Source organism: Zerene cesonia, chromosome Z, assembly GCF_012273895.1.
Source record: "Zerene cesonia ecotype Mississippi chromosome Z, Zerene_cesonia_1.1, whole genome shotgun sequence".
Classification (NCBI taxonomy): Eukaryota; Metazoa; Arthropoda; class Insecta; order Lepidoptera; family Pieridae; genus Zerene; species Zerene cesonia.
The window spans coordinates 10,516,814-10,642,408 of NC_052122.1; the positions used below are offsets into that span (position 1 = coordinate 10,516,814).

Below are 125,595 nucleotides of genomic sequence, written 5' to 3' on the forward strand. Positions count from 1 at the left end.
AGAAAGAGAGACAGAGAGAGGAGAGGGCGAGAAAAATAAAGAAAGAAAGAAATGAAAAATCATCATCAACTAACAAAAAGATACTTGTAGTTTTCTGAACGAAGATGGAAGCTGAGAAACTGAACAGAAGGCAACATTATATTGCATAAATAAAACGCAAATAGGCATGTACATTCTCCTCTGATAGAAAAAAGACTTTAAAAGAAACTAGCTGCTCGCCCCGGCTCCACCCAGATATAACTTTTTGTAGTGAGATTCGAATTTTTAAAGTTGTGTTATTGAAACGGAGGAAAAATCAAGAAACCAAAAACCAATAAAACCTTGCCGTTCTTGAGTTTTAAGTGGTGTAACTAACATGACTTTCTTTTTTATAGACGATAGATACTTATATAATAATATACTATGGGATAATATTCTGTGAGTAGATTAGACACCAGCAGCATGCAATACGTTCATATAAAAAAACATAATCAAGATGATGTATGAAATCCGGTCGTAACTTAGTTTAATTAATGTATTGCTTCAATAACATATAAAAATAAGTGTAATAAGTTAAATAAAGTATTCTATTCAAAAAAAAAAAATATATAATTTCATTATTTCTTTAGTATAAAAATAAATGGTGACTTTTTAAATGCTTTTGAAATTGGATACTATAAATATTTATCTTCTAACTAATAAATTTATAGTAAATATATAATAAAATATAATAATATCTTTCATTATAATATTCATCTATCTATACCTTTTCTACCAAAAATACCGCCGGAGCGTTATATTTTTATTACCCTTTCATTTCTTACATGAAAATTGCTTATTTTTTTTTTATAAATTTATATGTTCATTTATTTACAATCACATCTACGATTCCCTCAAGATTTTTGATTTAAATGATATAAATTTATAGAAAATTTATAAAGAAAAATGAAACTTAGTCTAAAATGATGAAATAGGAATTAACTGAAAAGAATTATATAATGATACAATATATCAAAAAGTAATATAAAATATCATGCACGCAATATAACATTGTTAGTATATAAAATGCATCTATGTTTTGTAATAATTTATATAACAATAAATAATTAAACAGATGGGTTATACAGAGAAACGTAAGTCGAAAATGCGGTGCGTAGTTGTCGCGCTCCTATGTTCTCCTATTTTTACTCAAAATTACTCTTTATGATCGTCCGGTAAAGAGCTGGTGCTGGAATTAACCACAAAATTTTGATTAAAAACTGCTCACGGTCAAGGAAACAATGGTTTAGATTTGTATTCTGTGTTTAGAGGTATTTTTAGTGGACTCTTAATTATGCTAAATTTTAGGATGGATACAATTCAATTTAGATTTTCGAAGTTTCTGATTTTGCAAGGGACATTATTAAAAAAATACATTTCAAAACGTCTATACACATGTTATAGACAAAGTGTTTATAATAACATAAGCAGGGCGCACGTCACGCTTCTAACATCTAACTACTGCTACTGTTTTATCTAAATATTCCCGACTACTACACACGTACTTACTTGAAAGCTGAAAAAGCGAAATAAATAATAAAATTGATAGAATAAATAATTATATAATGTTAGTATTAAATAACTCTTGCCAAAAACAAAGTAAATGCTGCAAACGATTATAATAACTTACCTATTAAATAGTAATAGAAAAGTGAAGCAACGTTTAAATCTTGAAGGATCGTTAACAACTGCGATAATTAGTTAAGTCCTTTTAATGTTTTTGACAATACTTTATAATATATAAAGAATATGACCTATCATTCAAAGAGATAAAATAATTATGTTAACGATATTAATAACTTTCAGAAAGTTATAACAACGTGTATTGTTTTACGTTCAGGGCGAGGTGAAGGAGCTAGGCCAGTATATTATTTAGTTTTGTCTACAATCAGGGTGAAATCTTGAATCTATTAAAATTCATTTCCAAATGAAAATAACATGAAAATTTAAGTTATTTAATACAAGTATATATTTAAAAGATATCTGGATATTACATACCTTTATAATTTAAAGAATTTAAAAGTGAATGAAAGACATATATCAATCTTAATAACATATTAAAGAATATTAGATAATTAATGTATAAAACCCAATGCTTATTACATTTTGAGTTTAAATATATTCTTAATATCTTTTATATTTCAATTATTGTTGCCGTGTGTTTTGGATTATGTTCTGCTTCTGAACCTTCTATTAATAAATAAATCAAATAACAAATATTTGTTCGTAATACAGGTTCAACCTATTCCCGACAATAGAGTTTGGATCACGGTGGATTTGAAAGATAAGAATAAGCAGCGACAAGGTATGAAATACGCCCTAAATTTATAAAAATAATAACATGCTTTATTTGGAATTACATTTGAAACCACGCTGTTATTGCCAATTAGAAAACAAAACTATTAGACATAAAAATATTCATATAAATAATTTATTAGGTTCATATGGAAATGAAACAAAAAAAATTTGTTTATGACTTTTTACGTGTCTGACAAGTGAAATAACTATTGAACTGTATTTACGAGAAAACATAATATGACAAAAAATGTTTCGTGGTTTATCTTCTAAATTAACAATCTTACGCAACCTTCAACCGTACTTTTCAATATAATTACCGTTAAAATATGAAAAAGAACCGAAAATAAGTGAAATTTTGTTGACAAATTTTCTTTTATAAAATTAAACTCTTCAATCTACTGAATGCAGATTTTCAAAGAAATGTAAATTATGTTATATTATAATTAAAGAGTGTCTGACAGGGGCTTGCAAGCTGCAACCATACTATATGACTATGGACTATGTGGTTTCTCCGAAATAAAATATGTAAGTAAGCGCATTAACGAATTTAAGGTGTATGTACAAATACCACCGTGATCTAACTTAGCCGGGAAACGGGTTTCCCTGTACAAGGAACATACATAGTACTAGAAAGAAAGTGGCGCATATAAATGGATTTCATAATTTACATTCCAACCCATACTTGTCTTTTGAACGTTTATCACGCGTGTAACTTCCAAATAAACAGGCCCATTCACCCCGCCCTTACAAACCAGACTTAATTGGTTCTGGTGTGCTTTAAGCTTTCTATAAAAATCCCTTTCGTAATTCTAATTTCCACTTTCTTTGACTTATTGGGAACAAAACAAACTTAAAAGCGATCATCATAAACGTTAACAATCACTGTTACAGCATTACAAATCTAGTAATGCTATTATTTTCCTGTCATAATATTCTATTTAGATTGATTTTACTTTACAAATAAAATCAATCCAATTCCTTTCCTAGTCAAATCCCTCCAATATAGATAATTTTAAATAAAGTTTTTCGCAAATTATTTTAAACTAAAATAAGGAAATCTATTAAACGTTTTAAAAACGGAAACGATAAAATAATTTCGCATAGAAGAGAGAATCTATGAAACGCAAAAAAACTAACACCTTAATACAACATAGAAACTGAAAATTGAAACTAACATCAACAAATTAGGATAAAGGTCGCCAGGACGGCGTGATATTCACAAAAAGACATTTGATCTATAAATTCAAAATGCACAGGAATATTTCAATGAAAAATAATTACTCTTATGCATTTTAAACTGTACAAGCCTTTGCATTCAGTCTACTTTTCGCAACGTACAGCGCCTGACCTTTCGATGGGTTGCAATTTTGAGGCATTTATTTATGTTAAAATACAGCGCAGGCTATTAAAAACATTAACAGGTAAACTGTGTGATAAAAGGTTTAATGGATATTGAAAATGGCAGAAATATTTTAAAAATTGAAAAGATAATCATGTTCGTAACAAAAGTGCACTTTGTAAAATTAGAAACGGCCTACTTGAAAGTTGCAAGAAGTAGACTCGACGCGGGTAATTGTGATTTACGAATAGTAACGTAAGAAGTACATGTTGAGAGACGGACACTTCCTGACAATTAGCTCGGTCGTGTCGCGGACTACTCTGGTGGTGCTCCTAGAGGTGTTTTGGTACCAACGGCTGCGGGTGCGCCGGGGGCTACTAGCAGTGGAGCCCTGGGGAAAGTATCTTACCACGTGGGAGAGGAGGCCGGAGCCTTGGGAGCCTCCCTGCGCTGACGTTCGGCGCGAGCCAATCGTCGCCGCCAGAAATGGGACACTTGACGACGTATTCGGCATCGATCCACCCTGATCATACAATTTATATCACATTAGTACGTTGTTGTATATTTCTCTTAGCTCTACACCTCTAGTGACAGTTTAAGTTCGATATCCTTTAAGAGCTGAACATGTTTATAATATGACGTTAACAAAATTAAAAAATATTTTTTATTTCTTTAATTGTAGCGATGCCACGCTGTAGGTATATTTATAATGGTTGTTTAGTTTATTTAACAAGATATAACAGCAAAGCGGAAAAAATTGAGTTAAATATTTGGAAGAATAACTACAGCGTGACCATTCGCTATTAACGATACATTAATCATACGTGGAGAAAACCTCGTAGTGCTCATTAAAAATTAAACTCATGTTATATATTGAATCATAATTTGAATTAATAATCAATAAAATTTAAATAATAATAAATATTTTTTCATAAATCAAATAAAAAATTGGGGATTTTCGTCATTCTACTTTATTGTAAAGTCATTGAATAAAGTATCTGGTTAATTCCTGAGCACATGGGTACCAAGAGAGATTTTTGTGTCGAATGGACTAATCGGTACTTTATTAAATAACAACAGTAATATAACATAATATTGAATACACGGCAAAAGCTTTACGATAAATATGTAAATAATATTTGAAATTTATACTCATTTAATATTGGTCTAGGTTTAGGTTTAGGAAAAGGAATATGCAATTCATGCTTTCATTGTGTATGCATTTCAATATGAAATAAGGTTTAGCATAAAAAGCATAATAATATCATTGATATATATACGTAGAATTTAAATTAAACTACACTACGTTACAAGTACTACTCACGGAAATGTTACCATGATTCATTGTGATCTGAGAAAATAAACTTATTTTTTGTTTAATCTAAAGGAACAATAACATCAAAGTGTGTCGTGAATTGCTGAAAATGTGAGGAAATGTAATTTTGCCAATAAATAATCCAAAATAGGAATGATACTCACGATCATGCTCCGTGCAAGCTGCGCGGAAGAACAGATAGCAACAGTAAATGAGTCAGCGATAAATATTTTGTTTGCCAATTCGTTCTGCTTTGAATTTCACCTGATCATCATTATAAAAGGTAGATTTCGCAGGAGACCAATTACGCTTATTCAATTATAGTTTTATACCCACCACCCATGAAATCATTACATAATTATGTAGTTCAAATCAAGAGAAAATGTTTGATTACACTGAGTTTGTTGAATGGTTTTAAGTAGTATGTTCTGTGAAAGTTTTGAACCGTGCTCTGTACCAATGACATACAAGGGCATAAACGATCGTGTCTTTTACGAAGGCCATAAAACGTATTCTGCGAAGTCTACCTTGGCGCAAGGTTTCACTTCATTCCTCCTCGTTGACGAGCTTCGAGCAGATTTGGAAGAGATTTTTTTAAGTAGATGGCGCCAGAATTTTCAATTTTGAATTTGGAATGCATATTTTTTTTTAAGTTTTGAATTGCCAATTGTATAGCCAATTTGAATGTTGATCACCAATAATTTTTACGCTGGTAGAGGTTAGCGTGTGACGGAGTGACTACACTCCAGGTAACATAGATGAGCAACGCGGTGCGGCAACATGCATCACGATCCAGTCATAAGTTTAGCATGCATCACATCTTTTGTGAGTTATATATATATGTCGATCTTCACGTAGGATTAGAAGAGATAGCATGTTTCAATGGAAGTGAGTGGGACAGATACACGTGATGACGTCAACGAGGAACGTGCAGTGACATTTGATGGTGATGAGAGTATGATAGGACCCAGTCCATGTGGGAATCAGAACCGCAGAAGGACAGACCACATCAATGTTAAGCCGTTCGACACTCAAAATTCAGGGCCACATAGGTATGTTCGGAAAAGTACAACTTACGCCAACTCTTGAAGTCGAAGGTACAGACAGGCTTGAACCTGAACCTCGCCCTCTTGACTGGCGGGTATGCTAAAATATGAGAAGAATATTATATGAACCTCCTGAAGTGCTACGTTATACCGATCTGAGTGTTATTAGATTTTTCTAATAACAATTTGTAAGATGTGTGTGTGCTGTAAAGCTGTTTTGTATGAAATATTAAAATGATTTGTATCGTCATGTTCTGGAGGTGTACTTAACAATATATCGCTGTGTTAACATTTAGCACTTACGGTTGGCGGCGAAAGATTTGCTGTGGATAACCGACGTTCTTGGGGTCCTATACTGGAATGTCGGCGGCTCGGCAGGCCGGCTGTTCCTCCAGGGGTTCCACCAGGGGAGGAAGCGCAAGATGGTGCAATACGTATCTTTGGTGTCATTAAAGTATTATCAGATAAACGTCGGTTTGGTAAAATACTCGCTACGCGCAAGAAGTTACCGTCGTTGCTAGTGGAATTATTTGATCCGAATATCCATTGCCCGAGTCCTAGATAAAATAATTATTTGCATTAAATCACCATGTAGTAAATGAACACTGGTTTATAATTATGTGTGCTATATAACATATCACAAAGTTTTTGTAGTTAAAGCTGAGGTGAGTAACGAAAAAGTTTATTTTTTTCTTTAACCACTTACGGCTCCTTATCGCGCTCACGCTGCCTGAAGCGCTAGGCGGCTGAGAGGCTGTAGCAGCCGAGTGCCTTCGTGCCATATCCTCTGCGCTCGAAGTCTTTCGTTGTTCTACGCGCAAGTTGGGGATGTTGAAAGGTGGCGCGGGCACATTTTCAGTACTCCTCTGTTGACGGATCATGCGGCGGTTGCTACCCGGAGCTGACGCACCTTCCGCCTTGAGTCTTTGTCGCTGGTATATCTCAATATTTTCCAGCATATCATATAGAATCTGTGTTGAATATATTTTATGTAATTATCCGTTCCATTCATAGTACAAACCATACAAAATGACTTATAGTTGTAGAACAAGAGGACTAAACATTTGTATTTACCTCAATGAGGTTATTGAATTGGTCAACATTCAAATTTGTGTTGACAGTTTGCGGCACCAATGATGGTATCAACTCGCTGGCCATAACGTTGCATGAGAGACCAAATTGCTCTTCGGTGAGAATTTCCCTATAGAGCCCTGGAAGATGGTCATGATGTAAAATATTGCGATGTTAAAGTTCGCAATATGTGTCAATACAATCGCTGAGCGTGTAAGCAGTGAAGTAAAGTATATTGAAATTCGCAGCGCGCTAAATTTAACAATATATAAGAAGGAGGACAGATCAATAAAATAAAAAAGAGCTTCATAGCAGCTGTATGAAAATACTTACTGACTACACGGTTGATCACGTCTGGGTTAGTGAGCCTCATCGTTAGCATCGTGGGCAGAACGAAGTTAACAATACTCGGATTGTTCATTCGGGGAAGTATTTTTTCAAAGACTCCGAGTACGAGATTGATTATCTTGATATCATTCACATTTTTCTCGAGTAGATTTTTCACCTTTGCAAGTACAGATTCGTGCAGAATATTGTCAGGGATGATGTCTGACACGTTTTGTAATGCAATCAATGCAGCTATCTACAAATTGAATTTATTTTTTATTCAAGTTCTACTCATATGGAGTAATATATAAGAAAACCATTTCATACAATTTCCATTTGGGCTGTCAACCCACTTTCTTGATCCTTTAACTAGAACTCATAGATGCGCTTCACAAATCAGGGCTTACATTTTTCTTCTATATATTTTCATGCTCGATTAATCTTATGATAATATCGGTATATTTAAAAACGTAATCCTTATTTTTTCTCTAAATTATACTTTATCCTGAACGATAGGATTAAATGTTTTTAAAATATAATAATTCTTTTATAAAAAGTCGCCGATGTCCCTGGGGGGAGGTACCATTCCAAATTCTAAAATGTGACCAATTCAATGCAATCCCTATCAAACACAAAAAAGATCTCGATCGGTTGAAAACCACCGAGTTATCGAGTAACAAAGTCAAAAAAAGAAAATAGAATCGAATTAAGAGCTTCATTCCATTTTGGAATATCCTCTGAAAAATAGATTTCTCTTTATAATAACACAAGACTGCAGTGTGAATTTTGAATTTATAGGGCATGAATCGATCAAGCTTGAATATAGAAACAATTTGTGGTACCAAAATGGCTGCAACCGTAATTAATCAATGTTATGGTGCATCTAAGTTTCGTGTGCATAACGAAATATGAGTGCACGAAGCACTCGAACAATTACTCAACTGTTAGTATTTCACAGAATATACAATGCTCTGTGAAATGATGAAAGGATTCGTCGAAAACGTTGTAATAAATTGTAGGCAAGATACTGTGACGCTAAGTGGTTCATCTGGCCTTTTTATCTAAACTATTAAGATATTAATACACAATTTAAATATAACAGGTATGTGTTAATTACAATTTATTAAATAAATTTTTATTTAATAGCATATTTCTAGTATATTTCAAAATAAAATAAAGTTACTAAATTATGTCAAAATTGTTTAAAGTGAAGATAGCGTTGAAAATTGTAAAAAAAAAAACAAAAAAATTATGGCATAATTAAACCAACTGGAAAAGGAAGAGAATATAACAAAAATGAGAGGATGTATAAGTAACGGTCGATCTGAGGTCGGGATGTGGGAGGAAGCAATTAAAAGGAACGAAACCTTTTTCCACAGGATAGTCTTATTCCGCATGGTAAGCGATCAACACATCCGCAGAGAAAGTGCCTTTGTGAATGCGCTTTCGGAGTACGGGATAAGGAAAGGATTGACAATTGGAAAGAAGAAATGGATTGGGAATGATGAGAAAATGGAAACGGGTCCTTTTGACGGAGATCGACAAAATCCGTTTTGACATTAAAGCCTACCTCAGACCCTACATTCAGACCACTCCAACCGTAATTTATTTTCACACTCATTTCTTTAGATTATCCTTTGCAGTTGGATTCTTTCTCCTATTAATTTTTTGTTTCAAAATCTATCTGCACTGTTCTATAGACATCTTGTGAGTGAATCCATCTGAATATGAAATACAAACCTGCGTCTGATAGAGGTTGCAGTCCAACGAGTACAAGAGCATTGGTAGTAAATCACCCAGAGCTACTTCACTGCTACATTTCTTTGTCATTATGTGGAGATTTTCCAATAGAACTACTGTGATCGGAACTCCCCTAGCTGAGTATATCACTTTCCTAAAAAATTTTCTCGTGTTAGTTTAACGAAGCCTGTTCTTAAAGTACAAATTGTCTATCATGAAATCTGTCTGAATATAACCTTAAACTATTCTTAACATTAAGTATAAAAAGCGGTTTGCATAGACCTTGAAATTATCTTTTGCAAAATCTAAACAATTGCGTCACAATTATATGAAGCAATAATGTATTTATAATGTATGATAAGAATCTCTGGAACCGAATTTAATATTTGAACTTCAATTATTAATTGCAGCAGAGGACATTATTTAAGTATTCCAGAAACTTTCAGGGTTATTACTCAACAGGTGTTCCTCACATGTCGAAACGTTGTTTTTTTGCTTATCAATATTTCCCACGGACAAAGTCTAGATAGTAGCAATAATACCTCAGTGTTGGATAAATCGTCGTAGCGAATTCCTCAGGTGTTGATTCGTTTATGAGCCAAAACACGGGTCGCAATACAGATGGGATCATTTCCGACATTTTAAACTCAGACTGTAGTACAGGCCATACATTTTGCCATCGAAGTTTCTGAAAGACGAATCTTATTCCGTACTTGGTTTTGAAAAGAATGCATTTCGCAATTATTATATAATATACGCACTTCATAAATGCTGGCAGAGCAAATTAAGAACAAATAATCATTGAATTGTACATAATAATACAATTCGTAGATGAGAATTTACTCAAGGCTCTGATATTTAATACTTATAATTTCAAACAAAAGGTATCGCAAAGCACAACCAGATCAACATTATAAATTTTTTGAAATACCTATATATAAAAAACAATGCTTGAAATTGTAGCAGTAATGTCTTTAAGAAGTTTATTAAGCCAAATAAACCTCAATAGCCTCCATATGGTTATCCTAAACTATTTTAATCAGTGAAACACAGATTCAATAACAGTGAAACACCATTGAGATGTCCCTTTTAAATAGTTCTCAAAACTAACGTATACATTTCTGGGAATAGGAGTAACTTCATAGAAAGTTTGTAAATAAGTTTGAGAGCTTCTAGAAGTTACGGAAAATATGTTTTTTCGAAATCTTCTAAGGACAACGTAATTAAAAAGTTGTACGAAGCATTGTTGTATTTATAAAATTTGAATGAATAAAGAATTCTGTATACAACATTGAGAATTAAACAGAAATGTTAAGCGATAAGGTTTACACCTTTCAACATTCAAACAAATAAAAATGTCCGACATCTGAACTAGCCATCATATTAGTCATATGATTATTTTTGTTTGTATTCTTATTGATACTATATACAATGGCTTATTTGTTTTGATATGCACAAAAAGATAACGCAAAAGTTTTGTAGTGACCAATTCCGAAAAAAAAAATCGAATTAATTGAAAACTATGCCTAAGATAATGTTACTTAGCGTACAATGTGATCAAAATATATTTATATTAAAAATAAAATAGTTTATGCAATATTAATTCGCATACAATTCGCAATGCTTCAAAGATTCTTAATATATACTGTGGCATAGAAGATTATATTACAATATTCAACGCATTGTTTCGTTATAAAAAGGGAGGCAAAAATGATATGATGATGATGGAGTTAATGAATTATTAAAATAATTTTATTTCGTTTGAGAAAGTTGTCGAAAGTCTGTCATATCTTATAATATTTCCAAACATTGACAAAATAAAAAAAAGTCGATTTAGTCTGATGTTATGCATAATAATATATATACATGTATAAGAGACTAATGGAAATCCAATTGTGATTCTTATCACAATATTTAAAATTACCTTTCTATTCTTTAATCATAACAGTCCTAAGAAGTAATATAAACGATATCATTATATGTGTGAAATTTAAAAAGAAAGCACTGTCTTCTGATAAACTTCTAGCTAGTTCAGAAGGCAGAGCATTGTTGTGAACTTAATACTTGCTAATAAATTTTATTTCATTTTTAACTTTCACTTAATATATTAAGACAATGGTAATTATAGTTCACATGTAATAAATTAAAGTTAACAGCAAAGGCATTGACTTCAGAGTTAGCTATCATTCACCAAGGGACAAATTCGTTTATTTCAAAACATTTCGGTAAGGACGTTTTAAATAAACAGAATATTCATATTCGCTATAATATAAATAACGCTATAATAAACATTCCGCTTTTCACGTTTATATCTTATTGGAAAGCGAAACGCACTATTTAACAAACGAACTGTGATAAAACGTATGAAAGATTCTAGAGTCAAATAGTGAAACTAGAAACTCAATATAAATTGCAGGAAATTCGCGTTAGTCGTGCTTTTTACAACAAACATCGGGGTCCGGGCTGTTATTTAACCCGACACTTGTACAAACTAAACTTCAATGTTCAATTTGCTATCAAAAGTGTAAAAAATCTTACCTTTGGTATGAATGGTAGTGAAGTTATTAGCTGGTCCATGTAGTATTCGCACCTGGACTTTGGATCCTTATACAGCGCTGCATCGAGTGCTTCCAACGCTTGTATCGGGGGCTCATTGGCACATCTACACAATCTCTTACTCTCATTATAAATGAACTTGAAATAAAACATTTAAAAGTGGCAAAATTGCATTGGAATGCGTTACATACATTTTTGGGTATGCGTACAGTACAAAGAACAATCATTCAAGTTTTAGCTCCTAAATTCATTATTGGATTTCAGTGTTCTAAGCATGGGTCGGAGTGGTGTTCCAATGACCAGTAGCGCTAAGGACGGTTGAGCCACAACGAGATGAAACGAAGACAAATAGCACATCCATTTGAAGCGTTTACAAATTGACTACCTCGAGTTGTACGAACGAAAACTAGGCGGACTTTTCTAATCTAAAAATCACAGAGGCGGCACGTGTTTGTACACGTCTAGATGTGTTTACGTACAAGACCTCAGAGAGCACGAGACCGTTCTTATCGGGTCTTATCAGATCTTCTGTCCCATGGGACTCTAATGTAAAGGAATGAAGAGTATTTTTTTTTTATTTATTTTATTCAAGAACATCGAATGTAGTTAGAACATCTTTAAGATTGCACATAACGGTTCAAATGTGTATAAATTGATCTTATTCGATCTTAGTGAAATTTTACAGATGAAGACATTATCCCAAATACTGCGAGCGATGCGAGCATCTGCTTTATTGAAACATAGAAAAGATTTAATGATGCATTACTGTCACAACATTATTAAATTTAACAGTTAGGTGACACATTATTAAGCAGCGTTATTTCTTAGAGCGTTGTATATTATGAAAAATGAAGACCAAAATGTTTCTCAAATTTTATGTGTCTTGCATGTTATGGCTCAACCAGTGCACTGAAATTCATAAGGCATGCTAATGAGGCAGCCTTAGCTAAGCACTATTACCGCTTTGCGTGCTTCGTCCTACAATTGCGTGTGTGGTAAAACAAATACATTATATTCTCATGCTTGCATAAATTAATTGTCCTGTGAATAATATCCTTATTTTCAAATCTACCTATTTTTCCTATTCCTTTCGATCCAAACCTAAAAGGTAAATTTATATTTTACTAGCGATCCGACCCGGCTTCGCCCGTGGTACATATTATACAGCCTATAGCCTTCCTCAATAAATGGGCTATCTAACCGTGAAAGAATTTTTCAAATCAGACCAGTAGTTCCTGAGATTAGTGCGTTCAAACAAACAAACAAACTATTCTTATTTACTCCATTTTTACACTGCTACTACTACCCAAGGCTTATCAACTATATTAATATTTTTTTAACTGCATAATTATATGAATAACTCTTTTAACTTTATGTAATAATAATAATATACGACTAGCATATAATAATATTTGCCTACATTAAATCCTTTCGAAATTGGACAAAAAAGATGCTAAGCCCCAAAATCCATCAAGTGTATTAAGTAAGAAATATCTGATACCCATAGAAAGATTAGTTTATAGTCAAAGGGTGACTTGAGGCAGATATTCCAGTTTGAAAAGCCTTTGTAACTAATAGGGGTTTTCTCGATTAAACCAATTTTTCCAGGTATATTACGGATATAATGTTTTGCTTATTTTAAGCATTATTTAATTTTTGTGAACATGTAACTCACTGCATGAAATAAAAAAATTGTTGCCTTCAGTACTCATGTATTTCAAATAAATGAATTATCTGAGTATATAGTACAGTATATAGTCCCAATCAGATGGTGAATTTAAGGTCCAATCTTGTACTATGCTAGTACGTTCGCAAAGTGAGTTTAATTAGACGTTGTGTTGAAAACATCCCAAGAGATTATTGAACGCAGTGGATGGACGGATGGACCACAATGGGTGAGTGCTCACGTAGAACTATCTAGAAGTGGAATATTGGCTCTGGACCACGTGTTATTAGTTCTGAGCCAGAAAATGCTTCTTTGGGTAAATAGAATTGATATCTGGAATCATTTGCGCGACTTGAACAGCTACTTTAGTAACAAACTTGTAAGAGGATGTAGTTCAAAACGAGACAACTCAATTATTTACTATTTAATTACAAATTAATTAAAATCACTTCGAAAGTAAAATTGCGTAGTTATTCAGATTCAACGAATTCCATTTAGGGACTTAAATTATACGACGATAATTTAAAATTAAATAATCTACGAAATTATGGATTAATCAGCGGAGCACGCAGAGCATCGGTGATATAAATTATTTGCCATTAGTTTAAGCAATAATCAGATTTGTAAAATATAACCGCCTGGCTATAAACGGCTAATCCCTTATTTGTGAAATTCGACATTGAAAAGCATTTTGCATGTGTGGGATGGATGGGGACTTTTTACGTTTTAATTTTAAAAGTGATAATTCGTAACAGTTTTCAACTTTGTGTATTTTTGTTTCATCTTTCTGTTATTTCGCAAATTTGAGCAGACTATAAATTAGTGACAACACGCCCGCTCTCAAATACACACACATAATATTCGCAATGAATTACGAAATAATCTGCTTCATCACGTAAGCTTATTTCCTTTACAATATTCAATTAAAATTCAATTTGCCATTTGCGCAGCTCGTTTCCATGAGCTGTGAATGTATAATATCAAATCTCACGCTGTAATTTTGTAATTGTATGTTATTTAAGTGCTAAATCAGCGAGTTTATGTGGAACTACTAACGAGCGGACGTGCTACCCGATGACTTTTAACAAGCAATAAGCGAGAATGAGTTCATGTTTTTCTACTTCGATGCAACGGATAGGGAATACCAATGAATAAATTGATGTGACTTACCTTTCAATAACGATGTGTACTATTTATCTATGAATTGAGATTAAATACGAAATTTTAACTGCAATTAATTGAATATTATTGTTCGTACCTTACGTAAATATAGCTCATAATTGGAGCAAATTGAATCGGCATGAAATATATAACAACTATTTATTATTTCATAACACTTTAGAATAAGCCGGCAGAGGTGCAGCGGCTTGCAGTTTAAGGCACCTGCGGCTAATAATATATAATCTGAGCACTTAGCTGACGGTCAAGGTTATACAGTTTTCTTTACTCGTATGTGCCATAGCTGTATATTTCTCGCTCTCTGGTGTGATCTGATGAAAGATACTTCTTCCTTCCCACCATCAAAGAGTAAGGTAATATAGTAGATTCATTCTTGCATTTGGGTCTTTCAGAGTACATACGTATATGTTTGTAAGACATCACTCTTGTTTATTTTCATTTGATACCCTGCCTTTTTGATGGTTAATTTAGGTGTTCACTTATATCCCACCAGGGAGAATGCCTTGGTACTTTATTTGCTCATCAATTGTCCATTTAGTCTTTGATAATAATTCATTTCTATTTAACCTAGATAATAAGGAACAGTGCACATAATAATTTGTTTAAAAATTTTATAGCACTCGAAATTATTAAAATCTTATCATTTACAAAAAAGCGGATTAGTGTTTTGGTTTTATAGTGTCATGTGAAATGTGTACCTAGTGAATAGAAGTGGCGTGTGGTGGATAGTGATTTATTCGAATTGAGATATTATATTCTAATACTTAAAATGAAGCATTATGGAACATATGTCATTGCATTATTTTTAAGTCTATTTTCTAAATATATTTTTATCATAACTGAAAAAATAATAGAATATCTTTTTTGATTACACAAACACTTATACTATGATCTCGGTTTGTGAGATTATAAACGACAGGATTTTCATAATGCTTCACATATGGAAATTATTTACAGGGATTCTATTAACTCTTTACATCAAATTAATATAGTGGCTTGTAAAAGAATCAAAATTATAAAAAATGACTTCAAAACATATTTATTCTTGATTTACGAGTGTAGACTCGTAAATAGGTGTGTGACAATATTTATTACTGTTTAAAGATAAATCACGTTTAAAATACGTTATGAAGTCATAAAAGGAATTATACTTTTAAAATATAAAAAAACTCTGTTACTTTTTCAAATATCCATTTTGTTGATTTATATTTGGATATAAGAAACAATTGATCATGAAATTTCTAAAATTTCCGTTTCTTTATGTCGAATGTATTTATTTGAATGAAATGATTTCAACAGTATTAAATCAACAAACTGTATACAACGAGCGACAATGTTTATAAATGTACATACCGAAAGTAGGTGATCAGAGGCATCAGCTGTGTGGTGGGGCGGTTCTGGGGATCGCGGTCCAGAAGACGTGGAAGCGCCTCATGCAGGCAGTCCGGAGCACGGCTGACCAGCGCCGCCACGTTGCGGTCCAGCTAGATATTTAATAAAAACTATGTACTCTCTGATATGACAGACATTGTGCTTTATTTGCGCGAGCTGTCGGACGCTTAGATTTGTTTTAGTCATGTTGACGGCACGCTGACCGTCGGCAGCCGAAACGTATGTAAACTTTTACATGTGTGTTTTTTAAACTACCACCGCTTTGGAAGGTCCCTTCGACCGAGAAGAATCGGCTAGAAACTAGGTTACTCTTATAAAGAATCTTTATCCTCATAGTAAAATGTTCCAATTGACCTAATACCTGTTCTGTTATTTATTTGTAACCTATACATTCCATGCACTTTTATCATCATAGATTTTAGTTTGTTCATAAGGCATACAGCATATAACCAACATAATATACAAATAAACCGCTATTTTATATATCATTATCTAAAGCAGGTTACTAAGGCGACGATCGTCTAAATATTTCCATTTGATTTCACTAATAAGATTGCGTAGACGGTAAAGGTGATTCCAATTATATTGGTGCCCTTAATTAAGATCGCTTAGCGGTAAGACTGGTCTATCTTATCGAGGTAATTAACTCCAGATGTGATTTATTTTTGCCGAGGTCCTTTTTACGAATTTATATGGAGTATAATTTTTCCGTGATTGAATTTCGCAATTCATCACATAATTGTAAAGAAATAGCGGGCGGGGTAAGCGAATCGCATTTTGTGGGATTCTCGGAGTGCATTTAGATCTTTTATACAAAGTTTCATAAATATGTATGTGAAAAAAATAGATATTTTGTGAATTTTCGAAGAAGAAGATGAGGGCTCTACAAAAATTCCATGTTTCATAGCAATTAGGGAATTTTTATTTATTTATTCTACAGAATTTTTCTGGTTACCGTTTTATTATATGAAAATGTACATCTTATGGATACCGATTGGGGGTATAAATATCAGCGACGCCGCGAATTGTTACCTTATACCTTTTAATATACTTGATACAGCAAATAAACATATCTTCCTGTCATCAGTGAACCTTTTTAAAGTAAACTGTTTCTTTGGGTTTTATATATTTAACTATATAATATATTATATATAATGAGAAAGTTTTGTGTGTACCACATCCACAGAGAATTGGCGGTAAATAGTAGCATTGTACTGTTTTTCATTAAGTGGCTTTTCCTTCCCAGTCTATTTCTTTACCTCCTTCGTAAATCCTTTCCTTATACATAAAAATAAATAAATAGTAAAATACAACTATGGCTCATTTCAAAGCTGTAGTTATACAGAAATATACTCTGAGCTAGCGAAGCGAACCTAAGCGAAGCGAAGCGTGTCATATATGAAGTGTTCGGTTCGCTTCAATTTTTTTAGCCCAAGAGTTAAAAATATCTTAGACACCTAACCAACTGTTTAAATACATCAATTATGAACAGAAGTCTCAATTGAAAATTTAAATATATGCGAATGCTTAAATTGAGTAGGCTTACATTTCTCTCCTATATGGTAATGAGTATTAAATATTCCACTTTGCGCTTTCATTATTCATCGTTTCTTCAAAGGTTTTAAGAGTTTAATAAAAGAACTCTTCTTAGTGTTTTCAGGCCCTTTTGTAGATATAACACATATCTATTGACTTTTGCCTAACTAATTGTTTTTAAACGAAATAGATTTTTTTCAATCGATTGAAAAAAGGACTATCAATTCCATTTTTTTTTTTTTAAAAAGAAGAAAAACTTCCGACTTGGTGAACCGGTATTGATGATTTTTTTATTTGAAATCTGTTGCCCATCGTGTGGTCCCAATTATGGAAAAATTCATCGTTTATTAGTAGTACGATAAATAATTACGTAACTATAATTATTTATATTTACATTGCATGTGTTAACTGCAATTTAAAACTATTTACAATTTTTCAAACTATTTACTGCAATTTCTATTCAATTTCCAATGGCCTATTACGGAACGTTATCTAGAAATGCGATATAGCTTAGGGAAAACGGAAATTTTAGTTTACAAATTTAAGTGAGCTTTACGAAATTTCTGGTAAAGGAAATGGTGAAACGGCTACCTTGTTATTAACTCTAAATATAACGAAAAAATTCTGGGAAAGCAGTATTTATAGAGGTAGAATTAATGGAACGATTTATTTTATTAAACGTAAGCGATTACTGCGCAGGCAAAAGTGTAATTTGAGCTGAAATATTCACCTAAAACCTTGATTTAAAGAATATTGACACTTATCACTTGTATGTGACCTCTTCCAGGCAACCTACGGAGAATAAAGAAGGGAGGTAAAGTGCAAAGAGGAGTGATAATAACTATAATTAACTAGCTGCAACAGTAAGTACTTCTATAGCTTATATGTTGTTCCGGTACATAAGCTTCATCGTTGCAAAGTATCATCAAAATACGTTCAGTGGGTTAAGCTTTCCTCAATAAATGGGCAATCTAAAACTGAAAGAATTTTTCAAAACGGACCGGTAGTTCCTGAGATTGGTGCGTTCAAACAAACAAGCTTTATAATATTATGATAGATTTAACTTAGGTGAAACGAATAGTAATAAATGCATAACAATGCTCAAGTGCATAAACACAAAGGTAAAATATAAATCTTCCACAATCTAAGTTAAATTGACCACTCAAGAACCGTTGACCATAAATAAGTCTTTGCAAATAAATGTCTTAAGTGCACTTAGTCTTCTGTAATCTCAATGAATATAAAAATGTTTCACACCGCGTTCAGAGCGCTTAGGGTCAGCGACGAGATAATTTATAACGAACTAGCTGATATTACAATAATGATGTTATATTAGTTTTAAAATTGAATGGCGCAATAACAGCGTAGTCGTTCTGGTGTAACCTTCAATCATAAATAACACCTAGATGTAGATACTTGATGTGATTGTTTAGAATCCTATCTACTCGCAAAATTAACCTTATTATCAGTGCTTAAAGGTGAATTCGCATAAATACAAAGCAAAAGCATTTTTTTTTAAATAAATTTAGGTAACTTTATTCGGGTTAATTAAAATCGGAATGACATAATTGTGTATCTAGTTGTTATAATTGTTCGTAGCCGGTAACCCATAAAAATACATTCTAATTGAGAGTCTTCTTTAATCCGGACAAAACGTGCCGCAGAGTCCTAAATGAGTCAAATTTTAGTGTCTGTTATTTAATAAAGCAAAACCTGCTTCATCAACTGTTTGGGAATTTGGAAACTCCGCGGGATTTGGCAAGCAATTAGTAATTTCGCTACAGTTTGTTGTAATTGCTATGATATTTCCCAGAAGTATTTCTTTCTCCTTGTTATACATATTTCAGATAACTATTCCGTTTGTAAAGTCAACTTCTTGCTCCAGGCTTCGTACGATTATTTAAATTATTTAAAATCTATTATAGATGTAGCAAGGTTTTTCTAATGACTCTGATAATTTATTTATAATGCTGTATCGCCGCCTGTGTATTAATATGTTATAACAAAGCTCTCATTTTTATTAATAATTTTGTAAGGCATAAGCAGTATTACATCATAATCTTTTAATAAAATACCGACTATTTATACGCGACTTCGCAGAAATATCTGGATTATACACCAGACAAGAGGTTATGTGTTTAGATTTATTTTTAGTTTATCAATAAAAGCTTCGGGTGTTGTAGATAGTTGAGAAAATAATATTTATTATCCTCGTTCAATACCGGGAAAAGACACTAAATTAAAACAGATACATTTTCAACGTGGGAGTTGAGGATGCTTCGGTATGAATTGGGCCAGCTCGCACCGTGTTAGCTACGACACTCCCACGAAAAAATTGGCGCGAAATAGTAGCGAATGCTATTGTTTAAACTGTAATGTTTTATCCGGTGTGTGGTGGAGCCGTAGTCCTGACCTTTTCCATTCCATTTTTTTACTGATACTTTACTTCATAATCTGATTGTAATCAGGTGAAACACCAGCTCGGTTGTCCGAAAAAAATACATAAAAATAAAAAGTTAAATATACTATAAATTTGATCAGCAGTAGCGAACATGCATCACTTGTTACATTGGGAAGAAAAATAACATTCATTATAGGACTGACCTGTTCCATCTGCTTCACGTACAGCATCGGGTTGAAGTTAGTGTTGATCAAGGGTCGTCCCTGATTAAAGATGGCAGCGAGGATCATCCCCAACGCATACATGTCCGCAAGTGTGCTTGCGTGGCCTCTCATTTGGGTTTCGGGGGCTGTTCACGTATAACGTAGATTTTTAGATTATAGAACCATAAGTTTATTTTATATTTGTATGTTGTTACGTTGACTTTATCTATTTTATTTCAAATGTAGGGAAGAAATTATTCATCGCTTATTTTAGCAATTGTGTAAGTATCAATATTATATATTTGCAATAATGTTCGCAGGAGCCAATGCCAATTGCTTATTAGGCGTGTAATTCTACTAGCTTACGCCCTTCGCTTCGCCTACGTAGCCAAAAGAATTTCCATCGAAACGAGCGGTTTTACCATGGTCAAAATTATTCTATGTCTTTTCCCAAATATGACACTACTGACACAAAAATCGCTTCATAAAATTGCTTCACTGCGACGTAAAGGACAAAAAAAAGAGATTTTTTGATAAACTCTCTATCATATAAAACGTATTTACTATTCGGATTTTAAAAATATAATTTCTTATTATTGGACCAAGATGACACTTCCAAGTGGAAAAAGGACTATCTCCTTACCCATATAGTCGAGATGCGGCTGGCAGATCCTAGCCACCTTGCAGGACCACTGTGGGACGCTCAAGAAGTCCAGGGGATCATCGCTGGGGATCGGCTCTGTGATACAAATTAAATAATACCATTATATTAGTACTTCAAAAAGAAGTATTGATATGAAAAGATTAATTAACGATAAGAATAAGTAGTAATTACACTTCGCTGTACGCCTCTACACTAATAGTGAGTGGAGACTAACTACTAACAATTTATAATAGTTTTATTTAACGAGTGTAGTCTGATTGTTAAATATATTTTTTACTAGCTGCAACCCACAGCGCGTCATACGCGTCGTATCCGGGTAAAAAATCCAAACCATAATGTGTCTCTGTACCAAATATCTCACAGATGCGATAATCTGTTTTCGCGTATTCATATATCATCATAATAATAGTAGGATTATCAAAATGTACAATATATTATTAGGTTTATATTTTAATATAATCGATTTTGTGATTCTCGATTAAATAACCAAATAAATAGATAATTATTTCTTAAATAACTTTTAGAAAACACCTGTGTCAGAAGGGAGGACCCCTTCCCTCTCTTCCGTAAGAAGGTTATATACAGAAACATTTTAATTAAACTGAAGAGTCCAAGTGACTGTTGTTAGAATGGCTGCATTAACCTTTACGAGCTCATATGTATTTAATTGCGATATGTAATAGAACATAGTTGAGAAACGTTTAACTGAGAAGTTTCATTTTCGATCTCCGTTCTGGTTGTAATTATTTCAATACCTAGATTGGGCAGCTTTCAACTAAGTCCGGGAGGTTCAAGGAATTTCCTTAGTGCGGTTAGACTGCAAGACGGCTCTGTTACATCAAATTGCTTAATAATACCTATCCTGTATCCTATTAAATTGAGAAGTATTAATTTGTGTAATAACTCAAGAAATCTATACAATAACTAGCTGACCAGGCAAACGCTGTTCTGTCTTTATCATTAAGGAATATGTTAAAAGATGTTGGCCTATTCACAGACCTGCCTGATATGCTCACAACATTTCTTGAGAATCGGTCCAGCCGTTTCGTAGGAGTATGGTAATTAACACTGTGAAATGAGAATTTTATATATATCCAGATTTATTTCTTTGTATCGATGAACATAAAGTTCTTATTTATTAGTTCTAGTTCAAGGAAAATTATTTTTTACAAAAACAAAAGGCAAATAATCTTATTTTCTAAATCTCGCAGATATAAATAAAAAAGTTACTCTGCCTAAAATATAACTACAGCATTTCGATTTTCGATATAAAAAGCTCCATTTAAAATGTTTATTTATTTTAACATGCCCACTCTCGCAGACCCCAGTACGATCTAAATTGAGGAGGTAAATTTGACGAAAATTAATTAACCAACCAATAATTAAGAAGGCCTTTGATCGTGTTCCGAGTTTGTATTTCCGAACGTATTTATTGACAGACTGATTTTTAACGATTTTAGAATATCACTACGGGGAATAGAATCTAAAGACACAACTTCAATTTATTGTTTTTTATACGAACATTGATCAACTTATTTAACAATCAAGATTCGTATTTTCTTATAATCGATTATATTAAATAGTTTATTATTATTATTTTAATAGTCTATTAGCATTTGTCCGCGGCCTCGGACGCGTTAATTCGGAGGAGTTTAATTGATATTATTATACATATAAACCTTCCTCTTAAATCACCCAATATCACATAAATTAAAAAAAATCCCATCAAAATCCGTTGCGTAGTTTTAAAATTGTAAGCATACATAGGGACATAAGGACAGAGAAAGTGATTTTGTTTTATACTATGTAGTGATTTGCATGTAATCTGTTTCAGGTTATAATTAAATAGTACCTACAGGTAAGCAGCTTATAACGCGGCGTTATCTTAGACGTCGTAGTGATTTTATTTTTATTAGAGTCGATAAAATTGATTATTAAATATCTTAACGGTTTGTTTGCTTGAGTGCGCTAATCACAGGAAGCAGATGCCGACTTGCATGAAATGTGGACAACCCGAAAACTCTACAGCAATAGGAAATTTTAGAGATAAATTTTTCGCAATTGTCTATCTTTTTCTGTGACTACGTGGGCTAACTCTCTTAATTATTTATATTTGTTTTTTACTATTCTTCTCAATCATAATGATCACCTTACACAATTTTAACATGGACCCTAAACTTTAACGAACTGTAGTTTTATAGTGAGGATATAATAATACTATAGATATTTTGGTTAATTTACTCCTACTGCTTTATTAAATATTTCGATTTTTTAACAATTAAAAACTTGAGAAATTTCTTCTATTCTTTCAAAATTTCTCATTTATAAAGCATTTCAATGCTATAAAACTAAAAATTAAATGAAAAACTTGTCACTACCACAGTGGGTTTTTACAGCGAGACTAACCTATATACTTTTATACGTTAAATTTATTTAACTAAAACACATTACGAGTTTAATACAAAACAAAGTAAACATTGTGTTCCAAGGTATATCCTTATATGCTAACTCATAACACAGCTTCACCGAGGCTTTACCAACACAGTAACAGTAATCTACAATTGTCTTCGAACTGGACGGAGCGCTCCACAATGGTCCTTTGAGCTGGCAATTACGTCATTACAGGATATTGGCTCTATTGATTGGTTATACGGTTCCTGAACTTAAGAGATTATCCATGAAGAGAATTCCCTTTCCGTCTTTCTACATTTCTAGGCGCTTTGATTTACAGCATGCGTACTTTATAGCGATTGGGAAATAGTCCGCTTTAGAAAAAAATTGAACATTTGATCATTTAATGGAATTCCCTCCATTAAGCGCGCTGCGATATTCAGTATTCAGTACAGAATTAAGAATAAATGAAATTCGCCTCTCTGGTTCTTAAACTTTATTGAAGGGAGTTTGAAATCAATCGCTTTATTAAAACGCTTCTACTTTTATTTGATATGAATAATTGAAGTAGTTAAAAAGTACAAGAAAAATAGCTACCTACGGTCCATAGTGGCCTTGAATCGCACTTCTGTATGTTTTATGATCCGACATGTGAATTTATGCATTAAGGTTATGAAATTGTTATTTACATCGGTCCAATAGTTCCTGGGATTTGCGCGTTCAAAGAAATTAAAAAATAACTATTCCGCTTTATATTTTTTCCATTGATTATGCTCCAATTATAATCCAATAAATCGATCAGTTTTTGATAAATAGTAACTCCGTGTTGCCTGAAAGGAATCGCTTATAATCGGATTTCAAATAATGATGTATTTTATGATTAGTTTCCTAAGTTAGCTTTAGTTGCAATAAAGTTGCTTTGCTGATTAATTCAAAGGTAAATAATTGCATTAATTTTGTAGGTATTCACCATACATTCAATTAAAATAATTAAAACTTAATTTAAGTAGATTCAAGTGCTTCATTCTTTATAAATCTTTTTCATTAAATGTCATCCTTATAACACATCACGATACTTAATTATGATTGTTTCTACAACACGCGGCAGTCCAATCTTACACTAAGTACTTTAAATTATGACTTAGCTTACACTTCAAATAAATTTTTCCGTTATTTATCCATCATTATTACTAATTGCAGCGCGATTTGTTATTAACGGACTATCCAACAAAATGCTATCTAATAATTGTTTAAGAATTAAATTCTTCAGCGTTATAATACGAGTGTAGGTAATCATTACTGTTGCTTATATTCACAGTAACATTGCTGACAAACAAATTAAATATAAATCGAATCCGACAGCGCCATAATTTTTATTAATAAAGTTCAAATAACTTACAACTCCCGGATTCACGAGAATTGCAAAGGAAAATTTGAATTTGTGACTTGTAAAACAATATTTATTATTGAATTCGACCAAATGTTGCAATCATACTGATTCACATGATAGTAGAATTTATCGCAATATAATTAAAATGAAACTGTACATCTCTCTGTATAGAAAGTAAACACGCATATAACAGAGCAAGAGCTATTACAACTGATATCTATATAGTGGCCGGAGAGGTTTTTTTTGCAATATGAGAACATAAAACGTATGATTCACTTTTCAAAACTAACCCATAAAACTATTTAGAAGTATACATTGAATATCATATTTGTTTTAGAATTAACAAAAGAAACTCTAGAAATGTGAAAGCAATTTTTATGTTTTCGGTGTTTCATTCATTTGTCATCGGGATCCATGAATGCTCTCCATGCTGGGTTTCATATGCTTTAATTATTCAGCATTTACAGGCTTAGTTGCATAATAACTAAACTCTACCTAATGTTTTATTTTTGTACAAATATTAATGCCTAGTCGATACAATAAAAATGTGTGGCTTGCCATTAAAATAAATCTCGTTTCTTTCAAATTTATGTCTTTTGGTTCGGGACCCTAAAGTATTAAATTAAACAAATTGTGAAAGAAATATTTAAGAGTATGACGGATGCTTATTTATGAAATCAAAGAAACGAGAGGTCAGTCTGGATAACATTTTTTTTTATCAAACACTACAGAGACGATACAAAAGAAATGCGTCAAAAAGGTTGTACTATTCAAAGAAAAAACACAATATTACAGGCATGGAATTATCGCATGCATGCATGCATCATATGCAAAATTATCCCATGTGAACTGTGACTGAACTTTTATAATTATTTTTACTAACTTGCCACCATGGTCAAAGGAAAAGAAAGACAGTCACTGGAGGGATTTAACAGAATAGTCCAAAAACAGTCCTATATTTCCCAAGTCTCAAACTATTTGTACTGAATTTCCATCCAAAACGGTTCAGTAATTAAGTAGGTATTAATCCATAGCGTAATTTTCGCGGCAACGCTACACTCCGTAACTTCGAAAACACTCACAATCTCAAATCACATTACACCACAAAAACATGTTAACACTTACGTACGTGTTAACATCATTAGTCGGGTTATGGGGTGTGACAGGTTTAAACAGTATTTACCAGCGAACTCGAGGCCGAAAAGTTTCCACACGCCACGCTTAGTTATCAGCACGTTGTTGGGACATACGTTGCGATGCATCATCTTCAATGTCAAGTGCATGTACTGAAGTGCTTCAGAAATCTGCGAACAACGCAAATCCATTAGTATTTATACAGGATCCGGTTACTAATGAACGCCTGTCAGGAATATGTAGAGCTTTTATAATAGATAATTGAAAACCCACTATCTCTGAGCCTGAAAATGCATTGTTACACGATGAGTGATTATTATTGGGATGTGTTGTTTACTAATGGGTTTTAATGTTGATGGATGTTGCACAAAATTAATCATTATGAAAGAATGTCTTCAATTTAACATATATGCAATGTATTTTGTTATACGAATCGTCCCAATATGCATATAATATTTTAATAATACGTCCGAAATAAGTATTTAATGCCCGTGCAATGGTTAACATTTACACACTCATTGAAAAAGTCCAGATGCGATTGAGGATACCAAAAACTTGATTTGAAAGTACGAATTTTAAATTAGTTCCCGAATGTTCGAGAGTCAAATTATTGGAACCGAATATCGAACAAAATAAACAGATTTATCATGCAAACTTTTTAAATTAAACAAATAAACATATTGTTAAATAAAAGTCCAAATGTGAGCGATGTATTTTGGGAAACTATTTACATAAAAACACAAACTACAGCCGAGAAGGCTTCAAAGTCCTGATGACAAACAAAACAACAAGCGTAAAATAAACACTTTTACACGAAGTCGGTAATTCATGAGTTTGTTCAATGTTAAATGCATGGCTGAACTTTATTTATGAGGTATGCGTTATTTAAAAGTATTTTGATAATTGTGTTTTATTTTTATAAGAGTCATGTATTTTTTTGGTTGTCTTTATTTATTATAATTATTCCCAAAAAACGTCTCATTATAATTCTTCTTTGCAACAATGTATGGACGAGCGTGAGCACCGATAGGTTGTGGCTTTGATCGTTTGTGACTAACAACAACAGTATCGGTGTGTCCAACATACATGTCCATAAAGATATCCAATTAGTGAAAGAAATGTAAAATGCAACTTTAATTAATTTGGTTAACTAAAGCATGAAATAAATATGCTCCGTGGGCCCTTATACTTCAAAGTAAGTATCTCTACGCACCGCACACGCTGACGGTATTTTAAAATAGCTATTCAGTATCGCTTCACAGAGGTTCATAGGTTTCGGTTGTCACCACCGACTGTCAGCGTCAGCGTGACTCTAAAACCAATCCTGAACTGAAGGAAATAAGTAATATGAATATTTTCAAAACATAAATATGACATCACTGATGCAATTCCCTACGAATAAATGCTATGTGATGGCATTCGATATAAAATCACGACTTTATAAACCACTTTCCTTCAAGCGGTAGGAAATTGAAAACATTTAGTTTTATTTACATTTGATAACAACATGTTACTGACGTTGCCATGTTGGCTAGTACCTACATCTCAAGGGCACCTACGCAAGAGAGACATTATTTTGCCGATTTCAAAATATGTGTCTTGGTTTCTTGGTCGAAACATTTCTCTCTGTAGGCGTATTTCTCTTCGATGAGACAAAGCCTTTTTTTAATTATAATTATATTTATGTCGTTAAATAGAGACATTCAAAATAAAAATGTTAAACATTTAGATCAACAAACAATCTTTAAATAAACAACCATTAGTTGACTAATTTGATACTTCCTACACATATATTTATAGAATGATTTAATTAGAACCAAATTATTTTACGCTTCTGTAAATGTTGATGGGCGGTTGTAGCAATAACCATTAGTCGACCCACCAGCTCCTTTGCCGACTACGACGTAAAAAGCAGTATACCCGTTTTTCTTCATATGTATATAGACGTAAATGTAGTAGGTACACCTACAACTATAATTCAAGAACGACTCCATGGATTTTAATGATTAGCTAAAAAATTTAATAACTTGTAAGAAAATTGTACTCGGGTGGAGCCGGGGCGAATAGCATGCACGTATGCATATATTATAAACATAAAACAAAATCATATCACTTTCAATTTTAAATGACAGGAATGTTGGTAATATTTTTTGTACAAAAAGTTTGGAAGAACTCCGATAACAAATAGTCTTTCGACTGTTTGGTATTTTAATTACTATACAATATACTAATAATCAAATTCCCTTCATAAAAAAACCAAATTCTTATAAATCAATTGGCTAAAGCATGTCTAAACAAACATTAAAACTTGAGATTTCAATACAACGTCGGTAAGTCTCAACGAATACTTTGATGTTATTGCTATTGTGAGAAAGTTAAATAACTTCTCCTCCGTTTTGCTTTATGTCAATGCAGGATTACGGTTCCGAGAACTATTCCAGGTTTAAGTAGCAACTCGACATTGAACTTGAGAAAAATACGCTGGAATATTTCATTTCATTGTGTAAGTAAACGAGTATTGAAATATTTATGCAGTTTGAAAGCTTTGAAATGAATGATAAAAGGAGGATATTAAACAGAAACCGTCCTAGTAGAAACTTTACCCACGGCTTAGAGAGCACGTGCCATTGCGAGCATCGCGTCGTAAATATTGTTGAGTCCTTAATTTACCTTGCAGAAGTGCCAGTGGCGGATTTCTAAATACACTATCTAGTTTACAGCCTGGGGCAGAAGATTTTCTTTTACAATTTATTCGCAGGAATTTATCAAGGTTAACTCTTTTACATTTTTGCACGAACACGCGCTTCTTTGCTTCTACCAAACGCAACGTTGTAAAAAATTCATAGCTTATAATGGATAATGATTTAAATTGATCTTTGAATAGCATTATCCATATTAATTCAATATAAACGTCAAGGGGGAGATAATGAATAAATTTGCAGGAAATGCAATTAAAGGGATTACGTGTGATTTTGTATGCAATATATAGCAAAGGTTATATCTCCAGTTAAACAGAATTTGACATAGTATTTTCTTGTGTTTGATTTTACGGGAGTATTATTTAGAAATTAAAATACATTTTGTTCAACTACCTATCTCCGATAGCAAATAAATAAATGGCATTTAATTTAAATCACTCCATTGAGATCTTGCAACGTTAGACGGGGTACATTACAATATTACGGACAATTTCACGTTATGCGCTCCATCTTAGCAGTTCATTTTATAATGTGATGTAGGAAACGGCTTACCTAATGGATTGGTTTGAAATATTTCGATAATAGACAGACTGCTCTTTTGAAATGGATCTTCAGAGTACCTATTTATTTATATTTTAATACATTATAGACAGACTATTATATTTCATATTATAATATTACGTCGTAGAGATCGACCTCAAACGGAACATATTTTTATTAAAATGAGATTTCATTTTAATAAAAATATGTTCTGTTATTAGTTCCTTTATTGTAAATCTACAATAAAGTTTAAAATATAGTTTTATAGAAAACTTGATTGGACCTTGAATTTGAATAAATATAATTAGCAATTATAAAAACATAAGTACTCAAAGTCCCTTATTTCAATTCATTCACGGCCGTAGAGAGGAGCTTAGTCCTTTACAAAAGTAATATCGATCCTTTCAAATGTGTGAATATTATATTATACACATTTTAATAGGCCAATGTTGTACATAAATTATTAGAGCTATATGCTGCTTTGATGATAATTAAACAGGAAGCCATGAGTCTAAGTAATCGATGTATTGTGCATATTGTGGAAACTAACCTCAAATCATTGGTCTTGACCTTACCTTAATGATTTTGGCTTCAATAATTGTATATCTATAGTATGTTTAAGTGCTAGTAACCAATTTAGAGCGAAACATGAATCTACATCAAATGTATGTTTACACTCTATGTATAATACCAGATGCCTATAATATCATCCGGGCTGAAAAGTATTAAATATAACGGGTAATTATCCGAATAAAATACAAAACATATATAACCTCTTTCCTAGTTTTTGGGATGGATCACCTATCTCACTTATCGGTTCTGTCTGATTGGCAGTAGGTCTCATGCTATTTATCAATTTTCGTATTAGCCTCCCTGGAGAACATACCGTCTCGAAAATAACACTGACGCATCAATCACTTCACTAAGGAGTCGGTCTATTTAGAAAAGGACTATTTTACTTAACAAAATACTACATTTAAAAATAAAATCTGAAATGATTTTTCACATCATGTAGTCAACGTAATAGTTTTATAAATGCCTGTGATAAGATTATTTAACTAAACACTAACCTGATGGAATCCATGGCGAATCTCCAAGTCCAGGAAGTGGTATTCCCTCGCAAATGGCGGGCGCGTGGTGCTGCTGGTGGGCATCGGCTGCACCGTGGGTGGCCCCAGGTTGTGTGGGTTGGGGATCACCGGGAAAGGACCCTCTGGTGGGATTGGTTCGGACTCCTGTAACAATCGAGTCCATTAATCTTTGTCTCTAGAACATGTTCCACCACAGTACAGCGATTGAATTTAGTTTGAGTCTAAATAAAACCTATTCATATAAAATATAATAGTTAAAAAAAACTATAAAACACGCTTTAACAAAAATCATATTTTGCAAATTGAAAACTGGAATAATTTTATCAAATTAGTGTATTGTCATCGGTCCTCAATAAATCTACAAAGTTTGAACGAAATCTGGCCGTTTAAAGTGGGTCAAAATCGCGCCCAAAGAAGTCAGTTACAAACAAACAAACAAACATACAAACAAACAAACAAACAAACATACAGGTGAAGTTAATAAAAGCGTGTTAAAAAGAAAACCGTAGCCGTAATTGTTTTCCGAAAAATTTCAGCGGAAAGTGTTCCGCTTAAATATTCTGCGCTATGATACTGCTACTATGATACTGCGCTATCGGTGAATAGCACAGTATCAATTACCAGGAAAATATGATACTATACTGGTTGTAACAGTAGCGCTACAAAATTCTTGCGCTATAAAGATAACTTTTGGTGTTGATAGAAACATATTGAAACAAATCTCATTGAAAATAACTGGACCATGTATCAACTTCAATACGAAGTCGTGAAGTCCATTTCTACTTTCATAACTGGACCAGATGTGTTTCCAAATATATTCTTGGAACATATTACGGGCTAGTATTCTTGAAAATACTTTGGAAGGGTTTTGAGGTGTGTGGAGGTCTGCTTGCATGTTGGGGCTTCAAGTTTCACATTTGCTCTGTGCTTACGAAGTATTCCCAATTGCCAAGACGAAGTAGAAGTTATAGTATCCTTTTTGATCAATTAATTTAAATTTTTTATAAAAATATTATAGCTATTAAGCCGGCAAGGTGAAATTCAAAGAAGAAAAAAAGCATAGAAATTTGCTCTAACACTCGTAAAAATAGCTGTGTCAAGAGAGAGCTATATGTCATCGTGATTTCCTCAGGAATATTCTCAGATTACCATCTCATGTCTGAAAAGCGTGCTTTCACGATCCTTTTTACACATCTACTCCATTCTCTAATGTCTCTCGAGGGAAATGCAACTCGCGTGATTGATTGTGGCAAGTAAAAGTCCTGTGTGTGAGTGTATTGGTGCTTAGTCAGAATACTTTACGAGATTGCACTTCTTCTTGAATTATTTAGGAATAAATAAATCAGCACTACAGTCTGATATAATGCCACAGTTTATTGAATGAACAAGATGACGCAAAACTGTGTGTGCTAATTTTGTATTTAAATTGGGTGCAAACGCCACATAATTCAAGTTTCGTCGGAGCAAGTCAGAACACCGCTTAATACAGACCGCTTCATAGTGAATTATAAAAATCTGCTCGCTCCATGATTGCCCTCGTAACGTCGCAGAAATTTTGCAAGCTTGATTTTCATACAAATTGACACACTCATTCTAGTTTAATTATAATAAGATTTCAAGGTTGTTGCAAAGGCAGGGTTTAAATGCGAGATGATATGGGAGGCGTCATGTGTACCGTTTACAAAATTATAGTGGATAATTGACTGGAAGGGATCAAAGGTTAATAAGCGAGTGAAATGCGATAACATACTGCTGATACGCAGTCACTTAATGCCTGTGAGATTGTGGTAACTGATCAATTAGCACTGAATGAAAGCGCGATCACCATAGCTTAATGGTTTTGTTAATTCAACTCCATAGTCCGTATAGTTACAGTGTTGCCAAATTTATTCTTTCTGCTGGATTGTAACAAATCTTGGCATCTTTTCGATACTTAAAGTGTTACATTTTTAGAGAAAGAGATATTAATCGACAATATAAAAAGTACAGTAAACTCATGAAGCCGTTAAATAAATTAATACCTACACAACGGAATTAGTGTCGCTCCGAACGCAATTCAAATACGAATGAACGTGTTCATAAAATAATAATAGTTAAAAAAAAAACTAAAAAACACGCTTTTATAGAAAACCGAACTAAAAAATAGAAAACATATTTTGCAAATTGAAAAATGGAATAATTTTATCAAATTAGTGTATTGTCATCGGTCCTCAATAAATCTACAAAGTTTGAACGAAATCTGGCCGTATAAAGTGGGTCAAAATCGCGCCCAAAGAAGTCGGTTACAAACAAACATACAAACATCCTGTATGTCCTGCCTGTTGAAGCTAATAAAAAGCGTGTAATTAAAGCGACATGTTCCAAACTTCTGTGCCTGTACCTCAGAACACGTAACGACAGGAGGTGTCGAGCCACAGACGACTTCGGCAGAATATTGTATGTAAAAGATACCATCAGATAATAAACTTATAATAATCGCTCTATATCGCAGTGTTCCTACTATTTGCAGCGGTCAGAGTGTTTAACTTTAAAGCGACTTCAAAAAACTCTAGTCTGTCTCTAGACTGTATTTTTTGTTGTGTTTGTTATCTCATAACTTTTTACGGGGAGGATCGATTTTAATGATTCTTTTTGTATTTGAAATGATGCCACCTCCCTTTAGGTCCATTTAAATGTGGTTTAGTTCTGGCGATATGGATTGCAATATGGTTCTAGTATTTGGTTTATAGTGCTGTATAGATTTTCGTAATCTGTACGCATAGACGTGCGGTTTATTTGTCCATTTCTGTACGTGAAATCCAACTACTATACTGTAATTATACTCCCCTCTAATTACTAGATATTATCATTTTATGTTGTTTTTAGTAATTTATAGATAGATTCCCTATTGTAGAGTAGATTCGTAACAAAATTAATATATTACAAATCAAGCATCGGTCATACAATAATCTCATAAGCTTCTTCTATTATTCTTATTAAGATCGGCAGAATTAAATAATTTGCTTACGTATACTCTGTGCAATGTAAGCATATTCTATAATTAAAACGTGTTTTTAGCTTGCTAAAACTAGATATTGTAACATTTAATATAAATGTTCTCAAAACATTTTTCATCATGTTAATTATAAAGTCGCGTTTGACTCAGGTGCGACACGTGTAAAAGCAAATTGGAGTAAAGTTAGAAGGAAAAGAAAGGATCGTGGAGAATGGTATTCCATATTATATTTAAGCCACATTGTGGCTCGATGCCTTCTATTAAAATTAATACACGCCTCCGTTTTTATGACAATACATACATCCCACATGGCCCTCATTATGAGATAGTTAAATATCTATTTTTATATAAATACCCATTTTTATTAGGACATAAAATATATATTCTCTATTTTAAAAGATGTTTTTCGTTCGTCTTTTGTTGACTTTGAATGTTATTTTATAAACATAATTTACCATTAAAATACGTAGTAATTCACCTTTCAACTTTAGGTAAATCACTTATAAGAGACAGAATCTACCAACATGCATATTAATAGTATCTGGCTCATTCGCTAAATAACGAACGAACACAGTGGATTTCTGTCGGTCGGAATCCGACATAACCCACAGCCCCTTTCCCCGGGTGTCTATGCAAGACTTTCCGAGTCGTAGGTGTCTATGTAAGATTTTCTCACTGTATAAAAGTGGTCGAAATTAATCTAAAATAAAAAAGGAGTATATACGTGAGATTGAGCGCAATGCATTTTAGTGTGTGTTTTATTGCTTGAATATATAAAAGGCCTGCAAAGTTTTTAACTGTTATGTCGCGTACAAAAGTTATACTCCAATATAATTGCGAAGGCAGAGGTGTAAGATAGTATTTCATGTCTGGATCCTGAGGGAAGAAGACAAAGTTTTGATATTTGGTAAAATAGACACAAATTTAACGCCAAACTCGCAAATGAAGCGTAGCTGAAACAGCGGCTATTAATAGGATGTTCGCGCGTCTCGGAAACACGGGACTTGGTAAATATTCGTATTCGGTTTGTGCAATCATCTGGGGCTGGGTAACTGTCCATTGCCTTGAGACAATCTCAGAGTAAGAACATTATCTGCAGTGTATATTTTAGCGTTTAGATAGTAACTTCTTTACATAATAGGCCAGTATCCTTTTTTCACCCATTCCAGTCAATATCTTTATTACCGTCGGCAATCCTCACCTTATCTCTTCAAAAACGACTAATTCTGCAAACGTTAATAGCGGTGGTGATCACTTACAATTTGGTGAAGTAAAAAAACACACACACACACACACACACACACTATTGGTAACGGCTTTTATTGTAATCCACTTAGTTCGCGACGGGATTGCGTAGTAATTAATAAATAGCAATGAAAAATCTTTGTATTGTCCCTAATAAGATCCGAAACACATGCAAAAATTTGCAAAATTCTCACGACTAGTAGATAAGGAGAATATTACATGCTTTTCGCGTTTATTCTGCTTGCATCTGGATGGATTCGTTTTCTTACAGAAGGACTGGACTGTTTTTAAAAATATATTTAATTACTGTTCCATTTTGGTAAATAAGTATCAAGTGATAACGAGAGGTCTTAATTATATCTATGCAAAACATTATTCGCTTACATTAAAACTTTGAAATCATGGGAAGCCTTTCAAAAAATATCTATTCATATTTTCTGTGCCTTTGTAGGTTTAGTATTCGGGATAAATTGAAATGTATTTTGAACCCTTTAGGTACGTTTACGTTGATTGTTTTGTAGAATTGACTTTTTTGGGCGGACCCAACGTGTTTCATTAATTTTGCTTCAATTTATATCTCTCTGTTTTGGAGGCTTGTAATTATAGTATTCTTTGAAAAGTTGATTTTATCAGTTTGTAATAATTTATGATCCCAATTGCTCATTTTGTTTTAAATTGATCCTTATTTATTATTTCTTTATTAATAAAAATAATGTTTTAAAATACATCTTAGGTACGTTCTTTACAACTACATATTGATCTCTACCAGTTACAATACAAATATTAGGTCTTACATTTTTAGTAGTTTAAATCACACAAGACACCTCACCGTTACTTATTAAAGTCCATTAATTATTTGTCTTATCAATTACTAGCAAAATGTAGCCTATTTTATCCCAAAAACTTCCAAAAAAGAACAAAGTATGAGGTATTTAAAAGCTAATTACCTCAGATCTCTATATACTATAATTCGAATAAACGATAAGCCTCGCCGACATGTAATCCCGTCTCAGATAAAGGAATAAAGTAATTGATCTTTTCCCCGGGCGATGGAGGATACTAAATAGTTGTAATTGTTACATTACTGGCTTTGTCCTCCCCGGTATAAATACGGAAAGAAATCCTACAAAGGAAAAAGAATCGGACAAAAAGGCTTTCAGTAAACAGGTATTTATACAATTTAGTTGGCTGTTCCAGGTTTTCTAGTCCTTGCTTCTTAAAACTATACTTTAGAGGTATCGATTCTTTAGACTTCTAGAAAATGTGGACATTTGTTTATTTGCTCATCTTTTTCTCTACTTCAGAGCTGAGATATATTATGAAATGATTTATTTTTGGAGATTGTTACAGAGGTGGATAGTTACTTAAACTAGTCTTTACCGCGGTAGACCATCATTCTCATGTCAATATCCTTTGACAGCGTAGACTAGTTTTTCTAAATATGGGTGAAAATTTTCACTTTAATATATCTTAAACAGGCATAGAAATAATTTTTAATATCCGCACACCTTATCTATTCAAACACCCACCAATCTTTGAGTTATATCATAAACTTGAGGAACATTACGGATCCTATACAACATTGAAATTTTATGAAGCATAAATAAAAAACGTAATTTAAAAATGTTTGAACCACGACGCGAGCACGATTCCTGCAGCAGCAAGTACAGATATGACACATAAAATGGGTGAATTATGATCACGTGCAGCTAATTCAATTCTTACTCCATCTTACTCGTAAGTTTCTCATCTTATATGCAATTTTAAGCGGTATTCCTTGAAAGTTTAACCTAGTCTCAGTAATTGGGATAATTTCATAAACTAATATTATGGGTACGCTGTTCTGAATTTATGACATAGGTAAACTGTAGCAGTATTTAACCAAAGTTCCGCCTGCTCGTTTGCTTTCTCATGTTGGCAGAAGTCATAGGTCGTTGCACCTTTGTTTTTTTTTGCCATGCCGGAAAAATGCTGGTATCTTCACGATATTGTACCTTTTCGATACGATATTCCTTTACCGTTTGGAGTAGTTGTGATGTGTATAATGTACAGATATTTAGAATTTATTTCGTGTATCATCTGGTTTCGAACCTCTTACTTTTCGATTGAAGTCCTATGTTCTCATCGACTCACCACCCGTTTATTTACATAATAAGAAACAAAACAGAATGAGCATTAAACGTACACAATAAGTATCAAAATCACTTACATGCCAAGCCAGGATGTTGTGAAGGCTGGCGTAGATCCTCTCGCAAGCGAACGCGATCGTGTTGGGGCTTTCCTCTAATGGGTGCAGGATCTGCAGCATTCGCGGGTGGCGCATCTTGTCCAGTTCCATGACGCAGGCCTTGAGTCGGTCCAGCATCAACTCTTTGCGCTTGGGTCTGTACAGCTTGTCGACTACGCGCTTGTCAAACATGAAGACGGAACATTCCTGGAACAATATTATATGTTAAGGAATCTGTAGTGGACCAGAGGTGTGTCATTGTCAGAGGTTTAGTTTCATATCATAAAAACAACGCAAGGTACAATGTATGTACGACGTTGCGTCGAGCTTACAAAAGCAGTTATGTCGATATAATTCAGCGTGTTATAGATAAAGTTGAAAGTATTTGCTCGATTTTTTTTGTACTTTTGCTCCAAAATAAAACAGTACAAAGAATATAGTAATAAAAACTGTGACGCGAATAGTTCTAATGATGTAATATTGAATTTTGTCATGTTGCACCACTTAGTAAGTGATTCCTGCTCTTTTATTTCTAACTAAGAAAGGTCGCTTTTACCTTTTCTTGCTCGAACATGAAAGTAATATATGCTACCAATGGAGTTGAGATTCAGCCTTTCATTCAAACTCAATGGAGCGCACGTCGCAAAAACCGCTCCCGAAGTGTATACGGTATGCGTCCAAGTTTCAACAACCCTGACATTGACGGTTTTACGTATAACATTGTAATTTTCTTCGTGTGCCAATTCGCAGCTTTTGACTTGCTAACGCTGCTTTGAATAATCAAACTTACATGAAATATTGTATGTTACGTACAAAATGTATTCAATGTATTCATGAAGTGTTGAGGAAGCATAAACGTGGCGTGCCCTGACCCCCTGTGGAGAGGCGAGATTTGTTTGTTATGAACATGATGTTTACTATAAGTAATATATAGAACTGGCTGCTTATATCGACATCGCTAGAGTTAATTTTTCCCGTTAGTTTCCTAATTTCAAATAATAAATATCCCGCAAGCTCGGATATATCAAACAAACCAAAAATCTTTCGAATCCGTTCAACCGCTTTAGAGTTACAAGTTGTTACTAACACGCAATTATTTTATATAATATACATAATATAATGTAGTTGTGTGTCGCGTTGCATGCGTATCTACTAAACTACAATTTTTGACTACCGGTCCGCCCCGTCTTCGCTCGTGGTACATAATACGGTGCCTATAGCACTCAGGGCATTACCAAAGGTGAAAGAGTTTTTGAAACCAGTTAGTATTTCTTGAGATAAGTCCGATGGAAATTGAAAACGAAACGTTCAAACGAAGAAACAAATTAATTTGTCAATTTTAGGGCGAATAAATATATATACAACGCAAAAATACAAGTTTGGGATATGTGTCATGGGTCTCTGATGACAGACACTTAATGAATTTGTTCTGAATCTTTACTAGCAACAATCTACATATACTGAGAACACATTTAAGTCATTCTAAATTCCACTGAAAAGAAATATTGAAACGGTAAAAGAAGTGCGAAGGAGTCGCTTTTTCAAGAACACTCCATACTGGCTGAAATTTAAAAAGGGTTGATCGTAACATGTCGCCGGAGCATTTGTAAAAAGTCCCTTATGTTACCATATAAAAGAACGTTTGCACCCCTAAAAGATTTCCTTTTATGTTCGCGGTAAACATAAAACTTCATTCGCCCTAAAATTCGAAACGGTACGATAAATGTCCTCTTAAATTTTATTAAGTGGTTGCTTTATAACGCCCATCTTAAAGTCCATTCTCGGCCTTTAATTTAATAGATTTAATGGTTATGTTAAGTCGGAGGTATTTATTTGTCAGCTTTTTATGACAGGAACAAAATCGTTTAGCTGTTGATGTTTTTTATCTTTTAAAAAGGCATTAGTGAAAGCGCAGTGATTTTAAAGGTCATACAATATGTTAGTTTAATTATTATTTAAATTTTGTTACTATAAAGTGTTGTACTATAAGTAGTATAATGTTTATGCTATTACAATATTTTGCTCTCGAAATCTCTGCTATAATATGATGAATAGTCTACGGACAAGGTCAGGGTGAGCAGCTATATACGATGCTTGATATAAATTATACAAGCCCTGGTGATGGTGTGAAAATAAAGAAGAAAGTACAAATAAAATGTGTCAATCGGTTCCTAGGATATCATGCTGTCAATTAAATAGACATTAAGTGCTTGAGTGCGGTTTTCCAACTCAATGATTTATACACCATACGTCCATTACTTAAAAATCTTTTATATCTATCCCTTTCTTGTATTTCATTGGGTTATTTTAAAACCAATTTAACGATAATGTAAGCTGATAAAGCTGAGTCCCATTGTTTCAGGCACGGATAAATAACGGTAATAATTTGTTCTAATCAGTAAACAGTAAATACTATTTTAAAACTTTACAATTTAAACGTTTATTTATATTCTTATTAATTTATCCAATATTTTGCATACCTGTTTAAACCAAATCGGTACTGTGGTTTACTGTGGTAGCCGTGAATGTGAGAGACAGACACATTATCATATTCTTAATATTATTGTGTGGATTTCATATACAATTTGATGATAAAGAAAACGGAGAAAGTCTTGTGATATTAGTGTAACCCTGAAACAAAACCAGCGGTAATTGATCCTTAATAATATAAATACATGTTGAGAAAAGGCCGTTTTATCGAAAGGTTAGTTATACGAACCATTTTTTGGATATGATATTCCTATTTTATTGAATAGAACCTTTTTATCTTATCTATTTTCTTACTTAGTATTTTAAATGCGAAAGTAACTCTGCCTGTGTGTTTCTTCTTCGAGTATAAACCTACGAACTATGGATTAAATTTCGCACATAGAGAGTTTGAGATACGCGAACGTACATGCGATAGTTACTATCCTGGAAATGTCACGGGAATGGAACACTTTGCAAAATCTCACGCTATATTCTTGACTAATCGGTGGAGCTGGGGGCGAAATGCTTAGGAACATATATCTTAGTCGACATATGTTCGGATTTAAATGATTCCTTGTTTATAGCTGTGTTTGTGTTAATTCGTTTACACCCAAAGTAAATCCCGCAAATTCCTAAACAATTCAAACTACCTAAATATTCTTCGCTGTCTCTGTCATAATACTGGCGACAAACAAATCAATTTGTTTTTTGCCATCCGTACGCAACGTAGTTTCCACGCGAAACGTTCATGGCATACCGCAAACTACTAATTTATATTTCAATAACAAACGATTAAATCCCATTGCCACGTGTATCAATCCGGTCATCTGAATGACATATCATTAAAATGTTCCATTATATCATATTGTAATTTTGTAAAGCTGCAAATATATGATATTGTCCACGTGTATGGTACTCTCGCATCTCATTTGCTTTAAATTTCAAATATCATTTGTGTTCGTATTACGATATTTGCTTTACCAAATGTAAGCAATAACCATTGACGCTTTTATATAACCGTACGGTTTGAAATCCTATTGTGAAACATTATGAAACTAGCGAACAATCAATGTATCACAAAAAGACAAATAAATACCACTAAAACTGTTAAGATTGTTGTTATATACCGAATAAATCATTTATATCAACACAATAGAATAGAAAAATCAACAAACAATAAACAATAGAAAAATTCCAGTTACACTATTGAACTGCAAGTAAGTGCTTAATACCTAACCAGAGTGAGACATTTTCTAAATATTTTCACAATCAATTGAATAGAGACGCTCTAGTTGTAGCAATGGCGTCAAACACTGTAAGAATGGAACAGTTATGAAGACTTAATTGCATTTAATTGGGGCACTATTTCATAAAGATCTGAGAATACATTTTGCTCATCTCATTGAAAACATTCACGTCTACTCGTAGAATTCCGGATGACATTTAATTCCTAAAATAAGTTAGCTTTTAAGTACGTCAGGTGTATTAGAATGTAAATGATCAAGTCAAAATAGTCCTAAGCAAATGTTGACACATGTCTTTAATAAGTAAGCGGAAAGTTGTATAAACAGTATTCTTGGAATTCATCAAATGAGTTTACTAATGCATCCCCAATATTTTACTGGAAGATAAGGTTATATGCCGTTTGGTAGATGTGTCATATTTTCGAACTTTTTGGTTCTACACTTGACGAGGAGAGAAATTGTGAAAATAATAAAAATAATATGAGAATAATCTCATTATTTATTGTACTATTGTCTTCAGCCTCACGAAGTTTTGGATGAATTTAGACACCTTAATTATTGAACCCACAGCCAAATGCTTAAGTTTAAATATGATTTGTAATATCTATCTACGAAGAGAAACCATATAACAATATTTTGTTCAAATATAATTCACATTCTATCGAATACATACAAACACGCTGCACAAGATCCTTTAACATCAGACTCCAATTACATCGCAGAACATAATTTGGTACAGAGCAATGAAGATAATCTCATTCTGTTTAAATAGGTACTCTCTTTGAATCCGCGCGTGACTGTCAAAATTCAAACCTACAATTAATTATTACAATTTCACTATTTGTTGTTTGCTTGATTGATTTTTACATTAAGAAAATTTACTTTTTATATCTAATCTCTAAATAACCATCTCATATCCATGTCCTAAAGGCTCCCCTGACGGTCATATATTAGTATAAAATTCCGACGTCACTGAATCATACACGTGTTCAGTTCATTTCTTGAAGTAGCCACTTAAAATAGATGAACATCCTACAGTCTATATATTATCGCCTTGCGTCTTGGTAGCTTATCATACATTCGTAGAAACAACTCCAATCGTACGCAACTCGAGATATGGATTATATCACGTTTCTATAAAACACTAACATCTGCATACTCAAGGTATTAATAAAATACACGTGGATGAAAGAATGTTATAGAAAAATACAACTTCATTTTACCCCTTTTTTGCGACGAATGTATCGAATAAATAATATGTAACTTTTGTAGAACATGTATATATAACTTAGTTAGAATTATAGTGATACCAGATATTTTTGCATATTACGAGAGATTAGAGAGTTTTAGGCGTGTTATGTAGAATAGTTTAGGTGGTTATTTTTAAGATTATTCTCGAACCTAAAAAAGGACAAAATTTGCTGGTAACTGGCAAGAATGAACAAGAGATATTGGTAATAAATCTAACAGTACGATCATGCTTTTAAATTTAGTAAATTTCAAGGAGAATGTAAATTTATCCTACGATATTGATTTTGTCCTCTAGCAGTCCTCTGCGGTCTACCGACCAATCAGATAACGGCGGTAATTGTTAGATACTAAAGCTTATTGGTCATGAAATTGTAAATGACATTTTAATGATTCAGATATTAACCTAGAATTATTGATTACGCGATGGACGTGTTTATTTGTATCTTATCTAGGACTGTATTAACAATTAATAAATAAATCGAAATTTTCGTTGGTGCTCACTGTTGTTACTTTCGTTTTCCACATGATTTAATCTTGTTCTCCAAGTACCCAGTAACACCAAATGTTATGGCAATTGAGTAAGTGCTAAAGCTATTACAACTCAAGTATTGATATCGTCGGAATAGAATATGTGTTGCTTGTATCTAGGGCAACTATTACCGTCATCATATACGAATGTCATGAACCAGGCAAAAAGTAATAGAAGCAAATATCTGGGCAATAATTGTGATCCCTAAGCGAAAAATGCCAAGAAATATAAAAACAACTGAAGCGATTTTGTTAAAATTTGATATTTGGTTGATGTTTGAGACCCGAGAAAGGACAAAAGAAGCTTTATCACGGAAATCGAAGGGGGACAGGAACTTACGGTTCCGGGAATCAGTAACATACCGGGTATGTCTAGTTTTCCTACGGGTGAAGCCGTGGGTGGAAAGATAGTTAAATATGTTATTGCGAGATGGAAAAAAGGGTGGTTGAGGTTCGGACAACAAACACAATAAAATTGAGTGTAATCAAAAGGAACAACATTTTGAAATATACATGCCCGAAATACGTTAATAAATAAGGAAAGTTATTCTCGCTTATTATTTCTATTTAGTTCATACTTTTTTGTAGTGATAAAAGCTATATAATAGATAATATGTATTCTATTATCCTAACTTCTGTATTCTTATGCATTTTCATCTGGGAATTAATGCTTGTTGCGCTTTTAAAAGGTCTTTTATTTCTTTATTTCTATAAACCTCAATCACCCATTTTCAGAACTCCCTTAAAAGTTTCCAGGTAATTTCATTTTTAATTCACATGACCGGACTATAAGGACTTATATTAAGAATAAATCGAAAGATTCTTAACTTTGTTTTGTTTCATCGTATCTAGGGGTATTTCAATTCAATCAACAGGTATGCAGGTTTTAGGTAGTTTTGTAAGATTTCCTTCTATTTATTTTTTAAAGTAAAAATAAATTTATTGCATGTTTAAGGGTTTAATTTCAATTTGAACTTAAAAATGGCTTATTTTCCATTTTTTGAGTAAAAATTAAAAAGATGACGATGAATTCGAAATCTTCTCTTATCGGAAATCGGTTATTTGAAATTAATAAGTATTCTTTGTGAGGTGTTAAAAGAAAAATTCATAATATTTATTTCGTACGTTCTGAAGAGATCTTGATATTTCTCACACAAAAAATAAAATGGACTTATGATGAAGAGTTTACGTGGTATCCAATTAGTTTGAAACACACATTTTCAAAGTACAGACGCAAATATGCCATCCTCCTACTGCTGTTTCTTATATGCATATTTAACAATGTACTAAAGTTGGCAAAACATTTTATACTTCATAAAATAGCTTAATAGAGAGATATCGTGGGAGTCGACCATGCTGTGATATGAATTAGGTCACACCTATTCTGGAGAGCTTATGCTTTCGAGGTTGGGTGTTTATTCGCAGCATGCATTTCCTTCTGTTACGTTTTGTATAATTATTGAGTCCGGGGTCATAAAGATTTAGCAGAATTCCTTTTCTCATTACAATATTATTATCAGTCGCCCGTAGGAGCACATATTTGTTCCCACAATAGGGATATATTATTATTATATATTATATTATTGCTTTTAGTCTGTGCCTATTTCTACACAATGTTTTCTTCCGTATCTTATGCAATAATCCTTATTGTGAGGCGACAACCTGTAGAGACATTCGAAGAGACATAGAAGTCTATTCATAAGCCAAACGAACTATTGAACCAAGATTTGCTAATAGTATTAACCTGAACGTACCAATAGTTGGCATAAGCTTTTAGGTTATTACATATCCCGACCGCTACCGACGTACTCTAAATTAATCCCCTTAAAATTTCACCGAATCGCCTGTACATTTCTGGAAATTCAATATATTACTATACGTATACGAAGGTCAATGTTTCGGCGAAATAATTCTGCAACAATTTCTGACCGAATGGTCACCTCCCATCTAGTTCGACGTATAATATTTCGGTGAAATATTTCCAGCAATTATTTGTAAATTTGATGTCGGTAAAATTGCAACTATTTGGATAGAATTTCATGATTAGCTATTTCGCATTGGATAAAAAGTTTGTTCTTGTTAATGCTATATGTGAATTTATGGAATATTATTATATTATTTATATTTCCCCCCTTAATTTGTAGCTTTAGAACTGCTCTTTGATCAGAGTTTCATACCATAAATTTCCAAGGAATTTGTAACTAGTGATAATAAAACAGAATGTTTCCGTTGAATATAATACGCACTAATATTTGCTGTAATGAATACATTTTTAATCTTTTATTCTACCAGTGCTGTATCGTTGTTATTTTGTTCTTCTGTTCAGCCCAGAATCTGATTATGGCGATGATATTATGATGAAGGTTCTGTTCAAGGTTTGTTTGAGTAAGATACAATTGAAAAATATTTTATTTTTTTTTCTTCAGCGACATAGATCATATTTAATTGCATAAGCATTGCCTATGTTTTATTAACCAGAAAAATCCAAGGCAAAACATCTGGAAACATTTATAGATAGTCAAATAATTAACCCCTTTTCTAGCAGATAGGAGGGAATTCATTGTATAGGAAATATACAATGGAATAATATCTGTTAGTATTTTTCCTCAATCGAAAATTTTGGTAATTAATTATATTTCTAATTAAGAACAAAGAAGATATTATATAGCTGAATGAATTTGTGTTTGACAATTCATGTCTTTTCTGTGAAATTTAATTAATTCTTGATTGCTCCCTGTAAATGATAGCTCTGATATTTTGATAGGTGAAGCCAAAATGGTATATACGAAGAAATTATTTATGCCTACATTAGTGTGGCTTTATTCATACAATAATTACTTAATTAGCTTTGTTTGTCTGACTAAATGTAGTTACTTTTCAATTTTTCATTAATGTGTGAAGTTCCTTTTTGAGAATTTATTAAAAGATTAAGTGAGAGTTAAGTTTTACATATATACAGAAATAACTACCATAACATAATTAAAAGGAAATGTATCTATTTTGCCGAATTATTGACTTAAATATTATAGTTATTTAAGAGACACTGTAATTATAACAAACTATTTGTGAACATATTTTTTTACCATTTTAAAGATACTTCTCTCAACCTAACGTTTAAAATGATGGCTGAAATAAGAGTGAGCGTTGTTCGCGATAAAATTAAAATTCAATATTTTACGTTCTGCACCCATCGGAAATTACTAACCGATATAATAAAACTATTCTCTCACCTACCCTCCGCTTTAATAAATACCCGTGTCGTCTAAATGGATATTGCCATCGGTGTTCACTATCATTAAAAATGTTTTAACACGCACTATTAAAATTAATTAAAACATCGACCTTAATAACGGTATCTCAATCTTCGGAAAACTATTTTTTTGTTGAGGTGGGTAACCCGAGCTGGTGTTTCGCCTGATTACGATCGTCCATAAATATTGAGACAGGTAAGGCCTCAGTTAATGGGATGCCCGGTGGTAAATGTTATGACGATTCATAAGTGCTTCTATAAGAAGTCTTATTGAAAGGATAAATGTTTGAGTTTGAGTTTATATACACGATGATGTAGATTAATAAGTTGGCTTTCGTAGAGAAAATTTTACTTAAAATGTATAGAACTGCATAAATATTTAATTTAAACCTATGACACAATATTAAACGTTTAGTAGGACACCGTGCTATTCATATTTTTGCGTATACAATGAAACTAATAATTAACCTATTAAAACATACAAAAAGTAAAAGGCCGGTCAAATGCGAGTTAAACTCTAGAAGTATATGAATAATAATGTAGGTGCAGAGATATATCTCTCAGTGACATTAGACAGCCTAGTGACATATAGACAGACAGAAATATAAATCCCTTATAAAGTATGATGGGGAAAGCCTGTATATATTGATACGATTGCAGTTTATAATAAATTGTTCCTCGTCATCGGAACGTTTTGAGTGTTTGAACCATAAATTTCAACATAATTAAAATGAACACTGCCGCGCCCGAAGTTGCAGTAACTTTGTAGTCGATTAAAGCCATGCTGGTTCTCAGTTCTCTCTAATATGATATTTACTAGGTACACATAGTATATATACCAGAATAATTTAAACAATTTACTTTCAATACAGCCTGTGTGTGTACATATACTTGTAACTCCCCTGATAATATAAAAGAACCTGTAGTAGGAGAGATCCCCTTTCCTCATTTGTAAGTTACATATGCTGTTTATAAGTTTATTTTCCTAAGATTAAATGCTTAACTAGAACATATTGCAAGAATACAAGTATGAGTAAATAAAAAATACAGTATAATACAGTATATGAGGATGGCGATAATGATAAGAATTGTGTTTTTGTAAATAAAAATTCATCTACCATTTGAAAGCTGAGTGAACATAACAGTTTTCAAATGGTTAGGCTATGTATACCAGAATGGACCGTTAGTATCATATGATATACTAATATTCATTCTTATTATTCTATAATATCTATACAACCAGAAGTGATTTATCATCGCACCTCCACATAGAATCCTTGCAACAAATCATTTCCATATAACATGCCTTTTAATAATATATATCTCCATTGTTTGACCACAAATGACAGTAATATGTTGTCATTATTTCAGCTCCGTTTATTTTCTTTACAGTCAAAACCACAACTGGGCTTCCACAAGGATATTCGCTGTTTACATTATTAACTCCGTCAAACGGCGTTTGTATATCCGAGTTAAAAGTTATCTGCGAAATGTTTGACGCAACTGTTTTACTGAATCTGTTTTTATAATGTCAGAATGTCATATCTGAGTTTATCAAGGCTCTGTACCAACAAAATTAGCTACAGCTATTTTTACCTGGTTTGTGGATTGGAAAATAAAGTATGCGTGCACACTGTTACAGAGAAAATGAATTAATGAAATATATTTCTACATATCTTTTATATTATTTATAGTTTGCGTTCCTGTTCTTTCATATTTGACTATTGCCTGACGACGACTTAAGTATGGAGTATATAATTCTCTTTCATCAAATGTACCGACGGTGCCAATAATGATTTATAACATTTAAGATCCACATTCGCTACAATAGAGTCGAAATGCGTTGTCAGAAAGATGCCCGTTTCTTTGCCCTCACCCTTCCAAGTCCAATCCTTCTTTCCAGTCGTCGCCCTTTCAACTAAAACGGGCAGCGGATTCGCACTGCCTCTGAGAGTTCATGGGCGTTGGTAATTGCTGTGGTGGCGGCTTACCATCAGGCCAAACAGCTCAGCTTATAGCACAAAAAACGAATTCATTAGTCAACAGTCGCGGCCTTTATAACCATACATCCATTGAAAAACCATATTTCGTCAAACTATATAATCCTGTTTTCAATCCATCGGGCTGACAGATTCTGTGTCTGAAAGCGTATCGCATCCATTGTTTGATACTCTCCATCTAGATTGGATGAAAATTAAAAAAGCTTAACGTTGCGTATATTGTTCACGTGTTAGGTAAAATGTAAATTCTAGATTTTAGTTCCATTTAAATATCTAGCTATATCGTGCTCGTAAAAGAAGGTACTTTTCTGCTATTTTAGCTACAAATTAATTATTAAAACGCATAGTGAACTCGGTCTGAAAAATGTTGGTGTAAATGTTTGTGATTGCTTTCACTTACTCTGTCAACATTTATGTATGCTAAAGACGAATTAAATACACAAAAGTTCTAATAAAATTTTTGCCTTCATTCTGTTTAAAAACTATATGTAATAACGACGCCTTTGAGTGCGTTAGATATGACTTTCGAGTAGGGTCGTCATATATTCAGGAAATGAGTTAAATCCACGAATAAAATCTTCGAAAATCGTTTGACATTATGAAATTTCTTCTTACTGGATCGTATATTATTTGAACACATAGCATTCGATTTCACAGCTCCTGTGATATATAAAATTTAGAACCATTTAAAACGTACGTACCTTACATCTTGCTTGTAATATAATACGAACGAACGTATTAAATTTTTCTCGCCAAATATATTCTTGAATTTAGTATACTATAATAAAATATAAAGGTGTTAAGGGCGCTATATCAATCTACCTACATTTTATATTCAGGTACTTTTTATTAAATTGACAAAGCAATATTATAGAATAGTACTATTTTGCATTATTCGAAGAAGTAGTAGCCCAGTCGTTGAATTTAATGTATAGTCTATTATAGTTGCGACAAGGTGTCTTTTAGCACAATGGTATGGTTAATTAAAAGATTATAAGATTACACGATCATAAAAGATAATAATTCTAGATACTGGATAGATACCCATTCCGATATTACAGAAGTTTCAAAGCAGAATTGTTAAAATCAAATCACGTGAATCCAAAAACGATGCAATCATGATGTAATTATCGATTTATATATTTTTTGTTTTACTCAGTCCCATCGATAAAAAATTCTGGTCCCAGAGTACCGTAGTAGTGTAGATAAAAAAAGATATCTAACTGCTAATGTATATGCTATATGTCATGTAATAATAAGCTGGATATGGAACCGAGTTGTAGAAACAATATTAATTACGATTGATTAGTGGCAATTTAATCGATTCTTCGGAGATGTGAGATTTCTAAACGATTAAATATTCTATGATAGGAAACTTTGTTATATGTGAGGGAAAGTTGTTAGCTTTTATTTTATACAAGTTTGAAGAAAATGTAATTTTGCTTTCTTTTCTTTTTAAGGAAAGAATTTAGGAATTATGAGTAGAGATGCATCACCATTTCGCACATGTCAATGAAATCATTAAATAAAAAAATAATTTTCAAATTACCCTTTTGTTTGCTCTTTACCTGAACTTTCGACTGGGTGAACCGATTTTGATGTTTCTTTTGTTTGCCTTTTGTGTTGTCTCTATTAAACTTGTCTATTTCCGACAATTTACAGGGTTAGATTTTTGATATAAATTACACTTGGTGAATAATTAACTCTCATAGGACATATATGGGCTGATGACGTTGATACAGCAGGACTATTTTGGAAAACCTATGCATGTATGTCCACTCGTCTTTGAAATTATTATATATATTTATAGCTTGAATATATTATGTATTATTATATTACGTATTATGTATTTCATTGAATTATGTATATTTATAGTGTACATACTCATAGTGTACATGATATTTTATGTATGTGTTTATAATGACAATTACTAGTGCCTAGCGCGACTGAATGAAGAACACCTAATGAATTTAACAATAATTATACAAAATGTGTTTTCTGACCTAATAAAAAGATTACGGATAAAATGTAAGCCCAGGAGCCATTGGCGTCTTCTCATTGTATTCATAACGTTGTCTTTTTCCTACATTATGTGCAAACAATAATTATATAAGCTAATTACTACACAAACGCAATTATGTATCACGTGAGTGTGCGTGTGTATGTGTTAAGATGTGTGTTTAATATACATAATATATGCGCGTGTTATCTATTTAAATTTATAGATCCCTTAATGCGGTTTCAGTAGCGCGTAGTCACACCTCAAGCCACGTGAGTATTAAAGGGTTTTCGGTAATTTTTTCATTCAGTATGTATTTAAAATGTTGTATAGTTGTGGTGCAGTTAAATTGTGCGAATTTTTAATTGGTTTGACTTTAAATCATTACAAAAGATTAAACTATTGTACAAGATACTACAACTTAGTACGTTGTACTGTATGACCGATTACTAATAAAGCAAACATTCGTTATTCCATACTGGAAGGTAAAATATTTAGCCCTTATATATTCTTACTAAATACCTTGATAAATAAAGTGATGTCCCGTGTCCCCTAGTGGGGTATGGGGCAGATGATATACATCTGTTTCACTGATCGATTTTCTTTATGGACAAGCAGGTCATCCGCCTTTTATGTCCTGCCAGACCGCGATATTTTTTGTGCGTGAACCCGGGAACTGAACCCAGGACCTTTTGGTTCTACGCTCACGCGTTAACCACTGAACCAGGGAGGCGCCAAAGAGGTCAACTTGATAAATCAAAGTACTTTAAAAACTTTCTACGTCAAATAATTTGTATGGTAAATTGATTACTGTGAGCACACAAAGCTCTCAGTTAATTTACATGTTTCGAGGGTACATGTAAGATTGAGGTTCGGGGATATTATAACCCAATTACAATATTAAATGTATCAATTTTGTCATCCATTTTTCATCGGCGTAAACCTAATAGAATGTCGTACTTTATTTATCGGCTCGAGGTATTTTTACAAGAATTCTGTTCCAATAATAATTGCAAAAGTTTGCTCTAACAATATGGACTCTGGATATTTCTCAATCACAAAGTAATGATCATATTATGAATACGGATTAATAGATTTTTAGGCTGTGTTAATACATACTTGGCATTCCCGCATATTCAAGTTACATCAAAATCGATTATTGATTTAGACTTTTTTTTTTTCATTTTAGGTCATCATTATTATTAGCCTCATATGAGGGGACAGACTATAAATCCACAACATAGGACAAGTGCGGATGGGTATATGTCAAATGTCGAACAATTAATTAGTTAATTTATAAGGAATAACAAATTTAAAAGGAATTCAGCGAACAAAGCAAAACTGAAAACGATATTGCAAATCAGGGAACACAATGTTTTAACAAAAGGCACATAGCATTATGCTTTTATGGTTACCTGTTAATATGTCAGTCTCAAGTAAGACTGTAACGGGATTCTATTAATTAAAGCATCTCGAATATTAACTCAATACATGAATGCTGACAATATGAATACGACGTTGTGACAGCCCTGTAAAGGGGAGTCTAAGCCGATTGTACAGTATGTAATTTCTAGGCGACTTATGTGCAAGTTCTGAAGACGTTTCACTGACGTTTGCAATTTTAACGACATTTTACGAGTTTTGAGTACCGCCAACCAGCGGAATAGACAGAATAATTGATTAGTAATGTTTTATTCAATCATTGTTCATATTCTTCTAATATATAATATTACCTAAGGTTACCTAGTAGCTATTTATTGTGCACCAAACATTGAAAATTATCTACAAATACCATGAAATGTTTGCGAAAAGGCTTTTAATGTACTGCTAATCTATGAACAGCTTTAATATATCTGTATCTAGGCTTTCATAGGTTTATAGTAGTAAATCGAGGATGTGTTTAGTCATATATTTTTTTAAGTCCAATCAGTTTTACTATGAATGAACGGTACACTTACGTTTAATGATTTACATACAAATTGTGTCTCTTTATCACACAGTTGATATCTTATTTACAATATTTGTTCGCACTTATTATACGTAATTATAATCTAATAAGATTGTTTGGAAGGATATGTATTTTTCTTGTATTTTCATTTTTACTATTTCTTACTGCTATCTTTTCTGTATCGTACCAATTTCGTTTTAATTCCGACGGTTAGTAATTTAAATGTAGAACATGGATTTATATAATAAAATAATCGATCTCGAATCATCTTAACATGCGCATAAAACACACTATTGCTATAGAAGCTTCGAGAAGACATTGTATAAGAAAGTCTTCTAAGACTATATGTGAATGACAACCTAAACTCGAGGTAATTACGTATCCAAATAATGAAGTGAGTCTTCATACATGAAGTGAAATGCATGACGTTTGACTTTATATAAGATTAGAATTATTAAATAGGTGGAGGTTGTGACGTTGTAAGGGCTAACCTCTTGATCTTCTGAACCGATTTCTACAATTCTTTCATCGTTGGATTTGTATCCTTGAGTGCTATGAGTTATACATGCAACTAATAGTCCTATAAAAATACCAGCGAAGTGCAAGTCGGACTCGGGCACGAAGGGTTCCATACTATATCATTTCATTATGGAAGCCGCTCTTAAATATTGGTTTTATATTAATTAAATTTATAACGTGAATGAACATTTTAATCCGAGAATATTTTAAGCGTCCACGTGTTGCCGATATCGGCATCGAGCGATACGAGGAAAAAATTACGTATGTTGTGTGGGAGCCCCCTAAATATTAATTTCTTTCATTTTCAACCGACTTCAAAAGAAGCATAGCTTATTCATTGGACTATATTTTTTATTTTTTGTGACTGTTACTTCTTAACTTTTTACTGGATCGATTTTTATGATTATTTTTTATTTGAAAGCCTCCCATGTGGTCTCCTATAAATTTGTTTTAGTTCTGGCAGATTTAAGGCGGTTTCCTTTTTTGCAGAAAATAATTATTTTATTATGTAGTAGTTACAGAGGCAATAAAAATTAAAAATCAAAATTTTTTTGAGTATGATAGTTCATCACACACAGCCTAGTGACAGATAGACAGACAAACAGGCAGATGGACAGCGGAGTCCTAGTAATAGAGTTCCGTTATAGGCTTAAGTTAAAAAGAGATTTAGATCCCTTGTCGTCATAGGATCTGGAAAATTAACTGTACAGGAAAAACTTTATATATATGAAACATAGCAAAACACAGACTGAGAACATCTCCAGTAATCCTACTTAAAAAAATATATGACACCTGTATAGAACCCAGAACAAAATGATGAATCTCTGAAATCTGTGTATAACGAGCCTTATATCAAGTGTCACGGTAGGTGTAACGCACTTCCATGTGGCGTATGAATTAATTGAACGGAATATATATGACGTAATTATTACTAGAACCACAATATTAATATAATCGGCAAATGTTATTTTAGCCTATAACTAAGAGGGCTTTGCCGTAATCGCCTTAACAGACTAATATTATGCATTGCGGAGTTACAATGTAGGTACAGACACGATTTCGCCACTAGTGATGACCTTTATCCATAAAATAAACACTGTATGCCGAGAAAATCCATTGATTCCAAAAACTCTCAAACCTTTGAATGTATTTTTGATACGAAAATCACGTTAGCTAGAAATAAAAACGTGTGGGCTTTTAACACATAGTATGTTTGACTTCACGCCGCACGTATTTTACTGATTCATTTTTGACACGTTTCAGATCGCTATCTATATTTAGTTATTATAGGTGACAAACGATTCACTTGGAAACAAATACAATAATGACCTTACAGAGTATCGTAATACAGTTTTCAATTGGTGAAAGTGTCCTTAAAATTGTTTCAGTGACCATTGAGATACCATCACGGAAATTTAGCATTCTTCATAATATGAGCAAAGGTTTTTCTCGCGTTCGGCTGCGGATCGTGAGACATGGGTTAGTAAAAGTTATTATTATCAAAAACAAGTCAGAGAGGTGGCGGTGCGCGTGACGTGACGTGACGTGTGGTTCACCGTCCCATAGCATCGCATACATGTATGACCTAATATTTATTATAAACCACACAAATTCCATATCTGAAAATATATACTTTATCATTATAACCATATTTGTAGGTTAAAACTACGCTCGTTGCTAAGAAAAACGCCAAAGTTAGGGGCTTTTGGTGAAACAACTGTGGGGATTACCTGATCATTATTCTATTAACAAGGATTTCCTGATAATGCTGTTGGTGTTTAATATCTCCGCTTTCCGGAATAGGATAAATGAGCTAGTAAGTTAAGGATTTTAGGGCTTGTATGGAGTATTTTCGGTATGATGCTTGTGCTCGAGAATTTAATTGGAAAATTATCTTGCACGCAGTTCGTATCAATGGAGATTTGACGGTGGCCGCGATTCAAGGGAACTATAGATTTATCTCGCAAGCCTTTCTATTAATCGGTAACCATTTAACAGCTGATTTTGTTTACTTTGTTTAATGAAATGCTCGATTTCACTTTTTCGATTTTTGTTTATGGGACCCTATTATAAAGACTTCGCTGTCCGTCTGTCTTTCTGTCCGTCCGTCTATCACTAGGTTTTTTCTCATAAGCCTTAATAGACAATTAAGTAGTCAGAGATGATGTGTTTCGGTTGCTGTTAGATAAAAATTTAAAAAATTGTAGTTAAGCGACGGATGGCAAAGTCATAAATTAGACGAGTGACCAATTTATTTTACAGTTGCGTTGCGAGTCCGACTCTCATCCTAATATTTTTTTACAAAAATATTTGCAAAAATTGTAATATTATTCAGTTTCTATGTTTATAGTGTCTGAATTATAAACCGGATGACGTTGAAATTCTATAGTGCAACTTTTAGAGTCTTTGCAAGCAAAAAACATTTAAGGATTTTCAACAGAACGTTACGAACGTTACGTACAGAGCGTTACGTTACTGAATTATGACGTAGACATATTCAGTTTTACCCCGTCCCCTAAGAAACCGAAGGAACTGTGACTGAGATAAAAGTATCCCATTTGTAACTCCAGAGGACAGTACCTCACTTAAAATATACTCATTTTATATGAATCCATTCAGTCTTACGGAAGTGATATGCGGTTAACGTACACATAAACAGAATTTGGATTGTGCATCTAATTTAGAGTGTATTATTTAAATTTTCGCAGCAGGACAGATATGTTTGGATGAAATTATGAAATGAACGTATATGCAAATGAATACGACACCTTAAGAGTCCGTTTAAAATGTTAAAAAGTTTTAAAATAGTTTTACTATTTGCAAAAACTACCGATCCCATAATGTGCGGAACCGTAAACAGTCCTATAAATCTAATTTTGTCAGTAACCATTCAATCCTATAAATATAAATATCCTTTATATAGAGGCGAGCTTATTTGCTATAATCTGGTCATAATTCCATGGATGAAGCTAATAATAGAAAGCCCATTATATTGAAAATGAAGAGCATTATGTCATTGATAATCTCTACATGAGTAATTTAAGCTACGTAGGTTTTACTAATAAATGAAAAAGTGTAGGCATGTGGTTTCGGGTCTGAGGAGTTAGGATGCTAGAGTACGAAACATCTAATTCCCATAAAAATTTCCTATTACCAGTCGCACGAAGCCGGGAGTAATAGCTATATAGTAACATAAATATAGGTAGATAGTAAAGATAAAAGAGTTATCAATTAGAGAAAAATGGTATGTTGTATTATTAGAAGTGAAGTAAAAGATGACTGATAAAGAAATAACGTAATTTTGATTTCGAAACTTTTAATTGAATTGTGATCGGTTTTTATTGGATTATATTTATTTTAAATATATCAAGAATAGGTAAGTTTTTATTTTAGAGTGAGCAACCGAGTTGGTGGGAGCCTTATAGTAAGTATCTTCCTCCTTGAAAACTTGCAGAAGTAAGACCCTTGTAAATGCGTTAACCACTTGAAAGGAATAAGGAAAGGATTGACCACTAGAATAAAGGAGAAGGGAATTGTGTTGAAAAGGATACGGGAATCCAACTTTCGCTCATAGCCCTAAACATAGTTAAATCAACATACTAATTGGCTCGTACAAGCTTGCCCAATTCATGTCAAAACTAGTCTTCTTATGCATTAGAATGTGGACTTTTAAAGATAAATACAAAATATGAACAATAAGTATGCCATTGCATACAACTTCGTCCAACGATCTTGATTTTATCTTAGTGCCACGCTATTCAATTTAAGGAATAATCTTTTCTAGTATATATAATAAATAAGTTCTATTTTTTTTCATTTATATTTTTTAACTATTAGAACACCGAAAATTATTTGCCCTAAGATGGGATCGAATTACAAACTTGAATGGATTTATTATGGATTAGCAAACTTCCGCAATTTCGTTCCGGCAGGGGATAAAGACAGTCAATAGTATTTCTTACGCAAAGTATGAGATTTCCTCTGTAAAATTTTTCAACATCGTGGAACTTTTTAAATTATTTTTCATTCAATTCAGGTAAAATTTTTACGAGTAACGATAAATATTGAGATCTAAAGGGTCGCATAATATTGAAAAATATATTCTGTGGAGATCTTTTGAAATTTACTATATAAATAAAATATGTGCAAATAACTCTAAATTAGTATCATTTTTCTGTACAAAGATTTCGCCCATGTCCCTGAAAGGAAGTCCTTTAAATTCTATAATGGGGCCAATTGACAACAATTTCATTCATCGACGAAACATTTATTTAAATATTCTTTATTGCACTCATGTAAATTTTAGCAAAAACAAGACATAAGATACAAAGGACGGCTTTATTGTCCAAAAGTCCTTTCGAGCAACCCGGTCAAGCAGCATGTGATAAAATTATAAATTCGGGAAAATAGTGTACACAATAAGAATAAAAGACATAAAATCTTAGTACATACACACAATACAAAAGTATTAAAACCAGAATCAATAGTGAACATCGAAAATTATTCAAAACAATCTCCAAAAAAACCAGCAAATACGGAATCCGCCGGGTCAGCTATTTATAAATAAAGCAATAAAATAACCAATATTAATACTCTTATATTGAACTTATAAGAATAGACAACGCGAAACGTTCGCAAGCAGCAGGTTTTCCGTATTATTATAAAAACTATTTAAAAGAGAAAGTTGTATTGATAATCGACATGGGGCGTACCCTTGACCCACTTATGCCCGGGCGACCTGTGAATCTCTCCCCTGTCTGACCACCGCAATGCCTTTAGTTAATTTTGATCTAAAAACGTTTAGAATTGCACTTTGTAGTTACGACACGGAATTATAGAACACACATATCTTCGACTGCCTCGCATTAAGATTGGAATTTGCTCCCTCCCCGGGGAGGAAGGCAATTTAATCTGTAACTTTGTATTGTAGAAATATAACAATTTCTTGTTCGAAACAAAATTGATTTATTTATTCGTTCCAATCTTAAATGTTAATGAATAGACGTAAGAATCATTAATTTTAAAGATGACTATTGCATTCTAAATAAAAAGCATTTTTCGCATGAGCCTTAATTTCCATTTTTTTTTTATCAAACTACCTCTGAAAATAGGTTATTTTAAAGGATAAGGAAAGGATTGATGCCAGGTGAGAAGATACGGACTGTAGAGGCGAGGTAAAGGAAATGTTCCCCCGGCTCCCCCACACTCCGTACGAAACGCTTCATCTCTGTCGGTGTGGAATCTTCCCCGGTGCGAGCTGGCCCAGTTCATACCACGGAATGCTCGACAACCACATTGAATACTCTAAAATACGCAGTAGACGATGGAAACACCGGATAGAATTGATGCGAGTAAATTGTAAACATTAATTTTGTCTACGCTATTCAATCGATGCTATACATTTAAAGATACAGTAAGAAGGCCTTAAAACAATGAAAAAATGGAACAATCGAGATAACGCAGTACTGATGGGGCACATCAGCGTTAGTATGATATAAGAAATTTAATAAAAGTTTCCTCGAAGAAATAATAAGGTCCACCATCAGCTGCACCTTATAAACTTGTTTATACATCCAATCAGAAGGAAAATAACAAAGTTTAACAAAGCGGGAAGTGAAGGTGATTTAACATTTCAATTATGTCATAAATAGCAGCTGGTATATATTTGGGTTGGTGTATTGTGCATACTGACTGAAAGATAGAGGAATTCTGTTATGACATTATATGCATGGGGTTATAGGTTACTCAAGTTTTTGCATAGTTTCTCTTTTTTACATCTAGACTATTTTTGTAAGATTTACAAATTTACTATAGTTATTATGCTAAACAACAAAATTAAAGAAGAAACCACTATTGAAATCCCGTCAGCCGTTCTTGAGTTATAATCTTCGTACAATTAGTATCGCTTAGAGGTCCAAAGCGCGCTCGCAAACGTGGGGGCTATTAAATTATCAATACCAGTGAATAGCGGACCTTTGTTTCACTTGTATTATTATGAAGACGCCAGCGGCTACGTTTTAATGATTGTGCGACAGATCCGTTCTGTTATTAACATTATTGAAATTCGCTACGAGGTTTTGATGTCGATTGGTTTGGGTTGTACTTCTTTTATCTAATTTGATAATGGAGTTTTATCCGTTTTGTCATACGGTATATCAGTATGTTTTCTTATACAGCTCACAACAACCCTTTTTCAATTGCTCATCTAAAATAATTGTCTTCAATGATTTATTGTGTGTTGCTAAAAAATACATTATTAAATTTAAGAATGAGGTATTGTCATAACCCAATTAAATTCCCGCAATTTTTCCAAAAATACAGCTTTATACATGTTTTTATTCGCGCGTCGTAATAGTTTCGCTGGTACGGAGTAAGGGGTAGTTGCTTACACCACGGCGTTCAATGCCGTACTGACCTGTCTCATGCACTTTTGCATTGGCCCAGTGCGCTAGTGTAACCTTTGAAAGTTGCTGGTAATTATGAACTTTCTATCTATTCACTTCTTTGTGCTAGTTCTGTTTGTTTTTCTTTTATATTGGCTTTATATATTGCTATGAATGTCCATGATACTAGAATTTGTATTTTATAATTTGAGATGGTTTCAGATGAAAATTAAACAATAGTTTATGGATTTACGGCTATTTATTTGTTAGTTAGTATATGACAAATCACTACTATTTTTACTTGAATACTTTACAATACTAACTGCTCGACCCGGCTTTGCCTAGGAAGTCATATTTCGGTAGATTATCAAGTTTTTAACCGAAATTCACAATAACGTAGGAGGCTCTCGGGTGTATTTTTCTCGGGTGTACTAACTTGTTGCCTCCGTGGGTTTTTAATCGATTGATGTGATTATTTTTATGTTTGATAGGGAATTGTTGACATTGTCGCTGGGGGCCTGGAGGGTCGTTCAAGTGGATTAGGGGGGCGATGTATGATATTTAATTTTAACTGATTTTTTTTTAATTTATGGGAATTAAAACCAAACAGTCTGCTCCTATTTGTTGTATAAAATACTGAAGCAATGACATATACAAGTTTTGAGAAATTGTCAACAAATTTTTGACAACAACTAAACAAAACAACACAAGGTTTTTTTTACAACCGACTCCAAAAAAGGAAGAGGTTATTGATTCGACACTATTTTTATACGTTCATTAATTAACTCATAACTTTTTACGGGGTGAACCGACGTTTGTGTATTTTTTATTTATAAGATGCTCGTAATCATGTAATCCCTTTTAGTCTAGTTTTGACGCTTTGAATGCAGTAAATTTTTTGGTAAAAATAATTATTTAGACTTTTTTCTAACTCCACAATCGAACACATTAACTACGTGTGTTAATATTGACATATAATATATCTTTAATGACATTCATAGTATTTTAAATACAACATGTATACGAAATATTTTCTGTGTAATATAAATAAATAAACTGCCTTCACTTCCGTAACGGAAAGAAAAAATATTTTTAAATTAAAAGAAAATGCGCAATGCAGAGCTAATCCTCCATATTAAAAATGCGAAAGCGCCTTTATTGAAAGTGAAATCTTTTCCTCAATCGCTTATCGCTCCGCACCTAAACGTTATATTTTTTATATCATAGCGAGAAACATAATATGGCGGCAACGGTGGCGGTGTAATCGCTTACCATGCGGCCCATAAACATTTGTAGAAAGTTTAAATGAGTGAATGATAAGAAGAGGAGTGACGATGGAAAAAGGAACGGACTAGGAAGTGAAGGAAAAGGATCTCCGACTCTCACTCATCGCACGAAGTACGGTTTGATTAGTGACTATTTTATCTGTGGCATCTGCATGCTACTTGACACCAATCATCTGTGGGGTGCGGCCGGAGTTTGCTCGACTCTCACATTAATATATATAGTATTCCTTTCTTTCTTTCTTTCATGTATGTGACAATAAATATCCGACCTGAATTTCCAATAAACCTTCATTTAAGAATTACATAAATTATGTGATTAATAATCATTTTATCAGTTATGAATGTAATCTATGTCTAGGCCTACATTTTTCATAACATAAAAGCACAATTTGTGAAATGAAAGCAAGAAATTCAGATGTAAATTAACCTTTACAGCTTCAATTTATTCTAAGAGCCTCTCTGTATAAACGTGTTGGTGTATTATTAGTGAACTGAATGTACGACGTATGGATGCCTAGGTACTTATTTCAACAATCTTTTGTATATGGCGTATAACATATCAATTTATAAGGTTATTCAGCGCTCACCACGCGTATTCGATACTCAAATTGACGTTTCGACGTTTTTAATTCGTAATTGGTTCATTATTTATTTCGATTCAGTCAAGTACTCAATTTAAATAGTTTTCTTTCCTGTCTGAATTTCAATCGCGCAAAATCGGCAAATAACAATGAGGCTGTTTAACATGGCTGTAATTTCCACAAAGAGAAAGATCCTTTGTTCTAACGTAATTAGAAAATATTTGTATATCGATAACAACAAAACTCTTCATAAAAATTATAATTAGAATATAATGTGCACCAAAACCACACTTTATTATTAGAGGTACAATGTGAAGAACTTATGAATAAGATTCTGTAGGTGAAGAAGTTTTATGTCATGAATTTTTCCAAGTAATACAAGACCTAACGTAGCAATTTCTAGAACAGTCACTATCCCGGGAGCTGGCACAGAACAAGCTAACAACTAACAAAGCGAATGTAAATCAATGTGTCACCAGGATTATAATTGGCCTAGGAAATTGGGTCAGGGAGGTAATTTAATTTATAATCACCTGGCTGAGGGAACCATCTCACTGTGTCAATATCAAGTATGGAAACCTCTACAAATGGAGATATTGTTTGTATCTCTTCCATCCATCTTAAATTGTAATGGCCGGCTTCACAACTTCTGGATGTTCTGTTTGGCTTATCCGTTAGGTAAGATTACGAATAATCTATCAAAATATAATTAAAAGTATGAAATAGGCTGTTTATTTTGCGGTGGGCTTGCGTGCGTTTAGAATTTAAATTTATTGATACATGATCGTAGAGTTATATGAAAATATATGAATTAAGAAAATATTTGATTGTACGTCTCATCGACATATATATCATATATTGGTGTTATCTTGTTGGTCTCACACTTTCAGCATAAATAACTATACATACACATAATCCTATACACAAATTCACTTAAAACTTTCCAAAATTCTAGCTAAAAGAACAAACACAAAATCAACCATATTATTAATGCTCAAAGGTAGTTCATGAAACTGTGAATCAAAACCAATGCATTGTTTAATAAATCCAACCTTATTCGGATAGATCAAAGTCGGAATAACAAAGTACAAGTAGAAAAAAATCAAAGCTAGAACGTTTTTTGATGCCAATTGTGCATCTAGTTCTGTTCTTAATCGAAAATTCCATACGAGTGTTATACGTTTACAAATGAAAGGGGCTTCGAGAGCTGCTAGAATGACGCACGCACACATTGATACAATCAACGTGACGGCAAAGCCGCACACTCACACGCGTATGTAATATGCACAGCTATCAGAATGCGCGATTAACTAAGAATCTAGTCATTGTACTAACAATATAAATCACTATTAAATTACTGTGAAAATTATTTCATCACGAAATTACATTTAAATGGCATTAGCGTAATTATTGGTTGTAATCGTTAAAAGAAATGTGTAGAGTATATTCGTGGTTGTTTTTATCGTATCAAATTGTATATATTGACTTGAAATTACATATCCTGAAGCATATTATAAATTTGTTTCTTTTTAAGTTGTGGATACTTTACATATACTTTAAGGCATTATGGAACACGCTCTAGTCATATAGTCCCCTTAATTATAAAAAGCCTTACGTGTTTAAAAAGCGTTCTTGCTCGCTCCAAGTTTTGGAAAGTCGGGATGGATAAAAAATATAAACCAAGGTATTAAGTAGGTAAAAATACTTTCTCCTCCGTACTATTTTTTTCCTCTCCATTCTGAGTCCATCATAAAAAAAATCACCAATTTGTAAATCCGTAAATGTTAGTAAATATTGTAATAGAATTGAATATAATAGCGGTCAAGATTACCAAACGTACAAATTATAGACATAACTTCTGCAACACAGGAATGCTAATACTATGTAATGCATTTGGACTGCGGTTTTGTACTGAATAATATACATGGCTCGTATTATATTATATGTGGTTATGACGACATTTCATGTAAGTTTAGTTACATTTCGCGTTGCAAAATAGTCAATTTATAATTAATTATTTTTTTAGAATTTGCATTCTAGCTTACACGGATGGAATTATTTTAAAATATCGTATTCAAAAAATTTTAACTTTTTTAAATTGTGTATTGTGTGTGTGAGAAAAAGCTATGTTTAACATATTTTCTTGCTATTTTTCGTGATACATTTATCTATAAATAAACATAAGTCGGAGCATGAGCTTAAATTCTAGTGTTAGATAAATAGATGTTATATCCATTCAAGATAATAATGTTTGAAATTCTTCACACATACTTTAAAAATCACAATTTTATCTGATTAATTTTTAAAGCTGTGCGGGCGATATCTTTAGTTAAACTATTCTCGGAGCTAAAATTAAATTACCGGAATGGAATTTAGGTTAGGATATAACGTTCTAATATTATATCCAATATTGGATCAAATATTCCGTTTACTGAAGCGGGTGATTACATACGCGGGATATTTTCAAGAAAGAGTGTTAAAGCAAACAGAAAAAGATTGGCACGTGCGCGCTTCGGCGTAATTTCGTCTCGCTCTGACTTCAAAGTGAATATATTTCATTTCAGAGCCTAAATCAAAAACCATTTTAAGACACGTACTGGGAACGGAAGTCGCAAGAGGGACGTTCGAGCGATCGTGTGAAAATTAGGCATGAGTACTTAACAGACTGTGCTAAGGCAATATCAACCATACACGCTTACAATAAGATGCAACAAAATTTCACGAATCTCAGGCTATATCTCCCAGAAGGAAGAAGGAAACCAATATTGATGACAAAACGACAGTAATTTCTCACCAAACACAAAAAGAATCGCGTGTAACGGTTGAGATACTATAGAGTCCCCCAGAAACATAACAAAAAAAAAAACAGCTTAATCTTTTTTTTCTATATTTCGGAATCTCAGTTTAGTTTAAAATCGTATACTGTATAGTATGCGATTTTTTCTTTAACATTGATGAGCTCACTTCGACTCACTTCAACGATTTCATCCCTACTAATATTATAAATGCGAAAGTAACTCTGTCTGTCTGTCTGTTCTTTCACGCCTAAACCACTGAATCAATTTTCATGTAATTTGGTATGAAGGTAGAACTGAACTTGGGAAAGGATGGATTTTTATCGCGAAAAAAAGGGTAGAAGGAGTTGAAATAGGCAAATGAAAGCAATATAACCGAATTTCACGCGGACGAAGCCGCGGGCGGAAAGCTAGTCAATAATAATACACAAACCACAATAGATGTAAAACTCATTTTAGACATAAGCATGCACACGCTTCGCTATCGCGTGTCACTGTCGCAAACTCACCTTCAACCGGTTCCCATGTGATCTAAATTGTATATAAAAAAGAACTTCGTTTGTACGACTGCAATATACAGTTCATGCGAATTGGTCGGAGGTTGAAACTAACAACAACAGCATAAATAAGGTTAGACCGTGTTCTGCTTTTGTAAAACTGTGATAATAGAAAAGTAAGTTTTATATCAGGAGCGAAATCGTATTTAAATATAACGATTTTTTGCACTTTTGCATATTGCTTCATTTTATAGCGTTAACGTAATTAATATAGGTTTTTGGATGAAAATTGAGCACGGTAAAAATTTTTGGTAATTAAATAACCGCTTTTAGAATGGTTCTGGAATTCACTTTATAATTTTTAACATAATGTATCTATATAAAAAAAAGTTTTTGTTTATGTTAATTTCAACGTTTAATATTTTCAACACCTACACATCATGTACGTAATGCCATATTTTCTTATCAAATCATCATCCAAATTAAATTTATTCAATAAGAGAAATGGGAGTTTAATAGTAAATCAATACCAAATGGACTACAATATGAGACATCATTTCCTTGCCCATAACCACAGAAATGTGGGATACTGCATCAGTCTCATACTTCAAGAGAACAAAGAGATACTTTTAGCACAAATTATGACTCCTCCAAAATATTGGTAATTAAAAAAGCAGTTAAGACATTTCATTGGATCAAATGTAATATTTACGGAAATAAATGGCTTTTACCGACAAAGCTGTACATCGGGCAGAATCGCGTATCCAACATTTATAATTGTGAACTATTTTATAGAGGGTTTATCGTCTTACTGAGAAATCGGCGTACAGGTCACGTACGGTTGTTGTTTTAAATTAAGCCTGTGTAATGGGGACGAGACCACTGACAAATACACTTTTTTTGTGGGGTAATCTTGCACCCTTTACCATAATGTCGGATTATTTCTGACTAAAAGCCGCTTTAGTGAAGGAGCCGCGGATGCTGGTTAGGATTCGTCCGTGTTCGTCCGGATTGACAAATCTATACAATGTATATAGTAGAAAATTTTAAAAATATGTAACAAATAAATTTGGAATAGAAAAAGGACTTAGCATAGTTTTTATCCCGGAAATCGAACTGGAACAGGAACTTTGCCGGTAACACCACGGGTCTATATTTCCTGCGACAAAACCGCGGGAATGCCAGTACTGAATAAAATTGATTTTTTAAATAGACAATACACTTACTGCTTATCTTAAAACATAGCTTCCCTCCTGTAGCGTCGACCGCGTAATAACGGGAAAGAAAAGAGTTTTCAAGGCTTTCCTCGCATAGATCTCCTGTTCCTGGATGACAGATTTTCGAGGAAAAATCATTACATGTCTTTTCTCGGAACTTAAATATATCTCTGTACTAAATTTCATCCAAACCGGTTTAATGGCTTAGGCGTGTAAAAGAAACAAATAGAATTACAATTATAATATTAAAAGGGCTTAATCATTATTCACTGCAATAACAAAATAGTATTTTTAGAAGCATGTAATCTTTACACGCTTCCATATAATCTTTTACTATCACACTATGCACAATATATGATAATGTGCTGTCCTTTTGCATCAGACAGCCAGAGCGTTCAAAGACATAGTTACTGTGTACACAATGACTAGCTATCGTTAATGCGCAGACATGAATAATTTTTGATTAAAGATTACTGACTGGTAACCTGTAAGAGTTTATATTCCGTTCTTATATCGTATATATTATACGTATCTCATGGCAAAGAACCTGCAATTCCAGCATCGAATGAAATTGTAATGCGGCGCTAATAAGTACGATATGTTGAAGGCACATATTAAAATAAGATCACCTCATATAGTCATTTGTCATTAATTGACCTCATGAACGGCAGTTGTGTATTATGATCAACACCAGGCTATCCTTTCTAGTACTATGCATGCGATAGTAAGTCAGTTTGTCCGCCCTTTCTAATGGATTAACCGGTGGTTTATACGTAAAGAGACAATTTGTAGGGCTAAAATTTGTTACAGAGATACCTGATAGACATGATACCCGGAAATCCTACGGAGACGGAAACTATATGGTAAAGCCTCGGGACTGTTTATGACTACGCGGGTGATGCAAGAAACTTGGTACAACAGATATTTTTCTTGTCTAGAATTATTATATAATTAATCATTGAGACTTTTTCAAAAACTAATGGAGTATAAATAAGCGCAGAAAAATAGCTACAAGCTAGTTCCGAAACACCAAACCACAAGTTTTAGGGATGGGTTTAAGTTTGCAGCCACTAAAATCTTGAATGAACTCTTTCCACCGCTCAGGTTAGTTACAGAATATTTTACTTGACAAAAGAATGAATATCTCGTTGATGCAAAAGTAAATACTCAACCTATTTAATGTTGAATGCATATGGCGGCACCTATATATTGTTTTTTATTGTGTATTGTTTATCATCATCATCTCCATCAGCCCATATTTGTTCCCACAGCTGGGATCCTATGAGGGTTCATGCCGTAATTTACCACTCACGATGTTTTCCTTCACCGTTTTGTATTTTTATTTGTTTATTATCAATTGTTATTTTTTGTTCCTTTATAAGGATTTAGCTACGAAGAAGGTAGTCAGAGTCAGTTGTTAACAGTGAACCTCAACTCTGAAGGCCAGACATAACCAGACAATTAGCGCGCACATCATAAGTCAAACAGCATAGCTGTAAGTATCTTTTACCAGAATATTTCTAGGTATTCCTCATACTTTTTACGAACCTTTAAATTGTGTGTGTCAATAAATATATTCTTTCTTTTTATCTTTCTTAGAGAAATAGTTGACGGTACAATTTATTTTTTTATGATTAAATATTATTTTAATTTTTAATGCTACTGTTCTTAATTCATGAACTATTAAAAAAATAAAAAAATAATCTTCCGAACACAATAACAAATATTTCTATATCGAAATAATTGATCAATATTCAATATCATTATGAACGTCGTCAAAGTAAGTTTAATGATAAATTATTATCTTCTCAAAAAGTTTCGGGAAAATATTCGAGTTAACATTGGCATGATACGTTATTTATTTACTTATAAACTCGATATTCGGAGAAATATATCTCATTTGTAGATTAATAACGAAGCTTTTCAGTGTCCAAATAAATGTTATTTGGAGTACAATGCCGTTTCGTATTGTTCAACGTAAAAGATAGGGACGAATCTAGTGACAATTTTATGATAATTTGAGAACAATTATTTTATCAGAGTTCTAGTTTCTTACAAACGCTAAAGATGAAGTAACGCATGTGGATAACATGACCTCTGCTCGAAGCGGTGCAGAAATATTGCAAGGTTTCTATTGTAAATATTCCATAATTGGTCAAAAAATTCTCCATCAGGCTTCCCGCAGGCATATAGCATGATATAAGTACCAATAACACACAATACGCTCAGATTAAGGCGGGCTATTGAAGCCGAAGCATTGTTTTGATTTACGAAGCGCGTCACGAAATTCAATCTCAAGTTCTGTACGCAAAGGTAGCGTTTGTGTGATGCTCGAAACAATATCTACAAGGTTCAGAATATTTTCAATATTATAAAGAATTATGAATGTTTCACTTCTAGTCCGGTCAAATTAGACCAAATTATAAGAAAACCAAAACATAAATTCACAACAAGCTGAAAATCAGTGAAGTTGTTTAAAATACAGGTATAAATAAAATTAAGAAGTTACCAATCATTGCATTGCATGGAAAAAATTTTATTCAAGGTCAAAGGTCAAAAAAATGAGTTTTTCGAGATTTTCAGGGAAACTGTAAGTTTTTTCGGCTAATTACCTCAGACAAAAATTGTAGATCATAAAATTATCTACAAAAAACGTCTTAACAATTTTTTTCATACGACCCACCATTTTTGAGATATTACGATCTCAAAAATTGTAAAAGTTGTAATCGTCATAATATGCACACGTTCGCGTCTAGGACTCTGAATCTCTCTTCTTTTTCATTCATTCATCATTGTGAATTTATGTATCACGGAATGTCCACATTGACCGGACTATTCGTAACTGCTGCAAGCAATAGAAACGTTTATACTATCGCTAGCCAGTCTTTTTTAAGAACTGTCATATATAAACAAGAAATTTCTACAAAAAAGATCGAAGTCCGAATGAAGGAAGGTTTAGGTTAGGTTAGGAAGTAGGTAGGTTGGGTGGGAATTGCGACCTAATGATAACAATTTCCAATGAACCACTTAAAGGATTAACACTTCGATCAGTTGAAAGCTCACGGAGCTATAGATTAATAAAACATAAACAAACGAAACATTCAAATTAAGAATGTCCATCGGTTTGGGACCGTCGGTTAAAAAGGATGTTCAAATGATATTCTTATTACTAGGATTGAGGTACATAATTATTCCCCACACTTCCTTAAATTTCGTTTAAAGCTCTCTCAAAGCGATCATTCAAGAATTTTCTATACTCTACTATATACAAATCTTTAATATCTTCTGCTTCTGTATATCCGTTAAAATACACGCACCAACCCTACATGTGACCGCATCGATTTTTGTCCATATAAATGCTTTCAATTTTTCCCTAGGTCAAAGTCAACCGGTTCAAAAAGTTCAAGTTTAGCAACGTTTGACGTTTCGACACTGCTAACTGACATAACAAACGCAGCCTTCGCTTTGTTACTCGCCGGACCAGTCAAACTTCCTTTGGTGCAGCGCGAAAAAACCTTTGTGAAAATATCACAAAATAACGTAACTGAAATAATAGCTGATTGATTTTGGAAATTAACACTATGAATGCTTTTTGGTCGTAAATATGTACTAATATGGCTTAGAGAACTGAGAATTAACCAATTTGATGCCTAAATTAGGGTTACAGAAATTTATTTCTCAGAAGATTACATTTACAACACTTACAGAGAAATTCAATTTATTTATAATATTGCTGAGTTAATACGTATTAATGTGTCTTCAAAGTACAATTTACAGGTGGGTGGTAAAAAAAAAAAAAATGCGTTCTAATTTTTTTGTCCTTTTATATTAAGGTATTTTATGATTTTTTATGTTCATAACGGTCCGAAGAAAAGTTCAATTCGGTCCTGTTTAGAATCTGGTACCTTCCCCCCATGGACGTCGGTGCCCTTTGTTGTTAAACAAAATTATTTCACTTTTAGGCAGATTAAAAAAATGTAGTGTGTTAGTTTAGTAACTCATGTCATAGGTATTAATTTAGCGTGGCATTATTTCGTTCCTTTCATTATGGGAGGACACAAAGACGCTAAATCCGTTAAGCTTCAGGCAGATATATCTAGCTTTATCCCTTTAGTAAGTACGAGGATGTATTGATATATTATAGGTTTACGTTTTAAAAGTAATGATTTACATTTATCGTATTACTGTAATAAGCGTAATATATATAAATCTTTAAATAGAAAACGTAAAGAATATGTACTACGGTCTTATATTTTCGGCTATTTTTTCGAAGTCCTCCTATTTACCGTTCTATCAAAATTTAAAATTGAATCAAAATTGTTTTAAAAATTTTGCATATTTTTTTCACTAACACCCTAACACCCTAACCAGATTTGTACAGTTCAAACGTGTATATGCACACAGGGCGAATGTAAACAATAACAAAAGCGCACCTAAAATCATATTCAAGTTTAATTACAAGAAGTAAAGAACTAAAACAATATAGTGCGAGTGCTAACCGCTTATTCTCAAGTCGATCGTTAGTTGTTTTATGTAAATAATGGAAGCAGTGTAAAAGGGATGTCGACACGACCTTGCACTGTGAACTTGACAGTGTCGATACAGGCAACATCCGCAGTGAGCCAAGAGCCGACGGCGTAAATCGATTAGCGATCGGGTTCAGGATATTTGATTTGTTTTATTGAACTATTGTAATAAACATGCCGAGAGCAGTTAATTCTCTACGGATGTACGGTAATTTGGTTTTTGTTCAATGCGCTTGTTCAATTTATATTTACAATTTAAATGTTATCCGGTATATCGGCAACATAGTGTTCGGGGCTGAACATTATTATATGGGAAATTTTATTTACAATGTAATGTTTTATGCTTGATATATTTATTTTCTGATAGATGGGATATAATGGATGAAAATGCATATTTCAACGTTTTATGAAACGAGTGTAAATCAGACATATTAAATAATTGTTATGAAACATCTCTTTTCCTTAGCGCAAAAAACGTGAACAAAATTGTTCATTGTTCTTTATGTTTGAAAATGTTTTGAATGAATGTTACAGTTCGGTTGTTGGTTAAAACTTTTTCCAGTTGGCAGGATATGGCATAATTTTATGCACCGCCTTCAGTTACTTTTGACTTTGTAAGGTTGTAATGGTCGGGTGATTTCTAAGAGTTGATATTGTACTAGAAAAACTTAAAAACGTTGCATTTTGTACAATAATATACCGTTATTTATAGGATTTTGTTGTGTTTACCGCTTATTTTAAGTAAACTACATATTGGGTACTAAAAAAAAGAAGAATGCAAGCTTCACTTCACACGAATTCAATATTCCTATTAGTGATATATTGTCATTTCAGAATGTTTAATTAGCTTACTGTAGATTGAGCCTCCTTTATTAAGTGGTTATTGAAAGTAAAGAAGATGTGGCTGTACAAAAGTTAAAAAAAAATCTCATAGGAAATAAAAATTGTAAACAATAAATCCGATAACTAACAAATTTACACAGCTAGCTCCAGCGGCATGTTCTAATGACATGATAAAGAAGCAATATTGCGAAGTTCTCGGAATCCGTAATTGAACGCTATAAACAGTGAACAGATTTCTCAGTAGGTTGAACTTGAAATTAATTGGCATGTCAAAGTAGGTATTTATTTCTGCTAGCCGTTAATTATTTCAATTGCACTTTACTCGAAGGAGAGTGGGTTTGATATATCCATGGCTTCCTATTCTATTAGCGGTGATAAGGAAAATAAATGAAGTCAGGTAAGCGTTTAGTACTGATATTGATTTGTAATTTTTTTACAATACTGCACATAAGTGTGCTTATAAATTAATTAATTTATAACATATGTGTTAATTTTTCGTATTTTTAGATTATACGATGTTTGTTATTCGAGCAACGGATGAAACAATTTGTTTAGTTTTTTGTACACAGATTATTAAAAAGTTCTTACTAAAGTAATAAGTCCGATAGTATCAAAAATCTAAATCCGTTAGTTCTAACGCAATATTGTTGATATTATAATAATTAAATCGCATTAAAACTCAGAGTGTTAATAATCACATTTTATATTATAACTACTATATAACGCCAATTTTATCTGACATCATACTTGTAATACGCTGACTTACTTACGATCCTTCCGATACGATACGGCATTTCATTTTCATTATCATCCGTAACATCCTTAATAAATAATAACCCGATAAAGTTTCAAACGTTCCTCACATATTCGTTGAAGTTACAATTTCCTTCACGCTTGTGTGTATCCTATTAAATAAGATGTGGCCTACAAATTGATTTCTACGGCGCTACGTATTTACGTAGCAGTTTGTAGCACATAGCTACGCAGTTTACATAATACGACCCAGTACCTCGAAACATAATAAAATAATCTTTGGTGACACATACCTTTAATTATTTAACTTATTGTAAAAAAAAGATATTGATATCTCGATAACTCATAATCATTGTTTTTAATGTATATACGAAAAGGTTTTTATTTTATAACATTACGCCTATCTTACGTTATGTTTAAGTAAACATTCTCATGATGCTTATGTATTATATTCAATCGTGTTACGTGTGAGTAAATCCTTACTATAGTGGATTTTTATTTTCATAGAGCAGTGATTTGAGCAATTTACGGTTAAATAAATATTGTCAAAGGAATTTCAGTCAAAATATATGATCAAAGACACGGAACGTCTTGCTCGCTGATGACATATTTAAATTGTATTGTAAAGAAAATCTTAATCATGTTTATAAATAGCATTAGAAGAGTATTTTTAACCGACTTTCCTGAAAGTGTAGGGGGTTTGAGTATCGGCTGTGTTATTCGATAACTTCGTGGGTTTTTAACGGTTGTATCAAATTTTGTGTTTGAAGAAAGTGTTGTCATTTGGTCCCATTCTGGAATCTGGTTTGGTACCTCCTTCCTCATGAACATCGGTGACCACATTTGTTGCGAAAAATTTATATAACAAATATTTCTATCAATTATGTGAAGTTTTGAATGTGAAGTTAGTTTTGACAGATGTATACGTAACAGTATAAATTAAAAAAGTATTTAGTTTTGATTTACTCCTATAATACAAAAATAATTATGATTCGTAAATGAATTATTATTCATGCGCGAGTAAGCAATATTTGAACAGTAGTTTAAAATTAAAAATTAATTGTACAGATAATTAATTATCCGTCGAATATCGAAAATTCTTTTAAAATTTAAAAGGTATGGCACCTTTTAATTCAATCATCACATATAATTCCGTTATACAGACGCAAAACGTTATTAGCTAGAGAACTTTAACCAAAAACTGAAAATCGATCTATTTCCATGTAAAATACTTTAGAATGCTTCATCAACATAAGCATTTTTTTACTTTGTAGAATACCTGTATATTTTTGTCAATCTCTACTCCTATTATATTAACGAAAGTGTGGTTTGTTTGTTTATCTTACACGTTGCAACAGGGTGATTTTACGATATGATTTTTATGTCTGGCGATAGTTAAGAGGAGTCATATAGGATTACGACAGTAAAACGTCTTATACCTATCGAAATATAACTTGTTTACGGAAGAGACGCTGAGGGCAAAAAGCTAGTTTAATAAAATATGATTCAGTCGTTATGACTTATTCAAATATACATATTGCTGGTTTAATAGTTATAATGTCGAAAATAAACATTTCTTAAAACCCGATATTTCGAACTAAATTTATTATTTCAATACGTTTTCGATATTATATTTAATTTGCAAACATTAATAATGCAAGTACTAAAAATATTATTTAATTACAGGTTATTGGTTTTATATTTAATACAATTTGTGAATTACGGACTGTTCCTAAAAACACGATCGCCGATCAAATAAAAATAACGACGAATAATCAATTATCTAGTTACTCACTTAAATAATGGTGTCGCCTGGAAACATTTCCCGAAGTTAAGAAAATGGGTGATTTCATAAAATTTTTGGTTCTCTTGTTATCATATCTCTGGCGCTTACACCGTCTATTTGATGAATGGCATTAAAATGCAACTCTCATTTAAATATCTTTAACACTCTATTAGATATATGGCACAAAATGGAAATTTGTTTCAAATATATTCTTTGTAAGGTATCTAACGGGAAAAAGGTTAAAATACATGATTTAACTACTTAGACATTTCTTTTTCTAGTTTCTATGTTGAGAACTTTATTGTTTATCATAATTTGTAAATTCAAAAATGACGTACTAATACGCAAGTTATGCTTAACTAGCTTTTGCCCGCGGCTTCGCACGCGTTGATTCGGAAGGTTTAAAAGATGTTATTGTACTTATAAACCTTCCTCTTGAATCACTCATTCTATTAACCAAAAAACCCCATCAAAATCCGTTGTGTAGTTTTAAAGATTTAAGCATACATAGGGACATAGGGAATGAGAAAGCGATTATTATATACTATGTAATGATACGCATTATCACGGAATAACCCGTTTTGAGACTATTTCGATGGAAATTAGATAACACCAGAAAATCTATAAAATCACTAATTCAAAACTCACGGAGCACTTTCAAGGTAAAACTATCAGGTGATTGTTTTATCACGCCTAGCTTCATTTAAAATTTTCCAACAATAGGAAATAATCCTTTGATGGCGAAAGTTTCATTTCAAGCTTTTATATTTTCTTCGTATTTCAAGACTGCAATTGTTATTCAGATCATGAAGGATATATAGCCAAGAGTTACCGCGTGCATTTTTATGGTTTTATTCATTCGAAACGAGAGAAAATTGTGGAGTTTAGTTTGAGGTCAGAGTTAAAGCGATAAAGATACGTATACATTAATTACGGTCAGCGATAAAATGCATACAAAGCGACGACCACTTCAAGAGTCTATTTAATATACGATTGTTTTAGTAATAATAATATAAACTTTGATTCAATCTTGTGAATGTAAGATAAACAAGTATTTGTTTTGTTAAAGTGCATTAGTGACTTCATCAAATAGACAGCTCATGTTAGATTGTGTATTCCTTCATCTTTATAAAAGACTAGTTGTTCGCATTCCTCCAGTTAGACTTTATTTGTTAGGTACTATTTTATTTTAAAGTTGTTGAAAAATGCTTAAAAATAACCCAATTCATACACAAGGAGAACACTCTTCGGTTCAGATCCGTTAGTTGACTAATATAGTTTAATGACGTCAAATAACCTTTATAAACTAGCTTTGTGCGCGGTTTCGCCGGCCAAAGTAAATTTCCTCTCTAATTACTCCTTTCCTCCTAACTGTATATAAATATCCTACTAATATTATAAATGCGAAAGTTTGTAAGGATGTGTGTGTGTGTTTGTTGCTCTTTCACGCAAAGACTACTGAAACGTTTGCAATAAAATTTGGTACGTTGATACCTGGACAGCTGGAATAACACATAGGCGACTTTTTGTCCCGATATTCTTACGGGATACGCACTTACGCGGGTGAAACCGTGGTGCGCAGCTAGTCATATCATAAACTCGATCCGTTGCGACGTGACTTATAGACAAACACTTTCACGTTCATATCTTTAGTGAGGATATGGATATATGTAATCAAAACGTAATTAAAATATTTCTAGAAGTCTAAGAAATAACTGACATATTCATCGGATCATTGCGTCTATTATAACTATTTTATATATTTCCTGTTGAATAAATGCCGCGAACAAAACATTCTAAATATTTTATAGCAGCAGGTTCCACAGACGCTTAGATGTCCGATAATCAAAAATCAATACAAGTTATCGTTGCTTAATTACACAGCTCTAAGCGCTATTCCAGGTAAAATATTAATTCAATTTATTCGCATTTAGAGTGAGCGACAGAATGGTACACAGTTAAATCTGATATAACATCGACCGTCTAGTTTATTGCGCGTTGGTTTGCGGAGAAACTACTATTCCAATTGTTAGATTTTAGTTCGACCCGCAATATTATTAGCTCTTTAATAATTAATTACTTATTGTCTTGTGCGTTGCCTGGAAGCTATATAACGATGAATGTCAAACAAATTATATAATAACTCAAAAAAAATAGATGAACGAAGCTGTTTGTAGCTCATCACGATTTCAGTTATTTATAGCAGAAATTTCAATTATTTCTTCCTGACTATTTGTTTCAGGGGCGAAGATGCCATCATCTTGATTATGCTTAATATTATTATAAAACTGTGTATCCTTGTCTTTTTTCACTTTATACCGTAGCGATTTCATTGTATAAGTTATGGGCTAAATACAGCGAATGATATTGGCTACTTATTACCGCTATGAAACATCTCATCCCATGGTAATGTCCATTGACCACGAGAGCGAAGCCGCGGGCATTAGCTAGTAGTATATGACTTTGTATAACACGTGTGATACTCTATCATTGTTCACATAAATATCTCGCAGCATTTTCTCATAATATAACTGCAGTACTTTTGCTATTTTTAAATGTCTACTAATTTATTTATCGCTTTCACATGGGCAAATGCAATCGACTATAATAAAGTCTCGTATGAGAAAAATACCATTACCAAAATGATAGGTATATTTCCGTTAAAGGAAAAATAAAATACTCTCCTGTATAATATGTGCTTGAATATCATTTAACATTATATTAACAGTACTTTTTTCTAACGGTTGAAATTGCAATAATTGTCAGTTTAATGTTTAATTTCTTATGGGTAGAAATATTAATATTCCTCCTTCTGTTTTGTCTCGCAAGTGGGTGTAATAACCTAACTGTCGCTCTTTAATCTCAACAGCATAATATGATAGGATTAAACTTACCAGGACTTAAACTATCTCTAATTACTACGAATAAAACTTTCGCACGAACTTACTAGAAGAGAATATTAATTTGCTAATTTTGATTTATATGACTTGACTATTCTCTTCATCACACAAGATTATTGGATTCTCATTTTTTTTTTTGGAAAAATACTTTTTTTACTGTTAAACTAATCAATATTGAATATAAATTGAAATTAATTTGAAACTGATTTCAGGTCTGTTGCCTATTTATTGATCGGCATTATTATATATTATATAATAAATGATAAAAAAGTCAACATTGATGCTGCCTCGAAAAATATCAACTAAGACGATTTTTAATTATCAATCTAACACAATCTATACGAACCATCGAAATCCTCTAAATAAATTCTTTGTTCATTTATCAAAGTTAATCAGTACTACATATACAACTTACCTTTCCGTCTGCTTTGCGAAGACCGTCGTGTACGCGCCAAATGAGGCCAGGACCAGCGTTGCAAACTTCCTCTTGAACCTCGATATACTGCATAATCGGGTTGTACTCTAGAGGCTGGTTGTTCAAGTTGTTATTATTGCAGCCAATAGTGAGACTCAAAGCTGTGTTCTTCATCTTGCTCAACATTGCCGCTGCATTTGGTATACTGCGAGCGAGTGCCGCAAATGGTCCTGAAGCTTCCTTCACTGGTTCGCTGGTTGAGGCTTCAGGCTCTGCCTCCAGCTGTGACAGTAGTGGTAATGGATTAGGTGGCTGTGATGGTGCTAGCGGTAGTAGAGTAGGCATTTGATGTGGCACAATCAATTGTATTTGCGGTTGGGTCGGAGTCTTTGGAGGCGCCAGAATCTGCGGTAGTGATGTGTGTGCTTGAGCCAGAGTGGATCTTTGGGGTTGCGATTGCGCTGATGTTGACGCTTGGGCCGATGCCTGTGGCTGACTTTGGGTCGATGCCTGTGGTAGACTTTGAGCCGATGCCTGTGCCTGACTTTGGGCCGATGTCTGTGGCAGAGTTTGAGCCGATGCCTGTGCCTGAGCTTGGGCCGATGTCTGGGGCCTAAGTGGCTCTCTTTGTGGCATCAATTGAGGGACCACATGATGCTGCGACTCACTTCTCGTCCTTTGTGGCTCTATTGTATTCCTTTGAATATCACCAAGTGATCTCCGAAGCGGTGTGCCTTGGGCGCTTTGCGTTTCCCTTTGAGCCATTCTGTAGGGCGTGTTGGGGACAGAGAGTTGTATCTCCCTGAAGGAACCTTTCTGAGGTATTTGTGGAATCACACGGCCTTGCCTTTGAGGCTCTCCTTGCACTTGCAATCCTTGCTTATATTTTTGCGGACCTCTTGGAGTTTCTAAAGGTGGTTTCCGCACTGACCTCTGAGGATGCTGGGGTGCGCGTTGTGTAACTCTTTCGAATATATCCTGTGGATCTTGAGATCCCCTTGCCTGTGGCAAACGACGTGGCTCAGGCAACCTACGAGGCTCCCTATGAGGCCTTTGATCGGTTTTTGGAAGTCGTCGTGGTTCTCTATGCGGTTGAGGAGGTTGAGGAGGCCTCGGCTCACCTTGAAATGTTGGAATTATCTCTCCACTATCCGTCGTAATGACGTCCCACTCCGATGTCCTGCGGAAAGGCTCGTGTTGCTGAGCTTCCTGTTTCTTTGATTGTGGTTGTGGTTTAGGTTGTGCTTGTTTTTGCTGCGGTTGCAGTTGTTTGGGTTGAGGTTGTTGTTTGGGTTGAGGTTGTTGTTTGGGTTGAGATTGTTGTTTGGGTCCGGGTTGTTGTTTTATCTGCGGTTGTTGTTTAGATTGCGGCTGTTGTTGCGATTGCAATTGTTGCTTATTAGGCAGCTGTCTCTGTTGAGGTTGTAGGCTAGTTGAGGGCTGTTGTCTCGATTGGGGCTGTTGCCTCGATTGGGGCTGTTGACTCGATTGGGGCTGTTGCCTCGATTGGGGCTGTTGACCCGATTGGGGCTGTTGCTTCAATGGGGGTTGTTGTCTGGGTTGTGGTGGTGGATTAATTTCAGCTTGGGTTCTTATTTGGGTTTGTTGTTGTTGAGGTCGCTGATTGGGTTGCGACGCTCGTCTATCACTCTGCGCTGGTGCGAGATTCCTCCGGGTTGGCTGGGGCTCTGGTACGGTCTCCTCGTTGTCTTCCTCGATGTGAGAGTATTTGTTAGCAGTTCTGGCTTCGCCGTTCTTTTTCTTGGCTGCAACAATGAAAATAATATAGCTTATGAGTGATAAGTGATTAAGTGCATGGATTGGCTATAACTATATTGTAATTGTATGATCTCGTTTGGCTCAATACATTGGTCAAATGTAAATTAAACTTAAACAGAAACGTTGTTCATTGAGAACTAGACTAACTAACAAAAACTTAGAATTGCGCTTTGAACCGGCGGTTTACTGTATAGTTCGCTTTTAATTTGTGTCAACAAAGCTGAGCACGATAGCAAAGCGAAACGTCACACAGGTGACTTTCCACGCGCCGTCCGATGTGTTGCCAAAATGGAAAGCGATTTTTGTTCCCACGTCTTTAACCTTTACCCTGAAAATATGAAAAGGCACTGGAATCTAAAATCAATGCCGTCGATGTCATTTTTACAACGAATTATTCGATTGCAAAGGTAAAATTTATTATGCATGAGTTTTCGTTTATTACTTGAGGTATTTAAATGAAAACGTTGATGAGTTTTTTTGGTATTTAAAGCAGTTTAAGTGCAACTTTTCATTAATATCAATTTATTATTAAATACATTATCATATAACCTTTGCCAATATTGATGATTTGATACTATTTAATAACAATTATTGAAAAGAAAAAATACGCTTAAAACATAATCAACAAAACGCTCCCACTTTCACTTATATAGAGTGGATATATTGAAGAAAATTATTAAATCCTAGCGATCTTAATCAGGATAAACTCATGAAATTATGGTATTTAACTTGTAAGGGTACAAAGATTTAATTTGTTTGTCTAAAGTGGAACAAAATCGAGTCGATTACAAGCAAATATATAAACATCAAGAACATGCAGGAGAAGCTTCTAAAAAATTCATCAACATGCTACACCTATTAATGTCGAAAGGTGACGTACAAGGAGCATTGAAAATACTGTATAATTACTATACTGTGTAAAAAAGTAATGCACAAAAAAAATTGGGATATACTCTTAATATTCATAAATTAAATGCTTTGCTTATATAGCAATTTGTATTGCTTCATCAAATCTCCCATATTCCCATATAAGCTAAAGTACGTTACAGAAAATTATTAGGATAGAAGCGAAACCTCATCAACTCTGTATGAAGCGTTAATTCTATTCATAGTGAATAATAGATAGTCCATCGCTACATATGAAATATACATATTATATCGGGAAATAACTGAATGTGAATCTCATTATAGAAGTTTAAGCTTTGTGTTATTTAATTTTTCCGAAAAAATAATTGTCCCACTAGCAATTACAATTAAAAATTTTAAGATATTGTTGTAAGAATACTAATTTCCGGTTAAGCATTTTAAGTAAGAAACTATTTTTTTTTAATCATTAGCGGGCAACTGAGCTGGCTGTTTCCCTCATGATAAGCGACCATCATCCATGAACATCCGAAGAAGTAGTACCTTTGTGAATGCGCTACACGCTTTTAAGGGGAAAGAGATAAGGAAAGGATTGCCTGGAAAGAAGAAATGAAAGACTGGGATGGGTGCGGAAAAGGGGGGAGAAAAAGAGGGGGTGTGGTACTTCCCCGGTGCGAGATAGCCCAATTCGTGCCCAAACGTGTTCAACTCCCACATTATTTGTAGTTATGTTTTATAATACACAAAATTTTTAAGATATTCTACCTATCTACAGTAATATATCTTTCTATTTATCTATAGTAATACAAACTGATACCTGAAAAAACGTTGATAATATTTTTTAGGGAAAATGGGCAGAATGCGAAACTTTACCATACTCTTAAGTTTCAAAAGTAGAACATGTTTAAGTTTATACTAAACTTATTAAATATTAAAACATAATATATTCACATATACAGCCTCTTCCTTTCTATGCGCCATAACGAGTTGATAGAAATTAAAAAGATTAAAAAATATCGTCAACATTTATAAAAAACATAGTTATTAGTAGCAAGCTATTCATTTTATATGCCGTTATATAAAAGACAGTATCGTGAAGTTACACCCTAAATAGAATTTGATTTATACACTACTCTGATCCATACATTATCTATTTTGATTGATAAATCTACATTTAAAAGTTGTATTCAAACGTCATTTAGCTGTTATAAGTGACTTCTAGTAGTATCGATTTTTACGCAAAAATCACGAAGCGTTCGATTTGACGTTTCTCTACCCAATTACTTACTCCCAGACAACATGTAATCGAATTTAGTGAGACACTAGTCTCCAACTTCCTAGCTCTTCTCTCAACCGACGAATAACCAACCAATAGATGTGAACTATTTGTATGATAACACTTATGCTGGTTATAATGTGACGCTGACCGCACGCTGTTCGTCGGTGCTGACTGCATGCACGTATGCATGTCTATGCACCGCACACGCTCATACTAACGCGTTATTTTAAAACGCTTAGTATTTTTCGACATTTTCCAACAATAATATATAGACTTATATATAATAGCATATCGAATTATCGCACCCAAAATCTAATGCTAAATTCCATGAAAATCGTTTTAGACGTTTCCGCGAATCAGGATATAAGAAAACAAGAATTGCTCGTTTAAAGATAATTCTTTTCACGCTAAACAAAAGAATGGTGTAAGTTTCATCATCATCAGCCCATACACGTTCCCACTGCTGGGACACAGGCCTCCTATGAGGGTTTAAGTTTATAATTATAATATTTCCAGAAAGTTATAATATTTTGTTAAATAGTTAATATACAGGATGTATGGGGAAAAACATCCAATCTCCATAAACAATTAACAAACTATTTTTAAATTAAAGTTAAAATAAATTAAAGTCGGCAATCCATTTGTAGAGGCGTAATATGCAATGACCTTTCGTCTCTCCAAATATTCATGAGGATATAAAACAAGAAACAAACACACACACACACACACACACACACACAGACACACCATTCAATTAATCTGATGAATGAACATGAATGAACAATGAACAATACGAAGACTTATACAAAGTAAGGAAATCGAGTACAAAAAGAATAGTATAGAAATAAATTAAAAAGAGAAACATTAATAGGTATAAAGCATTTCGTGGGCCCAGTTATATACAAATGATATTAAAGCTCAGGATTTATTCTTACATTGTATAATTTCCATTAATGTTGACCTTTCCGTTCTATTTAAGTTGAAATTCGCTTGCCGTTTGCAAATATTCTAACACCAAAACAGCTCATAGCTATCCAATATGATTGCACAATAGGTATACTGTGAATATAAGGCTAGAGTTTAACGTAAAATCTGTTTTTTAGTGTTTATAGATACATAAACACATTTGTATTTGATACCTTTAGATTTGTTAAGAAAACAAATAAAGCAGGCTATCCCGTACAGTTGAACTCTGTGGGGATTTTAGTTCAAGTGTGCTAAGTTTTTGAATCGGCCTAAATAGAAAATTGTGAAAAATGTGTGATGCCATAGATACGGTGCTACGTGTACACGTTTCTATTATAACTAAATTTCACAGTTAATCACCATGTCAAAAACAAACCCTATTTCGCTTATAAGTGGTTATCACACTAATACAAATCATTTTTTATATCATTCGTTGTAGCTGTAGTGAGGGTTATTTAAGAAACTATTAGGAAGGGGATTGCCCATATTTAGGGATGAAGATAGAGAGAGAATTAGTAAGAGTAATTCACGAAAGGAAGATAAAGGGTAAAGAAAAGGAGCCGGCTCTCCCACTCACCGCAAAAAACACAGTAGTATTTAAATGCTATTTTACGGCAACTTTTGTGGGTCGTGGTGTTTTCGCCAGTTCGAGCTAGCTCAATACTTATCTTAGCATGGTCGATCTCACATAACATAATCAAATGAATTTGGTCCATACACGCGCTCTAAAGAAAGCGCTATCATTTCACAATTTTATTGCAACTGTGTGGGCCGATAAAATATCTTAATAAGCGTTTTGTAGCGCCCACTGGCTACATTTATATGAAAAGTTATATTTATCCTTTTAGTTATAGTGACATGACCATCCACTAATTGATATTTATAGTCCCTTTTCAACTTGTGATTATGATGCTCGAATAATTTTGCAACGACCGCATGTATATTTGGGTATTGTAAAATAATGGTGCCCTGTTCATTTGTTTGTTTATGTGCTTTACAAACTTTTCAGTTTCAATTTCATTTGATAATGCAACTGGATAACGGATATTTTATTAATTTTTAGTCTTTGATTTTATGAACATTCTAAGTTGTCTAGAAATATTTTATAATAGTTAATTGCGTAGTACAAAGATTATATGAAATGCTTTTGCCAATCTAGAAGGAAATTTCACATTTATTTACTGTAATTGCTAATCGTAAATTTCTACACCACTTTACGTCGTTGGAATTACAAAGTGTGAGCAAAGCAATTCCACATTTCTGCTTTAAAAGTTAATTATATTCGGTATGGCGCATTTCAAAAATTAAAAACATACAAAGAAATACATTTGATAGCAACGTTTATCCATATCATAGTCATTAACTATTTTGGAATAGAAACTGGATAATAGAAAAAACTGGATGTTGTAATGAGAGTCAGATATAAGAAGAGTATATTGATGGGACGTATATTTCGTTAAAAGCAGTGGTGGCTCAGTGGTGAGAACCTCGGACTTCAAAGTCGATAAGTCGGGGTTCGAGACCGGGCGGAGAATTTAGTAAACAAACTGATTTTTTAATTTATCAGAACATGTGGATAACATCACCACTGCTTTAAACGGTGAAGAAAAACATCGTGAGGAAACCGGCATATATAAGAATCAAAAAAGTTCGACGACATGTGACATCTACCAATCCGCACTTGGCCAGCGTGGTGGATTATAGCCTGAACCCTCATAGCAGGCCTGTGTCCCAGCAGTGGGAACATATATGGGCTGATGATGACGATATTTCTTTAACGTGACTTATATTCTTATAGAAATACTACTATACATGCATACATAGGGACCGACGCGGGATGCGATTTTGCTTCAAACTATGTAGTGATAGTTTATTCTACAAATATATTAGTACAACATAACAAGTAAATAAATAATAAAATATATATAATATACAATGCAATTTTTAGCATATATTATTACTTAAATTTTTATTTACTTGAATCAATTGCAAACCGGACGGCAAACGCAATGAAAAAATTACTTGGAAATATATATGAGCTTGTTTCTATTCCTCCTAGAACCAAATAGACTGACAGCAGTTTTATATTAATTTTGTTCACAATTATAAATAGTATTTTGAGCTTATACAAGCAGTGATATGGATCATTCTGAGTGTCTTGGAAATATGGAAGAGCGAGATTTCCGTATAATGTAGCATCAAGGAACATTGTGTCGTACGTGTATTCGAAGCGTGCTTTAAAAACTTTGTCAAGTTAATATTATTAAGCTTCCGCAAAGCCTCGCACTTTATGTAAAACTTCCCCTGCAAAATATTCTTGTGAAATTTGAAACGTCTATGAACTTTTCGCGAAATTGATTTATAAACTTTTTAATTAACTCCGAAATAATTTTTATAATTTCATTGTTCATCTATTTTGCGACTTAGAGTTTGACTATTTTAAAGATTCTTTGTAATTTAAATTTTATTTTACTGCTTCTATATTTTTACCCCTTACGACTTTTACTATGATATAGAGTGTATTAAATAATTATATATTTATCTTGCTTTAAACGCGTCATAAACTTTATTTCTTAATAAACTACTCAAATCCCCTCCCCCACACACACACATAAAAAAACCATAACCGTTCTTCGAAAACCAAGTGAGATACAAAACGCTGATATTGAGAACTAAAAATTATACCGGCAATTCAATGAAAGGCACTAATAAATATATATAGTTAAGAAAAAACTAAAAAAACTATTTGATAATATATATAGTTAAGAAAAAACTAAAAAAACTATTTGATAATAGAATGAATAAAATAGTCTAACTTGATAATAAACGGAGTATGTAGATAAGGAAATCATTGAACCCCGGCGTTCCTTATCAGGATAATAAGATGTATATGATAAGTGTTTTTGCACATGTGGAAGCATATGTGTATTTAAGTACGTACGAAGTGGCTTACATACATACGGTATAAGCTAAAAGTGTGTTAAAAACCAATTAATTTACGAAACATTTATAATAGGAAGAACATATTGCGCCAAATATAATGATAAAAGTCACGTATTCTTTAGTCAGCTCGCGATAGAAAATACTTTTGAATGAACACATTATTATATTGGATAGCGGACAGTCAGGAATGCGTAGTGAGGCATGACCTTATAGAGAATAGATATATAGAGGACATGTCGGAATCCAAAGGACTGAGCTCCTTAGTGAAGATCTATCGATTCAAAGGTCGCGTTTTCCTATAAGCGTATTTATTTAAAAAGGCGATTTGTCCCAATCACATCTATTTTATAATATTATACAATTGAAGAGTTTGTTTGTCTACAAGCTGGTTAAATTAATACATACTTACAAATACACAGAAATTGGGGCGTCTGTTTGTAATGTCAAATAACCGCCTATTAGTCAATTCACGTGTTATACCACGTACACCGTACCAAATTAGTATTTTTTTATAATTTTTGTTTGTCTATTTGTTCCGAATAATCTCTGGAACCGCTGGATCAATATCGACGAACGAACGATAACAAGTAGCTGATGTGATTGGATTAACTTAGGTGATTTTTCATTGTGATATAGCCTAGCTACGTATGTATAACCTAGCTACGGAATCATTGAGATTTCAAGTCAAATCCTGGGGGAGTGAAACCGTAGGACGCAGCTAGTCACTATATAAATACAATACACTTTATACATATGTGTGTGTTTAATAAAGAGATTCCAAGACATTACACATATTAAATGAAACTTAATCCGATATTTCTTCTATTAACATTTATACAAAAATAGATAACCTCATAAATACAATATCACATTTGTTCCAAGAACATAATAATATTTATTACACGTGCTACAGCAATTAGTGATTTATTTTCGCATATTAACACCGCTTTACGCATCATTAGTTCTTTAGCTATGAGCACATCAATCACACGCTCAATTATATTTAATTTTTCAACCGAATTCCGAAACACGAGGCGCTTATAAACATTTTTTTTGGCTTTGTTACCTCAGAACTTTCAAATGGATGAATTTGATGATTTTATTTCATTTGAACGCTATCACCATTTAAATTTAATCTATCTATATATATAAAAGAAAGTGGTGTTAGTTACACCATTTATAAGTGAAGAACGGATTAACCAATTTGGCTGAAAATTTGTGCAGAGGTAGCTTGGACCCAGGAGACGGACATAGGGTAGTTTTTATCCCGGAAATCCCACGGGAACGGGAACATGCTAGAAAAACCCCGGGTCTAAGTTTCCTGCGACTACGCGGGCATAGCCGCGGGCGGATAGCTAGTTTCTGATAATTTGAGGAAGATATTTTTAGTTATTATCGTGATGAGAAACGGTCGAAATAATATTTTCGCATGTTGAACAGAGCATTAAATATTTAATATTAATCAGTGGACCAGTACGTGCTTTTGTGCTCTGGTAACTATGATTTAGTTTTCGACTTTGATTATTAATGCAATGACCTGATTATTGAATTAATATTTGTCTTATTTTAAACAAAATTTAGCCCCTCATTATGTCTTTATTTTATGTTTTTTTATACAATTTTATAAACAAATCAGATTGATTTGAGTAGCCGAATTAAATGCTGTTATCAACCAATCTTTATAAAAGAAAAAGGTTCTCGATGTGACTGTATTTTTCCTGTTTGTTACCTCGTAACTATTAACCGGGTGAACCGATTTTTATCATTCCTTTTTTAATTAAAACTATTACCTGCCATGTGGTTCTATTTAATAGATCTAATTCTGACAATTTGAAGGCAATTCAGTTTTTTTGGTTAAACATAATTATTTGATTGCTATTCCATGTTTATTTCCAGATCAGCAATTATCTTATAAGGGACAGAACCATGACTCTTATTAGCTCAGTGGGATATTACGAACCTCATTGAATGCGCAATGAAAAACCAAGAGTACGAGTATAACTTAGGTTCAATGAGCCATACTGACTCCCGGTATGTCTGAGTATTTGAAAACTTTTAGAAGACCAGACTTCAAATGCCACGACTGCAGTAATTAGGTCAGGAAACATGTGTCATACCACACGTAGTTTGTGTTAATAAAACATTTCATTTAACCTCAATGAAACAGGAATGAGAGTTTTCGTTAGAAAGAGTTTATTAAATTTCTTCTAAGAAGGTTGAAGGTGGAGAAAAATTCATTAGACATCTACAAATACTTCATATTTTAGTGTCGGAGTCGAGCTTCGGCACGGATTGGGCCAGCTCGTATCGGAGAAGGTCATCATAGATCAATGTGAAATAGCTGTATGCAAAAAGAAGCAATGTTGTTAATGTGGCTACACCTACTGACCGTTATGTTTTGTGCGAAAGTGAAAAATTAATAGAAAAAGGAAAAGCAAAACTACCAAATGCACCGCCTCATACAAATCTGATTTCATTAAAATTCGTTGTATGTTATGTACAGGCGTAAGGTCGATTGCAGACCTTACGCCTCTACAAATGGATTGCCGACTTCAAACTGGAGAGGGGCTGAGAAAGGATTGACGAGAGGAATAAAGGAAAGTACTGAGAATGGGAAGGAAAAGGATATGGGCCTCCGGCTATCCCACTCACCGAACGAATAACAGTATAAAGCTATTTCATGACGGTCTTCTGTGGGGATGGGGCACTTCCCCGGTGCGAGCTGCCCCAATTCGTGCCAAAGCTTGCTTGACTACCACATACGATATGTTATGCATCTTTTATAAAATATAATGCAATTTAATTAAGGATAGGAACGACAACGTAAGCTTTATGTTTCAATTTAGCGTCAAATATGATAAAAAAAAGATTTTCTTATAAATCCATATGTGATTCAATAGTGGTTAATTTTTTTTTCGCGATTCTCACATGAATTTTTAATACAAACATTTTTTCATAACTTTGATTATAAATTCGTTTGGATTAATATATAAAAGATCGCAAACGAGCAGAGAATCGATTCTATACTTTTAATTAATTACATGAATCCTTCAACATGAGGGCGATTCAGTTTTTAACAATTAATCATTATTAATATAATACATAAATAAGACACATGTGGCAAAGACTTATAAGCCATGTATTACGAAACATTAAATAGCTTTGTGTTTTATTACTTCTGTAGTGTAAATGCTCGTAGTAGTAAGCATAAAAGTGGGCTAATTTAGTTACCTTAACCTGTTAATACTTACATACAGTTACATACAGAATAAATAAAGAAATAAATTGCCAGTATCCACACTTATTATTTGTTTGATTGGCCTCATAGTATTTGAAATATATACATATATATTTTCCAATGCACTACTACGCTGTGTCTTAAAATGTCAAAGGAAAATACCACGTGTCAAGAGATCCTAGAATATATTGGACCAGTATAAAAGACGATTTAAACGTATTCTGCGTTGTGTGAAAACGCGAAAAAGACGTAAAAAATCTCTCCTAAAAGTTTCGTTATAGACGTAATGATGGATTCTGAATGACCTTAGGCTGATATTATTGCAGTCCTTGTGATAACTTATTAAATATATATTAGAACAATATAATAGTTTTCAAAAACATAAGAGGATAATAATAAAAGACGATTCGGCTTATTTTAAAATGCCTTGTCAAATATGTTATTATATAATTTTGTAGCAACGTCTTCTCTGGTAAATGTTCTGACGGAATTATTAATATGGTTTCAAACATGTGTGTTTATATACTACTAGCTGCGCCCCGTGGTTTCACCCGCGTAAGTCCTCCCGTAGGAATATCGGGATAAAAAGTTACCTATATGTTGAAATGAAATGAAATGAAATGAAATGAAAATGAAATGAAACCTATATGTTACCTATATGTTATTCCTGTTGTCCAGCTATCTACGTACCAAATTTCATTGGTAAAAGTTCAAACGGTTCAGTAGATTTTGCGTGAAAGAGTAACAAACACAAACACACATATCCTTACAAACTTTCGCATTTATAAAGTTAGTAGAAAGTAGGATGTATAGTAAGTTTTTTTGCATTCCGTATTTCAATTATACGTAAAGGTTAAAGGTAAAGCAATGACTATTATGCCATTATGGGTCAATGTAAAATAAACTTGAAAAAAATGGTTGCCTGTAAAGTCGGTTTTACGGGCGAAGATTTTACGTGACAACGTCTTTTTCTCGGTAGAATATTTATTGATATGAATATTATTAAATTGCACAATAGGAACAAGGAATTGAATGAAAATAAGAATTGCACAAATTTTAACTATAGAAAATATTATTTGTTTACTAAAAAGACAGAGACAGAGACACAAGCACGCGCCGATTCAATGCGCCTAATTCTCTAGTGCTGCGCGCGCGGCGGACCAATCATAGTTCGGTGACTCATCGTAACGTTACCGGGCGTTACACTTTTTCATAAGTGCCTCCGAGGCGCAACCTAATTTAAGACGTTGTCACGTCAATATAAAGTACCCGTGATAATCGTATCTCTTAAATAAGAAATAAAACAAATAAAATATACTTACAAATGAATTCCACGATTTTGTTCGGTAGAGACCATCTGCGTCGAATGTTCAAGTTGAAATGGCTGCCGCTACTGGTGGTGGAACGATTGGAGGACTGAGAACCTGCTGGAGAAGATAATAACATATAAATATATAACATAATTTTTATTTGGCAACAAAAACACATGTACACGAAATTGGACTTATCTTACAAACAATACAATATAGTAGCTTGGTACATTTAAGTGCGATATTTTGAGCAATGTCGCTTATGGTAGGCGGTGACCTGTGTTCTAGGAGATATCATCCGCCCATTGTAACGAGTTATTTCAGTATAAAGACTATGCTATGTATGCTATATAATATTCAATTAACGGGTACGAAAAATATATCGTATATATAGGTACGAAAAATATATAAGATTATCGGCATTTTAAATGTGTTATTACACTTGATTCTACTCAAATATCTGAAGGAAGTGATTTTGCTTGTTAAGAATTTTGGATTGCAAACAAGTGATTGAAACATGTGCTTTCTTGGTAATCTGGATTAAAAAATAGCATTTATATGGTTTATTGCATTTGCCAAACCTTGTTGCAATTTAAATCGCGTAATGGCGTCATAAATTCAGAAGAATATAGCGTTTAGATTTTGTCCGACTTCAAACTCGATCCTTATGTTATCTGATTTGATTACGAGGGTGGTCCCTACCTACACTATAGGGAAGTTTGGTGTCATTTTCTCTTTATGTAAGACTAGCTACGACCCGCGGTTTCACCCGCGCATGTCCGTATCCCGTAGGAATATCGGGAAAAAATGTTGCTGTTTACGTACCAAATTTAATTGCAATCGGTTCAGTAGTTTTTGCGTGAAAGAGCAACAAACATACACACATTCTTACAAACTTTCGTATTTATAATATTAGTAGCATTATTTAGAAGAGCTTATTTATCATGCTATAAAAACGACTGATTCGTCTCAATGACACATATATGGTTGCCGAAAGCAGGTTTCTGTAGGTGTATTGTTCATTTTGTGTATTTTGCAAGGACTCTGTACTTTGTATTATTACTTCTCGATTCAAGTGCATTTTAGAGAGTTAGATTAATAAATTGCATTGATTTCGCTTTGTCCGCTTATTTTTTATTGTTTTCATAAACTCGTCGGTTTCATCGTCATAATTAGAAAAAAAAGAGGAAGTATTTAATGGCGCATACACTATCATTTTTAGGTAGATGTAAAAGTACATGATATGAAACAGTCTTTATTAAAGTATTTATTTACACCAAGTGGATACCAGAGTGCAGGTATTAAATAATTTATCTTAAATGCATTTCGCTTATTATTGATATGTTAATTGACTCTGTAATTAGATTTTGAAATTATATCGAGTATTTTGTTTCAATTACACACTTGAATTTATACATCCGAGATTTATTATATTATATAGCTAGCTCGGTTAATAAATATTTATATAAATCGGGTAATAAAATACGCCTGATAGAAGTGATAACTTAGAAACAACAAAAACAAAACCAAAAAAATAATAACGTCCAGGTTGCCTGGTAGAGATTGCTGTCTAGCAATAAGGCCGCCTTTTGTACAAAATATCATTGTGCCATATTATATTTTGTATAAAATTTTCTTCCTGTTTTGTACAATAAAGTATTATAAATAAATAATTAAATGAAAACGTCGAGAATTTAGTTACACATGTGAAATTTTCAATTTTGTTACTTGGAATTTGTTAGGAAAAGCATTTTAATCGTATTATTTGGTATTGCGCTCAATCGTATTTATCGCTATTTTAATTAAAACATCTCATTTTTGTACTTATAATGACAACATTTTCATCAAAACAATAGCTTTTAAGTACTTAGCACGTAGATGTTTCAGGGTAAATAAGTATTGTTTGTGGAAACTGTAGATTAAATTGTATTATTTTATAAAACATACATATAGCATTACCGAAAATGTTTTACACAAAATACTTAAGAACCTTTTATTTTCTAAAATCTTTTGTATTAAATATAGCGTGACAATATTAGACCTAAATGAAAAAGGGAACGCTTTTAATGTTTTCTGAACAATAATCTTTGTTTGGCAATTGTAAATTATATTCCACGTATAGCTGTTTTATTTAAATGTATTATTTTCCTAATTTCGAGATATTTACCTTCAAGTATGAAACTGGAGTAAAAAAAATTACCTTTTAATATGAGGAAATACTCCATTAAAATATGAGATATAAATGTTTTTAATAATAAAAATATAAAGCGATGCATTGCAAATTTTACTGATAAGACAAATGCTGGATCTATTCAGATTCTATAGCGCTGTTTACTTAAAGTTTTACATTGCGAAGAAGAAGAAGTTTCACGTTATTCTAGCAGAATATAATGTTAATGAAACACGATTTCTAAATATTGCAATACCGGTACAATATCACAATACAACTGCTGCTGTACAAACTTTGTTAAATTTTGTTCCATTACACGAAGCTTAGCAAATTCCAATTGCAAACTATATTTCAATTGTCGATTGTACTGCAGTTAGATTAAATTCGGCTAATTTAGCAGGTCCCAGGGCAAGTTTCTTATTCGGTGGTATGTATCGAGCTATTTTCTAAATAGAACTTGATAGGCTATTGCAAATTAGTTCTTGTATGCGACGGCTTTGTTTTTAATATGCACTTATGTTTTTTAAAAAACTGTTTTGTTTTCCTTTACATGTTCAGTTAAAATGATCGAGCAATAGTATTCGCTATCGGGTGAAGTAATATAACATCAGTTCGGTTGTCGAAGATATAATAATTGAAATGTTGCTGTTTTATTATTTTTCTAAATTACATACGACATTATATAGCATAAAATACAGCACTATTATCTAATCCCTATTCAGCAACTAGCGAGAACCACTGACGAGACTAAAAAGAATTAGATTTTTTCTTGTTTATCATTGCCATTACTACACTCATTACTTAATCTGATATTTCTTCTATTACATTTAGGCGCATTCTCTAATTGGTATGACGTTGTCACTCATTATAAAAAAAATTGTAACCGAATTTCATTCGAGCATTGTTTATTAAGACCTTATTGCGCGGTTTTAATGTTTTCGTGAATGTTGAAAAAAATTAAAATACAATTAATTTATTTCATGTTTTTACTGAGGTCCAACGTAAAAGCTTTTCTAATTTGGAAAGATACGGACGGTGATGTTAATTTTTTCAAACGCTGAATAAATACATTTTTATTAGGTAGACACTGGGGTTTTATATTTAACTAGCTGCTCACCCTGGTTCCGCCCGGGTAGACATTTTAAACTTATTATGCTATTGTATGTGTAGACAAATCAAAAAAAAAACATCATAATCCGTGCAGCCGTACTGAAGTTACAAATGATGAAAAACATGAATTTATATGAATCGATAACTTGAATACATTTATGAGAAACGTCTGGATAACATCAATCACTGAACAAGAAATCACTGTAATCAATATAATAACCAAGCGAACAGTTGATTAATTATTAATTCAATAGTATTAAGTTTTCAGAATTCCTATGTGATTGATTTTTCGCTCGCACGGCGACGCTGGTGGAGCTATATTCGATTTGACGGAACCTTACGGCCCATTTAAGACACGCTCCTTTGTAGAAGATGAAACAATATCCCGTGAAACGAGTATTTTGGGGTTACAATTGAAAGGTTCGGATTGTTATAGTATAAATTAAGCCCGATTGCCTTAGACTGTTGACCATTTGCAGGCTAACATATATAGGTATATGAACGTAATGTTATTTGTTATTAAATAGTCAATAGTGTTTTATAAAATACATGAAATTTCATTAATGGTCGTCAAACCATATCAGAAAAAACCTTAATGCCACAATTCTCTTAGGCTATTAACAAAATTTCTGGCACGGTATCTACTTCATAATAGTGGTAGCTAATTTTATAGTAGGGAGTTGTCAATAGCCTCATAGATCAAGGCAGTGATAGGGAAAGGAAAATAGCAATACAAACTCATGATCCACGTTCACCGTCCGACCATTCCGCTATTCTAAGAACTACATCAACCAAAATACCCCTCAGTCGACACATGTGTATCCAAACATCGATTTCTAGTTCAGTTCATTCCAGCCCCCATACTCACAGCTCAGGGGATATCTTTTTAATACCATCAAATTTGCGTTTGATTGCGTCAGCAATCAATCTTGCATATCTGTATTATTCCATTACCGGATAAAAACGACAAAACCCGTGAAATGCCCCGAATAGGCAGGCGCACGGCCCGGGGAAAATTAAATTTTCCATCCGTTTGAGACACATAAATATGTCTGCGTTGGGTTTATTGATGACTTTGAGCTACGTGTGAATAATTCCGACGCTAACGGCTTTGGCCTAATTTAGTGGGGAAGTGGAGTTGAAACTTTGAGGCATGACAAAGCGACGTGGCTACTGGTTTTCATACTATATTCCCATATGTCATACCGATCTACTTATACCAACGATATCATAGCCTATACTTCTCCATAGTGCATATATTAATATTACCCTATTCGGCCATAATTGTAAGCCTGCTATTGTAAATTTGGAAAAACTATTGGAGGTTTAAACAATACTTATACTTTTCTTATACTTTTATATTATATCACAGCCTCTTAATAAGTTATAGAGGCCCATATCCCTTTCCTTACCCTTACCAGTCTTTTCCTTTATTCCTCTCATCAATCCTTCCTTAATCCCTTCCCAATTTCAAGTCGGTAATCCATCTGTAGAGGTGTAAGGTCTGCAATTGCCCTTATGCCTCTGCAAATGTTCATGGGCGGTGGTAGCGCTGACCATAAAGCGACCCTGGGTGGAGCTAGTCTCCATTGCCGACTATGACATAAAAAAAGTTAGACTTAAACAAAATAACTGATTGTCATACTTCTGAATGACTTTCCTACAAAACTTCTACGCGATGGGCGTAGTTAGATGAGGATTTCATGAAAGTGTATAAAATATCGCTTATATTAACAAGAAAAATATAAAAATATGAGTTGCTTTTATTAATGATTTCGAAATGGGTTACCTTATCATAAGCTACGCCCATGCTACTGAACTAATTTTAATAGCCTTTATTCCTTCCGGTCTTTTTTTGCCAATTTTTTTATTAATTAAAAGAAAATGATAGAAAAAAGTATTAAAAATATGATGTTTAATCTTTAACTCTTTGGAAATTTCTATTAGTTAGGAAACACTATTGTTTATAAAATGTTCGAATATTAGTAGTTAGTTACACAAACTTTAGCATTCTTTCTTTTAATACGCAATTAATAAGTTTTTTTTTTAATTGGTCCTTCATTACATTACTGGCTTTAACTTATTTTACTTTGCAAAATCAAAGCGAAGCAAAACCGAAGGATAGCCGTAAAACATTCATAAATAATAATTAAAAATGTTTCGCTCAGAGTTCCAAGAATGTTTTTATGTTCATTTCTTTTATACGCGAAGTATTAATCCGTAACGCTTTAATTAATTATTAAACGCATTTGCGGATTTTTACCACAAAAAAGTTTCGATAATATAAGTAAGACGGAATATTATTAAAGTAAGCTAATAATATAAACATGATTCGAACCCGTATCTTTAAATTTTATCACAACGATGGCTTACAGTTATTCACTTATTTACTCATTGTCATCATCAGCCTATATAATTTTCTATCTTTATTTTTACTTCTTGTAATATATATACTAAGGCTGGTCACGCTGACCGTCGGTGCTGATGGCCGTAACGTGTGTGCCTCTATAATAGTTTTAGCCTGTGATCTGGTTTCGACCTGGAAGGTTCTATTTCTCCTCACTCTATCATCTCATCCCCTTGGCTTTGTATCGGTATATTATTAAACAAGTCTAATTTGTAGCACGAAATACGAAAAACATACTATGTAAACATGCATCATCGCGAAATATATCGTGAATGTATAATAAGGGACAGAAATCGATCGGTTTTCTATTAATTTTCATATATTCATAAGTAGTATCGAAATGCTCACAAACAACAAAGTCATTTTGTTATGAACGTGTCGTTTCACACTTGGGAAATGACTAACACAACGCAACTATACACTGGAGCATTTCATTTAAGATTGTTATATACAATCTTATACTTAATGCATTACAAAGAAATAATATACGGTTATTTTTATAAAGAAATAATTTATCGAGATCAAGGCATATTTCTCTGTGACTTCTATACTGATAGTATTAAGCTCAAGAGTTTGTTGTTTGAAGGCGCTAATCTCATGAGCTGCGTTACATCTCAAATCCTTCATTTCTTGTAAGTATTATATAGAAAGTACTATTATATATTGAGATAACTTAAGCCTGTAAAAAATCAATAGCAAAAACGCAGAGACAAATGGGTTACCCGTTTATAAGGAATAAATAAAATAGGAAAGAATTGACGGAAAGAAAAGGAATGCAAACCATGTGGAAAAGGAAGCATTCAGCTTCCCCACGATACACAGTAGTTTTTGTATGCTAGTCATGCCAATTGTCTGTGCCGGTAGAAGGTACCACACCTTCTCTTGTGTAACTGCACCAATTCGTAATGAAACGTGCTCAAATCCCCTAACTTTATTTTGAATATTAGCAATACAAAACATATTTTCCAAATAAACATTAGTAAAACGACAATGTAAACGTTGTGGTAACATTTTCATTGATTTAAATAACGCTAAATTTGCTTAATTAACTATAATTCAATCGAGTGTTCAAATCCTTTCTATAGAATTGTGTTTTATATTTAATAACAATGATACATTTTCCCTCCTTTGAAACCGAAAAGTAGATAATACAATTACAAGTATCTCCCATATTTAAATGTTGGACCATTTAAATATTGAATACTTTTGATATCCTCTATACTCGCTTCGGTGAGCACACAGCTTTATCTTTTGAATTATAGCCCTTGTAAAATTTGTGTATTCCCAACCGAAGGCTTTTGTTTCAATTTTGCTTTGATACCATATGTTATGTACGCGAGTCGCTTACATGGGCGAACCATTTTATTCGAACAGGATTTCTCTAAATTTTCCAATAACGAAATGAAGATCACTGTATCTGTTCAAACTAAACCGGCCGCCTAAACCAAAATCCTATAAACTTAATGTCTATACTATCACATATGCAAGCTGAAGCCAAACAAAGCAGTCAGTTTCCAATATTTAGGTACGTTATACTTTTATGTTTCAATCACTGAGCAAAAAGAGTGGCTTTCAATAAAATATCAGAAATGTTAGTACGATTTCATTTCTACTAACAATATAGAGCTGTAGAGATTGTTTTTTTTTTTGAACCGCTAATCTCCGCAACGACTGGTTCGAATTCAATTAATCTTTTTGTGTTGGATTGTCCATTTATTGTAGGCTGTATGGCTATGAAGTACGTCGTGGGAGTACCCAGGGGGCATACATGGCAGGGCATGTGTATTAATATCAGCGTTGATAAGGAACATCATAACAAAAACATTGCAACCTTCAAACCTAAACTAACAACACTAACGCGTCTCACATGCGTATATTTGTATTAAAAAATATAAATAATTGATATGACAGCGATATTTCCGAATACATAAACATTAAGTCCCTCTCGTATCGTATTCATATATTTCAAGGCGGACGTGAAATATATGAATATGATACGAAAATACAACCACTTATATTTTCGTTCCGTTTTGTACAAGTCAAGATATTTTTGACAGTCGACAATGTCGATTTATGGATTAAACAACACACAAATATAATTTTTAATCCAATTTCGCAAAATTATTTTTCTTAAATATTAAACTTGTTGGTAGAAAAGTTTTGTTACTTGGCTCAATCGCAATTAGCGATAATGACACTTTTAATAAACCTAAAAACAAGCTTACAAATTAAAACACAATAAACAATAATGGTTTTGTCCTATAACGTCAAAACGCGGCGTCCGAACGCTAAACCGAAAACGCATTGTTGCATTATTGATTATACTTATTGTTGGGCATTACATATTTTGTTAACTGTATATTAATTATACTTATTGTAGTTCAAATACAACTCAATTCGGCGTTATAGCACGACGTCAGCTTAGCGCTCTGACGCGCGCTAAGTATCCATTCTATCTGACAAAACCAGTATCGTTTTTGACGCAAACCACCTCGATGTTCATATTCATTCAACTGAAATGGCAGCATTCCGAAGAAAATATCTATTCATAAATGCTGTATAAGTTTACTTGAATAAAAAAGCTTTGATTTCAATATTACACTCATACTGTAGCTTTCCGATCCGAGTCATTATCCTGATTACCTTTGAAAAATTGCAATATATATTTATTTATGCACACGAATATTCCCAAAAAAATGTCTACTAGAATAAAATGTTTCAATATTTTTCCGTGATTTAGAAGACGCAGGCAGAGAGACGCGGATGGCTATATGCTTTGATACCTTAGGTATAAATAAATTCATCTTGATTTCCTACTAGATTTCCTCCTTTCTTGGAATTTGCCCACACAATTGCAGTTAAATATTATTGTTCTATGTCTTTACTCGGTTGTCAAACTCACTGTTTACTCAATTTATCCAGATTGGTTCAGTGTTTGAAGCTTGAAGATATATATACGCCTTTATAATATTGATGGGGATAACCCTAACCCTGTATTACTGATATCGAGTGCGTACAAACATTTCCATCACAAAACGTATTTTGCAGACCTTGACTGAACTCTCGGATGCTCAAGTTTCAAAGCGATTACAATATTATTTAAAATCAAAACTTATTAATCTCCTTTATGGAAATCCGATTCAAGAATCAAAATGTATTTGCATAAATACTTTATGCGGGAAATATCGATTTATAAAGTGTTTTTATTTTCATTTGATTTCGTCGATCCAAGAATAATTTAAGCACGAATTCGCTTAGAGTAGAATATTACGTTGTAATATCTCGTATTTTCTTTCCCTTTCTTCTTAACAAACCGCAATAGGAATCTACAAGCAGTTTAAAATGTTGGAGTCGAGTAAAGTTCTGCGACATTTTGGTCAGCTCACTGGGGGGCCCACACCACCACAGAAGATCAACGACCAAAGTAGCATGCGTATGTTACTGTGTTTCGTTCAGCGAGTGAGTGAGGCGGGGATCCATATCCTTTCCCTCACCCTTCCCAGTGCTCGTATTCCCTTCGACGATCCTTTCTTCATTTCTATTATACTAACTCGCTGCCGACACATTGGCAGAGAAATTACCTTTGCAAATCTCTATGGGCAGTGTTAGCAAATCTCTATAGGCAGTGATATAGTTCAGTTGCCTGCGCTGACGTTAAAATACAACAATTACGTTGAGAAATTTTTGAAAGAATAGAAAAACCCTTAGGCACATGAAACCGAAAGAGTAGAAGAAATTCGATTACTGTGGCAGGATCACGGGTGGCCGAGAGGCTAGGCGTTGCTACGGTTAGGCAAGATACGCAGGTTCGAATCCTGCCTCGTGATCAAATTTTTTCAATTCTTTCAAAAATTTCTTATTTATAAAGCATTTCAATGCTATAAAACTAAAAATTAAACAATTACGTTGTTTGAACAACTCGGGTGATGAATCTTGTGAAGTTGAATTCCCATTCATCTCCAAAATGTTCCTCATTTAATCACATTTGTTGTTCATGTTGGAAACTTATAAGCAACGCTGCATTACGATAAATTTTCGATAGATATGTTAACTCGATGTTTCAATCAATTGGTATAAAACTTGTGTCATTACAACATCTAAGTTTTAGTGATGTTTCTGTCATTTCCTAAAATCTACCAATTGACCATTGATACTTCAGCAAGAATTCCGCGCGTCCGCTGGTGTATTATATAAGTGTCTTATTATATTATACCAGCAATGAATTCGTTCAAAAATGTCTTGTATGTACTCGTAATCTAAAAATTTCATCGTAGATACTCATGCAAGTAAACCCCCACGCAATAGCTAGTATTATTTATAATATTAAAAATTTCTTGTATGTACTTGTACTCTAAAATCGTCGTTAGTTCTCAAGCAAGGAGAGCCGCACGTAATTGCTAGTATGTTTTATTATATCAAAGCAGCAAATAATTAGTCCAAAAATTTGTTGTATGTACTCGTACTGTTAAAAAATTTGTCGTTGGTTCTCAAGCAAGGAGAGCCGCAAGTAATTGCTAGTATGTTTTATTATATCAAAGCAGCAAATAATTACTCCAAAAATTTGTTGTGTGTACTCGTACTCTAAAAAATTTTACCGTCGGTACTCAATCAAGGACAGCCGCATGTAGTTGCTAGTATGTCTTGATATATCATAGCAACAAATAATTAGTCCAAAATTTTCTTGTGTGTATTCGTACTCTAAAAATTTCATCGTTGCTACTCAAACAAGGAGAGCCGCATGTAATTGCTAGTGTGTCTTGATATATCATAGCAGCAAAAAATTAGTTCAAAAATTTGTTGTGTGTACTCGTACTGTAAAAAATTTGTCGTTGGTTCTCAAGCAAGGAGAGCCGCACGTAATTGCTAGTGTGTCTTGATATATCATAGCAGCAAAAAATTAGTTCAAAAATTTGTTATGTGTACTCGTACTGTAAAAAATTTGTCGTTGGTTCTCAAGCAAGGAGAGCCGCATGTAATTGCTTGTATGTCTTGACATATCAAAGCAGCAAATAATTACTCCAAAAATATATTGTGTGTATTCGTACTCAAAAAATTTCATCGTCGATTCTCAAGCAAAGAGAGCCGCAGGCAATTGCTAGTATGTCTTAATATATCAAAGCACCAAATAATTAGTTCAAAAATTTGTTGTGTGTACTCGTACTCTAAAAATTTTGTCGTCGACACTCAAGTAAGGGAAACGCCACGCAATAGCTAGATAATTGTCGCATAATTTTTTATTTGCTTTTGGATACGGAAGGCCAGAACAGCATAATTTGCAATTTAGCGTCTTTTAAATTACATTTTTTACTATTTCGGCAATCGGGCCCTGATACTTAAGCGAGTTACAGCACGCGATACCTGGTAAAAATATCTTGATACGAGAAGTATTATATAAACTGTTTGTTTCATAAAAGAGACTGACTGTAATATGGCTGGCAAATCCTTTCAACCGTGACCTTGGGCTGCTTTATTTGAGATCCTTCGGGAAGCCGGAAGTTGTGCTGAATGAATTGAATGAATTTGAGTTCGAATTAGATACAATTGGTATTATATTTGGGTAAGTATTTACCATTTTGATATTTCTAGATTTTTACCATAGAGCGCAGGTAATGTTCCGAAATCGTCAGTTATATCCGAATTTACTTTTATGTATCAATGCGTTGATAATTTGACCATTAATGATGAAAGGACGTCATAGGTTTGGGGTTTATACGTTTATATTGCGATATTATGCTGTTCACTACATGTATATAAATCATTTATATACATGATTTTTTTATACTTTTCTTCTTTATAATAAATTTTTAGTTTCTCGATTTTATATTGTTGTGATTAAGTAAGTGATTATTTTATTATTTCTTTCTATTGTTTAGGACATTTAAATATATCATAATCAAGTATTTAAGTATAAAATTAAAAGAAAACTGTGTAAATGACTGTCAAATCTTGTTATAATTATTGCCGTCATTTGTAGTAAAGGCAATTAATTCTCACATCTAAGCTGTGACGAATTTATTAATTAGCTAAAAGTTTTAGCTTTTTTTATAATTATATATATTAAAGCTTTTGATATAAAACGGAGTATTATCATTGCTATTATTGATATTTTTTTATATATTGAGTTTGTTTAAAAGTTTTAAGAGCTCATTTTCGATCTTAAACGATTATCATTTATTTACTATTTGTGTTACAATTTTTTTAAACTATTATTAAGTCTGTTACAAGTATTGCAGTTATAATTGAAAATAATTATTAGAAGTTAATATTATAATAGCAGCGAGGTTTGCGTTTAAAAATAGTTATAGAAATGCGTAGAAAACGTTGTTTCATTAATATAAATGGCTTTTGAAGACTTTTAACTATTTACATTTGAATCATTGAATTAAATCTTGTTGTCTTTGTTGAATCAAATTATTAAATCTTGGAAATGGTTCACTATGGGACGCGAGCAAACCCGCCTGCGGTGGACATTTTTAAATCAGCCGAAAAAAAATACTCCGCGGTAATTGGTGAGAATTGAATATTTTTTAAGAGAAATGATGTTGGCATTCCAATTTTTTGATAATTATGTAAGTATAGCTTTTTAATTATATTTTTTAATCCATAGGACTTTACGATGTGAATATTTCATTAATTCTTAATCAGTCTCGTTATAATTATTCGTATTTATTTTCTAAGGTATTGTTTTCAGAATTTCGTGACGATATTTAAAATATATTGAAACGGTTTTTATAAATTTGCAATTATCGTTAAAAAAAGAAATTAACATATTATATAAAAATTATTTTTTATTATTTGAAAATTCACACAATTTTAGAAGGATTGCGCTATTTTCTTGAGTTAAAAACTTAAATTACAAACTTATTTTAAAAGACATTCACATAAAAAATAAATGCTCCACGACTCGACTCTAAAAAAGCGGATAAAAATATTAAATTCATATGATGAAAACGGCGAAATTCCTCGCGCGAACTCGCAGAGACGCAACAGTTAGTCGGGCGAAGCTAAGGTTAAGGACAATGGCGGAGGCCCAGGATAAAAAGTAAGAGTCGCTCGATAACCTGTTGATCAAACTTTTGTAAAGTACTCACCCGGCTCCGGGGTGGACTCGTCAGGACGCGAGAGTTTTAAAACTTTTAGCGCATTAGGAAACAGTTTCGGGCCGTTGGCGGCCGCTAGGGCCTAACTGGTAACGCGCGAAAAAGTACCGCGAACGGTAGGGGTGTGTGAACAGCTTGGGTGCTGAAAACACAGTGACGAAGAACCCGCGCGCACAGCTATCCTGCGACCCTAAGCCCCGCACCCCGCCCCTGTCTCACCTTTCCTTTTTTACAATAGGTATATCAATTTCGGGACTCTATTTAATTATTCGATGTGAAACAACTTATTTAACGTCTTAAGGGCAGGGATCGAAAATTTTCTTTTGCATTTTTAATTTTACTCAATTTACCGCGTCACGCTCACATGTGACGTCTCAGATTTGCGAGGATAAAAGGGATTATATATATTTGGCTCAATCAGAAATCTGAAGGTACGATTCTGGATTGCTTCGAGCCCGTCAATTTGGAGTTCGAGAGATGTGACATCTTTTTTATTATGTAATAGGCAATATGGATATGTTGAACGTGTTTCCCGAGAAAAGTAAATAAGATAGCTTTTAGATATGTTGCTTTAAGGAGATAATTTCTAGGTAAACTTTTCGGCAATTTTGCGCTCAATCTACTCTATTTAATGTATACGAAATTTTGGTTTGATGCTTATAAAAATACCAAATCGTCATAAAATCAACAAATAAAAGATATTCTAAAAGCTAATACAATTTTACACGGCCGGGATCGTTAGTAACACTGCCATGAAATTCACCTTTATGTATTTTTTAGTTTCTGTCCATAAATAAATGAATAAATTAATAATCAAAAAGATGCTTTTAAGCTTATATACACATTTCATGTTTTAATTTTAAAATAATCCATACGTTCGCGTCTATTGAAATGTATTTGAACAAAACATGCATATTTCCTGAAAATTAAAGAAGCAGCATTATGCGTTACAAATTAAAATAGTTATCGTACTTATATATTAAATTTATGCTACAAAACTAGATCTTTTTAAATTAAAAGTTAATTGAATGATACATTTGCACCAATATATCTGATAATGTTGTGGCGATAGTCGGAATTTAATTAATTAGAAGCAGTTTATTATAATTTAGTAGCAAAATGAACACTTTTCTTCTATCATAGTGTTATGAAAAAAGTAAACTACTTTGTATATTTCCTAAATTAAGCAATGTGCAGAGACACTATTGTCTAAGATACAGGCTCGGCTCAGGTTATACGAATAGTTTGAATGGGTTAGCATAAATGTAAGGAATTGAATGACTTGTACAGTGTTAATTGAAGGTATGGATCAATAATATTATTAGGATGCATCTCTCCCTAATACTCAAGAGCCAACAGAGATACCCTGTCTTTTGGATGGTTTACGTAGAGACACCGATGCAACACGCAGTGGACCTTAATGAAAATGTTTAATTAAATGATCATTTTATTTCAGTGAGACCAGCTATAACTTGTCTAGACCAGCTATCACAGCACCGTATATAACAATTAGTATAGTACCTTACTTAACTAAATGTCATCTCGGTTGCCTGGCAGAGATCGCTCATAAGTGATAGGGACACCCATTCAACCTTTGAAATGTTTCTTTCCATTCTTGTTTTCTTTTATCGTCATTAGTTATCTTCTTATATGAGTTGAATGAAGTGTATTGTCTTGTACCATCTGTGGTCTAAAAAAAGTTAAATATTTTTTGGATTCAGACAATGGACAATTATCAGGTCGTCGTTTGTCGCCACGTAAATAAAACGTCCATTTAAGCGCGCCTGTAAAATAATTCAAAGGAATATAAATCACAAGTTTAGCTGAGCGTAAAAATCGTAGCAATCGTAGCGCTACGCGACATAGACACGGGCTACGCTTCGTAGAGAATGCTACGCGAATAATAACAGTGCAATACTAGTATTATTTCAAGATAAATCTTTGTTGCAAAATTGGTATCTATTGCTCACAGGCCTGTTATTAATACGATTCAGTCTATTTATACAGATATTACATGTCACTGTGCATATGCATTGAATTTATCGCGTTTTTTGTTAATTTTATTTGGCAGTTTTTACGCAATATTAAAAAGAAATAAAAACACCATACGCTATAAAAAGTCTAACTATAATAACTAAACTATATATACGTTAGTTTTATTTTTGGGATTAAAAAATTAATGAGACATTCTATTGGATACATTAATTAGTTGATTTTTACCCCATCAACCGACTTGACAAAAGGAGATTCTCAATTCGGCTGTATTTTTTATAGTTACCCTAGAAGTTTCTACTCTCACTTCGCTCGAAGTGTTTGGGCTCTCTAGGCTTGGCTCCTATTTCCTCGCGATCTTCTGTGGGCACAACTCGTGCCGAAGCGTGTTTAACTCACACAGTCAAAAACAGTAAGTTATATGATTTTTTCATTGTTCAAGTATAATATTTATATTAATTATATTGATTAGATTTATTGGTTTGAGAATGTAATTTTTATAGTTCCAAAATATTTAAATATTAACTTCTCGGCGTTTTCAATTATAGTGATTTTATCGCCATTACCTAATGAACTATTAAAACTATGTAATGGTTAAGTTTTTAAAGAAGAAGAATAGTGTTAGTGCAATATTTTGCGTTGCCTGATATGGAATGAGACGCATACACAATATATATGTATGTATATTATTATTATTTATTTGTTTACATATATTTTTTTAAATAATGAATACTTTAAGTGCTTCGTCACATGATTTTTTTAATTCATCACGACCGTAAAAGCTGGGCTATTTCTCTCACATATAAGAGCAATGTCAGATGATGATGTAAATTGTGCAAATAATACAACTAGTATATAGTAATAGTTTAGTCTAGTCTCGATAACTATAATCCAATTATAATTAAATAAGAAGCAAAAATATCAAAGATAAAGCTGCAGGTTTATTCAAAACAATCTACTCTCTATAAATTCAAAATCCAATATCAAAACACTTTCATTTATCTGAAGAAAACGATACAGTTATAAGGGGCGACAATATCGTTGGGCTATTGGAATTTGATCTTTATTAAATGTATCCAAGTCGCAATTTTATGATTTAATATTTAGGTAAAGATATATTGCTTCGATAACCACATTTTCTAAGATTTTAACTTGGTTTTTATGTATTACTAGCTTTCCGCCCACGGCTTCGCCCACGTTGTTAAAGAGAGAAATAGACAGTTTCGGCTTTATCCGCGTAGTTCCCGTTTTCGTGCGATATCCGGGATAAAAACTTAGTACGGATTACGATATGCCGTACCTACGTTCGACGTTGTTTCATCGAACGCGCTAATCTCAGGAAGAACTGGTTCGAGTTTAATAACTGTTCTTTTTTTCATATCTTTATCAGTTATTACAGATATTTTATACTAATTTTCTCCTGACAACTAACAGATAAAATAGTGATTTTTCCAATTTAGTGCAGTTATTTACAAGATATACGCGTACAAACATTTTGGTGATTTATTTCTATTTATGTAGATTATAAAGAAATAGACTTATGTACATTCTCCTTACTCACTTTATCAACTACGAACACACAAGGATGGATGACTCCCGTTAGAACAAAATTGTCAAGTGGATAAATCGGGTTACAAAATTTTGACAAAATATTGATACAAGACATATGAGTCCATCATAACTGTATCGATGTCTCACTGAACTTAACATTGGCACTTCAAATAAGCTCTTCAATATGCTTTCCTTTGAATATATAACAAACAAGCTACATTCAACAATGTTATAGCACAAATAAATAGATACAAAAATACATCTGACAAATTATAGAACCTCGGACTCGCCCATAGAATAAACATTGAATCTATTAACCAATGATAACGCTTATATCAATGAAGAAAGAAGTCACTCAAATGATCTGAGTGTCGCGTTCAAAGGTCGATCGGTGTATGTGTTAGTGCATATTAGCACAGTACGCATTGCACCCGTAACCTTCAACTATATGGTTAATTTATTCGCCTTTGACAATTTCAGATCAAAATCCTGCATGTCACTTTAGATATGATTGAGATTTGTAAGTGGGAGTCGAGCTTCGGCACAAATTGAGCTAACTCGCATGTGGAAAGTACCACACCCCCACAGAAAACCGGCATGAAATAGTGGCATCGAACTGTGTTTCGTACGGCGAGTGGGGTAGCCGGAGGACCGTTTTTTTTCAACACCCTGGGATTGAACTGGGGATCATATCTGGTGGGACGCCTGATGGTAAGCGCTACCACCGCTCATGAACATTTGAAGAGGCATAAGGCAAAATCCATTGCAGACCTTACGCCTCTACAAATGTATTTCCGGCTTTTTGGGAAGGGATTAAGAAAGGATTGGCGATAGGAATAAAGGAAAGGACTGGGAAGGGTAAGGAAAAGGATATGAGCCTCCGACTCCCCGCTTACAGAGCGAAACACAGCAGAATGCTGTTTCACGCCGGTCTAGGCCCCCGCCGGTACTTCCCCGGTGCGAGCTGGTCCAATTCGTGCCGAAGCGTGCTCGACTACGATATTAAAAATTGTTTATGGGTTGTGATGATCGCTTACTATCAGGCGAACAACCAGCTCAGTTGCCCTTGTGACATAAAAGTAAAAAGATAGAAGGAATGCTCTAAGCAAATGTGAAGTTCAGATCGCACTAGAATTGGATAATATTTGTATGAACTGATTTTGTGGTTGCGCGCTTTTAAGGGCAATGGGCAATACGACTGGAATAAAGCAATGAAATGAGAGGGGTGAGGACAATGATACCGGCCACTTGCCCACTCACCATACATAAAGCTAATAATCAATATTTTTTCAAGCTCGTCTCGTCTAAAACCCGCGACTTTTTGATTGAAGTACGAAGTCCTAATCAGAGCCACCACTGTTTAAGCATCATATGACAATCCCTCATCCCTGCAAAATTCAATCGGAAGTCTGATCCCATAACTGACTCGATTTGGAAAAAACTTTCATAGAGAGTAAGCTACCATTATTTAAACTCCAAACGACTAATGCAATGTAAATAAAAAAAAAACACAAAATAATATAGTCCATTAAATTTATTCAGATATATGCAAAAGATTTATCAATCAACGTATTCGAAAACTCATTTTTGAATATGGGGCTTATACTGTGCCTGTTGTGATGATAACTCGCTGCAATTTCATTACTTGTTTCAATTATTTCGAGCCGTATTCTAGGCTATTTCATTTCAAAATATCACGTCCTTGTTAAATGCTATTGACTCAATTGCAGTTTTCTGCAAAATAATTATAATTTAAAAACATAATTGCTATCTATAAGTTTCAATACAATAATATTTTTTTTACATTTATACGTTTTCCTTTTTTACTACTAGTATATAATTTAACGTGATTTTATAAGTAATTGATATTGTCATACTATTTAATGTATCTATGTAGCTATAAGGACTTTCCTCCAACAGCTGCCTGAAATAGGGGACTACTGAAAAACAGACCTACGTCTGCTTCGCTTCTGCTTTGTTTGCATATTTAAATATTATTGCATAGTTATAATTCTTTGGTAATATTAGTATATATGATGAGTTTTCTTTTTTCATCATACGCATATGTACAAACAAACAAACAATTGCTTTCAATACTTATATAAATTCTCTCTCAATTGAGCAGTAAACACATTGCGACAGTTCTTCATTACATCGATATCACAAAACCTCACAATTACTGAACAGATATTACAAGCTCAAAATTAATCGAAACTTTGTGATTGCGTTCGCTTCATAGATTTACATACTTTTAAATGGATTCGATGGGAAAGTTTAAAAATACACAGTCCGTAGGGACTGCTTGTGATTGAACTTTGATACGATGGAATATAACCGCAATATATTTATTTATTTTATACTTTATTGCACACACAGAAGATAAAGCAATACAGAAAGAACATACAATAAAAGAAAAAACATGTACAAGTGGCGGTCTTATCGCTAGGTAGCGATCTCTTTCAGACTAATAATATAATAGGATATAGGTAATATTACGTGTCACTTTGTTTGTCCGTAGTGGACTCCTAAACTACTCAACCGATTTTAATCAAATATGCACACCATTTGAATTAACTTAATAGAAAGGATAGTTTATATTATTTCAATTACGATAAATGACTATCCGGAAGGAGTCGTGCAGCTAATCACTATACTTTAAGGTCTAATTCAAAAATTTTACTATACGCATTAATCCTAATATTATAAATGCGAAAGTTGTAAAGATGTGTGTGTATTTGTTGCTCTTTCACGCAAAAACTACTGCATCTGGACAACTGGAATAACATATAGGCAACCTTTTATCCCGATATTCCTACGGGACACGGACTTACGCGGGTGGAATCTAACCTACCTTTAACTGAAAAGGGTTTGGTCCTTTCCGGATTTGTCACTTTGGTTTTATTTAATTTCAATTATTAATATTGTATTTAAGAATTTAAGAAGGCATCTTATCTTAAAATGTATATTTTTATTCTTACCTTTAAACTTTTCCCTTCATATCGTATTATGTCATGATAATGTAAAATAACCGTTTTTAATTAAATTCGTATTGCCATTTTTCTGTCTGTCCGTCGTTTTGTGTGTTCGTTCAATAATCTTGGATAATCTCAGTAAGGGTTGTACTGATTTTGCGACAGATATCTACTTATTAGGCTTTTTGTTACGAAATTTCCAGGGAAATATTGAGATGAGAAGGAAAAGGTAATTGACGCAGATGAAGTCACGGTTCGCAGCTAATTGTTAATTTACATCTACATGGTAAAAATATGTTTACATACAAAAGTCTACGGAGAAATCGATATATTCCGAGCATAAATTCCACTAAACAGTGTTTCATGATGGTTATATGTTTCTCGTAATACGGTTGGAATTTGTAATTAAAGGAACATGAAACAGTTATTAATAATATTTGTATGAGACGAAAATATATTTTTCGGAAAATTATTTTTTGTGTTCATGGAATTAAATATTAATTTTATGTGCAACTGTTATGCAACTATTGTGTATCGTTTATACTTCATACAAGTGCTTAATATACTCTCTAGGCATTGAAAGAAAAGCGATTAAACGTTCCAATTTATACATTTTCTTGTCGAAAAATAGAATGTAATATTATATACATCTGCGCATTGCCCACTTTTACCTATTTCTCCAATCAGTGAAAATAAAAATCAGTGACAAAAAAAGGTTCCACGACCCACATACATAGTGTGTCGATTGTAGCCTAAATTCTCATTGTCTAATCGGAAACCAACCAAATACTGTGTCAGCTGTAGTTGAAATGGTCACCTGCTTCCAGCTTTAGTTGCTCGAGAAACAACGCATTGTTTAATTCTGTTTGCTTTCTTTCTGGGCTACAGTTTTGTCACAGAAGAAAAGTGTGAACGCAACCAGGAGTACAGGAATTCCGGAAGTCCGGCCTCACGGGAGTTCAGATCTTACTTTTGCTGTTGCTTGATGTATACACCTGGCTATATACATTTAATAAGCGACGCGAAGTTAACTAAATTGTTTAAATTGTTGACAGATAATATATTATTTATAAAATTTTATATGTATATAAGATTTATTCTATACAATATTTTTGATATTATAGAACTATTCGTGGGATTTGAAATTCAGAACATTTTTTGACATTAAATCCCCACGGGCCAGGTTATACCTTCAATTCAGTGTTCTGTTATTGTGCCAATCTATTTTGTTTCAACAATGAATAAACCAAAAATACCAGCACACCGTTTCGACGTCCGATATTTTGAAATTCAACTATCTTCACTGTATTTCATGCGTCAAATACATTTTGTAAATAAAATATCTCGCTTCATTCCCTTCCACGTGTCAATAAAATGCAACCGGATTCAATAGCGCCTAAAAAAACGTTTGCGTTTCATTCTTTGGAATTCCTATTTTCAGTGAAATCATTTTATAATTGTATCTACGCCCGAGCTGAATTGAATTGTAACATGGATACCCTTTTTCAACTGCGGCAGTATAGAGGACCTTTTACAGTTGCATGGCTCCGTAATTTTATGCCAATAGAATCATGCATCATAATAAGCTTACATAAATTAATGGAGAGAGCTTCGAATTAACTCTTACAATGATTAAATATATTATAGAATCCGTGATTTACAATATGTACAATCTATTTTTTTAGTATAGCGGGCAACGGAGCTCGTGGTTCACCTGATAGTAAGGGATCACCACCGCACATAACCGGATTCTGGCCCCGCTATTCACCGATCGAAACACAGTAGCATGCTACTATCTTACGCCGATCTTCATTGGGTGTGTGGTACCTTCTCCGGTGCGAGCTGGCTCCATTTATGCTGAAGCGTGCTCGACTCCCACACTCAAAAATGAGTGTTTTATTTTTAGGTGATTTTAAATTAAGCTCATTTACTAGAAATGTGAACAAACAATTATTAGCTTTAGTTATAGCAGCATGGCAGCGGTTCAATAATATATTTATTCATTTCGAGGATAAATGAGTACCAGGCTGAGTAATTTCTCAATGGATTGCATGTTTAATGCCCTTATCTGTATAGCTATCACTTCCAATTGATATAACAATAAAAGTTTCATGTAATGTTACAATCACGCACAAGAAAAGTTCTATTTCACGGAATACATGTCGAACATTTAAACTTTACTTTTACTCGTGATTAAAATGTTCGTAGAGAAATTATAACAAATTATTTATTAGGTACTTAACGTTGGTGTGTGCTTACAAAACCTGAGCAGACTGTTTTGCGAAATATTATTTTGTATGCCATGTTACAAAAAGTCCCTCGTCTTACTTCGATTTGTTTCCGATTCTCTCCATGGTATAGATACCATACTACCGGCTCCAATGTCATTTTATGTTGTTAATGATAAACAACCTACCTTTTGTTAGTTGTAGTCAAGTCTGCTAAATAATCATGTACTATATGTACCTATTACTTTATCTGTTTTTACATCACAAGAAAAAGAAATATATTCTAAGTTTAGAAATACTCCGAATAAATTGCTGTGAACCAAATAAACGATTATGAAAATTAAATTAGAATAATCGTTTAGCAACTAAGAGTACCTTTGTTATGATAAAATGAATAATAATATTTGATAGACAAAACACGGTACAATTTTGGGAATTTCATTATTTATGTAACAAAACAATCGATAATTTCAATACTTGTCTACGCCAATCTTGCTAATAATTAATTTTCTCGCAATTCTATCAGCGCCTTGTAGTTAATACTGAAAGCCACCGTCCACATTAACTGTTAATATTTCAGATTTGGACTGGATTAATGGAGAGGAAATTGAAGGGTTCGGAATATCATTTTCCGATCCACAAATTATTCAAATTACAAAAGGTTATAATAGAGAGCTGTCTGGCCCGTGGCATATCTTTAGCCTATAGCACTCGGAATCACATGCATATCTAACGGTGAAAGAAATTTTTGAATCAATCCAGTAGTTCCCGTCATTAGCGCGATCACATAACCATTCATATAATGTCTTCCGCTTTATATTACTGTAATGTAATAAAATATGAATTATGATTTATTTGATTAGCGATAACATGTTTCTACGCCAACTGTTAGTGTAATAAAAATCACTATGCTTCGGGTTCCATATCCATATTGTAAAATGGGAATATGATAATATAATAATACCTATTACTATGAGTCCCCAGTCTGTACGTCTACCTGTTCGCTTGTTGCATGTCCGTCACTGTTTTTTAAGAACTATTTTAACTAAAACGTGTAAGTATACGTTAATCATACCAAAAAAAAGGAAAAATAAAATCTGAAAGAAACATTTTTCCAGGCTACGGCATCCCTTGTGCGCGAGTCCGACCACCATTTGGTTGTGTAAATCAATAAATTAATAAAATAATAGGTAATTTGTACATACCAATACATATATATGCTCAAATTTTAATATATTTCCAAAACCAACGTATTATGTTTGCATAAAAGTTCCCGCACATTTAGTAAACCACAACGAAGATTGAATGACTCAAAGCATTGACCCAGCCCAACATTGAGTTCGCTACAGGCGTAATGCTAAACAGTTCGGTTCACAAACAGCTTAACCTGTATCTTCGTTCACATGAATGCCTCGCAAACGCGTGTCATTCGCGGAGGTAGGATTCTGTTTGCATTCGGTGGATAATGTTTGAACAGTAATTCATAAAGGACCATTTAGCAGATGATTGATATATATATATATATATATATATATATATATATATATATATATATATATATATATATATATATATTATACATGTCACTGGAAGATTCTAAACAACGTTAGTCTAATTCTTTAACAATTTGTCGTTGGTACAGACAGATTATAAGCTATCAAAAAATACATTTTATTGTAAATGATTTTGTTGTTAAAATTTTGTTTCGTTGTGTTGCCCGCTTGTAAGTGGTAATGGAGAATTGTCAACATGGAAGAAGGAATGGACTGGAAAGAAAAAGGAAAAAGAAGCGTATTTTATTAATAAAAATACAGTGTTTATTTGTAAAGGTCAAATAGTTTAGACGAACAACTATCATAAAGAAGCGAGCGAGCGAGCAATGCTACAGAACATCACTCGGATAGCCCGCAGCTTCCTGACTCAATCGTCCTAGGCTCTGCCGTCTGCTCTCTCAGTCGTAGCTTGTCATTCATACTGCCGCAGGGCGGTACACTATATAACCACTTCATTATAATACATTTTATCCATACATTATAATGTATACAGTATTAATACACGAGCAATTTTCTGTATTCGGAAACTTTCAGTATTCTATAACTGAAATCCTCTTTTATTTATTTGCTTATTTATTGCTAAGCAAGACTTAACTCAAAAAGTACGGTATAGGTATTATTATGCGCCATTATGCCATTATGTCATTCCCTCATACGATGTCTCGTTTTGCCGTAATGACTCATTATTCCAGGCTATTATTGGAAAAACTAGTCGAACTCGCTCATTTATGAGATCGTTGCAGAAAAATCGCAAGAAATGAAATACGCTAGAAAATATTCGTAAACAGTAAATTTTCTTTCTTTCTTATTCTTTGTTTGGTACATTATATTCATATTAGTAAAAATGTGTTCAACAATCAAACCAAACCCAGACAGATAACAATCAAACCAAACAAACTGATAAACTGAAGTCTGAATGCTTGTACTAAAAAAATACTCGAGTTTATGCTATCTATATCCCAGCTCTAACCTACAGGCTATTGAATTTTAGAGCACCCTGTTGCGTTGACACTTGTTGCGTCAATCCGTATTTAATTTGCTTCAAGTTTAGTTCATTTCTGTTTTCAGTGTTTATTATTTAGATGGCTAGAGTAAACAGAGCGGCTTACTGAATTCCATGAACAGCTCGCTTTAGTTAGTCAAGTACTAACATTTAGTAAGTAACTGATTTTATCAGATTGTAAACTTTATTTACGCAGATTATTATTTGAAATCCGTTATAGTATTATATTTTTAACCGACGTTTCCAAAAACGAAGTAGGTCTTCAATTCGACTGTATTTTTTAACACGGATTAGCCTGTCTGTTTGTATGTATACTGACATATTAAACAGGCAAGATCGGTGACAATACAATATTTTAAGGAGTGTGTTATATTGATTAGGACTGCCAGAATTAAATGATTATCTTACGTATAAGTATAGGATCCCACTGCAAATTAGTGTAGGAATAATGTAGACAATCAAAATTTAATTTTGAGGTAAATTCATAAGGATTGAGGATTGCCCTCCAGTATTATTAATTAAAATATTTTTAATTGTCTTTTAGAAATAAATTTCGTTAACATTATATGGGAAAAAATCCTACAACACTTTACAATAGTGTACTTGAAATATTTGAAAGGTACATTCCTGCCAATCGTATAGCCGCTATCTCAGCGCAGCCAGGTGTAAACAGGTATGATTATGTTTAAATATTTCGTTTATTCCATATATTTATTTCATTCAGATCACAATAAAGATCATTTTTTCTTCACTTATTTTTATAAATGTGCTTGTAAAAAAATCCGTAAATCAGATCTTCCTGACTTTAAAGATGGTATAGAAAATAAAGTGACACAGAGTGAGTTCGTGACACTATTGGTTAGACAAGGACGAGTTCTTAATCAAGCTCCTGTAATACTTTTCGATTTAATTTCATTTTCAAGGAGAAAATATTTTAAAAAGAACAGAAAAATTTCAAGGAAATAAAAAAAAAGTGATATAAACGTACGTAACGTAAACTATGGTGTCATAATTATTCATAGCTAAGCATGAACCAAAGAGTATGAGATAGATAACAACAGCGTCGGTGTTACCAGTGTAGACGTTTAAATCAAAATATAATGAGATATCAAAATCAAAATTTAACTCTATATCAAGCAATCAAATAATTACTACCATATATTTAAACACAATATTAAATCATATGTATACTCTTTGTCATGGGAAACTGTTTTTATCACATTAAGATTTTTATTATGTTTCTTAAATTTAAAAAAAAAATATGAAGTTGGTTAAATGGAGAATTTATCCGTTTCAACCAATTAGCGTGATTATTTTTGTATTCGATAGGAAATTGTTGTCATTTGTTCCCAATTTATAATCAGATTATAAAAATGTTGGAGCCCTTTTTTGAAGGAAATAATTAAACTGTTAATCCGTTTTTTATTTTAACTAGTTATATATATAAAAGAAAGTGGTGTTAGTTACACTATTTATATTTAACTCAAGAACAGATTAACCGATTTGGCTGAAAATTTGTGCAGAGGTAGGTTAGAATCACGAGACGGACATGGGAAGGTTTTTATCCCGGAAATCCCATGGGAACGGGAACGTGTGAGGTAAACCCCGGGTCTATCTTTCCTGCGTCTACGCAGGCAAAATCGCGGGAGAAAAGCTAGTAATTCTATAAATCATCAACCTCACCCTAATTCAGCTAAACTTGTTGATTGACAGTGAACTATGTCATATTGATGGATATCACAAGTCCTTGTTTGCTTTTGTTGAGGTTTTTATTTTTGTTGCAATAGTGGTGTTTACAGATGCAAAACATTTGTGCTTTTGAATGTTGATAAAGATTTCATACAAAGTACTGGACGGATTTCGAATATTCTTTCATCATCACAGAAACTTTATTTAAATTTAATATTGGGTCAAACGGGTGGAGTGGGGAATTATTAGTAAATAATGTATATACGAGTATGACTAAAATCTGTTTTAGAACAGTTCGCGAATAACGTATTTTTAAAGGGTATACGTATTATTCCGGAAAAATTGGGCTTTCATAATCTATATCTAGTACTAAACTTAAACCTTTAATAGTAATAGCTTTTCTTCCTGAACGAAAACTGTCATACGATACGATCTACTAATTGAGAGAGTACAATACAAACGGTATTTATCTAATTACGATTAAAACACAGTAAATAATAGAGCGGCATTGCAGCGGCGCGTTTAAAATTCCCAAAGCGTTTTCGCTCTCTTGACTCTGTATAGGAAATTAATAAACGGCTGTAAACTTTAATATCCTCAAGTGCAATAAGAGTTTCTTGCGTTCTTGGCTGATCTCGTATTTGTTAATTAAATACCATTATTTTAATTGATGAAGAAGTGGGCTATAGTAACACAAAATATATTTGATCTGTTCCGTTATTATAATTTAAAACTTATCTAATATTTATCAGGAACCATTTTAACAAATATTTCACTATTAGCTAATATTTACAGTCAGGGGCTTTTTTCTATACCTAATGACTGTCTAGTCTGTCAGACTATAAGGAAAGTTTCTTTAAATGGATGTATGTTTGTTACGCCATCACGCGAAAACCAAACACACGGATTTTGATGGTACGAAGCAGTGATGTGGCTTATGTACCATAATAAAACAGCTATTCGTATATACTTGTTTTTTTGCCCGTAAAACGGCGCGGCGCAACTAGCAATATATAAAATACATGGCATATACCATCTCATAGTATACCACAATTATATTTTTGTATTTATAGATTAACATATAAGATCAATAATTTCCGAGGTACTAATGACAGCAAAACTTAAACGACAAATTAATGCGAATATATGTACCTATAATGGCTTCATCCTCTATTATGGAATGTTAATAACGAAAGTACTTGAATATCACGTGTAACGGATAAATCTCTGTTCTAGAAACTTCTAGACAATTCCAGTTAAACGTCTGTAAATTTCTGAATTGCGCTATTAAATGTTTTCTTAATCATGTATGCAGCAAACCGAAACTATCACCGAGAATTGTGAAGGCTTACGCAGAACCCCAGGATTAACCATCAGATCAATGCGAAAGATTTATAGTGATTAGTCTTCAACTGTCTTATACTTATTAATATAATAGCTGTAAGCACATTGATTTTGGGTAGATTTATGCTGGATATCAATGGAGCATTTAATCGAGATAAAAAATAAGGATAATCACCCAACTCATACCATGTCCGTATACTAAATTTTATCAAAATCCGTTCTGTAGTTTCAGCGTGATTGATGGATAAACATCTGAACAAATAAATTTTTATACAATATAAGGGAGAACAAAACACAGTAAACCATATCTCGCTTAGTTCGATGGTCTGCGGTAGCATCGAGCTGAAGCTCACAGAGAGGCAAAGAGAGAGCGGTTGCGTGTGCCCAAATACGATTTTAAGAAACACATATTAAAAATCATAATTGATAATTAAATGCTAACGTACCCCAGAATTTGAACCTCTAAAACAATTACGAAATTTCCCGTTAGTGTCGACAGAACAATCCTGCTTAACACAACCAAAGATAGAATAGGCTGTTCGTTATTTCCACAGCGTGTCGAGTTCGCATGTCAGCCACGATACGGATTTTGGTATGTGGTCGTTCTGTGATTACCACAAAACGTCGTGAGCGTTTACATTAGAACCTTAGCACGAATTTTACCATGTGGATCTTTTGTGGCCACAGCGTGTTATGAACTCTTTTTTCCCTAAATTAACGTAAGCGGTGTTTGAGTGTAAAATAGTATTATATATTCAAATTATATATAGGAAGAAAGTGTTGTTAGTAACACTATTTTTAGATCAAGAATGGATTAACCAATTCGGCTAAAAATATGTGCATTATGACAGAAATCCCATGGGAACGGTACGAACTATCTTTCCTGTGACTACGCGGGCAGAGCCGCGGGCGCAAAGCTAGTAGTATATAAATAAAAGGAATGACATCGTTAGTCCGTTTGGATACAGTATAACTCAAGAAAAATAATATATGGATTTAAATGAATTTACGGTTAGTTCTGTCTCCGCTTGGATTTCATTTCAGATTCATAAGTCGTTATAAAATTGTAACAGATATTTATTGTGATTTAAATTGAGTTTCCTGGACACATTTCATAACTACCAACCTGCCTATTGAGTGCCTGTAACTTATTGCATATTAAATCAATATAAAAGCATTACTACAATCAACTTTATAAGTGAGATGTTTTTGAGAATCAGGTTCTACCAAACAACAATCTGTCCATAAAAATGAATTGAAATCATTCATTGTGCGATTTTTATTACCTAATAATAATTATAATCAAAGGAGAAAAGCAACATTAATCACTAGCACGTGTTAGCGACGAGGCAAAATCGATGCAAAAATATCAACCGGGATACAAATCATGCTTGTATATATTCGTCTCTACAATGTTTGTTCTAGTCAAGCTTGAGTTTGTCATTATAATTTTGTTTATTATACTATGTATTGAATTATTAAAACACGATGTTAAAAACATTAAAATTTTACAAAATAGCTAACTATCTATAACCGTACAATTTTACTAAATCGCACATTATAAAACATTATTCTATAATTTTCTACTGAAACATAATTTTATATATAGTACATTCACAAAATTTACTGTATTTGAGAATTTAGGAATAAATTGAAATTTCTATAATGGTCTTTATATGTTAGATATATTCATTTGAATTGAAATCTTTTTTTCAAGTCGGTTTAGAAATGAATACAATACAACCTTTATTCGCAATAAGAGTGAAGTTTACTTGTTTTGTTATTTGATAACTTTCCGATAGTTCAGCTCAATTGAATAGTCGAATGAAATGAATGTTTCATAGCGGTACGTTTAAATAACAGCGATACTGTAAATATTAAGTTTCAAATCAAATAGTTTGTGATAGAAATCTAGGAGTTTGAAGAACTGATTGTAATTTGTAATTAGCCTCATTGAGGGTCATCAATCAGTCATATTAAAAATTTCACCCTTTTCACGTACTTGCATTATGAAATACAAACAATATTTTAATTTAATATTACACTCTAATTATAATGATTTACACTTGAATAACAAACAAAAAGCTTTAAATATTGCAACAAGACGTACTCGTGATGTGCTCCAACGCGCGTCTTTTTATAAAATTGGTTCAAAGTTTCAAGTACTATTAGTGGTATAAACGCGCATGTGGGTATAGCGAGCTAATTCGAGTTCGTATCAAACCCCAATGTCCCACTTTCCGTGTCGATCCCTTCGCCGAGCATGCGTGAACCTGTTGCGTTAACCTACTGCCGATATATGTCAAGTTCGACATCACTTTCTTTGTAACTCACTTTTCGGTCATACACGTTTGACTCTTATTTTTAGTACATAACATACAATTGTGGGGTTGTGGGCGTACAAAAACGCGTTTTAGCAGGCTACGCCAGATGCCGGCTATCGCTCTATGCATCTATATATTTATGTACATTTCTTAGTAGGTATATAGCCAAAATAGCATGTTATAATATTTACACACCAGAATCAAGTTTCAGTTATTCAGTTTTATATTTAATAGAAGAAGAATAGAAGAAAGAAAGAAAATACATTTATTTATACCAGATAAAGTTTTATAAATAATTTGATGTAAAAAAAACGCTAAATTAATTAACCTAGTATAAAAGGAGATCCACTCAGTGTAAGAGTCTAAGCTCATTAAAGGAACTTAGACTCTCCACTGATTTTCAGTGGACACCACATTGACCCCTTGACAGCGGCAGTGTACATGTAAAATGTATTTTCAGTCTTATTTCCGCGATTATGACCAGAATCTGAGTTTTATAGCCTCGAAATGCTTTGTAAATGAGACGTTTTGAAAGAATAGAAAAAAATGAGGTGGGAAACGAACCCGTTTCTTTTCGCCATATCGTAGTTCAACGCTCTTGGCCACCCGTGATGCCGCCTCAGCAATCGAATTTCTTCTACTCTTTCGGTTTTATGTGTGTAAGGGGCACCTCACGCCATCTATTGAGATAAACCATCTCAACCAATACAAAACATTATTGCAATGATTACAATATTTTATCGATGGACCGCGATCTTTGTTAGAATTTACTTTTTAGTTTTAAAGCATTGCAATGTTTTATAAATGATACATTTGAAAGAATAGAAAAAAATTGATAACGAAGCGGGATTCGAATTTCGAACCCGCGTATTTTTGCTATACCGTAGTTTAACGTGATACATCTCTGGAATCTGGTAGGCTTTGGGTATACCTTTCCCGTGTAACGAACGTGGCTGCGTAAAATCTTATTATGATTTTTCAATACCCCCACAGAAGATTGGCGTAAAACTGTTCTTCTGTATTTCGTACAAAAGCCCATGTGGTTATACTACCCTTCCTTACCCTTTTCTTTTCTACGACGACTGCTATCCAATTGCAGAAGGTTATGTCTTAAGCTGTACAAATGTTCATAGCCGAAGTTGGTTCTTATCATTAACTATAACATGAAAAATTAATCGTGTTAAATATCTGGGTGAGGCAGCATTTAATGAACGACCGGATCACATCATAATGCCACGAGATTTGACCTTGTTATGTTTCCTATCTCCAAGCATATGACATAAAAATTCACCCAATGCATAATGACGTAATTAATGGGACATATTGAGCTAAAGTGGAGTAATTACATAATATCAAAGGGGATTAGAAATTTAAATAGAACCAACACCTAAGGGCAAAACATAATATACGAGCATTAAAATAATTAAACATTCTAACTATTTTTAGACACTAATTAGTTACGTATTAGTGTGCATAAATCCAAGAAAAGGCGAGACCTTTTGATATTACCAATATAGCATCAAGTCACCACAATCACATCGAGGTCTGCATTTAAGTATAGTTTATGCATATTAATTCGAGATTATAAATCTTAAATCAGTATTCCGCCTTCAATAAAAGAGTCTATATATAGTCTTATTAAAAGCGGCAATGCTTATTATTATTGGTCTCCGAGTCAGTAATACATTTCATGGCCAATTTTAATTAATTGGTCACGATATGTGTACGGCTGAAATAAAAAAAAATCTACTGGTTGTAAGAATATTCTATGTTTTTCAGTGATAACTATATTTTTTTTTTTTACTAGCATTTAGACTTTTTAAGCGTGCTTTTTCTTTTATTCCATCATGAGTGATTGTTTTATTTGTAAAAAACCTTTAGGTGAAAATAAAATAAAAACTGTGAGGGCAAAAGGTGTAAAAACTTTACTAGACCGAGCGGTCGAATTTCTGAAGATTTTCGCTTATAACTTTTTCATTTATAGTTCTACGATAAAAAGTTACTGGACCAAAGTTGTAGAGAATTTAATTTGCAATAACATTTGTTAACATTTTTTTTTTATCAAATAAATAGTTTAAGAGATATATCATAAGAACCGTTTCAACCCCTATTTTCAAGATGGCGGCCGTGGGACAAGGGTGGCGACCCCACAAACTTGGTTTTAGCTTTGCACTGACCCCCTACACATCACAAAAATAAAATTGCGTCCTCTAAAAAACGCAAGATTAGGCCTAAAAAATGTAACATTTCAATGGACTATTAACTCGCTGCGTAAACACACACTCTCGCACTCCGTATTCCATCCTTCTCATGGTGCATTTACATATATGTTTCGCCATTCGCCTCGCTACTTAACCAAACATTTGTACACTATTTGAGTACGTCTAAAAAACCGGTCTTTACGCGAATACGCAAATCTCAATACGAATATTGAGTGCACTGTTTATACATGCGTATGCGATATTTGCTTCGCTATTCGCACTATTAAGAAAGTGCACCGCCGTATACACAAGAGATGGAAGGCCGTCACCTCCATAGGTCTTTCCATATATCAATCTCAGGGCCCATAGTTTTCTCTTCGAAACACCACCACATTCCTGACTTCGGGATTTGCATAATATTATCTTTTTTTACATTTTCTAGGAAATTAAACCTAGAACTTCAGCAAGGAGAAGAGAAGTTATCAAGAGCGAAAAGCGTAGCCTAGAAGCAACCAAGTTCGAAAAAGGTGAAGTTCGTTAGTTTGTGTGTGGTGATACTTATAGTTAACAACATTAAAAATTATTTTCCCAGTAAAAAATATATTATTTATTGTTAAGATAAATAAACTATTTGGTATGAATATAATAATTCAATGTGAAATAACAGGAAAACGGAATATTTCACATTGTTAGATGCCTAACACCCTTTAGAGAGCGGCTCAGCTAGTTATATAATAAGTATATCGATCAATCAGAACTATTTAATTAATACGTGCATACAATTTAATTAAATCATTCTTTAATATTTTAAGTTTTGCAATATTAAAACACTTCATAAATCAGCCATACCGTGTTCAATCAAAATTCTATCTAGCGGCGCACTAATGACTTAACGCGCCAAAATCGAATGATCTAGAAATGGTAAATCCATAAACGACACGTGTAAATTTACAAACTAGATTGATCCGCCCGACCCTTTCGTACTAACAATATTAGTTCAACCGACCTCGGATGTCAATGCAGTTAGCAGGTGCGTTTGCATATTTTGTGTGTAGTTTGTTACTGCGATGATCCCGTGTATTACTATAATTTCGTAGTTTTTTTATTATTTCTATTTTTAGTATGTACTTCTGCCATTTTATATCTCCACTGTCATTCGAATATGTTTTTCTGACTATAATCAAACTATTGATAACCTATCCTATATATAAATAACTAACCTAACCAAACCTAACCGAATCTAAGAAAAATTCAATTATTAGATTTGTCATATAAAGGCTAATTATAGAAATTGTTTCATCTACGCTAGAGGAAACAATTCATTTTTTTAATTTTATATAAAAATTTTAAGTGCCAAAATTATTGAGACAATTATTGTACAAAGTAAAAGTGCGTGCGAAAGTGTCCATTCGGTGTCTGGGGTAGCCAAAAGCCCGCGTACCATTCCCTGATCTTCCCAGTCCTTTCCTTTATTCTCCTCGTCAATCCTTTCTTTATCCTATTCCATTTATACTCGGCAATTTATTTTTAAAGGTGTAAGGTTAAGAACTTAGGTAAGGCTCCATTGTCAACGATGACATAAATCTGTAAGAACTGACTGAATCTGAACGAAGAATTAAGGCAGAAAAACATTAGCCATGCCAGAAAGTATTAAACAAATTAAAGAATTTCCATCAATTCATGTACAAAGTACATCAATAAATACACAAATCGAAGCAATATTGATCCAACGAACGTTCGAGAAGCTCTTAGGAAAATAGAGAGGAATCCTATGAATACAACGTATAAATGAAATACTGGCTTATTGCAAGTCGTTTCATTTAATGAAATGTTTAGTCGGCATCTTCATAGAGTCCTTGAAAGCAATGTCATTGACTAGTGGGTGTTTCTAGATAGGATCATGGAGCTCTAAATAGCCTTTGGTATATTTCTTTCAACCGTTTCTCTATTGAGGCAGTTGAGGGTAATATAATAAATTGTACATAGCTTAACTTCTCAAAATAGAACTTTTTGTAATTTTGTCGGTGACCCTGCAGTGTAGCAGTCAACAAATATGGACTGATTACATTATCTATTTATTGCAATTTTTATTTTCATTGTTACTTTATTAATTACGAATTAAAGATTAACGAAGCTTTTTAGACGTTACCTATGGTAATAAACGTACGACACATTACGAAAAGAAAAAAATGGTTAGTTTATTACGTTTGAACTCAAAACTGATCGGTGATTTTACGAAATAGGCTATTTATATCCCGGATCAACCTGTGCGAAGCCGGGGCAAGCGGCAAATCGTATTAGGCCAATATTCCATGTAAATTAGAGGTAAAAATAGTAGGAAGTAGACTGTTTAAGTAAAACAAAGCAAACTGCACGATATACAAAATATAAAAATGATTGAACATTTTTCACAGAATTTTCTCACAATAACCACACTATAACATTAATTAAAGGTGTATTTTTCCAACAATTCATGTTTCAAAGCGAATTCTCCTGTTTGTATGTATAATTTATACCTATTTATAGAACTGAAGTGAACTGTAAAGTGATGAATATACTTACTATTTACAACAGACTTCAAGTAAAGAAGCAGTTTGACAATATGACCACCTCAGAATTTTCGACTGAGTAAACCTGTTTTGATGATTCTGTTATGATAATTTGAAGAATTTTAAATTTTTTATTACAAAATAATGCATATATAGTTATACAAACTGTGTTTTAATATATTTACCGTATCTGCATATGACCTGATCAATTTTCTAAATGACCGAAAACCAATACTATAATAATTTCAACTTCGGAGATCATTCATTGCCTCCTAATCGACCAAGTTGTGGCTCAATCAAATGGGTCACAAAAATGCCACAACACAGGGGATCCTAGCTTGGGAACTAGTGTATCTTTATAAAGTGCCTAGTGTAAATTTATATGCCATTTCTTTTGATTGTATTTGATTGTATTGTTTTAATATGGAAATAAATAAATTAAAAATAAAAAATAGGTGTGTGTGCGATTCACACACGTACAAGTGAAACTTCAGTAAATCATAGTACGCATATTTCTGTCTCATTCTTTGCCGGCTTCACTCTACACATTTTTGTATTTGTGTCTCTTACCTGTCGTTTTTCCGTTGCATCAGGTTCGAAATCACAACGATTCTAAAGAAGTTTCACTTCAAAAAAAAATCTGTTGCTTGTCCGCGGATCGTACCGGCGATGTAACGCAATCAAGCGAAATCTGCATTACATCAAGTAAACAAACATGAAATTAACATAACAATTGCTAATCCCGCGTAATAAGGCACCATCCTCAATAATAGGTTCTTATAAAAAATAGAGGTAAATCTTATCAAAAAAAAAATCTTATGATTTTTCTTAATATTGAGATATAGCCACATTATTTTGAGTGATAAGTTTTTAATCTGAACACAATCATCCGCCCATCAGGTCGCTGGCATAATTCACCAGGCCGAACTGATAGTCCATAGACGATTATAGTTTTTGTTGCGCACGATGTTTTCTTTCATCCTCCGATGGTGGTTGATATTGAGAAAGCAATAAATTTTCTGCAGGCTCAATGCTCGTGTCCTAAATCCAACTTTTTTCACATCTGAGATCCTAATCGCTGAGTCACGCGTTAATAATACTAGTAGGATAAAGAACACTTATTACCACAAATAAATAGATTTATAAAGTCAACACTAACATTAAATTACTTCGATTCCATTTTAAATAAGAAATGTATATCCTTCATTATCTTACAACATAATTAACAGTTAGTCTCGATCGCTAATTGGCACTTCGACGACAGCTAGTTACAGACGATCTAATTACTCGACTGCCATTTGCTTGGAAAACAATTATTATGTTTATGGTAATGTCATGTTCGGATATAATTTATATCATTATTTATTATTTATCATTTATTATTTGACCATCGGATCAATTGCATTGAATTCGGATCGATTCAATGGTTTGACTGATGTACTTATCCCATTGAATCGACACGAATTCAATTCCCGAAAAAACTAACATAAAATACCCTTGACTTTTTAACACGCTTTTATTAGCGTCAAAGCAGTGGTGGCTCAGTGGTAAGAACCTCGGTCTTCAAAATCGATAAGTCGGGGTTCGAGACCGGGCGAGCGTGCACGAAATAAATTGATTTTTCAGTGAAACGGAAGTCAAACGGTGAAGGAAAACATTGTGAGGAAACTGGCATGTCCAAGAAGTTCGACGACATGTGACTTCTGCCAACCCGCACTTGGCCAGCGTGGTGGATTATGGCCTGAACCCTCATAGGCGGCCTGTGTCCCAGCAGTGGGAACATATATGGGCTGATGATGATAATGACAGGTGCATAACATGCTTGTATGTTTGTATGTAACCGACTCCTATAGACAATTTTAACCCACTTTAAATGCACTGTTTAAATTCAATTTTCTTTGTATACTTATCAGGGATCGGTGACAATAAAATTATTTCTTGAATTTGTCGTAGTATCCACAATAGGACTGTGGAGATTAGTTAGACAATTTAGTTGACTCTATAATTAAAGATTTAAAGGTTTTTAATGACTATATTTATTGGTAAGAAACTAAATTGAACATCTCTCTGGTACCATAGCAATTAGTACCTACCGTGCTTTATTCTCGATCTTTTTTTCTATTAACGAACTTCTAAGCGCACAAAGCGATACCATCAATAGCTTTGTTACACACAATTACGCGTCTTTATTTACAGGTAAAATGTGTTCACTATAATGTATATTTACCATTTAGATACATACGGATACGTACCGTCCAGTCCACCGTAACATACCTCTATACCCCATGTCACCTCTCCCAAATAGGAAAAAGGCGACACATAACAATTGACTACTGACACAAAAAAAATGCGCAAAAGAAAATGAATTCGAAAAATATTCAACAAGTTTTGCATTTTAAGTGTCCTTATTATTTTAAAGTTTCAAGAAAATTAATTTCCCTCCAACAAACCGCTTGACCACTTTGTGCTCTTTCTTTTTGAAATAATTATTAGTTTTCTTAGCCTAGACCTTGATGCAGGCGGTAAAATCCATTAAAACTACTGTCTCTGCAGAGCTAAAGTAAGTACTGATTAGTTTTGTTTCTCTTTAATGCTCCCGGCTTAACAATCTTTTTTACTTTCTACAGCAAATAATTAAGCATTTTTCCATTTAAGATTCGTTCGAAGAATCGTCAAGATAGGACGTTAGTAAAAACTGTTATATGCATTTCTGTCCGTCATTTTATGATTGACTAGCTGCGCCCCGCGGTTTCACCCACGTAAGTCCATATCCCATAGGAAATCGGGATAAAATGTTGCCTGTATGTTATCCCAGTTGTCCAGCTATCTGCGTACCAAATTCCATTTCAACCGGTTCAGTAGTTTTTTCGTAAAAGAACAACAAACACACACATCATTACAAACTTTCGCATTTATAATATTAGTAGGATAATAAGACAAATTAAAATCATTAATGTGTTTTGATATATATTGTTTCGTATCATTATTATATATTATATTAAATATACTATTTTTGTTACTACTTTCTCTAAAAATTACACTGCCGTGTATAAGTCCCAAAAGTCTTTCCAATGAAATTATGTATTCAACAAATTTAGAGTAAAGCAATGCTCTATCCTGGGACTACATCGATTGATATAATGACTTAATTGCTTTGTCTGACATCATAATCATAAAATTTTTTAATGTTATATCTACAGATTTTTATCATAAAAGGCCATAACTCACTAATAAACTTTTCCTTTCTTTCAACGAAAGCCAAGTAGATAATACTCATAAATTATTTGCCAATCTCATACTCATAATACGTAACATTATAACAATGAATATCACGAAACCCAGCCCGTAGTGTACACATTATAAAGGCCGG

General features: G+C 33.2%; 1 protein-coding gene across 1 annotated transcript; it reads right to left on the minus strand.

The window, feature by feature from the left end:
• Nucleotides 1-3,896: 3,896 nt before the first annotated feature.
• On the minus strand, nucleotides 3,897-77,811 carry LOC119835823. Its single transcript, XM_038360838.1, has 17 exons — nucleotides 77,760-77,811; nucleotides 75,654-77,419; nucleotides 36,446-36,670; nucleotides 29,976-30,140; nucleotides 25,716-25,836; nucleotides 20,731-20,826; nucleotides 20,088-20,233; nucleotides 15,909-16,039; nucleotides 11,693-11,816; nucleotides 9,697-9,842; nucleotides 9,155-9,308; nucleotides 7,421-7,670; nucleotides 7,091-7,227; nucleotides 6,726-6,987; nucleotides 6,320-6,573; nucleotides 6,048-6,116; nucleotides 3,897-4,178 (listed from the first exon to the last, which is right to left on the minus strand). The coding sequence occupies exons 1-17, from the start codon at nucleotides 77,809-77,811 to the stop codon at nucleotides 3,897-3,899; spliced, it is 4,380 nt and encodes a 1,459-aa protein (XP_038216766.1).
• Nucleotides 77,812-125,595: the final 47,784 nt, after the last annotated feature.

Excerpts from the sequence above, each read along its gene's own strand:
- LOC119835823 (XM_038360838.1), bottom strand. The coding sequence starts at position 77,811 with ATGACATCGACGGCATTGATTTTAGATTCCAGTGCCTTTTCATATTTT. Across the intron at positions 25,837-29,975 it reads TTCGCCATGGATTCCATCAG|ATTTCTGAAGCACTTCAGTA; the intron begins GTTAGTGTTTAG and ends CGTTGTTCGCAG. Across the intron at positions 11,817-15,908 it reads CCTCTGATCACCTACTTTCG|ATGTGCCAATGAGCCCCCGA; the intron begins GTATGTACATTT and ends GAGATTGTGTAG.